Source organism: Oncorhynchus mykiss, chromosome 28, assembly GCF_057628025.1.
Source record: "Oncorhynchus mykiss isolate SJ-2025 chromosome 28, ASM5762802v1, whole genome shotgun sequence".
In the NCBI taxonomy this organism is placed as follows: Eukaryota; Metazoa; Chordata; class Actinopteri; order Salmoniformes; family Salmonidae; genus Oncorhynchus; species Oncorhynchus mykiss.
The window spans coordinates 45,316,746-45,460,924 of record NC_143049.1 but is presented as its reverse complement, the minus strand read 5'-3'; the positions used below and the strand labels follow the sequence as shown (position 1 = coordinate 45,460,924).

The 144,179-nt window shown below is 40.8% G+C and overlaps 2 protein-coding genes across 5 annotated transcripts; both read right to left on the bottom strand.

Annotated features, from left to right (window-relative positions):
* Positions 1–23,429: 23,429 nt before the first annotated feature.
* On the bottom strand, positions 23,430–57,377 carry samhd1a (SAM domain and HD domain 1a). Of its 4 annotated transcripts, none has more exons than XM_090226066.1 (23): positions 57,050–57,377; positions 56,040–56,116; positions 55,530–55,640; positions 55,348–55,437; positions 54,789–54,842; positions 54,091–54,251; positions 53,650–53,731; positions 49,133–50,996; positions 44,346–44,412; positions 44,087–44,156; positions 43,112–43,272; positions 41,740–41,855; positions 41,581–41,651; positions 41,253–41,432; positions 40,734–40,834; positions 32,013–32,121; positions 31,789–31,880; positions 25,955–26,070; positions 25,547–25,686; positions 25,343–25,438; positions 25,095–25,199; positions 24,867–25,004; positions 23,430–24,686 (listed from the first exon to the last, which is right to left on the bottom strand). In XM_090226066.1, exons 8-23 carry the CDS (start codon positions 49,428–49,430, stop codon positions 24,591–24,593), a joined length of 1,956 nt encoding a protein of 651 aa, XP_090082192.1. In that variant the 5' UTR covers positions 49,431–50,996; positions 53,650–53,731; positions 54,091–54,251; positions 54,789–54,842; positions 55,348–55,437; positions 55,530–55,640; positions 56,040–56,116; positions 57,050–57,377; the 3' UTR covers positions 23,430–24,590. The 4 variants fall into 4 exon arrangements, with proteins under 4 accessions (XP_090082192.1, XP_090082193.1, XP_090082195.1 ...); XM_090226067.1 differs by having other exon boundaries at positions 41,277–41,432; XM_090226069.1 differs by lacking the exons at positions 53,650–53,731; positions 54,091–54,251; positions 54,789–54,842; ... (2 more) ...; positions 56,040–56,116; positions 57,050–57,377 and having other exon boundaries at positions 41,277–41,432; positions 42,401–43,272; positions 49,133–49,390.
* Positions 57,378–64,931: 7,554 nt separating this feature from the next.
* Positions 64,932–133,399, bottom strand: cacnb2b (calcium voltage-gated channel auxiliary subunit beta 2b). Its single transcript, XM_090226065.1, has 15 exons — positions 133,123–133,399; positions 125,945–126,007; positions 124,592–124,714; positions 124,204–124,343; positions 119,657–119,709; positions 115,521–115,543; positions 109,155–109,235; positions 101,845–101,903; positions 101,621–101,730; positions 100,461–100,469; positions 93,756–93,907; positions 90,762–90,857; positions 84,043–84,213; positions 80,261–80,280; positions 64,932–67,083 (listed from the first exon to the last, which is right to left on the bottom strand). The coding sequence occupies exons 1-14, from the start codon at positions 133,138–133,140 to the stop codon at positions 80,275–80,277; spliced, it is 1,104 nt and encodes a 367-aa protein (XP_090082191.1). The 5' UTR covers positions 133,141–133,399; the 3' UTR covers positions 64,932–67,083; positions 80,261–80,274.
* Positions 133,400–144,179: the final 10,780 nt, after the last annotated feature.

Here is a 144,179-nt window from a genome sequence, read left to right as displayed (position 1 = left end):
AGAGACAGTAGATCTAGCTGGTCTGTCATAATATAATAAATACATGCTCTAGCTTGTCTGTTATAATATAAAAGAGACAGTAGATCTAGCTGGTCTGTCATAATATAAAAGAGACAGTAGATCTAGCTGGTCTGTCATAATATAATAAATACAGGCTCTAGCTTGTCTGTTATAATATAAAAGAGACAGTAGATCTAGCTGGTCTGTCGTAATATGATAGATACAGTAAATCTAGGTGGTATTTCATAATATAATTGAGACAGTATATCTAGCTGGTCTGTCCTATTATAATAGAGACAGTAGATCTAGTTGGTCTGTCATAACATAATAGAGACAGTAGATCTAGCTGGTCTGTCATAATATAATAAATACATGCTCTAGCTTGTCTGTTATAACATAAAAGAGACAGTAGATGTAGCTGGTCTGTCATAAAATAATAAAGACAGTAGATCTAGCTGGTCTGTCGTAATATGATAGATACAGTAAATCTAGCTGGTCTGTCATAATATAATAAATGCATGCTCTAGCTTGTCTGTTATAGTAGTATAGCAGTGTTATATAGTATAGTAAATCTAGGTGGTGTTTCATAATATAATTGAGACAGTAGATCTAGCTTGTGTGTCATAATATAATAGATACAGTAGATCTAGCTGGTGTGTCATAATATAATAGATGCAATAGATCTAGCTGGTCTGTCATAATATCATATAGACAGTAGATCTAGCTGGTCTGTCATAATATAATAGAGACAGTAGATCTAGCTGGTCTGGCATAATATAATAATGACATAGAGCCAGTAGATCTAGCTGGTATGTCATAATATAATAGAGGCAGTAGATCTAGCTGGTCTGTCATAATATAACAGAGACAGTATATCTAGCTGGTCTGGCATAATATGATAGAGACAGTAGATCTAGCTGGTCTGTCCTATTATAATAGAGACAGTAGATCTAGCTGATCTGTCATAACATAATTGAGACAGTAGATCTAGCTGGTCTGCCATAATATAATTGAGACAGGAGACCTAGCTCGTCTCTCATTATATAAAAGAGGCAGTAGATCTAGCTGGTCTGTCATAATATAATTGAGACAGTAGATCTTGCTGGTCTGCAATACTATAATTGAGACAGTAGATCTAGCTGGTCTGTCATAATTTCATAGAGACAGTAAATCTAGCTGGTCTTTCTTAGTATAATAGAAACAGTAGATCTAGCTGGTCTGTGATAATATAGTAGAGACAGTTGATCTAGCTGGTCTGTCATAATATAATAGATACAGTAGATCTAGCAGGTCTGTCATAATATAATAGAGACATAGAGACAGTAAATCTAGGTGGTATTTCATAATATAATTGAGACAGTAGATCTAGCTGGTGTGTCATAATATATAAGATACAGTAGATCTAGCAGGTCTGTCATAATATAATAGATACAGTAGATCTAGCAGGTCTGTCATAATATAATAGAGACAGAGACAGTAAATCTAGGTGGTATTTCATAATATAATTGAGACAGTAGATCTAGCTGGTGTGTCATAATATAATAGAGACAGAGACAGTAGATCTAGCTGGTCTGTCAAAATATAATTTAGACAGTAGATCTAGCTGGTCTGTCCTAATATAATAGAGACAGAGACAGTAGATCTAGCTGGTGTGTCATAATATAATAGAGGCAGTAGATCTAGCTGGTGTGTCATAAAATAATAGAGGCAGTAGATCTAGCTTGTTTGTCATAATATAATAGAGACAGTATATCTAGCTGGTGTGTCATAATATAATAGATACAGTAGATCTAGCTTGTCTTTCATAATATAATAGAGACAGTATATCTAGCTGGTGTGTCATAATATAATAGATACAGTAGATCTAGCTGGTCTGTCATAATATAATAGAGACAGTAGATCTAGCTGGTCTGTCATAATATAATAAAGACATGCTTTAGCTTGTCTGTTATAATATAAAAGAGACAGTAGATGTAGCTGGTCTGTCATAAAATAATTAAGACAGTAGATCTAGCTGGTCTGTCAAATTATAATTGAGACAGTATATCTAGCTGGTGTGTCATAATATAATAGATACAGTAGATCTAGCTTGTCTGTCATAATATCATAGAGACAGTAGATCTAGCTTGTCTGTCATGATACAGTAGAGACAGTAGATCTAGCTGGTCTTTCATAATATAATTGAGACATAAGTTCTAGCTGGTCTGTCAAAATATAATATAGACATTAGATCTAGCTGGTCTGTCATATTATAATAGAGACAGTAAATCAAGCTGGTCTGCCATACTATAATTGAAACAGCATATCTAGCTGGTCTGACATAATATAATAATGACATAGAGACAGTAGATCTAGCTGGTATGTCATAATATAATAGAGATAGTATATCTAGCTGGTCTGTCATAATATAATAAAGACAGTAAATCTAGCTGGTCATTCATAATATAATTGTGACAGTAGTTCTAGCTGGTCTAACAGAATATTATTGAGACAGTAGATCTAGCTGTTCTGTCATAACATAAAAGAGACAGCAGATCTAGCTGGTCTGTCATCATATAATAAATACATGCTCTAGCTTGTCTGTTATAATATAAAAGAGACAGTAGATGTAGCTGGTCTGTCATAAAATAATTAAGACAGTAGATCTAGCTGGTCTGTCATAATATAATAGATACAGTAGATCTAGCTGGTCTGTCATAATATAATAGAGACAGTAGATCTAGCGGTCTGTCATAATATAATAAATACATGCTCTAGCTTGTCTGTTATAATATAAAAGAGACAGTAGATGTAGCTGGTCTGTCATAAAATAATAAAGACAGTAGATCTAGCTGGTCTGTCGTAATATGATAGATACAGTAAATCTAGCTGGTCTGTCATAATATAATAAATGCATGCTCTAGCTTGTCTGTTATAGTAGTATAGCAGTGTTATATAGTATAGTAATTCTAGGTGGTGTTTCATAATATAATTGAGACAGTAGATCTAGCTTGTGTGTCATAATATAATAGATACAGTAGATCTAGCTGGTCTGTCATAATATAATAGAGACAGTATATCTAGCTGGTGTGTCATAATATAATAGATACAATAGATCTAGCTGGTCTGTCATTATATCATATAGACAGTAGATCTAGCTCGTCTGTCATGATACAATAGAGACAGTAGATCTAGCTGGTCATTCATAATATAATTGAGACAGAAGTTCTAGCTGGTCTGTCATAATTTCATAGAGACAGTAAATCTAGCTGGTCTTTCTTAGTATAATAGAAACAGTAGATCTAGCTGGTCTGTCATAATATCATTAATACATGCTCTAGCTTGTCTGTTGTAATATAAAAGAGACAGTTGATGTAGCTGGTCTGTCATCAAATAATAAAGACAGTAGATCTAGCTGGTCTGTCGTAATATGATAGATACAGTAAATCTAGCTGGTCTGTCATAATATAATAAATGCATGCTCTAGCTTGTCTGTTATAGTAGTATAGCAGTGTTATATAGTATAGTAAATCTAGGTGGTGTTTCATAATATAATTGAGACAGTAGATCTAGCTTGTGTGTCATAATATAATAGATACAGTAGATCTAGCTGGTCTGTCATAATATAATAGAGACAGTAGATCTAGCTGGTCTGTCAAATTATAATAGAGACCGTAGATCTAGCTGGTCTGTCATAATATAATAGAGACAGTAGATCTAGCTGGTCTGGCATAATATAATAATGACCTAGAGACAGTAGATCTAGCTGGTATGTCATAATATAGTAGAGGCAGTAGATCTAGCTGGTCTTTCATAATATAATAGAGACAGTATATCTAGCTGGTCTGGCATAATATGATAGAGACAGTAGATCTAGCTGGTCTGTCCTATTATAATAGAGACAGTAGATCTAGCTGGTCTGTCATAACATAATAGAGACAGTAGATCTAGCTGGTCTGCCATAATATAATTGAGACAGGAGACCTAGCTCGTCTCTCATTATATAAAAGAGGCAGTAGATCTAGCTGGTCTGTCATAATATAATTGAGACAGTAGATCTAGCTGGTCTGCAATACTATAATTGAGACAGTAGATCTAGCTGGTCTGTCATAATTTCATAGAGACAGTAAATCTAGCTGGTCTTTCTTAGTATAATAGAAACAGTAGATCTAGCTGGTCTGTGATAATATAGTAGAGACAGTAGTTCTAGCTGGTCTGCCATAATATTATTGAGACAGTAGATCTAGCTGGTGTTTCATAATATAATAGAGGCAGTAGATCTAGCTGGTCTGTCATAATATAATAGAGACAGTATATCTAGCTGGTGTGTCATAATATAATAGATACAGTAGATCTAGCTGGTCTGTCATATTATAATAGAGACAGTAAATCTAGCTGGTCTGCCATACTATAATTGAAACAGCAGATCTAGCTGGTCTGTCATAATATAATAGAGACAGTATGTCTAGATGGTGTGTCATAATATAATATATATAGTAGATCTAGCTGGTCTGTCATAATATAATAGAGACAGTAGATCTAGCTGGTCTGTCATAATATAATAGAGACAGTAGATCTAGCTGGTCTGGCATAATATAATAATGACATAGAGACAGTAGATCTAGCTGGTCTGTCCTATTATAATAGAGACAGTAGATCTAGCTGGTCTGTCATAACATAATAGAGACAGTAGATCTAGCTGGTCTGTCATAATATAATTGAGACAGGAGACTTAGCTCGTCTCTCATTATATAAAAGAGGCACTAGATCTAGCTGGTCTGTCATAATATAATTGAGACAGTAGATCTAGCTGGTCTGCAATACTATAATTGAGACAGTAGATCTAGCTGGTCTGTAATAATTTCATAGAGACAGTAAATCTAGCTGGTCTTTCTTAGTATAATAGAAACAGTAGATCTAGCTGGTCTATGATAATATAGTAGAGACAGTAGATCTAGCTGGTCTGTCATAATAGAAAAGAGACAGTAGATCTAGCTGGTGTGTCGTAATATGATAGATACAGTAAATCTAGGTGGTATTTCATAATATAATTGAGACAGTAGATCTAGCTGGTCTGTCATAATATAAAAGAGACAGTAGATCTAGCTGGTCTGTCAAATTATAATAGAGACAGTAGATCTAGCTGGTCTGTCAAATTATAATAGAGACAGTAGATCTAGCTGGTCTGTCAAATTATAATAGAGACAGTAGATCTAGCTGGTGTGTCATAATATAATAAATACAGTAGATCTAGCAGGTGTGTCAAATTATTATAGAGACAGTATATCTAGCTGGTGTGTCATAATATAATAGATACAGTAGATCTAGCTGGTCTGTCATAATATCATAGAGACAGTAGATCTAGGCCGTCTGTCATGATACAATAGAGACACTAGATCTAACTGGTTATTCATAATATAATTGAGACAGAAGTTCTAGCTGGTCTGTCAAAATATAATATAGACATTAGATCTAGCTGGTCTGTCATATTATAATAGAGACAGTATATCTAGCTGGTCTGTCATAATATAATAGAGACAGTAGATCTAGCTGGTCTGGCATAATATAATAATGACATAGAGACAATAGATCTAGCTGGTATGTCATAATATAATAGAGGCAGTAGATCTAGCTCGTCTGTCATAATATAATAGAGACAGTATATCTAGCTGGTCTGGCATAATATGATAGAGACAGTAGATCTAGCTGGTCTGTCCTATTATAATAGAGACAGTAGATCTAGCTGGTCTGTCATAACATAATAGAGACAGTAGATCTAGCTGGTCTGTCATAATATAATTGAGACAGGAGACCTAGCTCGTCTCTCATTATATAAAAGAGGCAGTAGATCTAGCTGGTCTGTCATAATATAATTGAGACAGTAGATCTAGCTGGTCTGCAATACTATAATTGAGACCTTAGATCTAGCTGGTCTGTCATAATTTCATTTAGACAGTAAATCTAGCTGGTCTTTCTTAGTATAATAGAAACAGTAGATCTAGCTGGTCTGTCATAATAGAAAAGAGGCAGTAAATATAGCTGGTCATTCATAATATAATTGTGACAGTAATTCTAGCTGGTATGCCATAATATTATTGAGACAGTAGATCTAGCTGTTCTGTCATAATATAAAAGAGACAATAGATCTAGCTGGTCTGTCATAATATAATAAATACAAGCTCCAGCTTGTCTGTTATAATATAAATGAGACAGTAGATGTAGCTGGTCTGTCATAAAATAATTAAGACAGTAGATCTAGCTGGTCTGTCGTAATATGATAGATACAGTACATCTAGGTGGTATTTCATAATATAATTGAGACAGTAGATCTAGCTGGTGTGTCATAATATAATAGATACAGTAGATCTAGCTGGTCTGTCATAATATAATAGAGACAGTATATCTAGCTGGTGTGTCATAATATAATAGATACAGTAGATCTAGCTGGTCTGTCATAATATAATAGAGAGAGTAGATCTAGCTGGTCTGTCATAATATAATAAAGACATGCTTTAGCTTGTCTGTTATAATATAAAAGAGACAGTTGATGTAGCTGGTCTGTCATCAAATAATAAAGACAGTAGATCTAGCTGGTCTGTCGTAATATGATAGATACAGTAAATCTAGCTGGTCTGTCATAATATAATAAATGCATGCTCTAGCTTGTCTGTTATAGTAGTATAGCAGTGTTATATAGTATAGTAAATCTAGGTGGTGTTTCATAATATAATTGAGACAGTAGATCTAGCTTGTGTGTCATAATATAATAGATACAGTAGATCTAGCTGGTCTGTCATAATATAATAGAGACAGTAGATCTAGCTGGTCTGTCAAATTATAATAGAGACCGTAGATCTAGCTGGTCTGTCATAATATAATAGAGACAGTAGATCTAGCTGGTCTGGCATAATATAATAATGACCTAGAGACAGTAGATCTAGCTGGTATGTCATAATATAGTAGAGGCAGTAGATCTAGCTGGTCTTTCATAATATAATAGAGACAGTATATCTAGCTGGTCTGGCATAATATGATAGAGACAGTAGATCTAGCTGGTCTGTCCTATTATAATAGAGACAGTAGATCTAGCTGGTCTGTCATAACATAATAGAGACAGTAGATCTAGCTGGTCTGCCATAATATAATTGAGACAGGAGACCTAGCTCGTCTCTCATTATATAAAAGAGGCAGTAGATCTAGCTGGTCTGTCATAATATAATTGAGACAGTAGATCTAGCTGGTCTGCAATACTATAATTGAGACAGTAGATCTAGCTGGTCTGTCATAATTTCATAGAGACAGTAAATCTAGCTGGTCTTTCTTAGTATAATAGAAACAGTAGATCTAGCTGGTCTGTGATAATATAGTAGAGACAGTAGTTCTAGCTGGTCTGCCATAATATTATTGAGACAGTAGATCTAGCTGGTGTTTCATAATATAATAGAGGCAGTAGATCTAGCTGGTCTGTCATAATATAATAGAGACAGTATATCTAGCTGGTGTGTCATAATATAATAGATACAGTAGATCTAGCTGGTCTGTCATATTATAATAGAGACAGTAAATCTAGCTGGTCTGCCATACTATAATTGAAACAGCAGATCTAGCTGGTCTGTCATAATATAATAGAGACAGTATGTCTAGATGGTGTGTCATAATATAATATATATAGTAGATCTAGCTGGTCTGTCATAATATAATAGAGACAGTAGATCTAGCTGGTCTGTCATAATATAATAGAGACAGTAGATCTAGCTGGTCTGGCATAATATAATAATGACATAGAGACAGTAGATCTAGCTGGTCTGTGCTATTATAATAGAGACAGTAGATCTAGCTGGTCTGTCATAACATAATAGAGACAGTAGATCTAGCTGGTCTGTCATAATATAATTGAGACAGGAGACCTAGCTCGTCTCTCATTATATAAAAGAGGCACTAGATCTAGCTGGTCTGTCATAATATAATTGAGACAGTAGATCTAGCTGGTCTGCAATACTATAATTGAGACAGTAGATCTAGCTGGTCTGTAATAATTTCATAGAGACAGTAAATCTAGCTGGTCTTTCTTAGTATAATAGAAACAGTAGATCTAGCTGGTCTATGATAATATAGTAGAGACAGTAGATCTAGCTGGTCTGTCATAATAGAAAAGAGACAGTAGATCTAGCTGGTGTGTCGTAATATGATAGATACAGTAAATCTAGGTGGTATTTCATAATATAATTGAGACAGTAGATCTAGCTGGTCTGTCATAATATAAAAGAGACAGTAGATCTAGCTGGTCTGTCAAATTATAATAGAGACAGTAGATCTAGCTGGTCTGTCAAATTATAATAGAGACAGTAGATCTAGCTGGTCTGTCAAATTATAATAGAGACAGTAGATCTAGCTGGTGTGTCATAATATAATAAATACAGTAGATCTAGCTGGTCTGTCATAATATAATAGAGACAGTAGATCTAGCAGGTGTGTCAAATTATTATAGAGACAGTATATCTAGCTGGTGTGTCATAATATAATAGATACAGTAGATCTAGCTGGTCTGTCATAATATCATAGAGACAGTAGATCTAGGCCGTCTGTCATGATACAATAGAGACACTAGATCTAACTGGTTATTCATAATATAATTGAGACAGAAGTTCTAGCTGGTCTGTCAAAATATAATATAGACATTAGATCTAGCTGGTCTGTCATATTATAATAGAGACAGTATATCTAGCTGGTCTGTCATAATATAATAGAGACAGTAGATCTAGCTGGTCTGGCATAATATAATAATGACATAGAGACAATAGATCTAGCTGGTATGTCATAATATAATAGAGGCAGTAGATCTAGCTCGTCTGTCATAATATAATAGAGACAGTATATCTAGCTGGTCTGGCATAATATGATAGAGACAGTAGATCTAGCTGGTCTGTCCTATTATAATAGAGACAGTAGATCTAGCTGGTCTGTCATAACATAATAGAGACAGTAGATCTAGCTGGTCTGTCATAATATAATTGAGACAGGAGACCTAGCTCGTCTCTCATTATATAAAAGAGGCAGTAGATCTAGCTGGTCTGTCATAATATAATTGAGACAGTAGATCTAGCTGGTCTGCAATACTATAATTGAGACCTTAGATCTAGCTGGTCTGTCATAATTTCATTTAGACAGTAAATCTAGCTGGTCTTTCTTAGTATAATAGAAACAGTAGATCTAGCTGGTCTGTGATAATATAGTAGAGACAGTAGATCTAGCTGGTCTGTCATAATAGAAAAGAGGCAGTAAATATAGCTGGTCATTCATAATATAATTGTGACAGTAATTCTAGCTGGTCTGCCATAATATTATTGAGACAGTAGATCTAGCTGTTCTGTCATAATATAAAAGAGACAATAGATCTAGCTGGTCTGTCATAATATAATAAATACAAGCTCCAGCTTGTCTGTTATAATATAAATGAGACAGTAGATGTAGCTGGTCTGTCATAAAATAATTAAGACAGTAGATCTAGCTGGTCTGTCGTAATATGATAGATACAGTACATCTAGGTGGTATTTCATAATATAATTGAGACAGTAGATCTAGCTGGTGTGTCATAATATAATAGATACAGTAGATCTAGCTGGTCTGTCATAATATAATAGAGACAGTATATCTAGCTGGTGTGTCATAATATAATAGATACAGTAGATCTAGCTGGTCTGTCATAATATAATAGAGAGAGTAGATCTAGCTGGTCTGTCATAATATAATAAAGACATGCTTTAGCTTGTCTGTTATAATATAAAAGAGACAGTAGATGTAGCTGGTCTGTCATAAAATAATTAAGACAGTAGATCTAGCTGGTCTGTCAAATTATAATAGCGACAGTATATCTAGCTGATGTGTCATAATATAATAGAGACAGTAGATCTAGCTGGTCTGGCATAATATAGTAATGACATAGAGACAGTAGATCTAGCTGGTCTGTCATAATATAATTGAGACAGGAGACCTAGCTCGTCTGTCATTATATAAAAGAGGCACTAGATCTAGCTGGTCTGTCATACTATAATTGAGACAGTAGATCTAGCTGGTCTGTAATAATTTCATAGAGACAGTAGATCTAGCTAGTCTTTCTTAGTATAATAGAAGCAGTAGATCTAGCTGGTCTATGATAATATAGTAGAGACAGTAGATCTAGCTGGTCTGTCATAATATAAAAGAGGCAGTAAATCTAGCTGGTCATTCATAATATAATTGTGACAGTAGTTCTAGCTGGTCTGTCATAATATTATTGAGACATTAGATCTAGCTGTTCTGTCATAATATAAAAGAGACATAGAGACAGTAGATCTAGCTGGTGTGTCGTAATATGATAGATACAGTAAATCTAGGTGGTATTTCATAATATAATTGAGACAGTAGATCTAGCTGGTGTGTCATGATATAATAAATACAGTAGATCTAGCTGGTCTGTCATAATATAATAGAGACAGTAGATCTAGCTGGTGTGTCATAATATAATAAAGACATGCTTTAGCTTGTCTGTTATAATATAAAAGAGACAGTAGATGTAGCTGGTCTGTCATAAAATAATTAAGACAGTAGATCTAGCTGGTCTGTCAAATTATAATAGCGACAGTATATCTAGCTGATGTGTCATAATATAATAGAGACAGTAGATCTAGCTGGTCTGGCATAATATAGTAATGACATAGAGACAGTAGATCTAGCTGGTCTGTCATAATATAATTGAGACAGGAGACCTAGCTCGTCTGTCATTATATAAAAGAGGCACTAGATCTAGCTGGTCTGTCATACTATAATTGAGACAGTAGATCTAGCTGGTCTGTAATAATTTCATAGAGACAGTAGATCTAGCTAGTCTTTCTTAGTATAATAGAAGCAGTAGATCTAGCTGGTCTATGATAATATAGTAGAGACAGTAGATCTAGCTGGTCTGTCATAATATAAAAGAGGCAGTAAATCTAGCTGGTCATTCATAATATAATTGTGACAGTAGTTCTAGCTGGTCTGTCATAATATTATTGAGACATTAGATCTAGCTGTTCTGTCATAATATAAAAGAGACATAGAGACAGTAGATCTAGCTGGTGTGTCGTAATATGATAGATACAGTAAATCTAGGTGGTATTTCATAATATAATTGAGACAGTAGATCTAGCTGGTGTGTCATAATATAATAAATACAGTAGATCTAGCTGGTCTGTCATAATATAATAGAGACAGTAGATCTAGCTGGTGTGTCATAATATAATAGATACAGTAGATCTAGCTGGTCTGTCATAATATAATAGAGACAGTAGATCTAGCTGGTGTGTCATAATATAATAGATACAGTAGATCTAGCTGGTCTGTCATAATATAATAGAGACAGTAGATCTAGCTGGTGTGTCATAATATAATAGATACAGTAGATCTAGCTGGTCTGTCATAATATAATAGAGACAGTAGATCTAGCTGGTGTGTCATAATATAATAGATACAGTAGATCTAGCTGGTCTGTCATAATATATTAGAGACAGTAGATCAAGCTGGTGTGTCATAATATAATAGATACAGTGGATCTAGCTTGTCTTTCATAATATAATAGAGACAGTATATCTAGCTGTTGTGTCATAATATAATAGATACAGTAGATCTAGCTGGTCTGTCATAATATAATAGAGACAGTATATCTAGCTGGTCTGTCATAATATAAAAGAGACAGTAGATGTAGCTGGTCTGTCATAAAATAATTAAGACAGTAGATGTAGCTGGTCTGTCATAAAATAATTAAGACAGTAGATCTAGCAGGTCTTTCATAATATAATTGAGACAGAAGTTCTAGCTGGTCTGTCAAAATATAATATAGACATTAGATCTAGGTGGTCTGTCATAGTATAATAGAGCAAGTAGATCTAGCTGGTCTGTCATAATATAATAGAGACTGTAGATCTAGCTGGTCCGGCATAATATAATAATGACATAGAGACAGTAGATCTAGCTGGTATGTCATAATATAATAGAGGCAGTAGATCTAGCTGGTCTGTCATAATATAATAGAGACAGTATATCTAGCTGGTCTGGCATAATATGATAGAGACAGTAGATCTAGCTGGTCTGTCCTATTATAATAGAGACAGTAGATCTAGCTGGTCTGTCATAACATAATAGAGACAGTAGATCTAGCTGGTCTGCCATTATATAATTGAGACAGGAGACCTAGCTCGTCTCTCATTATATAAAAGAGGCAGTAGATCTAGCTGGTCTGTCATACTATAATTGAGACAGTAGATCTAGCTGGTCTGTAATAATTTCATAGAGACAGTAAATCTAGCTAGTCTTTCTTAGTATAATAGAAACAGTAGATCTAGCTGGTCTATGATAATATAGTAGAGACAGTAGATCTAGCTTGTCTGTCATAATATAAAAGAGGCAGTAAATCTAGCTGGTCATTCATACTATAATTGTGACAGTAGTTCTAGCTGGTCTGTCATAATATTATTGAGACAGTAGATCTAGCTGTTCTGTCATAATATAAAAGAGACATAGAGACAGTAGATCTAGCTGGTGTGTCGTAATATGATAGATACAGTAAATCTAGGTGGTATTTCATAATACAATTGAGACAGTAGATCTAGCTGGTGTGTCATAATATAATAAATACAGTAGATCTAGCTGGTCTGTCATAATATAATAGAGACAGTAGATCTAGCTGGTGTGTCATAATATAATAGATACAGTAGATCTAGCTGGTCTGTCATAATATAATAGAGACAGTAGATCTAGCTGGTGTGTCATAATATAATAGATACAGTAGATCTAGCTGGTCTGTCATAATATAATAGAGACAGTAGATCTAGCTGGTGTGTCATAATATAATAGATACAGTAGATCTAGCTGGTCTGTCATAATATAATAGAGACAGTAGATCTAGCTGGTGTGTCATAATATAATAGATACAGTAGATCTAGCTGGTCTGTCATAATATATTAGAGACAGTAGATCAAGCTGGTGTGTCATAATATAATAGATACAGTAGATCTAGCTTGTCTTTCATAATATAATAGAGACATTATATCTAGGTGGTCTGTCATAGTATAATAGAGCAAGTAGATCTAGCTGGTCTGTCATAATATAATAGAGACTGTAGATCTAGCTGGTCCGGCATAATATAATAATGACATAGAGACAGTAGATCTAGCTGGTATGTCATAATATAATAGAGGCAGTAGATCTAGCTGGTCTGTCATAATATAATAGAGACAGTATATCTAGCTGGTCTGGCATAATATGATAGAGACAGTAGATCTAGCTGGTCTGTCCTATTATAATAGAGACAGTAGATCTAGCTGGTCTGTCATAACATAATAGAGACAGTAGATCTAGCTGGTCTGCCATTATATAATTGAGACAGGAGACCTAGCTCGTCTCTCATTATATAAAAGAGGCAGTAGATCTAGCTGGTCTGTCATACTATAATTGAGACAGTAGATCTAGCTGGTCTGTAATAATTTCATAGAGACAGTAAATCTAGCTAGTCTTTCTTAGTATAATAGAAACAGTAGATCTAGCTGGTCTATGATAATATAGTAGAGACAGTAGATCTAGCTTGTCTGTCATAATATAAAAGAGGCAGTAAATCTAGCTGGTCATTCATACTATAATTGTGACAGTAGTTCTAGCTGGTCTGTCATAATATTATTGAGACAGTAGATCTAGCTGTTCTGTCATAATATAAAAGAGACATAGAGACAGTAGATCTAGCTGGTGTGTCGTAATATGATAGATACAGTAAATCTAGGTGGTATTTCATAATACAATTGAGACAGTAGATCTAGCTGGTGTGTCATAATATAATAAATACAGTAGATCTAGCTGGTCTGTCATAATATAATAGAGACAGTAGATCTAGCTGGTGTGTCATAATATAATAGATACAGTAGATCTAGCTGGTCTGTCATAATATAATAGAGACAGTAGATCTAGCTGGTGTGTCATAATATAATAGATACAGTAGATCTAGCTGGTCTGTCATAAAATAATAGAGACAGTAGATCTAGCTGGTGTGTCATAATATAATAGATACAGTAGATCTAGCTGGTCTGTCATAATATAATAGAGACAGTAGATCTAGCTGGTGTGTCATAATATAATAGATACAGTAGATCTAGCTGGTCTGTCATAATATATTAGAGACAGTAGATCAAGCTGGTGTGTCATAATATAATAGATACAGTAGATCTAGCTTGTCTTTCATAATATAATAGAGACATTATATCTAGCTGGTGTGTCATAATATAATAGATACAGTAGATCTAGCAGGTCTTTCATAATATAATTGAGACAGAAGTTCTAGCTGGTCTGTCAAAATATAATATAGACATTAGATCTAGGTGGTCTGTCATAGTATAATAGAGACAGTAGATCTAGCTGGTCTGTCATAATATAATAGAGACAGTAGATCTAGCTGGTCCGGCATAATATAATAATGACATAGAGACAGTAGATCTAGCTGGTATGTCATAATATAATAGAGGCAGTAGATCTAGCTGGTCTGTCATAATATAATAGAGACAGTATATCTAGCTGGTCTGGCATAATATGATAGAGACAGTAGATCTAGCTGGTCTGTCCTATTATAATAGAGACAGTAGATCTAGCTGGTCTGTCATAACATAATAGAGACAGTAGATCTAGCTGGTCTGCCATTATATAATTGAGACAGGAGACCTAGCTCGTCTCTCATTATATAAAAGAGGCAGTAGATCTAGCTGGTCTGTCATAATATAATTGAGACAGTAGATCTAGCTGGTCTGCAAAACTATAATTGAGACAGTAGATCTAGCTGGTCTGTCATAATTTCATAGAGACTGTAAATCTAGCTGGTCTTTCTTATTATAATAGAAACTGTAGATCTAGCTGGTCTGTGATAATATAGTAGAGACAGTAGATCTAGCTGGTCTGTCATAATAGAAAAGAGGCAGTAAATCTAGTTGGTCATTCATAATATAATTGTGACAGTAGTTCTAGCTGGTCTGCCATAATATTATTGAGACAGTAGATCTAGCTGTTCTGTCATAATATAAAAGAGACATGGAGACAGTAGATCTCGCTGGTGTGTATGAATATGATAGATACAGTAAATCTAGGTGGTATTTCATAATATAATTGAGACAGTAGATCTAGCTGGTGTGTCATAATATAATAGATTCAGTAGATCTAGCTGGTCTGTCATAATATAATAGAGACAGTAGATCTAGCTGGACTGTCCTAATATAATAGAGACAGTAGATCTAGCAGGTCTGTCATAATATAATAGAGACATAGAGACAGTAGATCTAGCTGGTCTGTCATAATATAATAGAGACAGTATATCTAGCTGGTCTGTCATAATATAATAGATACAGTAGATCTAGCTGGTCTGTCATAATATAAAAGAGACAGTAAATCTAGGTGGTATTTCATAATATAATTGATACAGTAGATCTAGCTGGAGTGTCATAATATAATAGATACAGTAGATATAGCTGGTCTGTCATAATATAATAGAGACAGTAGATCTAGCTGGTTTGCAATACTAAAATTGAGACAGTAGATCTAGCTGGTCTGTCATAATATAATAGATACAGTAGATCTAGCTGGTCTGTCATAATATAATAAAGACATGCTTTAGCTTGTCTGTTATAATTTAAAAGAGACAGTAGATCTAGCTGGTCTGTCATAATATAATAGAGACAGTAGATCTAGCTGGTCTGTCAAATTATAATAGAGACAGTATATCTAGCTGGTGTGTCATAATATAATAGATACTGTAGATCTAGCTGGTCTGTCATAATATCATAGAGACAGTAGATCTAGCTCGTCTGTCATGATACAATAAAGACAGTAGATCTAGCTGGTCTTTCATTATATAATAGAGACAGAAGTTCTAGCTGGCCTTTCATAATATAATATAGACATTAGATCTAGCTGGTCTGTCATATTATAATAGAGACAGTAAATCTAGCTGGTCTGCCATAATATAATTGAGACAGCAGATCTAGCTGGTCTGACATAATATAATATAGATATTTAGACAGCAGATCTAGCTGTTCTGTCACAATATAATAGAGACAGTAGATCTAGCTGGTCTGGCATAATATAATAGAGACATAGAGACAGTAGATCTAGCTGGTATGTCAAAATATAATAGAGGCAGTAGATCTAGCTGGTCTGTCATAATATAATAGAGACAGTTTATCTAGCTGGTCTGGCATAATGTGATAGAGACAGTAGATCTAGCTGGTGTGTCATAATATAATAGAGGCAGTAGATCTAGCTGGTCTGTCATAATATAATAGAGACAGTATATCTAGCTGGTGTGTCATAATATAATAGATACAGTAGATCTAGCTTGTCTGTCATTATATAATAGAGACATTATATCTAGCTGGTGTGTCATTATATTATAGATAAAGTAGATCTAGCTGGTCTGTCATAATATAATAGAGAGAGTAAATCTAGCTGGTCTGCCATAATATAATTGAGACAGTAGATCTAGCTGGTCTGTCATAATATGAAAGAGGCAGTAGATCTAGCTGGCCTTTCGTAATATAATTGAGACTGTAGATCTAGCTGGACTGGCATAATATAATAGAGACAGTCGATCTAGCTGGTCTCTCATAATATAATAGAGACAGTAGATCTAGCTGGTCTATCATATAATAATAGAGACAGTACATCTAGCTGGTCTGTCTTATTATAATAGAGATTGTAGATCTAGCTGGTCCGTCATAATATAATAGAGACAGTAGATTTAGCAGGTATGTCATAATATAATATAGACAGTCGTTCTAGCTGGTCTGTCATATTATAATAGAGACAGTAGATCTAGCTGGTCTGTCATAAAATAATAGAGACAGTAGATCTAGCTGGTCTGTCATAGTATAATTGAGACAGTAGATCTAGCTGGTCTGTCATAAAATAATAGAGACAGTAGATCTAGCTGGTCTGTCATAGTATAATTGAGACAGTAGATTTATCTAGTCTGTCATAATGTAATATAGATCTAGCTGGTCTGTCATAATATAATAGAGACAGTAGATCATGCTGGTCTGTCATATTATAATAGAGACAGTAGATCGAGCTGGTCTGTCATAATATAATAGAGACAGTAGATCTAGCTGGTCTGTCATATTATAATAGAAACAGTAGATCCAGCTGGACTGCCAGAATATATAATATACAGAAGATCTTGCTGATCTGTCATAGTATAATTGAGACAGTAGATCTAGCTGGTCTGTCATAAAATAATAGAGACAGTAGATCTAGCTGGTCTGTCATAGTATAATTGAGACAGTAGATTTATCTAGTCTGTCATAATGTAATATAGATCTAGCTGGTCTGTCATAAAATAATAGAGACAGTAGATCTAGCTGGTCTGTCATAGTATAATTGAGACAGTAGATCTAGCTGGTCTGTCATAAAATAATAGAGACAGTAGATCTAGCTGGTCTGTCATAGTATAATTGAGACAGTAGATTTATCTAGTCTGTCATAATGTAATATAGATCTAGCTGGTCTGTCATAATATAATAGAGACAGTAGATCTAGCTGGTCTGTCATAATATAATTGAGACAGTAGATCTAGCTGGTCTGTCGTATTATAATAGAGACAGTAGATCTAGCTGGTCTGACATAAAATAATAGAGACAGTCGATCTAGCTGGTCTGCTATAATATAATAGAGACAGTAGATCTAGATGGTCTGTCATAATATAATAGAGACAGTAGATCTAGCTGGTCTGTCGTATTATAATAGAGACAGTAGATCTAGCTGGTCTGACATAAAATAATAGAGACAGTCGATCTAGCTGGTCTGTCATAATAGAATGGAGACAGTAGATCTAGCTGGTCTGACATAAAATAATAGAGACAGTCGATCTAGCTGGTCTGTCATAATAGAATAGAGACAGTAGATCTAGCTGGTCTGTCATATTATAATAGAGACTGTAGATCTAGCTGGTCTGTGATATTATAATAGAGTCTGTAGATCTAGCTGGTCTGTCATAATATAATAGAGAGAGTAGATCTAACTGGTCTGTCATAATATAATAGAGGCATTAGATCTAGCTGATCTGTCATAATATAATAGAGACAGTAGATCTAGCTGGTCTGGCATAAAATAGAGACAGTAGATCTAGCTGGTCTGTCATAATATAATAGAGACAGTCGATCTAGCTGGTCTGTCATAATATAATAGAGACAGTCGATCTAGCTGGTCTGTCATAATATAAGAGACAGTAGATCTAGCTGGTTTTTCATAATATAATAGAGAGAGTAGATCTAGCTGTTCTGTCATAATATAATAGAGAGAGTAGATCTAGCTGGTCTGCATTAATATAATAGAGACATTAGATCTAGCTGGTCTGTCATAATATAATAGAGACATTAGATCTAGCTGGTCTGGCATAAAATAGAGACAGTAGATCTAGCTGGTCTGTCATAATATAATAAGAGACAGTAGATCTAGCTGGTCTGTCATAATATAATAGAGACAGTCGATCTAGCTGGTCTGTCGTAATATAATAGAGACAGTAGATCTAGCTGGTCTGTCATAATATAATAGAGACAGTAGATCTAGCTGGTCTGTCATAATATAATAGAGACAGTAGATCTAGATGGTCTGTCATAATATAATAGAGACATTAGATCTAGCTGGTCTGGCATAAAATAGAGACAGTAGATCTAGCTGGTCTGTCATAATATAATAAGAGACAGTAGATCTAGCTGGTCTGTCATAATATAATAGAGACAGTCGATCTAGCTGGTCTGTCGTAATATAATAGAGACAGTAGATCTAGCTGGTCTGTCATAATATAATAGAGACAGTAGATCTAGCTGGTCTGTCATAATATAATAGAGACAGTAGATCTAGATGGTCTGTCATAATATAGAGACAGTAGATCTCTGATTTTGACGCCATTTCCTGTCACAACTTGCAAACTTGTTTACGTGCTGCTGTGCGTTTTGTTACCAACCTTACTTTGTTACCTGACAACTTCACGGTTTTTACTTTTTAATTACCGTTTATATTTTTTGTTTTTTCCCTCAACTTTTTTTTCATTAAAATTTCTCTCTCCGGGCGCTTATCTGGACATGGTTTGTCAGGACCTCCAACAGCCGAAGCCAGATAGATCTACCGTCTCTAAGTGGTAACATTAGCATGATGCCTTCTAATTGCAGTCGCTGTACTCATAATATACAGGAGAACGATTGCCTTACGGCGAGGATAGCTGTGCTACAAGCCCAGCTTCAGACACAATCGTTAGGCAAGGGTAATTTCAGTGTAGTAAAGGATGAAACAGCGTCCGTGCCACCAGTAAGTACAGATAGTAACGTTAGTATAAATCCCCTCGGGTTCCCGCAGCCTGACAACTTTCTCACGGTTTCTGGAGGGAAATGCTGTAGGAATGCTCAACCGGTGTCGCTCATTCAGCCGACAAGAATTAAACTTTCAACCGGTTTTCCCCATTAAGCAACGAGTCGGAGTCAGAGGACGAGCCTTCTCTTGTCTCTACTCCTCCCGTTACAGGGTCTGAGACGCTGAAGCTTCCCACCATTAGCTCTGACAAATTTAAATCTCTAGTCATTGGCGACTCCATTATCTGCAGTATTAGACTTAAAACGAATCATCCAGCGATCATACACTGTTTACCAGGGGGCAGGGCTTCCGACGTTAAGGCTAATCTGAAGATGTTGCTGGCTAAAGCTAAAACTGGTGACTGTAGAGAGTATAGAGATATTGTTATCCACATCGGCACCAACGATGTTAGGATGAATCAGTCAGAGATCACCAAGCGCAACATAGCTTCAGCGTGTAAATCAGCTAGAAAGATGTGTCGGCATCGAGTAATTGTCTCTGGCCCCCTCCCAGTTAGGGGAAGTGATGAGCTCTACAGCAGAGTCTCACAACTCAATCACTGGTTGAAAACTGTTTTCTGCCCCTCCCAAAAGATAGAATTTGTAGATAATTGGCCCTCTTTCTGGGACTCACCCACAAACAGTACCAAGCCTGACCTGCTGAGGAGTGACGGACTCCATCCTAGCTGGAGGGGTGCTCTCATCTTATCTACCAACATAGACAGGGCTCTAACTCCTCTAGCTCCACAATGAAATAGGGTTCAGGCCAGGCAGCAGGCTGTTAGCCAGCCTGCCAGTATAGTGGAGTCTGCCACTAGCACAGTCAGTGTAGTCAGCTCAGCTATCCCCATTGAGACTGTGTCTGTGCCTCGACCTAGGTTGGGCAAAACTTAACATGGCGGTGTTTGCCTTAGCAATCTCACTAGGATAAAGACCTCCTCCATTCCTGTCATTATTGAAAGAGATCATGATACCTCACATCTCAAAATAGGGCTACTTAATGTTAGATCCCTTACTTCAAAGGCAATTATAGTCAATGAACTAATCACTGATCATAATCTTGATGTGATTGGCCTGACTGAAACATGGCTTAAGCCTGATGAATTTACTGTGTTAAATGAGGCCTCACCTCCTGGCTACACTGGTGACCATATCCCCCGTGCATCCCGCAAAGGAGGGGGTGTTGCTAACATTTACGTCTTTTGAGCTTCTAGCCATGAAATTTATGCAGCCTACTCAATCACTTTTTATAGCCACTGTTTACAGGCCTCCTGGGCCATATACAGCGTTCCTCATTGAGTTCCTATCGGACCTTGTAGTCATAGCAGATAATATTCTAATCTTTGGTGACGTTAATATTCACATGGAAAAGTCCAAAGACCCACTCCAAAAGGCTTTCGGAGCCATCATCGACTCAGTGGGTTTTGTCCAACATGTCTCTGGACCTACTCACTGTCACAGTCATACTCTGGACCTAGTTTAGTCCCATGGAATAAATGTTGTGGATCTTAATGTTTTTCCTCATAATCCTGGACTATCGGACCACCATTTTATTACGTTTGCAATTGCAACAAAAAATCTGCTCAGACCCCAACCAAGGAACATCAAAAGTTGTGCTATAAATTCACAGACAACACAAAGATTCCTTGATGTCCTTCCAGACTCCCTCTGTCTACGCAAGGACGCCAGAAGACAAAAATCAGTTAAGGATCCGAGCAAAATACCAGTCTTGGTAAAGTTGAACATGTATCCTGAGGCCTTTGACTCTACAGCTACCGTACTCACCAGTTTCTCCCCAGAGGTCCATGGGTCATCCCTGTAGACTGCCTGAAGCTGGTGCATTACAGCTGTATACTTATCAACTTAGGATGGTGCTCTAAGCAACACACCGCTATGTAGGAACGCCCTAGACATGACATTAGACACAATGCCATGATAGAGTCATTTAGCCAAGACCGTGGACATATATAGAATACAGTCCCATTAGAGGATTAACGTGTGGTAACTATATTTTGTATATCTTTTGTTTATGATTTTTTTCATTTTTGTTTAGTTTTCTTTTGACACTTAGGCAGATGTTAACGCACACACACTCACAAAATAAGTACTTAAATGTCTTCCCCAAATGTGTGGCGTTGTGGCACTAACTGATGGTTGTATGGGGAACTTGTTTATGGCTCTATTCCTAAATTACTGTCCAGATCTACTAGTCTGGACGACGGGTACAGAAAGGCGATTCGCAACCCGGACATCCCCTGCCCATTCTTGTGGTGGCCTGCTTCTTCTGAATACCTACCAGGGTAAACCACCAGAGGGGGACCGCAATGGTGATCCACAACCAGGACATTCCGTGGTCCTTTTTATGGTGGGTTGCAACTTGCAGAATCCTTCCAAGGTTGAACCCACCAGAGGGGACTGTTATGACTCTCCTGACAGTGGATCAAAAGACCCATCAGCTAGGCAAATGTTTGAAGATAGCCAGACCTCCTCTCTCCCACAGAAGAGGGACTGTGCCGGTCTTGACACCTTAACACTAGGTCATAAATTTAGAGAGAACTTTCTCTTTCTTGCCCTGCAGTATTGGGAAAGAAATCCCTTTGTCTACAGCAGATCTTTGTTTTTGAAGTCTTATACAGGTTTCCATTGACCCAGATTTATTCTACAAAAGCTGTCGCAAAAACAATAGTTGCAACGTGTAATGGAAACAGCAGATCTAGGAGGTTTCTGAAAGATCGACAACATTTTATCCATTCGTCTGGGGTCGATTTTTCTTTTGTCGAACTTTATTGCGAAAAATGATGGAAAACATGACTGCTGAATATTGTTGAAGGTAAGATGTCACTCCACTCTACACGTTTAATTCAAAATGCCTATTACTTTCTAAATAATTTTTTTCAACTATACATTTTTTTTCCATTGCAGGACAAGGATTGTCCTCACTTTCAAAAATGCCTGAAATGCTTCAACTTGCATTTCTGATTGACTGGCAAGTTTCACCACCCAATTATGTCAGATCTACAGGAGTGTATGTTTCACCTTCGCACGAACTAGGCGCGAACCAGGCGCAAACTAGCCTAGGCTAGGCTAAGGCTAAGCCTAGGCCTAAGTTGAGTCTGTAATTCTGTAATTCCCATGCCCCCTAAAAAACGTAATGTGAAAAACATGCCTGATATTCTAAGAATTGATTAGTGTTGGGTCAGCCCAGGTTTAGCCTATGGTTTGTAGCCTATATAGATCAAGGAGTGGCCATTGCTGTGGTGAGAGAACTAGGAGATTCAGTTTCTATCATCTCCCTCACTCTCTCTGCTCTGATAGAGACGAGCAACTGTTCTCTCCAGCAGTTCGACTTTATCATTTATTTCCTTATAGAATCATAGCCCCACAGGAAGGGTGCTGGAGTTGGAGCAGCACCCGATACATTAAAATACATTTGCCAAAGTTAATTACTTCTGTCTGTTCAGAAAGAAATGAAATCATTCAGATTACTACACCAGGAGTAGGCCTATAATATAGACACAGAGGATCAATAGCTTATTTAAAAAAAAATTGCTGTGGATTGTGTGTAGCCCAATCACAAGGCATGCCTACAAGTTGGGAACATGCGGAAAATCTGTCAGTGATGCAGCTACAACAGGGCTTCGCTATATTTAAAATACAATCGCAGGTTGGAAAGCAAATGGATCCTGCTGAAAAGAGAAGACTGTTCTGTCTATAGGCTACCAAGTTATCAACTTCCAAATAGGCATATAGAGCGAGCAGCATTGTTAAGGTAAGGGTTAAGGTTAGGGGTTAAGATTAAGGTTTAGGGTAGGAATGTCCCAAGGAACCCGGATAGCACTGACCCTCTCACAACAGGTTATATAGTATACTATGCATTCCATCCTAACGTGAACGACTCAAGCCGTTTACCATAGACCCCCCCCAGAGCTGTCTTCTACACAAAGTTGTAAGGAAACAGAACAGAGATAGCCAGGCAGAGAAGAGGGTTGTAATTTCGCAGATGTGGCCAGTTACATTCTGTATTACAAAACCCTTCAAATGGTGAGACTTTCCCCCCAATTAGTCTTTCATTCAAAATTATATTCTTTATTTAAAACAAAGTGCATAACTTAAATCAACAAACATGTCTGATCAACAGCTGTGGGCTCATCTCGAGGCAGACTTTAGGGTAAACATTGTTTAAATGAAGATAACATAACGAGACTCCCAAATGATACCAAACACTAGACAGATAGCTGCTTACCTACTTGCCTCAGTAGGGTACATGGATGAAAACAAAGATAATATGATAACTTAACATTGTTTGTCATTTAAAGTGGTGGCTTTTCGGAAGATAATTAAGTTATATTGTACCCTGATCTGTGATCTGTATGTGCTTTAGTCAACTCCTACTTTTGCCTACATACTGTAGGTTTGCATGACCAGGCTAACTATGGTAGGTGGGTATGTAAAAACTAAAACAGCGTAGAAACCATGCATAAAAGAAAGACAATGCCCTGAAACACAAACAATGGCTACCTGTTTGTTTGCATGTGGATCAAATATAACACCAAGGATAAGTACACATTCAGCTTTGGGAGTATTACAAGGTAAAGCAGCATGATTGTCCAAAGAGTAACTTTCACCAGGATAGATAAATATGTAATAGTTGTTGCTTGGCTATAGGAAAGATCCATGTCTGATAGTGGCATACATCAACATGCATAGCCTGGGAGAACAGGTATGTATACTCACATACTCCCACACTTCTCTTACCATGAAATAGCATAACGTTAAGATATCCAAACCTAAAATGTATGCTTGAAATAAAACCTAAAAAGTAAATTTAAAAATAAACTACATGATCTAATCCCTGGCAAAACTGAATCAGAGTGAACAGAACCCTGATTAAAGCGACTTCTTCTGAAAGTCTGACATTTTCTTGAGGTGGTGGTCACCAACCCATGGTCATAGGGAGCAACAGGGTGTGCAGGCTTTTGTTACAACCCATCATGAACACACCTGATTCAGCTAGTCAGTTCATCTTATTAATGACATAGATTAGCTGAACCAGGTGTGTTAGTGCTGGGTTGGAACAAAACCTTGCATACCCTGTGGCCCTCAAAGACCATGATTGGTAACCACTGCCGTAAACAGAAGGATACTCTCTCGTTTCTCATCTTCCTCTTAAAAGAGTCTGGTCTTTGCCTTCTCTTGTCCACCATTGACTGCAGCCCAGCCTCTTCCTCACTGGCTATCCTCTTCATCATTATCATCACTGTCATTGTTGTGTGCCCAGCTTGCCTTAAGAGGGGTGAGCTCTGGTGCAATCACATCTCCATCCTAAATAAATGTGATCACAAACACACAGGGATACCAGTGTAAATTTTAAACATAGGGAAAATACTGTGTGTTGTGCAGGTAAGATAGTGATAGCTAGCTGGCTTAGCCTTGCACTGTCAACGTAAAAACGCTAACAACTTGAGAAAAAATGCTATATAAATGAAAGAGAGGCCTCCTGACCTGAGGTTTGGAGAAGTTCATATCCATGCACCACTGGACAAAGTTCTTCTTAGCTGCCTCCATGGCCCTCTCATCGGTCTTCTTACAGTAGACCCTGATAAGCTGCTCAGCAAACCGTTCTGGCAGCAGCTTGGACACCTACAGGAACAACAATTGCCTTATATCATGTTTCCAAGCTCCAAAAATGATTGGATAATAAAAAATAAAATACGTAATTGAAGTAGTGACCTGGTCCTTGCTGATCCGGTAAGCTTTGGTTGGGTCGTTCTTACAGTAGAAGCGCACTTTGTCGATGGGGTTCTTCTCCTTCATACCCCAGTCCATGTTGATGATCTGATAGAGAGAAAGAGAGAGGGGGAGAGATGGACTTACAAAGAGATACCTATGTTCAACAGAACAACTGGTAACAAAGGGGGGGCTATGGTAAAATGTTTTCAATCAGTTCCCTGATTGAGGTGAAAAGACTGGACACTCACATTGACAACAAAGTCCCCTGGCTGCAGAGTAACATTTTGAAGGTCATTCTGAGGCCTGGACCTCGCCACACAGCCTGCCCAGTCCAGGAGCTTTTCCTGGGGGAAGAGAAGACGAGGGTGAGAGGTACATAATATGAATCTCGTAGAAAGCTCCGCTAGTATGCCATGGAAGGATATCCTCTCTCCAAACACACGCACACACACCTGTGAAACCGCCATTCGCTTCTCAGCCTGAGTCTGTCCCACACACTTGTAGAGGCGTCTGCAGGTGATGTTTTGGAGGATCTCTCTGGCCTCAGCCAGCTCAGAGGATGACGAGTACAGAATCTGCTCAAACACATGGTCTACAGGGGAAAGGAGGAGAGAGGGAGAGGGGAGAGGGAGAGACAAGGTGATAAGGAGTGTGGGAAGATGAGAGGTAATCATGCAAACCAAACCCAGCAGTAATTATATGGACAGCAATGTGCCACACAAAAAAAACTGGTATGGAAAACCCAGCCTGTTTGGACAGCCTTGACGCCTGGCATAAAACCCAGACAACCAGAGGTTTGAGAGTAAGTAGAACAGACCAGAGCCATTCTACACTTTATATTTCTATGGGGTTGAACGGACCTGTGAGTTTAGTGTAGGCCTCCATGTTGTCTATTGCTGTGGAGATGGTGAACATCTTTCCCCCTGAACCTTGTATCTGGATGTGGGGGTCTGCCTTTAAAAAGGCCTCTGTGATCCTGAAAAAAAGACAAGACAATATAACATCTCATTTTGAACATATAAAATACAGCAGAAAAAAAATATATTTCTGAGAACCTGTATGAATGTATAAAATATAGGAAATAACACAGATATACAGTACCAGGGGAAAGTTTGGACACCTACTCATTCCAGAGTTTTTCCTTTGTATTCTACTTTGTAGAATGATAATGAAGACATCAACATTAAGACATGTTAAACAAATCAAAATATATTTTATATTTGAGATTCTTCAAACTAGCCTTGATGAGACATGAGGGGGGGCCCATAATGAGACATGAGGGAGGAGGCCATAATGAGACATGAGGGAGGAGGCCATAATGAGACATGAGGGAGGGAGGGGGCCATAATGAAACATGAGGGAGGGAGGGGGCCATAATGAGACATGAGGGAGGGAGGAGGCCATAATGAGACATGAGGGAGGGAGGAGGCCATAATGAGACATGAGGGAGGGAGGAGGCCATAATGAGACATGAGGGAGGGGGCCATAATGAGACATGAGGGAGGGGGGAGGCATAATGAGACATGAGGGAGGGGGGAGGCATAATGAGACATGAGGGAGGGGGGAGGCATAATGAGACATGAGGGAGGGGGGAGGCATAATGAGACATGAGGGAGGGGGGAGGCATAATGAGACATGAGGGAGGGAGGAGGCCATAATGAGACATGAGGGAGGGAGGAGGCCATAATGAGACATGAGGGAGGGAGGAGGCCATAATGAGACATGAGGGAGGGAGGAGGCCATAATGAGACATGAGGGAGGGAGGAGGCCATAATGAGACATGAGGGAGGGAGGAGGCCATAATGAGACATGAGGGAGGGAGGAGGCCATAATGAGACATGAGGGAGGGAGGAGGCCATAATGAGACATGAGGGAGGGAGGAGGCCATAATGAGACATGAGGGAGGGAGGAGGCCATAATGAGACATGAGGGAGGGAGGAGGCCATAATGAGACATGAGGTAGGGGGGGGGGCATAATGAGACATGATGGAGGGGGGGGGGGGCATAGTGAGACATGAGGGATGGGGCCATAATGAGACATGAAGGGAGGAGGCCATAATGAGACATGAGGGGGGGGGGGGGGCATAGTGAGACATGAGGGATGGGGCCATAATGAGACATGAGGGATGGGGCCATAATGAGACATGAGGGAGGAGGCCATAGTGAGACATGAGGGAGGGGGCCATTTGTTTTTTTTATTTTACTTTAATTTTACTAGGCAAGTCAGTTAAGAACAAATTCTTATTTTCAACAACGGCCTAGGAACAGTGGGTTAACTGCCTGTTCAGGGGCAGAACGACAGATTTGTACCTTGTCAGCTCGGGGATTTGAACTTGCAACCTTTCGGTTACTAGTCCAACACTCTAACCACTTGGCTACCCTGCCGCCATAATGAGACATGAGGGAGGAGGCCATAATGAGACATAAGGGAGAGGGGCCATAATGAAGCTTGGGAGGGGGCCATAATGAAGCTTGGGAGGGGGCCGTAATGAAGCTTGGGAGGGGGCCATAATGAAGCTTGGGAGGGGGCCGTAATGAAGCTTGGGAGGGGGCCGTAATGAAGCTTGGGAGGGGGCCATAATGAAGCTTGGGAGGGGTTGAGTTCAGGGAAACCAACTGCATGTGACAGTACTGATTAGGGGAGAACCCGTTTAAGGCTCATATCACTTAGTTCCCTGCTTAGCAAGAATGAGGCAATGTTTAGAGATAAGGAGGAGACTCCACCCAAAATGGGGTATGAATCCACCACGGGGGAAGACATGTCTGTGTCTGAATTACAGCTGTAAAGACCCTTTGGGGAGAATTAACCTTGGTTAAGCTTCTCTAGTGTCCATGAGTTACTTACTCTGAAAAATTAGAACCTAACAGTAGTCACCTGGAATGCATTTAAAATAAAAGTTGTGCCTTGTTAAAAGTTCATTTGTGGGATTTCTTTCCTCCTTAATGCGTTTGAGCCGATCAGATGTGTTGTGACAAGGTAGGGGTGGTATACAGAAGATAGCCCTTTTTGGTAAAAAACCAAGTCCATATTATTGCAAGAACAGCTCAAATAAGCAGAGAGACACGACAGTCCATCATTAGTTTAAGACATGAAGGTCAGTCAATATGGAAAATGTCAACAACTTTGACAGGTCATCTGATGCAGCACTCCAGCAGTCGCAAAAACCATCAAGTGGTTTGATGAAACTGGCTCTCATGAGGACTGCCACAGGAAAGGAAGACCCAGAGGATAAGTTCATTAGAGTTACCAGCCTCGAAAATTGCAGCCCAAATAAATGCTTCACAGAGTTCACAAGTAACAGACACATCTCAACATCAACAGTTCAGAGGAGTCTGCATGAATCAGGCCTTCATGGTATAATTGCTGCAAAGAAACCACTACTAAAGGACAGTAATAATAAGAAAAGACTTGCTTGGGCCAAGAAACCCAAGCAATGGATATTAGACCGGTGGAAATCTGTCCTTTGGTCTGATGAGTCCAAATTTGAGATTTTTGGTCTTTGTGAGACGCAGAGTAGGTGAACAGATCTCTTCATGTGTAGTTCCCACCATGAAGCATGGAGGATGTGGTGTGTTGGTGTGGCGGTGCTTCGCTGGTGACACTGTCAGTGATTTATTTAGAATTAAAGGCACACTTAATCACCATGGCTACCACAGCATTCTGAAGTGATACGCCATCCCATCTGGTTTGCGCTTAGTGGGACTGTCTTTTGTTTTTCAAGAGGACAATGACCCAACACACCTCCAGGCTGTATAAGGGCTATTTGACCAAGAAGGAGAGTGATGGAGTGCTGCATCAGATGGCCTGGCCTCCACAATCACCCGGCATCAACCCAATTGAAATTGTTTAGGATGAGTTGGACCGCAGAGTGATGGAAAAGCAGCCAACATGTGCTCAAGCATATGTGGGAACTCCTTCAAGATATTTGGAAAAGCATTCCAGGTGAAGCTGGTTGAGAGAATGCCAAGCGTGTGCAAAGCTGTCATCAAGGCAAATGGTGGCTACTTTGAAGAATCTAAAATATATTTTGATTTGTTTTACCGTTGTTTGGTTACTACATGATTCCATGTGTGTTATTTCATAGTTTTGATGTCTTCACTATTATTCTACAATGTAGAAATAGTACAAAACCCTTAAATGAGTTGGTGTGTCCAAACTTTTGACTGGTACTGTAGGGCTCCCGAGTGGCGCAGAAGTCTAAGGCACTGCATCTCAGTGCTAGAGGCGTCACTACAGACCCTGGTTCGATTCCAGGCTGAATCACAACTGGATGTGATTGGGAGTCCTATAGGGCGGCGCACAATTGGCCCAGCGTCGTCCGGGTTTGGCTGGGGTAGGCAGTCATTGTAAATAAGAATTTGTTCTTAACTTTAAAAAACGGACAAAAGTTATGGAAACTCGAGTAAATGAGGGATACAAAGTGTATTTAAAGCAGGTGCTTCCACACAGGTGTGGTTTCTGAGTTAATTAAGCAACAAACATGCTGGGCAGGCCATTATTTTGGCTACCACGACTATGTCCCCATAGGATAACAATGCCAACTCAGCTTCATCATTCATTGAATAAGATCGCTCATTTATCACAAAAGCCACTGATATTGCCAACTACTTTAATTTCTTTCTCATTGGCAAGATTAGCAAACTTAGGGATGACATACCAGCAACAAACGCTGACACTACACATCCAAGTATATCTGACAATTTATGAAAGACAAGAATTGTAATTTTGAATTCCATAAAGTCAGTGTGGAAGAGGTGAAAAAATTATTGTTGTCTATCAACAATGACAAGCCACTGAGGTTTGACAACTTGGATGGAAGATTACTGTGGATAATAGCGGATGATGTTGCCACATCTTCAATTTAAGCCTACTAGAAAGTGTGTGCCGTCAGGCCTATAGGGAAGCTAAAGTCATTCCACTACCCAAGTATAGTAAAGCTCCCTTTACTGGCTCAAATAGCCCACCAATCAGCCGGTTACCAAACCTTAGTAAACTTCTGGAAAAATTGTGTTTGACAACATACAATGCTATTTCACAGTAAACAAATTGACAACAGACTTTCGGCATGCTTAGAGAAGGACACTCAACAAGCACAGCACTTACACAAATGACTGATGATTGGCTGATAGAAATTGATGATACAATTATATAGGGTGTTCTTTAATGGAAACCTCTCAAATATAATCCAGGTAGAATCAGGAATTCCACAAGGCAGCTGTCTAGGCCCCTTACATTTTTTAATCTTTACTAACGACATGCCACTGGCTTTGAGTAAAACTAGTGTGTTTGTTACTGGTGTAGAGAGGAGTAGGCAGGAGGCAGTCACAGGTTAAGAACTACTGCATTTATTTAAGCACCATAGAACAAAGCAGGACGAAACCCAAACGCTGCTGTACTCAAAATATATCTTAGCTGTTTTTTCAATCTTTACTAATGACTCCTCTCTACACCACTAACAAACACACTGGTTTTACTCAAAGCCAGTGGCATGTCGTTAAAGGGTTAGGATTAGGCTTGGAGTAAAGCCAGTGGCATGCTGTTAATAAAGATTGAAAAAACAGCCCCCCGCACCTCACCGATTCACGGGGGGTTGAGTTAAATGTGGAAGACACATTTCAGTTGAATGCATTCAGTTGTACAACTGACTAGGTATCCCCTGGTTTTGTCGCACCTGGACTACTGTTCAGTCGTGTGATCAGGTGCCACAAAGAGGGACTTGAGAAAATTGCAGTTGGCTCAGAACAGGGCAGCACGGCTGGCCCTTAGATGTACACAGAGAGCTAAAATTAATTACATGCATGTCAATCTCTCATAGAAGAGAGATTGACTTCCTCATTACTTGTTTTTGTAAGAGGTGTTGACAAGCTGAAGGTACCAAGCTGTCTGTTTAAAATACTAGCACACAGCTCAGACACCCATGCATACCCCACAAGACATGCCACCAGAGGTCCCTTCATAGTCCCCAAGTTCAGAACAGACTATGAGAGGCACACAGTACTACATAGAGCCGTGACTACATGGAACTCTATTCCACATCAGGTGACTGATGCAAGCAGTAAAATTAGATTTAAAAAGCAGATAAAAACACACCTTATGGAACAGCGAGGACTGAAGTAACACAAACATAGGCACATACACATGCATACACAGGCATGATAATGTACACACACATACACATGGATGTTTTCGTTGTATATATATGTGGTAGTGGGGTAAAGTCCTAAGGGCACACTTTGTGTGTTGTGAATTCTGTAACGAATGTATTGTAATCTTTTTGAAATTGTATAACTGCCTTCATTTTGCCGGACCCCAGGAAGAGTAGCCGCCGCCTTGGATCCATAATAAATACAAATGCCCCCACACACAGGGCATGAGTGGTCACTGAATGGTTTGATGAGCATGAACACGATGTAAACCATATGCCATGGCAGTCTCAGTCACCAGATCTCAACCCAATTGAACACTTATGGGAGATTCTACCACAATCAACAAAACAACAAATGATAGAATTTATTGTGGAAGAATGGTGTCGCATCCCTCCAATTGACTTCCAGACACTTAGAAACTATGCCAAGGTGCATTGAAGCTGTTCTGGCTCGTAGTGGCCCAACACGCTATAAAGATACTATGTTGGTGTTTCCTCTATCTTGGCAGTTACCAGTATTAAACACCTGTTGAGGTGAGAGTACTTACATTGTCTCTATGATGTTGCCCACCTTGTGCTGGTAGGCCCTTCTATGCAGGCAGTTGCGTGTGTGGAACATGTCATACAGATTACCCACTTCCTGTATGTGGACAACACACATGGATATCATCACTAAACTAGGCTACCTAACTACTTTACCAAAAGTTGAATGAAAACATAAATGAAGGGAATGAATAGGAGGTGTAACTGAGGGCCAAGCGGAAGCATTTACCTTGTCTCGGGTGCAGATGTGCTTCTTCCCGTCCACCTCACACACACGGGCAAACTTGAGAAAGCGACGATAGTCAAAGTTATTTTGGATACCCAGGTGGAAGCAGTCCCTGTGGGGTGAGAAAGTGAGGGAGTCTCTGTTGGTTTTGTCTGGGTTTTCCTTTACCTGTCATACTGTTTTTGATGTATCCATTATGTTAAAATGTTTTTATTTTTTATTAATAAAATAAAAATAATTTTCAATGTTCCTGTTGTCATTTAAGTAAAAAAAAAAAAGGATCTCACAAAACAAAATGTTAAATGTTTATGCATTTCCTTTGCTCTACAATGAAGTGGTAGTTCCACAAAATGAGTGTCTTGTATTATTTTAAGCAGAAACTGTGCGTCAATATTGGAATTATAAAGCCTGTTATATTAAATATATATTAAATAACATGCTTAACACCCCAGCCATCCTACAATCTAAACTTGATGCCCTCAATCTCACACAAATTATCAATGAACCTACCAGGTACCGCCCCAAAGCCTTAAACACGGGCACCCTCATAGATATCATCCTAACCAACTTGCCCTCTAAATACACCTCTGCTGTCTTCAACCAAGATCTCAGCGATCACTGCCTCATTGCCTCATTGCCTGCATCCGTAATGGGTCAGCGGTCAAACGACCTCCACTCATCACTGTAAAACACTCCCTGAAACACTTCAGCGAGCAGGCCTTTCTAATCAACCTGGCCGGGGTATCCTGGAAGGATATTGATCTCATCCCGTCAGTAGAGGATGCCTGGATATTTTTTTCAAATGCCTTCCTAACCATCTTAAATAAACATGTCCCATTCAAGAAGTTTAGAACCAGGAACAGATATAGCCCCCCAGACCTTACTGCCCTTAACCAACACAAAAACATCCTATGGCGTTCTGCATTAGCATCGAACAGGCCCCGTGATATGCAGCTGTTCAGGGAAGCTAGAAACCATTATACACAGGCAGTTAGAAAAGCCAAGGCTAGCTTTATCAAGCAGAAATTTGCTTCCTGCAACACTAACTCAAAAAAGTTCTGGGACACTGTAAAGTCCATGGAGAATAAGAACACCTCCTCCCAGCTGCCCACTGCACTGAAGATAGGAAACACTGTCACCACTGATAAATCCACCATAATTGAGAATTTCAATAAGCATTTTTCTACGGCTGGCCATGCTTTCCACCTGGCTACTCCTACCCCGGTCAACAGCACTGTACCCCCCACAGCAACTCGCCCAAGCCTTCCCCATTTCTCCTTCTCCCAAATCCGTTCAGCTGATGTTCAGAAAGAGCTGCAAAATCTGGACCCCTACAAATCAGCCGGGCTAGACAATCTGGAGCCTTTCTTTCCTAAAATTATCTGCCGAAATTGTTGCCACCCCTATTACTAGCCTGTTCAACCTCTCTTTCGTGTCATCTGAGATTCCCAAAGATTGGAAAGCAGCTGTGGTCATCCCCCTCTTCAAAGGGGGGGACACTATTGACCCAAACTGCTACAGACCTATATCTATCCTACCATGCCTTTCTAAGGTCTTCGAAAGCCAAGTCAACAAACAGATTACCGACCATTTCTAATCTCACCATACCTTCTCTGCTATGCAATCTGGTTTCAGAGCTGGTCATGGGTGCACCTCAGCCACGCTCAAGGTCCTAAACAATATCTTAACCGCCATCGATAGGAAACATTACTGTGCAGCCGTATTCATTGATCTGGCCAAGGCTTTCGACTCTGTCAATCACCACATCCTCATCGGCAGACTCGACAGCCTTGGTTTCTCAAATGATTGCCTCGCCTGGTTCACCAACTACTTCTCTGATAGAGTTTAGTGTGTCAAATCGGAGGGTCTGTTGTCCGGACCTCTGGCAGTCTCTATTGGGGTGCCACAGGGTTCAATTCTTGGACCGATTCTCTTCTCTGTATACATCAATGAGGTCGCTCTTGCTGCTGGTGAGTCTCTGATCCACCTCTACGCAGACGACACCATTCTGTATACTTCTGGCCCTTCTTTGGACACTGTGTTAACAACCCTCCAGGCAAGCTTCAATGCCATACAACTCTCCTTCCGTGGCCTCCAATTGCTCTTAAATACAAGTAAAACTAAATGCATGCTCTTCAACCGATCTCTACCTGCACCTATCCGCCTGTCCAACATCACTACTCTGGACGGCTCTGACTTAGAATACGTGGGCAATTACAAATACTTAGGTGTCTGGTTAGACTGTAAACTCTCCTTCCAGACCCATATCAAACATCTCCAATCCAAAGTTAAATCTAGAATTGGCTTCCTATTTCGCAACAAAGCATCCTTCACTCATGCTGCCAAACATACCCTTGTAAAACTGACCATCCTACCAATCCTCGACTTTGGCGATGTCATTTACAAAATAGCCTCCAATACCCTACTCAACAAATTGGATGCAGTCTATCACAGTGCAATCCGTTTTGTCACCAAAGCCCCATATACTACCCACCATTGCGACCTGTACGCTCTCATTGGCTGGCCCTCGCTTCATACTCGTTGCCACTGGCTCCATGTCATCTACAAGACCCTGCTAGGTAAAGTCCCCCCTTATCTCAGCTCGCTGGTCACCATAGCATCTCCCAACTGTAGCACACGCTCCAGCAGGTTTCTCTCTCTAGTCACCCCCAAAACCAATTATTTCTTTGGCCGCCTCTCCTTCCAGTTCTCTGCTGCCAATGACTGGAACGAACTACAAAAATCTCTGAAACTGGAAACACTTATCTCCCTCACTAGCTTTAAGCACCAACTGTCAGAGCAGCTCACAGATTACTGCACCTGTACATAGCCCACCTATAATTTAGCCCAAACAACTACCTCTTTCCCTACTGTATTTTATTTATTTATTTTGCTTGTTTGCACCCCATTATTTTTATTTCTACTTTTCACATTCTTCCATTGCAAATCTACCATTCCAGTGGTTTACTTGCTATATTGTATTTACTTTGCCACCATGGCCTTTTTTTGCCTTTACCTCCCTTATCTCACCTCATTTGCTCACATCGTATATAGACTTGTTTATACTGTATTATTGACTATGTTTGTTTTACTCCATGTGTAACTCTGTGTCGTTGTATGTGTCGAACTGCTTTGCTTTATCTTGGCCAGGTCGCAATTGTAAATGAGAACTTGTTCTCAACTTGCCTACCTGGTTAAATAAAGGTGAAATAAAATAAATAAATAAAATAAATGAGTGCCCTTTAATACATATGGAGAATTCAATTAATCAGATTTTATATGAATAAAGGCTTGCTTAAGTGCTAAAATTCTGCATTTTGACACGTCCCTACACCAGTCCTGTCACTTCCAGCAAGATTTTAACACATTTAATTTTTAACCCATTGTGTGAAGCTTCCATTCAAATGCTACTCCCTGTTGCACACAACAAGCGTCCATTTCCTGTCACAAGGGGGATTTATGGCAGATTTCGATGAAATCTGACTTTTAGATATGAAATATACTTATTATTCATGTCACTGAGGGAGAGAGGGGAACGTATAAGGTTTACATTCTGTCAGGATATATTATTGTTAGCCATCAGAGATCCTATGGGAGGAGAAGAGACACAGTCTGGTACAAGTGATCATGACAGCCGTGAGTTAGAGAAGAGTGAGCAATTTGGGCAGAGGTCAGGTTAGATGAAGTGAAGAAGAACATATATGTGACTCACCACCAGGATTCGGTCTTATGTAGCAAAATGTGAAATGGTGTAGAGACTAGGGTTGCAAGGGTCGGAAACTTTCCCGGAAATTTTCCATTGGAAGTTAAGCCCGGGAATTTGGGAATTTTTTTTAATAAAAAAGTTCTTATAACAGTGAACCTTTTGTATGGGATACACATTAGGCAATTCTAGGTCTTGTGGCATATTTTTGTTAAACTATCCCCAATTCAATGGAATTGCAACCCTCTGCATGCACAGTGCATTCTTCCATCACATGTACAGCTGATTCTCAAGATCTTGCACACTAATGAGATGCTATTGAGCCCACATTACTACACTGTCTGAGCCAAGGACTACAAGCTTTCTGGTAAGTTTTGATGACAATACTGGGTGGGGTGAATATATTTTAAGACATAAATAATTTTTTGTTAACTAGTAAACAGTAACCTACAGCAAAGTGTGTTTAAATCATTTCTAACTTATTAACAATTTCTGCTAGTTAGTTTTTGCTACTATGTGGGTTTTAGCTTGCTTGAGCCTGTTAACTGAGGAGTGTTAATTCACCTGTTTTCATACAGGTTTAATTTTAAAACATTTACCTGACAGATTCGTTGTTTAATCTAACTACTTAACTATTTATCTGTATATGGAATTGTATTTGTTGTTTCCTTTACTCATTTTTTTCTAATCTTTACAGGAAAATGCCACAGGCACTATCTGATGTGTGGAGACATTTCACTGCAGGTCATGTAGAAGGACAAGCTGTGTACATTTACAAATACTGTGCCAAATAATATGTGAAGAATGCAACAAAGATGCTGAATCATCTGGCCAAGTGCATAAAGTTCCCTCAGCGCTCACAACAAGCAACCTCTGACAATTCGAGGTGAAGATGATGAATCAGACACCTTATCAATAGCAACAGCTCATGGTCCTCCTGGAATCAGAAGTTTATTTGACTCAATGGAGGGAAGTAGTCAGAGAAATGCTGATGAATGTCTTGCTCGAGCTGTGTAAGCAACTGGTTCACCTCTGATGCTCACAGGCAATGTGCATTGGCTTTTTCTTTGCAATGTGCATATGGCTTTTTCTTTGCAACTCTGCCTAGAAGGCCAGCGTCCCAGAGTCGCCTCGTCACTGTTGATGTTGAGACTGGTGTTTTGCAGGTAATATTTAATGAAGCTGCCAGTTGAGGACTTGTGAGTCATCGGTTTCTCAAACAAGAGACTAATGTACTTGTCCTCTTGCTCAGTTGTGCACCGGGGCCTCCCACTCCTCTATCTATTCTGGATAGAGCCAGTTTGCGCTGTTCTGTGAAGGGTGTAGTACACAGCTTTGTATGAGATCTTCAGTTTCTTGGCAATTTCTTGCATGGAATAGCCTTCATTTCTCAGAACAAGAATAGACTGATGAGTTTCAGAAAAAAGGTCTTTGTTTCTGGCCATTTTGAACCTGTAATTAAACCCACAAATGCTGATGCTCCAGATACTCAACTAGTCTAAAGAAGATCAGTTTTATTGCTTCTTCAAATCAGAACAACAGTTTTCAGCTGTGCTAATATAATTGCAAAAGGGTTTTCTAATGATCAATTAGCCTTTTCAAATTATAAACTTGGATTAGCTAACACAACGTGCTATTGTAACACTGGAGTGATTGTTGCTGATAATGGGCCTCTGTATGCCTATGTAGATACTCCATAAAAAATCCGCTGTTTCAAGCTACAATAGTCATTTACAACATTAACAATGTCTACACTGATCAATTTGATGTTATTTTGAAGGACAAAGAATAGGTTTTAAGTGACCCAAAACTTTTGAAGGGTAGTGTATGTGAGAATGCTATTCATTGACTACAGCTCAGCGTTCAACACCATAGTGCCCTCGAAGTTCATCACTAAGCTAAGGACCCTGAGACTAAACACCTCCCTCTGCAACTGGATCTTGGACTTCCTGACGGGTCGCCCCGTCAGTTGGTAAGGGTACGGACCAACACATCCGCCACGCTGATCCTCAACACGGGGGCCCCTCAGGGGTGCGTGCTCAGTCCCCTCCTGTACTCCCTGCTCACTCATGACTGCGTGGCCAAGCATGACTCCAACACCATCATTAAGTTTGCCGATGACACCAGTGGTAGGCCTGATCACCGACAACGATGAGACCGCCTATAGGGAGGAGGTCAGAGACCTGGCCGTGTGGTGCCAGGACAACCACCTTTTCCTCAACGTGATCAAGACAAAGGAGATGAGTGTGGACTACAGGAAAAGGAGGACCAGGTACTCCCCCATTCTCATCGACGGGGCTGTAGTGGAACAGGTTGAGAGCTTCAAGTTCCTTGGTGTCAACATCACCAACAAACTATCATGGTCTACACACACTAAGACAGTTGTGAAGCAGGCAGGAGACTGAGAAGATTTGGCATGGGTCCCCAGATTCTCAAAAGGTTCTACAGCTGCACCATCGAGAGCATCCTGACTGGTTGCATCACTGCCTGATATGGCAACTGCTCGGCCTCCGACCGCAAGGTGCTACAGAGGGTAGTGCGTACAGTTCAGTACATCACTGGGGCCAAGCTTCCTGCCATGCAGGACCTCTATATCAGGCGGTGCCAAAGGAAGGCCCTAAAAATGGTCAAAGACTCCAGCCACCCAAGTCATAGACTGTTCTCTCTGCTACTGCACGGCAAGCGGTACCGGAGCGCCAAATCTAGGTCCAAAAGGCTTCTTAACAGCTTCTACCCCCCAAGCCATTAGACTCCTGAACAGCTAATCAAGGGGCTACCCAGACCCCGCTTTTACACTGCTACTCTCCATTTATAATCTATGCATAGTCACTTTACCTCTACCTACATGTACATAATACCTCAATTACTTCGACTAACCGGTGCCCCCACACATTGATTCTGTACCGGCACCCCCTGTAAAAAGCCTTGCTTGTTATTTTACTGCTGCTGTTTATTTGTTACTTTTATTTTCTACTTATCTATTTTTTACCTAAGACTTCATGTAATTTTTTTCTTAACTTCTTAAAAGCATTGTTGGTTAAGGGCTTGTAAGTAAGCATTTCACTATAAAAAGTCTATTTGGCGCATTTGACAAAAAAACGTTTTTACCAGCAAAAATATTTTTTTCCGCTAAAATTACACCAACTAAAATTACACCAATTACACCAACAAAACAGATGAGCATGCTTTGTAATGTTTCTGAAAAAAAAGAAATGCAATACTAGAAAGAAGCAATGTGGTATATTGTTTAACCGTTTGCGTGTAGGGGGCAGTATTTTTGTTTTTGGCAAAAACGTACCCATTTGAAACGGCCTATTTCTCAGCCCCAGAAACTAGAATATGCATATAATATGCATATATATGCATATAATTATTAGGATAGAAAACACTCTAAAGTTTCCAAAACTGTCTAAATATTGTCTGTGAGTATAACAGAACTGATATTGCAGGCGAAAACCTGAGGAAAATCCAATCAGGAAGTGCCTGTTATTTTGAAACCTCTCTGTTCCTATACATGCCTATCCTCCATTTAAAGGGATATCAACCAGATTCCTTTTTCTATGGCTTCCCTAAGGTGTCCACAGTCTTTAGACATAGTTTCAGGCTTTTATTTTGAAAAATTTGCGAGAGAGATCACATTGCGTAAGTGGATAGGTGGGGGCTCTCAGAATGAGTTTTGCGTAACAGAGTAAAGAGGCCATTGTTTCTCCCGGTCCTTTTGAAAAACCTACACTCCCGGTTGATATATTATCGAATATATATTTTAAAAACAACATGAGGAATGATTATAAAAAACGTTTGACATGTTTCTGTGGACATTATGGATATTATTTGGAATTTTCGTCTGCGTTATGGATTTCTGAACATAACGCGACAAACAAACGGAGGTATATAAAAATAATCTTTATGGAACAAAAGGAACATTTGTTGTGTGACTGGGAGTCTCGTGAGTGAAAACATCCGAAGATCAAAGGTAAACGATTAATTTGATTGCTTTTCTGATTTTCGTGACCAAGTTACCTGATACTAAGTGTACTTAATGTTTTGTCATGCGATTGATAAACTTACACAAACGCTTGGATTGCTTTCGCTGTAAAGCATAATTTCAAAATCTGAGACGACAGGTGGATTAACAAAAGGCTAAGCTGTGTTTTGCAATATTGCACTTGTGATTTCAAGAATATTTTTTTGTAATATTATTCGACTGTGCTATGCTATTCAGCGTTGCTGATGACAATTATCCCGCTACCGGGATGGGGTGCGTCAACAAGTTAATTTCATTTTTTTTGTGACCTGAATCTTTTAACCAAAATATCACAGATGAGACAAAAAAATTCACCTGCCCCTTTATGGGCGGGAGGTTACCGTGGTAGCATGACTCGAGTTATGTTAGTGCCTATGAGATTGAGTCTGACTAGAAGAAGATCTGTCTTCTCTTCCCTAGCAGTTGAAAGTCAAACATAGAGAAACAACCTAGCTTGTGAACAAAACAATGTAAATAGATAAGAAACACAAGGACAAAGTCTCACTTCAGTAGACTTTAGTTTCAAGTAAATTAGACCAACTTTTATAGTTTTATGCCTGTGAGCAGCGCTTCTGAAAATATATATTTCACTCAGCTATTCAAATGCGCACATTATAGCCAGACAGTGTTGAAGCGCAAGGTGGAATAGGCTATATAGGATTCGTAGTTCGGCTTTGGCTACAAAACAGCAGCATTTATTTTGCTATAAATGTGATCATACTTTTTATTCACAAATGCAAGTGAAATGCTCTCACTGTGGAGCCCTGACCACCCACCAACGTGGCTGGTGAAATAAACATCTTACCTGCCAATGCCAAAATCTACCCGCATTTGGCTGGTGTTCATTTTAGGCCCTGAAGATTATTTAAGAAAAGTTACCCATACTATTTTCCTAATATACTCCAATGTTCCTATGTATTGTTAGATCTCTAATATAGCTTACTCCAGTAATTGATCATAGTTTCTAAAAGGGATAAACTCCAACTGGGGGACTCACCTGGCGAAGTAGTCCCACTTGTCTACATCGATGCCGTTCCTTTTGTTGGCCACAATCTCATAGAGGAAGGACTTCTCCTCTGGTCGGCCCTTATATGGCCACTGTGGAGGGAAAAAGAACAGACTCAGACTACAGACAGACATCCGAGCATGAAACTCCAAATTAGTTCAAATTAGTTTAAATTCAACCCGTAGACAATGAAATGCTAGAAAGCATAAATAAATCATATTCATGAAGTAATATTGATTGATGTTTGTTGACTGATTAATGTTGATTGATGATTGTTTACCGCCCTAGCGGTGAAGGTTTCAGTGAGGAGGCAACAAGGGTCAGAGTGGCTTTCAGGTGTTGATTTATTCAGTTTACCCCCAATTTATATTTTCTGTTTTGTTATTGTCATGTTTGGGCTTCTTCACCGAAACTTCCACCACTAGGGCGGTCTCCGTTACCATTGGTGTCAGAAGTGGGAAACGAACCCACACCTCCATGATTCTTAAATTGGTTGATTGACTGACTAACCGGCTCACTGGCTGGCTGACTTACTCCCTGGCTGAGGGGGACAGTGTTCTGTGGTCCAGCAATCTGCTCCTTGATGAAGACCAGGTCAACAGGAAGGACCAGGCCATGCTCCTTCATCGCCGGCTCCAAGGCGTTCTCACACACCAGGTGGTCAAACATGGCCAGGGACGCCTCCTCGTGCTGTAACACACACAACGTGAGCGTACACACAAATACAGGTGACCTGCACAGGTTTGAGCACACACAGGAAGATATTGACACAAACAACAGCACAGACATGTAGACAGAGCAAAAAAGGAGGAAACGAGAGAGGAAAGAAAGGTCTTACATTCCACTTAGATTCTGGACGCACTTTGGGGATGAACATCCCATCAAACATATGGGAGAAAGGACCATGACCTGGAGAGTGAGAGATATCACATTTATGAGAAAGTAAGATTGAAAAAAAAGTGTGTATATATGTGTGTGGTGTGTGTGTGAGACTCACCCAAGTCGTGACAGAGACCGGCAATCTGGACACACAATATGTCTCTACGAGAGATGAAGAGCTCTGGTTGTCTCTCATTCAACTCCTGGACCAGCAAACCTGACAGGTAGCCCACCCTGAAACACACGACCAAAACAACCATTTTACAACTCAGGAAACCTGCTAGGTAACCACTGGGAACTGGGAGCTTAAGGAAGGGGCTAGGGGCTGAAAAAGAACCAGGACAGTTTCTATTGTGCCTTTTGAAATCAAATCAAATCTTATTTGTCACATACACATGGTTAACAGATGTTAATGCGAGTGTAGCAAAATGCTTGTGCTTCTAGTTCTGACCATTCAGTAATATCTAACAAGTAATCTAACAATTTCACAACTACTCCCTTTTAAACACAAGTGTAAAGGAATTAATAAGAATATGTACATATAAATATATGGATGAGCGATGGCCGTGCGGCATAGGCAGGATGCAGTAGATGGTAGAGAGTACAGTATATACATATGAGATGAGTAATGTAGGGTATGTAAACATTATATAAAGTGGCATTGTTTAAAGTGGCAGCAGCCACTCAATGTTAGACGTGGCTGGTTAACAGTCTGATGGCCTTGAGATAGAAGCTGTTTTTCAGTCTCTCGGTCCCAGCTTTGATGCACCTGTACTGACCTCGCCTTCTGGATGATAGCGGGGTGAACAGGCAGTGGCTCGGGTGGTTGTTGTCCTTGATGATCTTTATGGCCTTCCTGTGACATCGGGTGGTGTAGGTGTCCTGGAGGGCAGGTAGTTTGCCCCCGGTGATGCGTTGTGCAGACCTCACTACCCTCTGGAGAGCCTTACGGTTGTGGGCGAAGCAGTTGCGGTGATACAGCCCGACACGATGTTCTCGATTGTGCATCTGTAAATGTTTGTGAGTGTTTTTGGAGATAAGCCAAATTTCTTCAGCCTCCTGAGGTTGAAGAGGCGCTGTTGCACCTTCTTCACCACGCTGTCTGAGTGGGTGGACCAATTCAGTTTGTCCGTGATGTGTAAGCCGAGGAACTTTAAAAAAACTTTCCACCTTCTCCACTATTGTCCCGTCGATGTGGATATGGGGTTGCTCCCTCTGCTGTTTCCTGAAGTCCACGATCATCTCCTTTGTTTTGCTGACGTTGAGTGCGAGGTTATTTTCCTGACACCACACACACTTTGAATGCAGGGTAAGGCCTCTAAAACCACATAGACTAAATACCAATTTGCGCATGTACACTCCACATCTTGGATTTAAAAAGGTGTACACACCCTATATAGGTCAAGCCCACACACTTTTAAACTATGAAGTGCTCAGGCACCCACACTTGTACTCTATGCTAGTGCATACTTACACACACTCCTACATACCCTATGGAGTGTTCGAAGCGGTTGTGGGAGGCTCCAGGGAAGACAAAGTATGTTCCTCCCAGCTGCTTAATGTGGCGGAGCCTCTGGAACTGAGGGGTGTCGATGATACGGACCAGCAGAGGATGCATCTCTACATGGCCATGGATGGGGTCATTAAACACCTACAGGAGACAATAATATATCTTATTGTAGATACTACTCTTCCTCTATTTTTCCCTCTCTGGAATAGAAAAGGGTGCAGCTCTAGTTATGTGGCCGTGGTTAGAGTAGGGTCATTACTCTTGCAATAAAATTGAAAAACATTATAAAACAGGGAATAGAGAACATGAAAAAAAAACAGCTATTACTCAGGGTGTTTTACTTCTTTCACAATAATAAATAAATACAATTTTAAAAAGGTACAATGTGGTTGAGGTGATTTTCTCTCCCATGCATTGTTCTCTATCTATACCTCTCCCTGTCCATCAGCCTCTCAATGTGAGATCAAAGTCAATGTTTCCCCTTTTGCTAAATAATTTCCAGGTCAAACGTTTTCAGTGTAAACCTAAAGGACTAAAACCAGATATAAAGTAAGTAGAAAAGACAGTGGAGCCATATTGTTTTTTAATAAGATCACATTTAAGAACGAACAATCACCAAAATAAAAACTAGACAAATCAGGGAGAATCTAAGATGTCATGGGGCCTCCATTGATTTTGTTATAATGTTTGAGTCACTCAGATAGCATAAGAACAAGGCATAATGTTAACTCAGCCCCATGGCAAAATGTGTAGAATTGCAGGATATTAACTTTGAAACTGCAACTTTTCTCTCAGCCCAATGACAAATACATAGAATAGCTGGAAACTAGCTTTAAACTTTCAAATTGTATTTCTGCCCCATAGTAAAATGTGTAGAATTTCAGAAAATTCAGTTTAAAAGAGCAACACTTGGTCTCTGCAGCCAAGAGGGCCTCTAAAACCTCTATTGCGTTACCTTGGTCTCTGCTGCAATCTGCCACAGCTTCCTCAGGCAGTGAAGAATCTGCAGCCGTGTGCCAAGAGGCCTGAGGAGAGAGAGTCCGTTCATAATCATCACACCAAAATCAGAACATCACAATTCTCAAGAAATTGACTAAGAGAAATCTGTCACAACAAATACACCAAAATTAGAAAGTGCACATTAGATTGACATACCACTGAAGATTGGTACACCGAAATGACCACACCCCATACCGAAACCACACCACACATACCCTATGCCCATATTCTCCAGATGTGTCTCTGTAAGGTATCGTAACCCCACTCCTGTTATCTGTTGCTCTGTGTGGGGAAAAACCAAACAAAAAGGACAGATCATCTTTCCTGTGTGCAAGTCTACCAACCTTCCTCTTCATTAGATAGAATCAGTTATTTGGCTGGAACAACCTTGATGCTGGGCACTAACAGATACCAGAGAGAAAGTAAGGAGAGGGTTAGTGGATAATGGATAAAAGGAGCCTAATGGTACTCCTTATGGTCGGGTGGGAAATGTACTTTTTGGTCCACCAGGGTGGAAAATTCATAAAGAAATCACAGAAAATGCATGCACATGTTTTGTAATGATAAAACACTTTTTGAAATTGATTAAAAGTGATGTCAAATGAAAGAGCACGACAGATAGTAGTGGATATTAGAGTGTGTTCCAGCGGGCAAGGTCTCCATATTTCTCTCTATTGTTTGAACCTATGCTGTACCACACCCCATTTTCACCACTGTAATGTTGAAACTCTTATCTTACAGAGCTGACAAACACATCAAAAAATATTCTCACAAATTCGCTGTGTGACCACCTGCCAATGTGGATGGAAATATTAGACATTCTACCTGTCAATGCCAAAATGTACTAACATTTAGCTGGTGGCTAGTGTTAATTTCCCACCCTGCTTATAGTCCAAGGACCTTATATGTTCTGTTTAAAAGGTTGAATTGGCTCTGGAAACCAAAACAGCCAAATACTCCATCTAAACGTAAATCGATTCTCAATTGCGATACGGTTCTAGAAACAGAAATCCTTATACTTTCATATCACATCAAAATAATATCACAACTGAAAAATACACACTTACTGTACACTGTTTTAACACAGTTGCAGCAGGCAGTATTTTTTAGTGACAACACGTTTGTGGTGTCTTCCGGTTAATTAGCACAGGTAGACTATTCTGTTGTAGTCTGATGGTTGGAGAAAATGGTGGAAGTGAATGCCGAGTTCGAATCAAGCAGCACGTTGAGTGAAGCTGATGAAGATTAATGTTCTGAATGGACAACAGTCGAAAACTGAAATAAAAAATAAATTGTCAAAAATTGTCTATGAACGGTAATGAATCGCTTCTTGTTGGGATGCGTTCGTTGAGTAAGGATGTATTTGGGAAACCCACTTGAGGTGTTGAAAATTGTGAAGTGTATGCTGGGAAAAGACAAGACTGTCAGAGTGACAAGGAGTGGTCTTATTTTGATTCATTGCAGTGGGCCTTAATAAAATAATTCGGACAAGAAGAGTTTTGTGCTTTGAACTTCGGAGTAGAGAGCCCGTCAAAGGAGTCATCTCAGGGGTGACGCCGGATGTTCAGATTTAATACCTGAAGAGAATTTCTGGTGTGGTTGGTGCCTGGAGTCTGACTGGGTGAATGGAGAACGAGGAAAGTCTAACGGTCCTACCTTCACATGTGAAGTTTGGTTATGTAAGATACGCTGTACGAGCTTTCATCCCCAAACCACTGCAGGTGTAAGAACTGTAAAGGATTGGTCCATGTTTCAAGTGTGTGCAGACGGACAGAGTGAAGAACGGTGCACGGAAGAACAACGGTAACTATTAAGTTCTGACGTCTGCATTGGCAGCAACTTCGCGGAGCTGTTGTCAAGGAAGTGGGTTTGTGTTGATACAGGATGTACTGCCCCCAACTACCATCAACCAACCATGTAAATGCGGAGCAATACAGAGCCCTCCGTGTTGTTATACAATTTGGGAACGCCATGGCAATGCGGCACGGAGCTCGATTTGGCCTCTGGAGGCGCCGAAATTGTGTCACACGACCACATTTTTGGATCAAGCATGAATTGGCTTTGTCTATTTTTTTATGTACCTTGATTTAACTAGGGAAATTCTTATTTTACAATGCCGGCCTAACCCTAAGCAAGGCAGTTATCCCACTGGGATGACGTGGATGTCGATTATGGCACTTAAATGCTGAAGACACATTTCAGTTGAATGCATTCAGTTATACAACTGACTAGGTATCAACCCTTCCCCTAACCCTCCTCTAACCCTGACAATGCTGGGCCAATTGTGCGCCACCCTATGGAACTCCCGATCTTGGCCGGTTGTGATACAACCTGGGATCGAACCAGGGTCGGTAGTGACGCCTCTAGCAATGAGATGCAATGCCTTAGACCCGTGCACCACTCGGGAGCCCAATGGATTAGTTCTATTTTGTGAAGTGCACCAGTCCCTCCTTCAGCAAAGCACCCCCACAACATGATGCTGCCACCCCCATGCTTCACGGTTGGGATGGTGTTCTTTGGCTTGGTCATTATGACCAAACAGTTCTATTTTTGTTTACCAGAACAGAGGACATTTCTCCAAAAAGTACAATCTTTGTCCCCATGTGCAGTTGCAAACTGTAGTCTGGCTTTTTTTATGGCGGTTTAGGAGCAATGGCTTCTTCCTTGCTGAGCGGCCTTTCAGGTTATGTCATTTCCTCCAGCATCTTCACAAGGTCCTTTGCTGTTGTTCTGGGATTGATTTGCACTTTTCGCACCAAAGTAGGTTCATCTCTAGGTGACAGAACGCGTCTTCTTCCTGAGCGGTATGATGGCTGCGTGGTCCCATGGTGTTTATACTTCCATACTATTGTTTGGACAGATGAACGTGGTACCTTCAGGTGTTTGGAAATTGCTCCCAAGAATGAACCAGACTTGTGGAGGTTTACAATTTCTTTCCTGAGGTCTTGGCTGATTTATTTTGATTTTCCGATGATGTCCAGCAAAGAGGCACCGAGTTTGAAGGTAGGCCTTGAAATACATCTACAGGCACACCTCCAATTGACTCAAATGATGTCAATTAGCCTATCAGAGACTTCTAAAGCCATGACATCGTTTTCTGGAATTTTCCAAGCTGTTTAAAAGGGACAGTCAACTTAGTGTAAGTAAACTTCTGACCCACTGGAATTGTGATACAGTGAATTAAGTGAAATAATCTGTCTGTAAACAATTGTTGGAAAATTACTTGTGCCATGCAGAAAACTAGATGTCTTAACCGACTTGCCAAAACTACAACCTAAGTGTATGTAAATTTCCGACTTCAACTGTAGTTAGCCTAGCTAGGGTACTGTAGTTCAAAGGACAATGTAAATTAGTCTTTAGGGTAGTGCGAACAGCCCAGTACATCACTGGGGCCAAGCTTCCTTCCATCCAGGACCTCTATACCAGGCGGTGTCAAAGGAAGGCCCTAAAAATGGTCAAAGACTCCAGCCACCCTAGTCATAGACTGTTCTCTCTGCTACCACACAGCAAGAGGTACCGGAGCACCAAGTGTAGGTCCAAGAGGCTTCTAAACAGCTTCTACACCCAAGCAATAAGACTCCTGAACATCTAGTCAAATGGCTACCCAGACCCCCCACACCACTGCCACTCTCTGTTGTCATCTATGCATAGTCACTTTAATTAACTCTACCCACATGTACATACTACCTCAACTAACCGGTGCCCCCACACATTGACTCTGTACCGGCACCCCCCTGTATTTATTGATATTTTTTTAAGGCTCCTCTTTAATTACTTGTTACTTAAAAAATATGCATAAGAATAAGAGATTTAAATGCACGGTCGGTTTCACTGTAAGATCTACTACACCTGTTGTTTTCAGCATTTCACTGTAAGGTCTACTACACCTGTTGTATTCAGCATTTCACTGTAAGGTCTACTACACCTGTTGTATTCAGCATTTCACTGTAAGGTCTACTACACCTGTTGTACTCAGCATTTCACTAAGATCTACTACACCTGTTGTATTCAGCATGTCACTGTAAGATCAACTACACCTGTTGTATTCAGAATTTCACTAAGATCTACTACACCTGTTGTATTCAGCATTTCACTGTAAGATCTACTACACCTGTTGTATTCAGCATTTCACTGTAAGGTCTACTACACCTGTTGTATTCAGCATTTCACTGTAAGGTCTACTACACCTGTTGTACTCAGCATTTCACTAAGATCTACTACACCTGTTGTATTAAGCATTTCACTGTAAGGTCTACTACACCTGTTGTATTCAGCATTTCACTGTAAGGTCTACTACACCTGTTGTATTCAGAATTTCACTGTAAGGTCTACTACACCTGTTGTATTCATCATTTCACTGTAAGGTCTACTACACCTGTTGTATTTAGCATTTCACTGTAAGGTCTACTACACCTGTTGTATTCAGCATTTCACTGTAAGGTCTACTACACCTGTTGTATTCATCATTTCACTGTAAGGTCTACTACACCTGTTGTATTCAGCATTTCACTGTAAGGTCTACTACACCTGTTGTATTCAGCATTTCACTGTGAGGTCTACTACACCTGTTGTATTCAGCATTTCACTGTGAGGTCTACTACATCTGTTGTATTCAGCATTTCACTGCAAGGTCTACTATACCTGTTGTATTCAGCATTTCACTGTAAGGTCTACTACACCTGTTGTATTCAGCATTTCACTGTGAGGTCTACTACACCTGTTGTATTCAGCATTTCACTGCAAGGTCTACTACACCTGTTGTATTCAGCATTTCACTGTAAGGTCTACTACACATGTTGTCTTCGGCGCATGTGACTAATACAATTTCATTTTAGCCAACAACATCTGATCTAGTGGGTTAGCAATTCCTCTGCTGCTGACCCAGTCACTTTCTCTGCAGTTTAGTTTACAGTTACAAGCCACATTGGCTTGGTCAGTCAAATATCATGTGTATGTAGCTAGTTAGTGAAGACATGCAAAACAGTGATCACAACAATCGAACCTCTGAATTTCTCCTCCCATATCCCGAGCCCTTCCAGACGCAGGTATCCGCAAGTGTCCTCGACACTCCACTGCCTTAAGTCCCCGTCCCGCGACAGCCCGGCATAAACTCTTTCCTCCGGGGTATTGAAATGGTTACTGTCCGCAGTTGGTAAATCTTCTCTGGAGCGCTTTCGCCTATCCATATTGACCGGTAATAGAAGAATGCCGGTAACACCATAAAACAGCGCTCTCGTAGTAAAACCACACCTTCTTCTTTGGAATTGGGTTGGCGGATCGTAGCCAACTTTAAGGCGCATGCACTGCCACCTACAGTATTGGAGTGTGGGGCCAGTCACAGCCTACCGACATGAACTTCCGCTAATACAAAATTGGGAAAAAGGAAAATGACCCTGCCAACTATTAGCCCTCACTAAACTCTCCCCATTTTACTATTTAAAATAAATATCATGCAGTAAAACCTTGTAATACAGTTAACCATGACTATGAATGCTAAGAAACCCACTTTACTGAAGCACATATTTATTCCTCTCCCACTCTATTGGTCTCTGCCTCCTTATCCTATCATGATCCCTCACCCCGTACCCATCTTCCTCTACCACTCTCTTCACTGCTTCAGCATATGACACTTTCTGTACTACTCTGACCCTGGCAACATCAACCTGCTTTTCTCTCACCGGACACCTCCGATCTCCAGCCCCATGAGCACCCCCAAAGCATATACACAAAACTTTATCCACTGATACACCACATTCCTTCGTCTCATGCCCTTGTTGAATGCATGCACTGAAACAATCAGAATTTTTTTTTAGGATAACGAAAACTAGATTTTGGTATCTTAGAAGGTAAAATTGTGTTATGCCTAATATGCCAATTCATATTATTTCTCCAAAATTATTTATTGTTACTCAATTTGAGTCATTTGTGACTCACGACCTGGATTCGGTCTTATGTAGCAAATGTTGTGTTTTTTATATTGGATAATTCTGCTTTGAAAGTTGATCAACTTGTAAACTCACGTTTGATAAAATGACCTTTGAATGTTTTGGCATCTAGTGCAGAGCACTTCTTTGTCTACATCCATTCAGCATTGTTCACAACCTCTTAAGCTTTAGCCCCACCCATTTCGTTTCGCTCTCGGCGTGCACATTTGACGCTCTGACTGATGATTTATTTACCTCTGGATAACATGAACACTGCCTAACCAGCTCTGCTGGCAACAATTTCATTACGCTTTTTTGCAGATGTTTACTGACACCGGCCATATTCAATGGGTGTTGTACACTTTAGTTTAAGACATGTAGCTAGCTAGGTAAACAATGAACCTAGCTAGGTAAACAACGTGTAACATCACACACGTCACATAACGAGCCAGCCAGCTAACGTTAGCTAGTTAAGGGAAACTGACCTGACCAAAGATCTCCACCCATCTCCCAATTTCACAGGCATCTGTCTCCTACAGATACCATTAACTTCTGATGTAAAAACCACTCTCTCTTTTACTCCGTTGTATACTACGCTTCTGAGTATAACAATGTTCAAGTTTAAACCAGAATCTAACAGGCCCCAGCCTGGAACAATAGCTTCCTAATGTTCAACTTACATAAACTTGGAAATTACTTATAAATGAACAAACAATGATAACAAGACATAAACAAAAAAAATAAAAATTATAAATTAACTAACAATGATAACAATGTTTGGTTTACAAACTCAGAAACTTATGGGATCTGTTCTATTATCACACCATACAAATTTATTTCCATCTCTCATCATACAACAAAATGCCATTCCAGCTGAATCTGCTGGCTTGCTCCATGTCAGCTGGAGAGGCTTTTAGTTTCTCCAATTTCTCCTCCTGGTTCCTAAGAGAGTAATAGCACAAGATTTGGAAAGCAACAAAAAAGACACACAAACACAACAGCATTAATACCGTGTTAAGATATGCACAATTATCTCTGGGTTCGAGCCCAGGCTCTGTCGCAGCCGGCCGCGACCGGGAGGCCCATGGGCGCCGCACATGCTGTTGTTCTGGGATTGACTTGCATTTTTAACACCAAAGTACTTTCATCTCTAGGAGACAGAACGCGTCTCCTTCCTGAGCGGTATGATGGCTGCATGGTCCCATGGTGTTTATACTTGCGTACGATTGCTTGTACAGATGAACGTGGTACCTCCAGGCGTTTGGAAATTGCTCCCAAGGATAAACCAGACTTGTAGAGGTCTTACATTTACATTTGATTTTCCCATGATGTCAAGCAGAGGCATTGAGTTTGAAGGTAGGCCTTAAAATACACCCACAGGTTACACCTCCAATTGACTCAAATTATGTCAATTAGCCTATCAGAAGCTTCTAAAGCCATTACATCATTTTCTGGAATTTTACAAGCTGTTTAAAGGCACGGTCAACTTAGTGTATGTAAACTTCTGAACCACTGGAATTGTGATTAAGTGAAATAATCTGTCTGTAAACAATTGTTGGAAAAATGAATGGGGGTCATGCACAAAGTAATGACCTAACCGACTTGCCAAAACTATAGTTTGTTAAAAACCTGTTGAATCTAGGGGTCATTTTTTTATTTTGGGAAAAATAACGTTCCCAAAGTAAACAGGCTATTTTTCAGGACCAGAAAATAGAATATGCATATAACTGACAGCTTAGGATAGAAAACACTCGTTTCCAAAACTGTAACGTTTCCAAAACTGTAACGTTTCCAAAACTGTAACACTAACGTTTCCAAAACTGTAAAGATATTGTCTGTGAGTATAACAGAACTGATATTGCAGGCAAAAGAATGAGAAAAATCCAAACAGGAACACAGCGGTTTCTAAATAAGAGTCCCTTCCTATCCTTCCCGATTGAGCAGTGAATGGGATATCAACGCGATTCCTTTTTCTATGGATTCCTTAATGTGTCTAGTATCACAATCACAGTTTCAGGCTTTTATTTTGAAAAATGAGCGTGTACAACAATATTTCGTCAGTGTCCACCTGATGGCCTTTTGTGTATTTCTCACGCAAAAGACAGAGGTAGCCATTTTCCACCCGGTCTTACTGAAAAAAGCTCTGTTCCGGTTGATATATTATTGAATAGATATTTGAAAAAACAACGTTTGCCATGTTTCTGTCGATATTATGGAGCTAATTTGGAATATTTTTCGGCGTTGTCGTGACCGCAATATCCGGGCGTTTTCTCAGCCAAAGTGAAGAACTAATGGAGCTACAAAAATAATTTTTCTGGAAAAAAGGAACATTTGCTATCTAACTGGGAGTCTTGTGAGTGAAAACATCCGAAGCTCATCAAAGGTAAACGATTTAATTTGATTGCTTTTCTGATTTTCGTGACCAGATTGCCTGCAGCAAACTAGCCATAATGCTATGCTAGGCTATTGATAAACTTACACAAATGCTTGTCTTGCTTTGGCTGTAAAGCATATTTTCAAAATCTGAGATGACAGGGTGATTAACAAAAGGCTAAGCTGTGTTTGAATATATTTCACTTGTGATTTCATGAATATGAATATTTTCTAGTAAGATTTTTTGTCCGTTGCGTTATGCTACTTAGTGTCAGTTGATGACAATTCTCCCAGATTTGTGGAGTGGTTGAAAAATGAGTTTTAATGACTCCAACCTAAGTGTATGTAAACTTCCGACTTCAACTGTATATATTCAACTAGTCTAAAGGCCAGTTGTATTGCTTCTTTAATCAGAACATCAGTTTTCAGCTGTGCTAACATAATTGCAACAGGATTTTCTAATGATCAATTAGCCTTTTAAAATGATAAACCTGGATTAGCTAACACAACATGCCATTGGAACACAGTAGTGATGGTTCCATTAAAATGCAGCTGTTTCCAGCTACAATAGTCATTTACAACATTAACAATGTCTACGCTGTATTTCTGATCAATTTTGTTATTTTAATGGACATAAAATGTGCTTTTCTTTCAAAAACTGACATTTCTAAGTGACCCTAAACTTTTGAACGGTAGTGTACATTCATTGTGTAGAACAAACATCTGTTTGGCCTGAGTGATGTGGATGGGTAGCCAGGGAATGGCCTTGGCACATAAATACTTTTGCAAGACAATAAACATTTTCCTGCAACTCCTGGGAACCCTGTACCTATTTAATCAGAGAAATATCCAATAAACCAAACTGTTGCTTTAACCGTGAAGGTACTTTAATGCGCACAATCCTCAAATAAAATGGACATACATAAAATAAACAATGTATTTACATTGTGTCCAATGTGTGTGTGTGAGGGAGGCATGTTTTTCAACTCAGAAAAAAGCACACAGAATTTCCTCACTGTACACATTAAGCCATAGTATTTTACAATATTATCAATCACACTTTTATTTGATAGATAGAGTAATTATGTAGATATTGAGAATGGATATGAAGGAGTAGATATCTACAATCCTAAAATAAAACGGAGTAAACATAAAAAAAAAACAAGTAACACCAAATTATTTACATTGTGTAGAATGTGTGTGTGTGTGCATATTGTTTTACCTTGTCAGCCACCCATCTCTGCTTTGTCAGTCCAGTGTCTTCTGGGTGAGGCTGTCAGGCAGTGGTGGAGTGCATGGCAGATCTGAAGGAGTGACAGTAAATATACAGCTCAACAACATGTCTGTGTGTACATCTGTTGGTGTGAGTGAGCATACAGTGGTTGCTCCACTAAAAGTTTTGATTATGCTGTGCTACTTAGAGGTAATGTGTGGTTTAGTACGATACCCTGCATCACCACTTCATTGCTCCAGACCACCACAAGGGGGAGTTAGAGCACTGATTATGCTTTTGGGTCCTACTGTGTCTCTAACTGACAATGAATGGGCGACATAAACCTAAATAGAAACTGATAATTGTGCACGACTTCAGTATTACTTACTAAAACTGTTGTTACACTAAGGTTTTTATTATTTTATTTTGTTAGGATAATTTTGCTCTTACTGTATTACTGTAGCCCACTCCCGATCGGTCACGTTGTTCAGCGCCTGGGTGGCGCAAACAGTCTAAGACAAGCTGTGTTGCTACAGATGCTGGTTCAATACCCGTGCGGGCCTCGACTGGGAGACCCATGAGATGACTGTAGGTGTTTGGTTTCTCTCCCTCTAAAAACAGAAATAAATCATTCAAAATAACAAACTGGCTTTATTTACAAATTAGTAACAATGTTTCACCCCATGTTCAAGAATGGCCTTTTTCCTCACTCATTTTACATTATTTGAAAAACAAAATAATCTCCAAAGTATTGTAATTATTCAAACAAAGCGATTATAAAAATAAAAAAAACATACAATGGGATTGATTGCCTTGCAGTTCTCCAGCTGTATCCACTGAAAGAGCACAAGGTTCAAGGCACGAGAGCAGGGGGCACGGGATGGGCCACAGAGCAGCGCACAGAAGATAGACCTAGCCCATGGGGAAGGGAGGAGTGGACCCCCACCCCGCCACACTGGGTAGCACAGAGCAACACTAAGGGGCATTGCACTAATAATGGCTATGACTAGGGAAACGTTCCCGCTGTTCTAGCAGGTAGCTGGACAATAGACTTCCCTAGATGGAGGGTAGGGGGAGAATTCTATTCGTCAAATGTATTTCTAAGTTAGGTTTTAAGTTAAGTATAATTATAATGCACCATATCTGACCGTGATTAGTAGTCCCATAGGGCGGCGCACAATTGGCCCAGCGTTTCTCTCCCTCTAAAAACAGAAATAAATGTTTTGGCCTTTACAAATATTATTTTGGCCTTTATTCAGATTACAATTGCTCACTTTTGTTGTTGTTTTTTTAACTAAATAACCTCCAAAATACCGTTATATATTATCAAGTTGATGGTACAGCCATTTAGCCGGCACCTATATAAAGCTGAGTGACTCACTCATTCATGGCTTTGGATCAAAATAAATAAGTACCAGTCAAAAGTTTGGACACACCTACTCATTCAAGGGTTTTCTTTATTTTTACTATTTTCTACATTGTAGAATAATAGTGAAGACATCAAAACTGTGAAATAACACATATGGAACCAGTTAAGAACAAATTGTTATTTACAAGGACAGCATACTCTAACATGCTCTAACACAGTTTCACCTCAGATACCGCCAAAACAACTGCTATGTGGAGGTCAACTAAAGCAGACGTGATTGAATAGAGCCCCAAGTGAGGGAGAGCGTGCATGTGTGTATACATGCATGTGATAATTACCTGTATCACCTGTCGTGGTCGGTGTAGCAGGTACAGGGTGCAGACGACTGCAGCTGTGAGGACTGTGGTTGAGCTAATAGGGTGTAAGATCTAAAAGAGAGGAACAATTTTCTTAAGTTAAAATAATTATACAACAAAACAGAGTGAGTGATTGAGTGTGTATACGTGTGTGTGATAATTACCTGGACCACATCACACTGCTTCAGGTCTACAAGCCTCTGGAAGTTCCAGCGTGCCACTCCAGTCCTGGAACAGCCGTGCCTACAATGGAACTATTGCACCCTCTATAACCACTGTAATTATTATTATTTGACACTGCTGGTCATCTATGAACATTTAAACATCTTGAAGAACAATCTGGCCTAAAGGGCTGTACTCTTTTATAATCTCCATAAGCACAGCCAGAAGAGGACTGGCCACCCTCAGAGCCTGGCTCCTCTCTAAGTTTCTTCCTAGAGGCAGGAGCCTTTCTATGGGGTTTTTCCTAGCCCCCGTGCTTCTACATCTGCATTGCTTGCTCTTTGGGGTTTTAGGCTGGCTATCTGTATAAGCACTTTGTGACAGCTACTGATGTAAAGGGGGCTTTATAAAATACATTTGATAGATTGCTTGTATATGCTTCTATTCATGTCAGTAACTCTAAATCTAAATATGACATTGAGTTGTCTTACATTTCCTCAATAGGAAGTTACCTGAAGCCAACACTTTTTCCTGGTCTTTCCTGCTGGGGACAGGGGGCTTCAGGGTTGGGAATGGAGGGCCTAGAAAACTGGAATATTAACAATAGTTAGTGTCCACATTTATGAATGAAATTCAATAAATAATAATAATATAATTCAATATTCAATATGGGTTCGCTGTGTATCTCATCTGATTGAGAATTGATTATGTCTATTTTCTTTTGAAAATCTGCTACCAATCCACACAATTCTATCTAGTGAGAGTGCACACAATCATTTGCTTATTTTACCAAGTCAAAAATAACATACTTTTGTCAAGGGACCCAACGAATAAGAAAACAGTTGGAAGGCTATTGTTGCTGTATACAGTAGCCTACCCCATCAACATACTACTGGCTGGTTTCAAGGCTACGTTGTTATCATTTAGTAATGTTGTACTGTAGCCTACTGCACCCCATGTCAACCAACTTGTCTACTAGCAGTGACAAGGCTTATTGTAGACATTCAGTAATACTGTAAGGGTGGGTATAATTTGTGGAACGTTCCAACAGGGATATGTTCCAAAAACGTCGTTGCCAACAAATAATGCATACAATGTAGCACGATCAATTAACCTTGCGAACGAATAGGCATCAACTCACCACGTAGTTTATTCTTAATGTTTGTCCATAGGCTACCAGAGTGAGGACAGACAACGTGGTGAGTTAAACACTTAATGAAATAGCCCACTCCCTACCCGGTATCTTATTCGGCCGCAATACAACTTTGTATGCGTTGTTTGTTGGAAACCTTGTTATTTACGAAGTTTTTGGAACAGATTCCTGTTGGAAAGTTCCACAAATTATACCCACCCATACTGTAACGGTACATCACCTTATTATCCACCTAGTTAGCTTAGTTAGCTAGCTCCAAAGAAACAACCAATGAATGTGACAACAGGCTTTTTAACACTAGCTAGTATGATTGCATGTAAAAAAAAACTTTACAGATTATTGCAAACTTTGAAAGCAAAGTTGACTTACCAATACGCTGCTCTCTCTCGGCAACTAGAGTGAGGTTAGCGTCGTTAGCATTACCTAACTAGCAGTGCCAGCATTTTAGCTATCAAAGTATCTATCCAGCAACAATGTCAAGATCAAAAACCGAAAGAAACTATGTTAATGCCATGCTGACTTCGTAAAATAAGTCAAATCGGACTGAAATTATTAACAGGCTGAACGAACATTCCTGTTGCTAACTTTAGCTTGTTAGCTCAGTGACAGGTGATGCACCTAGTCCTGTTTTTGATTGTGGGGAGCTACTGATGAGAGATCGAGCATCCCTCCACGTCCTGCGTGGAGAGGCGACACTGAGTCAACATGTGGCCAGAATTATATTTACATCCGGGTTGGTTTACAAACCACATTGACATACATGGAAAACTGTTCATATGGAACCCAAACCGGCTGCGTTCGTGCATACATTTATTTTGTCCCCCCACACCAAACACAATCACAACACGCAGGTTAAAATATCAAAACAAACTCTGAACCAATTACATTAACTTGGGGACTGGTCGAAAAACATTAAACACTTATGGCAATTTAGCTAGATAGCTTGCACATGCTAGCTAATTTGTCCTGGGATATAAAACATTGAGTTGTTATTTTACCTGAAATGCACAAGGTCCTACACTCAGACAATTAATCCACACATAAAACAGTCAAACGAATCGTTTCCAGTCATCTCTCCTCCTTCCAGGCCTTTTCTTCTTTGAACTTACATTTTTTTTTTTATTAACAACAAATCAACACAGAAAGTACATGAGGGAACACAAGTACATATTTTATTTTTTTTATTTTTATTTTACCTTTATTTAACCAGGCAAGTCAGTTAAGAGCAAATTCTTATTTTCAATGACGGCCTGGGAACAGTGGGTTAACTGCCTGTTCAGGGGCAGAACGACAGATTTGTACCTTGTCAGCTCGGGGGTTTGAACTCGCAACCTTCCGGTTACTAGTCCAACGCTCTAACCACTAGGCTACCCTGCCGCCCCATATAGACTACATACAATGGACAATCGAGCTAAGGGGTACAATATCACATTACAATTACACAAGGACCATAAGGGACATACATACACTTACAGTTCTAACAGCTTTTTTGTTAGTAGAGTATTTAACTGTCTTAAAATACAGTTCAATTTATTTTTGTAGGGTAAGAAAATGTGTTTTTTTGTTAGTAGATTTACATTTGTGTATATGAAATTTGGTCAAAAGAATAATGAAATTAATTACATAAAAATGTTTCAGCTTATTTCTATTGTATGTAAAGAATCCAAGCAGTAAATCTCTCCACAATAGTGTAAAATCTTCATAAATGGGTTCAATTATAAATCTACTGATGTCTTGCCACAGTTTTCTTACATGAATACAATGCCAAAAAAGATGCAACACTGTTTCTGGGTGGTCATTACAAAATGAGCAATTTGAGTTGATGTTTTCCTTAAACTTCTAATAATATTTCTGAATAATTTTAAAGGAAACGTCCTTAATTTTGTTAACAAGTAGGTATGTGTGTGGCAACATTCAATTTTTTTTCCAACAGATATTATAAATAAATCCATTCCAATAAGGCATGACATAAGGTAATACAACATCCTGCTGAAACAATGTTTGTATCGCTCTGTTGTTGAATGGACCAAAAGAGAAACACATCTTTCCTACAGATGAGTCAATGGGGTACTTTCTTCTTTGAACTTATATGGTGATTGGCATCTAAACGTTCATGGTATTACCACGACGACCGACAACACAGTTCATCTTTCAATCACCCACGTAGGTATAACCAATAAGATGCCACGTGGGTACCTGCTTCTCTAAACCAATGAGGAGATGGGAGAGGCAGGACTTGCAGCGCGATCTGCGTCACAAATATAAGCGACCTCTATTTTATGCCACGCTTCGAACACACCGTGTTATTTGCGTTTTGGTACACCAGAAGTACATTAATTTCCAATGCAACGCTGGGGTTTCAGGGTTGAGTTACAGTGCATTCTATGTGGTGCATACGTTTGATAAATCAAATGTATGTGTAACAGGTTCTGTACCGGTACCTTTCTGCATTGTGTTCTGGAAAGGTGTAGGTGGAAGAAAGGTTCTGGACACAATTCTGCCGGTTGTCTCTCTTTTAATGACTGCATGGAATGGATACAAATACAAGGCAAAAGTCAATGCTGCCGTCTGGACTCCATACAAGTATATTTGCCAGACAAAGGACAGTGCAGAAAACCTGTGAGAAAATATTTTTTTTTTTAAACTCACGATGTCTGCACCTGAAAGACACTCTCCCGCAACAAAACTAACGGTAGTTGGGCTAGTTGTTGCACTCGAACATTATCCCCATTCACATTAATATATATTCCTAGAAACTGTAATGCAACACTAAATCAGTGACGATATAACTTTTGCTTGTCCTTTCTTGTGAACATGTGCATACATAACCCCTCCTCATCACGCTTTGAGCAAACTGAGGAGTAAAAGCATGGCTCCCGTTGATGACATCACAGCATTAACACAATTTAGAAAATAAATACAATCAAATATTTCACTCTTGGAAGTAATCTAATACGTCTTAAAATACAATTAAAATAAATGAGGGATTTTCGGTGAAATACATAAAGTAGATTTTACACCTGTTACATATGCATCAAATTGTACACGTACACTTGACAGAAAGCAGCAAATTGTACACGTACACTTGACAGAAAGCAGCAAATTGTACACGTACACTTGACAGAAAGCAGCAAATTGTGAATGTTTAATTTTTGTTGCACACATATCCAGTAAACAAACTGGAATTACATAATAAAAATAGTTTGATTGCATAAGTTCTTTACATATTTTATTCATTTATTAGTGTTATATAAATAATCTAATATAAAGCGTTACTAGCAGACCAAAGCTCTGGTTAAACCGGATGCCCTCAGATAACTCTGGGCCCAGTGTCCTCAGTCAAGTCTAGAGCCTGTGTGCAATAACATGATTATCCGAAGGACACACAGCTGCCATCACGCAAATATACTCCCCTGTAACTACAAAGAGCAGCCTGCAACACTAACGAGCTTAGAAGTGCCAAGCTATCTCACTGACATTGACCCTTGCATGCACTCCTGCAAAGACAGGAAACACCTGAGTCTAAAGCAGACATTACCAATATCCACGCTTCCTTGACACACATACATCTCATGAAGCACTGTACACTCACACTCTACCCCCCCCCCCCCCCCCCCTACTGGTCGGGTGCCAAGAGCAAAGGACTTTGCTGTGCACCAATGGGGCCCGCTCTGGCTAGAGCAGGGCCCGCCTCCAACTCTTCAGGACCAGTCAGAAGACCAACACGACGAGACTCCACCTACATTATTCTGTGTATACATTCTGCTGTAAACTCTGGCTGAGGAGCCTAATTATTCTGACTCCTCACAGAGTCACATTCCTTAGGTCTGTGCACGATAAATGGCAGGACAAGATAACTTTGACCAATAAACTGCCTTTTTGATACACCTGATTCCACTCTGTCCAGCGTCGTTGTTTTGCATTCCCTCTCCAGTATGAAACACCAACATTAGCCAAGTTGAATACTATTTAGTCGATGACATCTAAAAATGTATTATGAGAGCCTATAATATAAGTTCCCTCCAAATTGCATAGTTTTGGAGTGAAATGCAATAACAAATAGTCAAGATAGCAGAGTAGGCTCTTTCAACAATGAGACCAACGTTCAGGAATGTGGTTTTGATCGCGCTGTTGGGTCGGGACCAGCACCGCCGAAAGCGCAGGTCTGTGTGGGTCCAGAGATGGTTGAAGTCCAGAAAGCATGCAGTGGAGTTAGCCCTGTATAACGCCTGGCGATTTGTCTCCGGTAAGCTAAATTCTAGTGAATTTGTAAAGCCTTTGATACCGTAATTGATTGATATTAGATACAGTATATTTTATGTGCAACCTAGCTAGCTAAAGGGTTCTCTAGTTAATAGACCCAATGTGACATGAGATGTACTTTTACAGAATGTTCATTTGGACTATAACTTTTCCCAAAGTTGGTTTTAAATCCTTATTCAGGGCAGGGTTAGTTTTTGAATGTGCCTTTGGGATTCACTCGCTCTGAGACCTTGAAGTAGTTTTTTCCCTTGCTCTGCAAGGGCCGTGGGATTTGTGAAGAGATGGGTAAGGATGCTTCGAGGGTGGCTGTTGTCAATGTGTGCAGAGGGTCCCTGGTTCGAGCCCAGGTAGGGGCGAGGAGAGGGAAGGAAGAAAAACTGTTACACCTGCGTGACACGTGTTCTCCACAACTACTGTAGAGGCAATTCCAGGAGCTGCTCAGGATGGAGACTGGCACGCCAAATGGTCACCTACCTGATGTCACCAGGGCAGGTGCCAACCAGTCCCCCAGACACGCACTCCAGGTGAGGGAGAAGCTGAGCACCTACTTCTCATCCCATGGCAGTATGCTGTGGAGTGAAAGAGCATTTTTCTCCTTGTCTGTCTTCATTTGGAAGTTATATTTAAGTTAAATTTGGGAGTAAAGACCACACCTTACCTCTCCCATTAACTTCAGTATTATACACACCTGGCATGGTACATCAGATGAGCAGGACCTCTAATTAAGGTTATACGACATACATAACATGGGAAAAGGAAACCTAGGGTCCATACAAACAGAGCAGTTTACCACCATCTTCACTGGTCTGACAAAATGCAGGTGGGAAAAAAAACTATTAGGAAGAGAATGTGTTTTTACTTTGATCTTGTCTTAGATCTGCAAAGGTGTAGGGAATAAATAAGCAGATTAATTTCTAAATGAGATATTAATAAACAACTGACTATGAAAACATAATTTAATAGGTATTCAAGTACAGGAAAGAACATGGCAGCTATGTGTGTTGTAACATTTTTACAAAAAATAAAAACAATTGAAAGACGTGTGTGTGTGTGTGTGTGTGTGTGTGTGTGTGTGCATGTATGTGCGTGTGGAAATACAAACATTTATGTGTAACCTGTAATCTGTAGGAGAACAACAAGAACATGTATTTTTGTCACAACTGCAGACAGATACAGGGACTACTCATAAAGCCTAGACTTAGTAGGGGAACTTCAGACATGGCCATAAAGAGAGAGACGGCAGGGCACTGGAGATCTGAGGTACAGAGAGGAGTGGAAGAGAGGTGTGTGTGTCTGAAAAAAACTAAAAAGAAATGTGTAGCCACAATACAGGTAAACACACATTTCACCTTTTGTCTTGTAAAAGAACAACAAGCGCATCAGAATTTTCCAGTGTGTCAGTTTTAATTCAGTCAATTTTCATGCAATCTATGTACAGCTAATAAGGAATGCTATCCTAAGTATTGAGAATCCGCTAACAAGGACGCTGAATAAGGACAGTTGTAAAATCTCAGTTGCATTTCTCGTGTCCTCTCTCCTCACCTCCCGCTCAAAACCCATTGGAGAAGGTCAAAATAACAACCAGACAACTCTCCTCTTCCTGTCCTTCCTGTGAGCTGGTCGGTCAACTCTCCTCTTCCTGTCCTTCCTGTGAGCTGGTCGGTCAACTCTCCTCTTCCTGTCCTTCCTGTGAGCTGGTCGGTCAACTCTCCTCTTCCTGTCCTTCCTGTGAGCTGGTCGGTCAACTCTCCTCTTCCTGTCCTTCCTGTGAGCTGGTCGGCTAAATTCACTCCATCTCTGGAAGGGAAGAGAAAAATAACACATACAAGCATTACATAATATAACACCATAGAAGGTGAGATTTATGTTAGCTAAATACTGATTGTATAGTGTAGTTAGTGGTGTAAATATTGGAACACTGTGTAAAGTTGGTAATTCTTCCTGTTTACTCATGGAATTTGTATTTCAGATCAAAAGATGAATATGACTCTATGAATATAGGCAAATATTTAGACAAGCAAACTGTTTATTTTCTAACCCAGAAACAACAGCTATACATTTGCCTCATATTAATCCTTTGATCTGAAATATCAATTAGCCTACATGAGTATACTGTAAAAATGACCTACTTCACTGTCGCAATACTTATGACACTACCTGTGTTGTGGAGAAAAAAAACATACCATTGAACTCGGCATTGAAAAGCATCTGATGAATTTTAACCTTGACTGCTTCTTTGCTGAGGAAACTTCTTCAGGCTCTTGGCAAAGAGGGTCTCTTCATCCTCCTTCCTGTGAGCATCAGGATTGGCTGCATCCCTCTCGACGGCTTGGAGGAGCCTCTGCTGAAATTAGTTGAGTGAATCTGGGGGCTGGTACCACCGATGGCGCCTGGTGTGGCATTGTTCCTCTTCATTTCTCTCCATTCCCCAACACAGGGGAATCCGTAACACTGAAATGTTAACATATATATTTTTTTACATATTTTTACTCACTCAGGATGTAAAACTGTACTCAGTTCAAATCAACTCAAATCAAATTTTATTTGTCACATACACATGGTTAGCAGATGCGAGTGTAGCAAAATGCTTGTGCTTCTAGTTCCGACAATGCAATAATAACCAACAAGTAATCTAGCTAACAATTCTAAAACTACTACCTTACCTGAGTATGTAAACAAAGTGGCATAGTTAAAGTGGCTAGTGATACATGTATTACATAAAGATGCAGTAGATGATATAGAGTACAGTATATACGTATACATATGATATGAATAATGTAGGGTATGTAAACATTATATTAGGTAGCATTGTTTAAAGTGGCTAGTGATATATTTTACATCATTTCCCATCAATTCCCATTAGTAAAGTGGCTGGAGTTGAGTCAGTGTGTTGGCAGCAGCCACTCAATGTTAGTGGTGGCTGTTTAACAATCTGATGGCCTTGAGATAGAAGCTGTTTTTCAGTCTCTCGGTCCCAGCTTTGATGCACCTGTACTGACCTCGCCTTCTGGATGATAGCGGGGTGAACAGGCAGTGGCTTGGGTGGTTGTTGTCCTTGATGATCTTTATGGCCTTCCTGTGACATTGGGTGGTGTAGGTGTCCTGGAGGGCAGGTAGTTTGCCCCCGGTGATGCGTTGTGCCGACCTCACTACCCTCTGGAGAGCCTTACGGTTGTGGGCGGAGCAGTTGCCGTACCAGGCGGTGATACAGCCCGACAGGATGCTCTCGCTTGTGCATCTGTAGAAGTTTGTGAGTGCTTTTGGTGACCAGCCAAATTTTTTGTAGGAGTACCGCTGAGATCCACCGGAGAGCAGACATACCCTTCCACAGCAAAGAGACACATTTAATACTCCTCTACTCATGACCTGAGGCAAAAATGCAGTATCAGAAAGTAATACTAAGGTCTTGTGGTCATACTTCATCTAGGAACAGCACACATTTCAAAATGTGATATCTCTTCTTTTTTTATATATATATATTCACAGTGCAGACATCATGGTAGGTAGTCGATCTGAGCAACAATGTATTTTAATTGATTGCATTACACTAGGCAAGAAGATATAGAAATGATTTGAGTTCATCAGGGTCAGAGTCAGGGTCAGAGTTAGGGTCAGAGTTAGGGTCAGAGTCAGGGTCAGAGTCAGGGTCAGAGTCAGGGTCAGAGTTAGGGTCAGAGTCAGGGTCAGAGTCAGGGTCAGAGTTAGGGTCAGAGTCAGGGTCAGAGTCAGGGTCAGAGTCAGGGTCAGAGTCAGGGTCAGAGTCAGGGTCAGAGTTAGGGTCAGAGTCAGGGTCAGAGTTAGGGTCAGGGTCAGAGTCAGGGTCAGAGTCAGGGTCAGAGTCAGGGTCAGAGTCAGGGTCAGAGTCAGGGTCAGAGTCAGGGTCAGAGTCAGGGTCAGAGTTAGGGTTAGACTTCGGGCTAGATCTGTAGCGCTGATGATCCATGCTGTAGTGCGATTTCAATTTTAAAGCAATAACCACACATTCAGGTTGGTAAATAAGCATTTTATTTTTATTAGGTAAGTTGACTAAGAACACATTATCATTTACAGCACCAACCTGGGGAATAGTTACAGGGGAGAGAGAGGGACAAATGAGCCAATTGTAAGCTGGAGATGATTAGGTGGCCATGATGGTATGAGAGCAGACACCAGGGTTAACACCCCTACTCTTACTATAAGTGCTATGGGATCTTTGGGGACCACAGAGAGTAAGGAAACATGTTTAACATCCCATCTGAAAAACAGCACCCTACACAGGACAACATCACTGCCCTGGGGAATTGGGATTTTTTATTATTTTTTAAACAGAGGAAAGAGTACCTCCTACTGGCTCTCCAACACCACTTCAGGCAACATCTGGTCTTCCCTCCAGGGACTGACCAGGATCAACTCTGCTTAGACTCAGAGGCTCACCAGCAGTGAGATGCAGGGTGGTATGCTGCTGGCTAGGAAATTGATAATAAAATAAACACATATTTAATGTTGGAACAGGCCTACTCTCTCCTCATCACATCTGCAAGGGCATTAATTAAATGTTTGCAAATGCATAGAAAGTGTATTCAAACTATATTGTATGACAAAGCTCTAGAATTGATCCAGTAGTCAAAGCTCTAGAACTGATCCAGTAGTCAAAGCTCTAGAAATGATCCAGTAGTCAAAGCTCTAGAAATGATCCAGTAGTCAAAGCTCTGGAACTGATTCAGTTGTCAAAGCTCTAGAACTGATCCAGTAGTCAAAGCTCTAGAAATGATCCAGTAGTCAAAGCTCTAGAACTGATCCAGTAGTCAAAGCTCTAGAACTGATCCAGTAGTCAAAGCTAATTACCAAGTCAGAATGCTACAACTGTTCATTATAAAAGTATGAAGTTGAAGAAGACTATTTTTTAAATATTTTAATGGAAAAGTTATGTTCAGTGCCTTTTCAGAATGGAGGGGGTATGAAATAGCATTGTCCCTTTATAATTAAAGAGATAATCATATCAATTAAATCGTGAACAAGATAAGTTCTATATGAGCAGTTTCAGTAGGGTTAAGGTTAGGGTTAAGGTTTAGTGCTGGGGCGGGCAAACTATGGCCCTCGCTCCACGTCTGGCCTGCTGGCAGATTAAATGCAGCCAGCGAGGGTTAGGGTCAAATTATTATTTTGGATTAGAAAACCACTCCAGGACCTCCCGAGTGGTGCAGAGATCTAAGGCACTGCATCACAGTGTTGCTGTGTCACTTCAGCCTGGGGCTCATTGCGCTCAAGCGACTCTCTGTGGTGGGCCGGTCACCTGCAGGCTGACTTCTGTCATCAGTTGAACAGTGTTTCCTCCGACACATTGGTGCAGCTGGCTTCCGGGTTAAGCAAGTGGGTGTTAAGAAACGTGTTTTGGAGGACGCATGACTCGACCTTCGCCTCTCCTGAGCACATTGGGGGGTTGCAGCGATGAGACAAGATCGTAATCACGAAAAAGGGAGCTAAAAATAAACATTTATAAAAACAATCCAGACTACACTTGAATGTCAAAAACTAGATTGAAACTATGTAGAAATTATAATGGACCTATTTATTTTCAAATAACTGCATTTTTTCTGGCCCACAAATTGATTTTGATGAACGAATCGGTAAAAAAAAAATCTGTGCTGCCCTCCATTGAATTTCTAAATTGTGATGTGGCCCTCGAGCCAAAATGTTTGCCCACCCCTGGTGTAGCGTCAGGCAGATGATTAGGTTTTTGGTAATACCAGGGTGATATTGTGTACTGAGAGATTTCGGTCTTGCTGTTAGTGCATAGCAACAGGAGCAGCATAGTCATAAGCCTGGGGGGGGGGTATGGTGATGGTGATGGTGATGGTGGTTATGGTCTCTGTGAGACTGTCTTGGGGCTGTAGTGCTCCTCTTCCCGCTCCTCTTCAACTGGCAGTGATCTTTGTCCAGGCTGGAGATATTCTCTTTCTACTGAGGCTGGGTGTGGTGCTCTGTCCTGCAGTTGTGGTGGTTAGGGTGGTTAGGAGGGTGGTTTGTAGGGTGGTCGTGGGTGTGTGATGGTCTGAGAGGTGTTTCTTTCTCCTCTCTGCGGGCTGGGTGTGCTCGTCAGCCTGGTGGTCATGGGCACCCTTCCTCTTCATCGCAGATGGCTTATTAATTCCCTCTCCAACCTGGAATAAAAAAACATAATAATAATAACAATCATAATCGTCATCATCATACACGGTCAAAAGAAAATCATGTTAAAATGGGCAGTAATTTTTGATATGTGTATATTATAAATGCATCACATGCAACTTGTAAGAAGACTAAACACTTAGCCTATTAAAATGTTTACCTAACTCCATTAAGATAATTAGCCATATGCATGGTTGAGTTACAGTAATAGAACACTATAGATAAAGTAATAGAACACTATAGTTACAGTAATAGAACACAATAGTTACAGTAATAGAACACTATAGATGAGTTACAGTAATAGAACACTATAGTTACAGTAATAGAACACTATAGTTACAGTAATAGAACACAATAGTTACAGTAATAGAACACAATAGTTACAATAATAGAACACTATAGTTACAGTAATAGGACTCTATAGATGAGTTACAGTAATAGAACATTATAGTTAAAATAATAGGACACTATAGTTACAGTAATAGAACACTATAGTTACAGTAATACAACACTATAGTTACAGTAATAGGACACTATAGTTAAAGTAATAGGACACTATAGTTACAGTTATAGGACACTATAGTTACAGTAATGGAACACTATAGTTACAGTAATAGAACACTATAGTTACAGTAATAGAACACTATAGTTACAGTAATAGAACACTGTAGTTGAGTTACAGTAATAGAACACTATAGTTACAGTAATATAACACTATGGTTGAGTTACAGTAATAGAACACTATAGTTAAGTTACAGTAATAGAACACTATTGATACAGTAATAGAACACTATAGTTACAGTAATAGAACACTATAGTTACAGTAATAGAACACTATAGTTAAGTTACAGTAATAGAACACTATTGATACAGTAATAGAACATTATAGTTACAGTAATAGAACACTATAGTTACAGTAATAGAACACTATAGATGAGTTACAGTAATAGAACATTATAGTTAAATTAATAGGACACTATAGTTACAGTAATAGAACACTATAGTTACAGTAATAGAACACTACAGTTACAGTAATAGAACACTATAGTTACAGTAATAGGACACTATAGATGAGTTACAGTAATAGAACATTATAGTTACAGTAATAGGACACTATAGTTACTTACAGTAATAGAACACTATAGTTACAGTAATAGGACACTATAGTTACAGTAATAGAACACTATAGTTACAGTAAAATAACACTATAGTTACAGTAATAGAACACTATAGTAACAGTAATATAACAATGTAGGTAAAGTAATAGAACACCATATGTAAAGTAATAGAACACTATAGTTACAGTAATAGGACACTATAGTTACAGTAATAGAACACTATAGTTACAGTAATACAACACTATGGTTGAGTTACAGTAATAGAACACTATGGTTGAGTTACAGTAATAGAACACTATAGTTACAGTAATAGAACACTATAGTTACAGTAATATAACACTATAGTTACAGTAATATAACACTATAGTTACAGTAATATAACACTATGGTTGAGTTACAGTAATATAACACTATGGTTGAGTTACAGTAATAGAACACTATAGTTACAGTAATAGAACACTATAGTTACAGTAATATAACACTATAGTTACAGTAATAGAACACTATAGTTACAGTAATAGAACACTATAGTTACAGTAATATAACACTATAGTTACAGTAATGGAACACTATAGTTACAGTAATAGAACACTACAGTTACAGTAATATAACACTATAGTTACTGTAATAGAACACTATAGTTACAGTAATAGGACACTATAGTTACAGTTATAGAACACTATAGTTACAGTAATAGAACACTATAGTTACGGTAATAGAACACTATGGTTGAGTTACAGTAATATAACACTATATTTACAGTAATATAACACTATAGTTACAGTAATAGAACACTATAGTTACAGTAATGGAACACTATAGTTACAGTAATAGAACCCTGTAGTTACAGTAATAGAACACTATAGTTACAGTAATAGAACCCTGTAGTTACAGTAATAGAACACTATAGTTACAGTAATAGAACACTGTAGTTACAGTAATAGAACACTATAGTTGAGTTACAGTAATAGAACACTACAGTTACAGTAATAGAACACTATAGTTACAATAATAGAACATTATAGTTACATTAATAGAACACTATAGATACAGTAATATAACACTATAGTTACAGTAATAGAACACTATAGTTACAGTAATAGAACACTATAGTTACAGTAATAGAACACTATAGTTACAGTAATAGAACACTATAGTTGAGTTACAGTAATAGCACACTATAGTTACAGTAATACAACACTATAGTTACAGTAATAGGACACTATAGTTACAGTAATACAACACTATAGTTGCAGTAATAAAACACTATAGTTACAGTAATAGGACACTATTGTTACAGTAATACAACACTATAGTTAAAGTAATATACCACTATAGTTACAGTAATAGAACACTATAGTTGAGTTACAGTAATCTAACACTATAGTTGAGTTACAGTAATAGAACACTATAGTTACAGTAATAGAACACTATAGTTACAGTAATAGAACACTATAGTTACAGTAATAGAACACTATAGTTGAGTTACAGTAATCTAACACTATAGTTGAGTTACAGTAATACAACACTATAGTTACAGTAATACAACACTATAGTTACAGTAATAGAACACTATAGTTACAGTAATAGAACACTATAGTTACAGTAATACAACACTATAGTTACAGTAATACAACACTATAGTTACAGTAATAGAACACTATAGTTGAGTTACAGTAATCTAACACTATAGTTGAGTTACAGTAATACAACACTATAGTTACAGTAATACAACACTATAGTTACAGTAATAGAACACTATAGTTACAGTAATAGAACACTATAGTTACAGTAATAGAACACTATAGTTAAGTTACAGTAATAGAACACTATAGTTACAGTAATAGAACACTATAGTTACAGTAATAGAACACTATAGTTGAGTTACGGAAATAGAACACTAAGGTTGGAGACATTAAAACTTGTTTTTCAACCACTCCACAAATTCATTGTGAACAAACTATAATTTTGGGAAGTCGGCTTGGACATCTACTTTGTGCATAGCACAAGTAATTTTTCCAACAATTGTTTACAGACAGATTATTTCACTCATAATTCACTGTATCACAATTCCAGTGGGTAAGAAATGTACATACACTAAGTTGACGGTGCCTTTAAACAGCTTGGACATTTCCAGAAAATTATGTCATGACTTTAGAAGCTTCTGATAGGCTAATTGACATAATTTGATTCAATTGGAGGTGTACCTGTGGATGTATTTCAAGGCCTACCTTCAAACTCAGTGCCTCTTTGCTTGACATCATGGGTAAATGAAAATAAATCATCCAAGATCTCAGAAAAAAAATTGCAGACCTCCGCAAGTCTGGTTCATCCTTGGGAGCAATTTCCAAACACCTGACGGTACCACATTGATCTGTACAAACAATAGTATGCGAGTATGAACACCATGGGACCACGCAGCCGTCATACTGCTCAGGAAGGAGACACCTTCTGTCTCCTAGAGATTAACTTCTTGGATATAGGGGGCGCTATTTTAATTTTTGATGAAAAACATTCCCGTTTTAAACAAGATACTTTGTCACGAAAAGATGCTCGACTATGCATATAATTGACAGCTTTGGAAAGAAAACACTCTGACGTTTCCAAAACTGCAAAGATATTGTCTGTGAGTGCCACAGAACTGATGTTACAGGCGAAACCCAGATAAAAATCCAATCTGGAAGTGCCACATTTTTTTAAACAGCCTCATGCCAATGACTCCTTATATGGCTGTGAGGGAGCTAGGAGTCAGCTTATGTTTTCCACGTTTTCCCCAAGGTGTCTGCAGCATTGTGATGTCTTTTTAGGCATTTCCATTGGAGAATGGCTGTAAGAGACCATATAGGGCGAGTGGACGCATGGTGTCTCCCGGTGAAAACGTTGCGTAAAATACTGAGGTAGCCATTTTTCCAATAGTTTCTTATGAGAAACCAATTGCCTCCACGGATATATTATTGAATACATATGTTAAAAACACTTTGAGGATGGATCGTAAACAACTTTTGCCGTGTTTCTGTCGATATTATGGAGCACATTTTTTTTAAAGTTTGGCTTTATAGTTGAAGTATTTTCGGTCGATTTCTCAGCCAAGATTTCTCGCCTACAAAAATATTATTTTTTGGAAAAAAGGAACATTTGCTATCTAACTGGGAGTCTCCTGAGTGAAAGCATCTGAAGTTCTTCAAAGGTAAATGATTTAATTTGGTTTCTTTTCTTATTTTTGTAAAAATGTTGCCTGCTGCCAGCACAGCCTAGCATAGCATTATGACATGCTAAACTTACACAAATGCTTGTCTAGCGTTGGCTGTAACGCATATTTAGAAAATCTGAGATGACAGTTTTGTTAACAAAAGGCTAAGCTTGTGTTTCAATATATTTATTTCATTTAATTTGCAATTTTCATGAATAGGAAACGTTGCGTTATGGTAATGCGCTTGAGCCTATGATTACGCTCCCGGATACGGGATTGCTCGTCGCTAGAGGTTAACGTACTTTGGTGCGAAAAGTGAAAAATCAGTCCCAGAACAACAACAAGGGACCTTGTGAAGATATTGGAGGAAACATGTACAAAAGTATTTATATCCACAGTAAAACAAGTCCTATATCAACATAACCTGAATGGCCGCTCAGCGAGGAAGAAGCCACTGCTGAAAAACCACCATAAAAAAGCCAGACTACAGTTTGAAACTGCACATGGGGAAAAAGATCGTACTTTTTGGAGAAATATCCTCTGGTCTGATGAAACAAAAATAGAACTGCTTGGCCATAATGATCATCGTTATGTTTGGAGGAAACGGGGGGAGGCTTGCAAGCCAAAGAACACCATCCCAACCGCTTGGTCGCAAATGGGTCTTCCAAATGGACAATGACCCCAGGCATACTTCCAAAGTTACCATTAAGCACAGGAGTGGCAGCATCATGTTGTGCGGTTGTTTTGCTGCAGGTGGGACTGATGCACTTCACAAAATAGATGGCATCATGAGAACGGAAAATTACGTGGATACATTGAAGCAACATCTCAGACATCAGTCAGGAAGTTAAAGATTGGTCGCAAATGGGTCTTCCAAATGGACAATGACCCCAAGCAAAGTTGTGTCAAAATGGCTTAAGGACAACAACGTCAAGGAATTGGAGTGGCCATCACATATCCCTGACCTCAATCCCATAGAACATTTGTGGGCAGAACTGAAAAAGCGTCTGCAAGCAAGGAGGCCTACAAACCTGACTCAGTTACACCAGCTCTGTCAGGAGGAATGGGCCAAAATTCACCCAACTTATTGTGGTAAGCTTGTGGAAGGCTAACCCAGGTTAAACAATTTAAAGGCAATGCTACCAAATACTAACTGACTGTATGTAAACTTCTGACCCACTGGGAATGTGAGGAAAGAAATAAAAGCTGCAGTAAATCATTCTCTCTGCTATCTCAGGGTCAGGGCAAGCAGGGGTCAATAATCTAATGCGGTGGGGCATGGTATAGAATGGCAGTTAGGCTCAGGGTGAAGGCAGGCAGAACGGTCAAAACCGAGAAGTACTAGAAAACAGGTGCAAAAACAGAGAGGGGCAGGGTAACAAACGCTGGTAGGTTTCACGAAACAAAATGAACTGGCAACAGACAAACGGAGAACACGGGTATAATATACAGGGGATAATGGGTAAGATGGACGACACATGGAGGGAGGTGGAGACAAGCACAAAGACAGGTGAAACAGATCAGGGTGCGACAATAGCGGGATTTCATGCTTAGAGTCCTGCTCCTTGAAAGTGGAAGCTGTACCCTTTTAGCTCAGTGAGGATGTTGCTTGTTATCCATTGCTTCTGGTTGGGGTATGTACATACTGTCACTGTTGGGACAACGTTGTTGATGGACTTATTGATGAAGGCGGTGATGAATCCCGGAACATATTCCAGTCTATGCTAGCAAAACAGTCTTGTAGTTTAGCATCTGCGTCATCTGACCGCTTCCGTATTGAGCGAGTGACTGGTACTTCCTGCTTTAGTATTTGCTTGTAAATTGGAATCAGGAGGATAGAATTATGGTCAGATTTGCCAAATGGAGGGTGAGGGTAAGTTATGTATAAGTCTCTGAGTGCGGAGTATAGGTGGTCTAGATTTCTTTCCCTCTGGTTGCACATGTGACATGAAATTAGGTAAATCAGATTTAAGTTTCCCTGCATTAAAGTCCCCGGCCACTAGGAGCACCACCTCTGAATTAGCATTTTCTTGTTTGCTTATGGCCTTATATAGCATTGGTTTGTGGTGGTAAATAGACAGCTGTGAAAAATGTAGATGAAAACTCTCTTGGTAAATATTGTGGTCTACAGCTTATCATGAGATACTCTACCCTTAATATTAGATTTTGCGCACCAGCTGTTTTTGACAAATAGACAAAGACCACCACCACTTGTCTTACCGGGGCAGCTGTTCTGTCTTGCTGGAGCACTAAAAAATATTATTAATGTTGTCATTCAGCCACAACTTTGTGTAACATAAGATATTACAGTTGTAAGGGACCGTACATTTGCAATATGGACTTTCTCACTAACCATACACAAAATGCCAAAATGTTCCCTTAAGGTATGTTAAATCTTAGAACTAGCCCTCCCGAATCCGGGAGAATTGTCATCAACTACACTAATTAGCATAACGCAACGGACAAACAATCTTACTAGAAAATATTCATATTCATGAAATCACAAGTGAAATATAGTGAAACACAGCTTAGCCTTTTGTTAATCACCCTGTCATCTCAGAATTTGAAATGGTGCTTTACAGCCAAAGCAAGACAAGCATTTGTGTAGCCTAGCATAGCATTATGTCCAGCTAGCAGCAGGTAACTTGGATCACGAAAATCAGAAAAGCAATCAAATTAAATCATTTACCTTTGATGAGCTTTGGATGTTTTCACTCACGAGACTCCCAGTTAGACAGCAAATGTTCCTTTTGTTCCATAAATGTTATTTTTTATAGCCGAAATACCTCCGTTTGTTCTTCACGTTTTGAAATCCTTCGGAAATTGCGGTCACGACAACGCCGAAAAATATTCCAAATGAGATCCATAATATCGACAGAAACATGGCAAACATTTTTTATAATCAATCCTCAAGGTGTTTTTCAAATATCTATTCGATAATATATCAACCGGGACAATTGGCTTCTTAGTAGGAGCGAGAGAAACAATGGCCGCCTTTGTCTATTACGCACAAATCACTCTGAGAGCCACCATCTGACCACTGACGCAATGTTGTCGTTCACGCTCATTTTTCAAAATAAAAGCCTGAAACTGTGACTGTAGACACATTAGGGAAGCCATAGAAAAAGGAATCTGGTTGATATCCCTTTCAATGCTCAATAGGGAGGCATAGGAACGCAGAGGTTTCAAAATAAGACTCACTTCCTGATTGGATTTTTCTCAGGCTTTCGCCTGCAATATCAGTTCTGTTATACTCACAGACAATATTTTTACAGTTTTGGACACGTTAGAGTGTTTTCTATCCTAAGCTGTCATTATATGCATGTTCCATTATCTTGTCCTGAGAAATAGCCCGTTTACTTTGGGAACGTTATTTTTCCAAAAATGAAAATACTGCCCCCCAGTCTCAAGAGGTTTTGTCCCGTTGGTAGGATAGTCTTGGACGGAGCTCATCCAGTTTATTCTCCAATGATTGCACATTGGCCAACAGGATGGATGGTAAAAGCGGGTTACCCACTCACTAACGAATTCTCACAAGGCACCCAAACCTTCGTTCCTTGTATCAGCATCTCTTCTTCATGCAAATGACGGGGATTTGGGCCTGGTCTGGTATGGTAAATCCTTCATGTCCAACTCGTAAAAAAATAAAACATCTATATCCAGTTCAAGGTGAGTCATCGCTGTTCTGATATCCAGAAACTATTTTTGGTCATAAGACAGTGGCAAAAATATTATGTTCAAAATAAGTTACAAACAACTTGAAAAAAAGCACAATAGAGCACAATTGGTTAGGAGCCCGTAAAACGGCAGCCATCTCCTCCGACATCATTAAGAAACCGGTCTCTCTCTAGTCAGCAGGAAGCAGATTGTGCAGTCAACCGTTCTACATGTGTCACGGTTTTCTGTATGGGAAAGAGAGTCGGACCAAAATGCGGCGTGTAGATTGCGATCCATGTTTAATAAACAAACGTAGAACACGAATCGATACAAACACTACAAAACAAAGAACGTAATGAACGTAACCGAAACAGCCCTATCTGGTGAAAACACAGAGACAGGAACAATCACCCACAAACACACAGTGAAACCCAGGCTACCTAAATATGGTTCCCAATCAGAGACAATAACTAACACCTGCCTCTGATTGAGAACCATATCAGGCCAGACATAGAAATAGACAAACGAGACAATCAACATAGAATGCCCACCCAGCTCACGTCCTGACCAACACTAAAACAAGGAAAACACACACGAACGATGGTCAGAACGTGACAGTACCCCCCCCCCCCCCCCCTCCAAGGTGCGGACTCCGGACGCACAACCTAAACCTATAGGTGAGGGTGTGGGTGGGCATCTCTCCGCGGTGGCGGCTCTGGCGCTGGACGTGGACCCCACTCCATAATAGTCTTAGTCCACCTCCTTAGCGTCCCTAGATAGGTTACCCTCCTTAATGACAGCTCGGGACAGAGGGGCAGCTCGGGACAGAGGGGCAGCTCGGGACAGAGGTAGCTCGGGACTGAGGGGTAGTTCAGCACTGAGAGGGAGCTCAGCACTGAGAGGAAGCTCAGCACTGAGAGGAAGCTCAGCACTGAGAGGAAGCCCAGGCAGGTAGTTGGATCCAGCAGATCCTGGCTGGCTGGCGGTTCTGGCAGATCCTGTCTGACTAGCGGATCTGGAAGAGTCTGGTTGACTGGCAGATCTGGAAGAGTTTGGTTGACTGGCAGATCTGGAAGAGTCTGGTTGACTGGCAGATCTGGAAGAGTCTGGTTGACTGGCAGATCTGGAAGAGTCTGGCTGACTGGCAGATGTGGAAGAGTCTGGCTGACTGGCAGATGTGGAAGAGTCTGGCTGACTGGCAGATGTGGAAGAGTCTGGCTGACTGGCAGATGTGGAAGAGTCTGGCTGACTGGCAGATGTGGAAGAGTCTGGCTGACTGGCAGATGTGGAAGAGTCTGGCTGACTGGCAGTTCTGGCTGCTCTATGCTGACTGGCTGCTCTGGCTGCTCCATGCTGACTGGCTGCTCCATGCTGACTGGCAGCTCTGGCTGCTCCATGCTGACTGGCTGCTCTGGCTGCTCCATGCTGACTGGCTGCTCTGGCTGCTCCATGCTGACTGGCTGCTCTGGCTGCTCCATGCTGACTGGCTGCTCTGGCTGCTCCATGCTGACTGGCGGCCCTGGCTGCTCCATGCTGACTGGCGGCCCTGGCTGCTCCATGCTGACTGGCGGCCCTGGCTGCTCCATGCTGACTGGCGGCCCTGGCGGCTCCATGCAGACTGGCAGCACTGGCGGCTCCTTGCAGACTGGCAGCTCTGTGCAGACTGGCAGCTCCTTGCAAACTGGCAGCTCCTTGCAAACTGGCAGCTCTATGCAGACTGGCAGCTCTATGCAGACTGGCAGCTCCTTGCAGACTGGCAGTTCTGAACAGGCGGGAGACTCCGGCAGCGCTGTAGAGGCGGAAGGCTCTGGCAGCGCTAAACAGGCGGGAGACTCCGGCAGCGCTGAAGAGGAGGAAGGCTCTGGCAGCGCTGGACAGGCGAGGCGCACTGTAGGCCTGATGCGTGGTGCTGGCACTGGTGGTACTGGGCCAAGGACACGCACAGGAATCCTGGTGCGGGGAGCTGCTACCGGAGAGCTGGGGTGTGGAGGTGGTACTGGGTAGACCGGACCGTGTAGGCGCACTGGAGCTCTTGAGCACCGAGCCTGCCCAACCTTACCCGATTGAATGGTCCCGGTCGCCCTGCCAGTGCGGCGAGGTGGAATAGCCCGCACTGGGCTATGCAGGCGAACTGGAGACACGCTCACTCTAGCCCGGCCGATACGCAGAGCTGGAATGTACCGCACCGGGCTATATACCCGCACTGGAGACACCGTGCGCACCACAGCATAACATGGTGCCTGCCCGGTCTCTCTAGCCCCCCGTTAAGCACAGGGAGTTTGCCCAGGTCTCCTACCTGGCGTAGCCATACTCCCTGTTAGCCCCCCCCCCCCCCCCAAGAAATTTTTGGGGCTGACTCTCGGGCTTCCATCCGCGTCGCCGTGCTGCCTCCTCATACCAGCGCCTCTCAGCTCTCGCCGCCTCCAGTTCTTCTATGGGGCAGCGATATTCTCCAGGCTGATCCCAGGGTCCTTGTCTGAACAATTCATCCTCCCATGTCCATTCCTCTCTTTGTTGCTCCTTGGGGCGGCTACACTCCCCTGGTTTAGCCCAGGGTCCTCTCCCGTTGAGAATTTCCTCCCAAGTCCAGAAATTCTTGTCACGCTGCTCCTGCTGCTGTTGTTGCCTGTTACCACGCCGCTTGGTCCTGTTGTGGTGAGTGATTCTGTCACGGTTTTCTGTATGGGAAAGAGAGTCGGACCAAAATGCGGCGTGTAGATTGCGATCCATGTTTAATAAACAAACGTAAAACACGAATCGATACAAACACTACAAAACAAAGAACGTAATGAACGTAACGAAAACCGAAACAGCCCTATCTGGTGAAAACACAGAGACAGGAACAATCACCCACAAACACACAGTGAAATCCAGGCTACCTAAATATGGTTCCCAATCAGAGACAATGACTAACACCTGCCTCTGATTGAGAACCATATCAGGCCAGACATAGAAATAGACAAACTAGACAATCAACATAGAATGCCCACCCAGCTCACGTCCTGACCAACACTAAAACAAGGAAAACACACACGAACGACGGTCAGAACGTGACAACCTGTTGTTGATTATGGTGATACTATTTATCAGTGCAGCTGCTTCTACTGTAAAACTCTTGGATGCTGTTTCATAGCTCCCTTCGTTTTATCACAGCAGACAGTTGTATTACTCATCACTCTATTCTTTACCAAAAGGCTGACTGGACCTCTTTGAAGTAGATCACATCATCACGCTCTTTATGTCTACAAAATCCTGCTCCACAAACTTCCGCCTTACCTAACATCACTCGTAAGATTTAAACTGACAAGTTATCAAACCCATTCACAGGGTTGGTTAACTCTGTAAACTCCTTTGATGTGTAGATTTAGGTAGATCAGCGTTTGGTTTCCTTGCACCCTTAAGTGTGGAATCATTTACAATTAACTTTAAAATTAGAGGTATTGGTGTCTCTAGGGCATTTCATATGGTTGCTATGGGACTTTATTATTGAATGTATTTTTATGATTGCTTTTTGCTTTTTGTGTATTTTATTGTGTATATCAATGTGTTTGTGTTGTGGTGCTACACAGGGCTCATCTGGAAAAGATACTTTGGTCTCAACATTGACTACCTGTAAAAAAAAAAGTGTATAGATGGTGTGTGTATTCAGACCCCTTCCCTTTTTCCACATTGTGTTACCTTACAGCCTTATTCTAAAATTAATTACACCCCCCCCCCCCTCTCAATCTCCACACAATACCCCATCATGACAAAGTGAAAATAGGTTTTTAAACATTTGAACAAAATTATCACCAATAAAAAACATACCTTATTTACATAAGTATTCAGACCCTTTGCTATGAGACTCAAAATTGAGCTCGGGTGCATCCTGTTTCCTTTGATCATACTTGATGTTTCTACAACTTGATTGGAGTCCATCTGTGATACATTCAATTGATTGGATAATTATTTGGGAAGACACACCTGTCTATATAAGGTCCCACAGTTGACAGTGCATGTCAGAGCAAAAACCAAGCCATGAGCTCATCTATAGAGCTCTGAGGCAGGATTGTGTCAAGGTACAGACCCGGGGAAGGGTACCAAAAAATGTTCTGCAGCATTGAAGATCCCCAAGAACTCAGTTGCATCCATTCCCTAAATGGAAGAAGTTTGGAACCACCAAGACTCTTCCAAGACCTGACTGCCCGGCCAAACTGAGCAATCTGGGGAGAAGGGACTTGGTCAGGGAGGTGACCAAGAACCCGGTGGTTACTTTGACAGAGCTCCAGAGTTCCTTTGTGGAGATGGGAGAACCTTCCAGAAGGACAACCATCTCTGCAGCACTCCACCAATCAGGCCTTTATGGTAGAGTGGCCAGATGGAAGCACCTCCTCAGTAAAAGGCACATGACCACCCACTTGGAGTTTGCCAAAAGGCACCTAAAGGACTCTCGGACCCTAAGAAACAAGATTCTCTGGCCTATTGAAACCAAGCACCACCCCTATGGTCTAGCAGGGTAGTGCCAGCATCACGCTGTGTGGATGTTTTTCAGCAGCATCGACTGGGAGACTAGTCAGGATGGAAGGAAAGATGAAGGGAGCAAAGTACAGATGTACAGATGTGATGAAAGCCTGCTCCAAAGTGCTCAGGACCTCAGACTAGGGTGAAGGTTCACCTTCCAACAGGAAAACAACCCTAAGCACACAGCCAAGACAACGCAGGAGCTCTGGCCCAGCCAGAGACCGGACTCGAACCTGATCTAAAATCTCTGGAGACACCAAAAAAAAGCTGTGCCGCAATGCTCCTCATCCAACCTGACAGAGCTTGAGAAGATCCGCAGAGAAGAATGGGAGAAACTCCCCAAATACAGGTGTGCCAAGCTTGCAGCATCATACCCAAGAAGACTCAAGGCTGTAATCGCTGCCAAAGGTGCTGAGTAAAGGGTCTGAAAACTTATGTAAATGTAACTTTATTTTGAATACATTTGTTTTTGCTTTGTCATTATGGGGTATTGTGTGTAGATTGATGAGGGAAAAAAATGATTTAATACATTTCAGAATAGGGCTGTAACGTAAAAAATTTGGAAAAAGTTAAGGGGTCTGAATACATTCTAAATGCACTGTATATATGGTGTATATACAGTGTATGATGTGTAAATGGTGTGGGGTGGGGTGTTTATATGTGTCTATGGTGTAGATGGTAGATGGTGTCTACGTGGTGACTCACCAGAAAAAGATATCTCACTTCTGGTATTTCCCACAGGATATTAGTAAAGAGGGAGAAGAAATGACAAATGACACATGATGAAAGTGAAAACAGGAGTTTTAGTACAGCTAAGGTGATATTCTAACTACTATAACATTCTAACTATGGTGATATAACTATGGTAACGTTCTTATTATGATCCAACAATGTGACGTTCTAACTATGGTGACATTCCTATTCTGTTCCAACACTGTTGACATTCTAACTACAGTGAGGTTCTAACTACAGTGAGGTTCTAACTACAGTGAGGTTCTAACTACAGTGAGGATCTAACTGCAGTGAGGATCTAACTACAGTGAGGTTCTAACTACAGTGACGTACTAACTAGAGTGACATTATAACTATGTTGACATTATAACTATGGTGACATTATTATTATGGTGACATTATTACTATGGTGACATAATAACTATGGTGACAATATACCTATGGTGACATTATGACTATGTTCTTCTTACTATGGTGACGTTATAACTATGGGGACATAATAAATATGGTGACATTATAACTATGTTCTTCTTACTATGGTGACATTATAACTATGATGACATTATAACTATGGGGACATTATAACTACGGTGACATTATAACTATGGGGACATAATAAATATGGTGACATTATAACTATGTTCTTCTTACTATGGTGACATTATAACTATGATGACATTATAACTATGGTGACATAATAACTATGTTCTTCTTACTATGGTAACATTATAACTATGGTGACATTATAACTATGGTGACATAATAACTATGTTCTTATTACTATAGTGACATTATAACTATGGTGACATTATAACGATGGTAACATTATAACTATGGTAACATTATAACTATGTGGATATTATAACTATGTTGACATTATAACTACGGTAACATTATAACTATGGTGACATTATAACTATGGTGACATTATAACTATGGGGACATTATAACTATGGGGACATAATAAATATGGTGACATTATAACTATGTTCCTCTTACTATGGTGATGTTATAACTATGGTGACATTATAACTATGGTAACATTATAACTATAGTGACATAAAACTATGTTCTTCTTACAATGGTGACATCATACTTATGGTAACATTATAACTATGGTGACATTATAACTATAGTGACATTATAACTATGTTCGTCTTACTATGGTGACATAATAACTATGGTGACATAATAACTAAGTTGACATTATAACTATGATGACATTATAACTATGTTCTTCTTACTATGGTGACATAATAACTATAGTGACATTATAACTATGATGACATAATAAATCTGGTGACATTATAACTATGGTGATATTATAAGTATGTTGACATTATAACTATGATGACATAACTATGTTTACATTTTTACTATGGTGACATTATAACTATGTTGACATTATAACTATGGTGACATCATAACTATGGTGACATCATAACTATGGTGACATTGTAACTATGGTGACATAATAACTATGTTGACATTATAACTATGGTGAAATCATAATTATGGTGACATTATAACTATGATGACATTGTAACTGTGGTGACATAATAACTTTGGTCACATTATAACTATGGTAAAATTAGAACTATGTTGACATTATAACTATGGTGACATAACTATGTTGACATAGCTATGATGACAGTATAACTATGTAGACATTTTTACTATGGTGACATTATAACTATTTTGATATTACAACTATGGTGACATTGTAACTATGGTGACATAACTATTGTGACATTATAACTACGGTGACATTATAACTATGGTGACATTATAACTATGGTGACATTATAACTATGATGACATTACAACTATGGTGACATAACTATGGTGACATTATAACTATGGTGACATCATAACTATGGTGACATAACTATGTTGACATTAGAACTATGATGACATTATAACTGTGTTGACATTTTTTACTATGGTGACATTATAACTATGTGGACATAAAACTATGTTCTTCTTACTATGGTAACATTATAACTATAGTGACATTTTAACTATGGTGACATTATAACTATAGTGACATTATAACTATGGTGACATAATAACTATGGTGACATTATAACTATAGTGACATTATAACTATAGTGAGATTATAACTATGGCAACGTTATAAATATGTTGACATTATAACTATGGTGACATTATAACTATGTTGAAATTATAACTATGGTGACATTATAACTATGTTGACATTTTTACTATGGTGACATTATAACGATGGTGACATTATGACGATGGTAACATTATAACTATAGTGACATTATAACTATGTTCCTCTTACTATGGTGACATAATAACTATGGTGACATAATAACTATGGTGACATTATAACTATAGTGAGATTATAACTATGGTGACATAATAACTATGTTGACATTATAACTATGGTGACATCATAACTTTGGTCACATTATAACTATGGTAACAGTATAACTACGTAGACATTTTTACTATGGTGACATCATAACTATTTTGACGTTATAACTATGGTGACATTGTAACAATGGTGACATAACTATTGTGACATTATAACTACGGTGCCATTATAACTATGATGAAATTATAACTATGGTGACATAACTATGGTGACATTATAACTATGGTGACATTATAACTATGATGACATTATAACTACGGTGACATTATAACTATGGTGACATACAGTAATAACTATGATGACATAATAAATATGGTGACATTATAACTGCGTTGGCATGATAACTATAGTGACATAACTATGTTGACATTAGAACTAAGATGACATTATAACTATGTTGACATTTTTACTATGGTGACACTATAACTATGGTGACATTACAACGATGGTGACATTATAACTATGGTGACATTATAACTATGTTGACATAAAACTATGTTCTTCTTACTATGGTAACATTATAACTATAGTGACATTATAACTATAGTGAGATTATAACTATGGTGACATAATAACTATGGTGACATTATAACTATGTTCTTCTTACTATTGTGACGTTATAACTATGTTGACATTATAACTATGGTGACATAACTATGTTGAAATTATAACTATGATGACATTATAACTATGTTATTCTTACTATGGTGACATTATAACTATGGTGACATTATAACTATGGTGACATTATGACTATGGTGACATTATCACTATGTTCTTCTTACTATGGTGACATTATAACTATGTTGACATTATAACTATGGTGACATTATAACTATGTTCTTCTTACTATGTTGACATTATAACTATGGTGACATAACTATGCTCTTCTTACTATGGTGACATTATAACTATGGTGACATTATAAATATGGTGACATTATAACTATGTTCTTCTTACTATGGTGAAATTATATCTATGTTCTTCTTACTATGGTGACATTATAACTATGGTGACATTATAACCATGGTGAAATTATATCTATGTTCTTCTTACTATGGTGACATTATAACTATTGTGACATTATAAATATGGAGACATTATAACTATGGTGACATTGTAACTGTGGTGACATTATAACTATGTTCTTCTTACTATGGTGACATTATAACTATGTTGACATTATAACTACGGTGACATTATAACTATGGTAACATAATAACTATGATGACATAAAACTATGTTCTTCTTACTATGGTGACATTATAACTATGGTGATGTTCTAACTGTGAAGTTGGGTTGTGGTTAGATTTTGGGTTGAGGTTGTAGTTATGGTTAGATTTCTTGTTACCTTTGGAGCAGGACTGATAGCCAGAGTGTTCTCTGCCAGCTTCTCCACTAAGGGGTTAACAGGTTCTGTTTCTGGGGGGTGGGTGGCCCTCCAGTAGGCCTCTAGGTAGTCTGCTATGTGCTCACAGGCATCACTCAGCTGGTTCTCATCCAAGATTACGTCATACATCTCCTGCAGGGCAGACAGGTTGTTAGTGTCATTCAGACTGAATCCATGTCACTGCTGCTTTACCAGTCCCCTTGGATACCAGTTACTTCAAATAACACTATCTGATAATCAAATCAAGCACATCTCTGTTTAGGAGCATGATTTAGACAGGATGGAAAGAAAGAACGTAATCTCAGATAACAAGGTCAGATTCAGCATGGAGAGGCATCGACCAGGGTTATACAGACCGATACAGGGGGATACAGACAGATCGGGGGAGAAGGGTGGTACAGACTGATACAGGGTGATTGAGAATTATACAGGGTGATACAGACTGATACTGACTGCTAGTATGATACAGACGATACAGACTGATACAGACTGCTATTATGATACAGGGTGATACAGACGGGTACAGGGTGATACAGACTGATACAGACTGATACAGACTGCTAGTATGATACAGGGTGATACAGACTGGTACAGGGTGATACAGACTGATACTGATACAGATGGATACAGACTGGTACAAGGTGATACAGACTGATACTAACTGCTAGTATGATACATGGTGATACAGACTGATACTGACTGCTAGTATTATACAGGGTGATACAGACTGATACAGACGGATACAGGTGGATACAGGGTGATAAAGACTGATACAGATGGATACAGGGTGATACAAACTGATACAGGGTGATGCAGACTAATACATACTTATACAGACTGATAGAGACTGATCGACTGACATAGACTTATGCAGACTGATACATGGTGATAGAGACTGATACAGGGGGATAAAGGGTGATGCAGACTGATACAAACTTATACAGACTGATAGACCGATACAGGGTGATACAGACTGATAGAGGGTGATACAGACTTATACAGGATGATACACACTGATACAGATTGATACAGGCTGATATGAACTGGTACAGATTGATGTAGGGGGATACAGACTGATACATGGTGATACAGACTGATACAGTATAACTGATTCTAGAACTGAAAGATTCCAAAAAGCAGCCAACTCTTTCAGGTTACCGTTGTTGGGCGGCAGGTTTCAAAGGCTACTGGCATTACACACCTGTAACTGTAACTCTGTTGCAATCACTTTTATAGATAACTTTGACACCTTCTGGAAACAGAAGATGCTTGACAGGAATGATGGAGTCCATCCAAATCATCTTGGCTCCTGGACTCAGTTAATCCCTACAATTGTGTCGCCGAGTTGTCATAATGCTGCAGATAATGTACATTATCACAGGGGTGTTGGCAGACACAATGTAAGTAACTTAATGTATGTCCCTCTAACTGCCCTGAATGCCTCTGTTTATCCTGCAGCTACTGTATGCAGTAATCATGGGCCTGTGAACCAGTTATACTCATAACACTGAGGCGGTGTGCCCTGGTAGGATGTCAGCTCGAACACAATAAACATGAGCATGTCTTCTTCTGCTAAGAAATTAAATACAAGCAAGCATCCTAGAAAAGTGCTAACAATAGCCCACATGAACTTATGTAGCCTAAGAAACAAGGTTAATCAAATCAATAACATGCTAGTAACAGATGACATTCATATTCTGACGACCTCAGAAACTCACCTAGATAATACCTCTCCGTGGCCGACATGAGCAAGACTTTCAAGTGTGTTAACCCTTGCAAAGATGCCGGCCCAGACAACATCCCTAGCCGCATCCTCAGAGCATGTGCCAAGGGTGCGTGCTCAACCCCTTCCAGCACTCCCTATTCACCCATGACTGCATGGCCAAGCACCCATCCAACTCAATCATCAAGTTCGCAGATGACACAACAGTATTAAGCTTGAATACCAACAACGATGAGATAGCCTAGAGGTGAGGGCTCTGGGAGTGTGGTATCAGGAAAATAACAGTGGGGAGAACAAGTATTTGATACACTGCCGATTTTGCCGATTTTCCTACTTACAAAGCATGTAGAGGTCTGCAATTTTTATCATAGGTACACTTCAACTATGAGAGATGGAATCTAAAACAAAAATCCAGAAAATCACATTGTATGATTTTTAAGTAATTAATTAGCATTTTATTGCATGACATAAGTATTTGATACCTCAGAAAAGCAGAACTTAATATTTGGTACAGAAACCTTTGTTTTGCAATTACAGAGATCATACATTTCCTGTAGTTCTTGACCAGGTTTTTACACACTGCAGCAGGGATTTTGGCCCACTCCTCCATACAGACCTTCTCCAGGTCCTTCAGGTTTCGGGGCTGTCGCTGGGCAATACGGACTTTCAGCTCCCTCCAAAGATTTTCTATTGGGTTCAGGTCTGGAGACCTGCTAGGCCACTCCAGGACCTTGAGATGCTTCTTACGGAGTCACTCCTTAGTTGCCCTGGCTGTGTGTTACAGGTCGTTGTCATGCTGGAAGACCCAGCCACGACCCATCTTCAATGCTCTTACTGAGGGAAGGAGGTTGCTGGCCAAGATCTCACGATACATGGCCCCATCCAGCCTCCCCGAATACGGTGCAGTCGTCTTGTCCCCTTTGCAGAAAAGCATCCCCAAAGAATGATGTTTCCACCTCCATGCTTCACGGTTGGGATGGTGTTCTTGGGGTTGCCCTCATCCTTCTTCTTCCTCCAAACACGGCGAGTGGAGTTTAGACCAAAAAGCTCTATTTTTGTCTCATCAGACCACATGACTTTCTCCCATTCCCCCTCTGGATCATCCAGATGGTCATTGGCAAACTTCAGATGGGCCTGGACATGCGCTGGCTTGAGCAGTGGCACCTTGTGTGCGCTGCAGGATTTTAATCCATGACGGCGTAGTGTGTTACTCATGGTTTTCTTTGAGACTGTGGTCCCAGCTCTCTTCAAGTCATTGACCAGGTCCCGCCGTGTAGTTCTGGGCTGATCCCTCACCTTCCTCATGATCATTGATGCCCCACGAGGTGAGATCTTGCATGGAGTCCCAGACCGAGGATGATTGACCGTCATCTTGAACTTCTTCCATTTTCTAATAATTGCGCCAACAGTTGTTGCCTTCTCACCAAGCTGCTTGCCTATTGTCCTGTAGCCCATCCCAGCCTTGTGCAGGTCTACAATTCTATCCCTGATGGTCTTACACAACCCTCTTGTCTTGGCCATTGTGGAGAGGTTGGAGTCTGTTTGATTGAGTGTGTGGACAGGTGTATTTTACACAGGTAACGAGTTCAAACAGGTGCAGTTAATACAGGTAATGAGTGGAGAACAGGAGGGATTCTTAAAGAAAAACTAACAGGTCTGTGAGGGCCGGAGTTCTTACTGGTTGGTAGGTGATCAAATACTTATGTCATGCAATAAAATGCAAATTAATTACTTAAACATCATACAATGTGATTTTCTGGATTTTTGTTTTAGATTCCGTCTCTCACAGTTGAAGTGTACCTATGATAAAATTACAGACCTCTACATGCTTTGTAAGTAGGAAAACCTGCAAAATCAGCAGTCTCTGTTTCCAGTCTCTGTCCAGTCCAGGCTTAACATCGCCATGGAGGCCCCTTTTGCCAGAGGACACTGTTTTTGATTTCCATGGCAAGTGACATAGCTCCATGGCTGGTTTATAGGATCAAGAACAGGAACTTCCACCAAGTCATCCAGGAGCATTTACATTTTATTTGTATTTGTTTTACTTAGCAGACACTCTTATCCAGAGAAACTTACAATAGCAAGTGAATACATTTTCATACTTTTTTTTATCATACTGGTCCCCTGTGGGAATCAAACCCACAACTCTGATATTGCAAGCTCCATGCTCTACCAACTGAGCCACACAGGACCAGGATTGCACCAGCATCCCACCAACTCCCTTCTCCAGGGAAGGGGGAGACCCCTTCTGGCAAGGATCCCTGCAGAGTACCGGCCAGTCGGCTGTGGAAAGCCGACATGGCGGTGACACTTCTACCAGGCCAGAGAGGTGCACGGCTATTGGTTTGGAAGAGAAAGAAAAAGTAGGTGGGCATGGATTCCCCAGTAGCTTGTGTAGGATTCCCCAGTAGCTTGTGTAGGATTCCCCAGTAGCTTGTGTAGGATTCCACAGTAGCTTGTGTAGGATTCCACAGTAGCTTGTGTAGGATTCCAAAGTAGGTTGTGTAGGATTCCCCAGTAGCTTGTGTAGGATTCCCCAGTAGATTGTGTATGATTCCAAAGTAGGTTGTGTAAGATTCCCCAGTAGCTTGTGTAGGATTCCACAGTAGCTTGTGTAGGATTCCACAGTAGCTTGTGTAGGATTCCAAAGTAGGTTGTGTAGGATTCCCCAGTAGCTTGTGTAGGATTCCCCAGTAGATTGTGTAGGATTCCCCAGTAGCTTGTGTAGGATTATCCAGTAGCTTGAGTAGGATTCCCCAGTAGCTTGTGTAGGATTCCCCAATCGCTTGTGTAGGATTCCCCAGTTGCTTGTGTAGGATTCCCCAGTAGATTGTGTAGGATTCCACAGTAGATTGTGTAGGATTCCCCAGTAGCTTGTATAGGATTCCACAGTAGGTTGTGTAGGATTCCTCAGTAGCTTGTGTAGGATTCCCCAGTAGCTTGTGTAGGATTCCACAGTAGGTTGTGTAGGATTCCCCAGTAGCTTGTGTAGGATTCCCCAGTAGGTTGTGTAGGATTCCCCAGTAGGTTGTCTAGGATTCCCCAGTAGCTTGTGTAGGATTCCCCAGTAGCTTGTGTAGGATTCCCCAGTAGGTTGTCTAGGATTCCCCAGTAGGTTGTGTAGGTTTCCCAGTAGCTTGTGTAGGATTCCCCAGTAGGTTGTGTAGGATTCCCCAGTAGCTTGTGTAGGATTCCCCAGTAGGTTGCATAGGTTTGCTACCTTTTTGCTAAGAGTAGCCACTTTGCCCCTGTCTGGGTGGTCCACATTGTCCTGGAATAAAGCAACGCTGTGTATGGCATTGTGTGGGCGAGCGGTTTGCTGATGTCAACGTTGTGAACAGAGTGTCCCATGGTGGCGGTGGGTTATGGTATAGGCAGGTATAAGCTATGGACAATGAACACAATTGCATTTTTATCGATGCCAATTTGAACGTACAAAGATGCCGTGATGAGATCCTGAGGCCCATTGTTATGCCATTCATCATCAGCCGCCATCACCTCTTCAGCATGATAATGCACAGCGCCATGTCGCAAGGATCTGGACACAATTCCTAGAAGCTGAAAATGTCCCAGTTCTTCCATGGCCTGCATACAGCCTGATAAACTCTATGAAAACAAGATGTGTTGTGCTGCATGAGGCAAATAGTGGTCACACCAGAAACGGACTGGTTTTCTGATCCACGAACCTACCTTTTTTTTGAGGTACAGTATCTGTGACCAACAAATGCCTATTTGCATTCCCAGTCATGTGAAATCCATAGATTAGGGCCTAATGAATGTATTGCAATTTACAGATTTCCTTATATGAACTGTAACTCAGTAAAATCTTAGAAATGGTTGCATGTTGCATTTATATTTTTGTTCAGTATACATAAAGAGTAAAAAGGAATTGGTCCCAATACTGACCCTTTTGGTACACATTGTGTAATATCCAGGACATTACACTTGACACCTTTCGAAATCACACAATGTATCCTATCTGACAGATCATTCTCAAACCACTTGCAAGAAGCCTGTACCAGGTCTATTTCAATCAACCTTTGAAAAAGTGTGTTAAAAACCAGACTGCATTGCTTGCTGTTTGGGGTTTTAGGCTGGGTTTCTGTATAAGCACTTTGTAACATCTGCTGATGTAAAAAGGGATTTATAATATTATACATTTGATTTGATTACATTTTGACGACTGGTGCACATAAAAAAATGGAATGAGAAGTTAAAAAAGTTCTTAGCTGAGAGTTGGCCAGAGTTCTTAGCTGAGGGTTGGCCAGAGTTCTTAGCTAAGTTTGCCATGATACATACAGGATCAAAAAGCAAAATAGCAGATATCATCTGTTATCCAGGTAAAATCAACATACACTCAGGGTGGTTATCAGACTGTCATGGTCATATAGAAAATTCACAAAAAGGACACTGGGCTGGTTAGGGTTAAGGTGACTCTCACTGTGGGGCATTGGGCCAGTCGGGTTGGGTTAGGTATGGGATAGGGTTATTGTTATTACGGTTAGGTTAGGGTTATGGTTATTATGGTTAGGGTTAAGGTTAAGGTTACTCTCAACATGGGACACTGGGACAGTTAGGGGAGGGTAAGCTTTGGGTTATGGTTGTTATGATTAGGTTACTCTCACCATTGGGCACTGGGCCAGTTAGGGTTATTATGGTAGAGTTATGGTTGTTGTGATTAGGTTACTCTCACCATTGGGCACTGGGCCAGTTAGGGTTAGGGTTAGGGTTAGGGTTAGGGTTAGGGTTAGGGTTATTATGGTACGGTTATGGTTGTTATGATTAGGTTACTCTCACCGTTGGGCACTGGGCTAGGGTTAGGGTTATTATGGTAGGGTTATGGTTGTTAGGATTAGGTTACTCTTACAGTTGGGCACTGGACCAGTTAGGGGAGGGTAAGGTTTGGGTTAGGGTTATTATGGTAGGGTTATGGTTGTTATGATTAGGTTACTCTCACCGTTGGGCACTGGGCCAGCTTGTCTGCAGCCACCATCTGGACGTTGAGATGCTTGGTCTGAGACTTACCCCTGGTCTTGATCAGCCTTGATAACACCTGGACGACAGAAGACAAGAGGTACAGAGGAAGAGCAGATGAGACGTGAAAAGAACATATACAACCTAACTTTAATGTTTATAAACTCAATTAACCCAGCGGTATAGAACTTTTACTAACCCAGCCGTACAGAACCTTTACTAACCCAGCCGTACAGAACCTTTACTAACCCAGTCGTATAGAACCTTTACTAACCCAGCCGTACAGAACCTTTACTAACCCAGTCGTATAGAACCTTTACTAACCCAGCCGTACAGAACCTTTACTAACCCAGTCGTATAGAACCTTTACTAACCCAGCCGTACAGAACCTTTACTAACCCAGCCGTACAGAACCTTTACTAATCCAGCTGTATAGAACCTTTACTAACCCAGCTGTATAGAACCTTTACTAACCCAGCTGAATAGAACCTTTACTAACCCAGCCGAATAGAACCTTTACTAACCCAGCTGAATATAACCTTTACTAACCCAGCTGAATAGAACCTTTACTAACCCAGCTGTCAGGAACCTTTACTAACCCAGCTGTCAGGAACCTTTACTAACCCAGGTGTCAGGCACCTTTACTAACCCAGCTGTCAGGAAACTTTACTAACCCAGCTGTCAGGAACCTTTACAAACCCAGCTGTCAGGAACCTTTACTAACCCAGCTGAATAGAACCTTTACTAACCCAGCTGTCAAGAAACTTTACTTACCCAGCTGAATAGAACCTTTACTAACCCAGCTGTCAGGAACCTTTACAAAACCAGCTGAATAGAATCTTTACTAACCCAGCTGTCAAGAACCTTTACTAACTCAGCTGAATAGAACCTTTACTAACCCAACTGTCAGGAACCTTTACTAAACGATATCATAACAGCCATCGATAAAAGACAGTACTGTGCAGCCGTCTTCATCGACCTGGCCAAGGCTTTCGACTCTGTCAATCAACATATTCTTATCGGCAGACTCAGTAGCCTCGGTTTTTCTGATGACTGCCTTGCCTGGTTCACCAACTACTTTGCAGACAGAGTTCAGTGTGACAAATCGGATGGCATGTTGTCCGGTCCTCTGGCGGTCTCTATGGGGGTGCCACAGTGTTCTATTCTCGGGCTGACTCTTTTCTCTGTATATATCAATGATGTTGCTCTTGCTTCGGGCGATTCCCTGATCCACCTCTACGCAGACGACACCATTCTGTATACTTCTGGCCCTTCCTTGGACACTGTGCTATCTAACCTCCAAACGAGCTTCAATGCCATACAACACTCCTTCCGTGGCCTCCAACTGCTCTTAAACGCTAGTAAAACCAAATGCATGCTTTTCAACCATTCGCTGCCTGCACCCGCACGCCCGACTAGCATCACCACCGTGGATGGTTCCGACCTAGAATATGTGGACATCTATAAGTACCTAGGTGTCTGGCTAGACAGTAAACTCTCCTTCTAGACTCATATCAAACATCTCCAATCTAAAATCAAATCTAGAGTCTGTTTTCTATTCCGCAACAAAGCCTTCTTCACTAACGCTGCCAAACTTACCCTAGTAAAACTGACTATCCTACCGATCCTCGACTTCGGGCGATGTCATCTACAAAATAGCTTCCAATACTCTACTCAGCAAACTGGATGCATTTTATCACAGTGCCATCCGTTTTGTTACTAAAGCACCTTAAACCACCCACCACTGCGACCTGTATGCTCTAGTCGGCTGGCCCTCGCTACATATTCGCCGCCAGACCCACTGGCTCCAGGTCATCTACAAGTCCATGCTAGGTAAAGTTCCGCCTTATCTCAGTTCACTGGTCACGATGGCAACACCCACCCATAGATCGCGCTCCAGCAAGTGTATCTCACTGATCATCCCTAAAGCCAACACCTCTTTGGCCACCTTTCCTTCCAGTTCTCTGCTGCCTGTGACTGAAACGAATTGCAAAAATTGCTGAAGTTGGAGACTTTTACCTCCCTCACCAACTTCAAACATCTGCTATCTGAGCAGCTAACCGATCGCTGCAGCTGTTCATAGTCCATCGGTAAATAGCCCACCCAATTTACCTACCTCATCCCCATACTGTTTTTATTTATTTACTTTTCTGCTCTTTTGCACACCAGTATCTCTACCTGCATATGATCATCTGATCATCTATCACTCCAGTGTTAATATGCAAAATTGTAATTATTCGCCTACCTCCTCATGCTTTTTGCACACAATGTATATAGACTCCTTTTTTCTTTTTTATACTGTGTTATCGACTTGTTTATTGTTTACTCCATGTGTAACTCTGTGTTGTTGTCTGTTCACACTGCTATGCTTTATCTTGGCCAGGTCGCAGTTGTAAATGAGAACTTGTTCTCAACTAGCCTACCTGGTTAAATAAAGGTGAAATAATTTTTTTAAATTAAAACTAACCCAGCTCAATAGAACCTTTACTAACCCAGCTGTATAGTACATTTACTAACCCAGCTGTATAGTACAGTTACTAACCCAGCTGTATAATGCATTTACTAACCCAGCTGTATAGTACATTTACTAACCCAGCTGTATAGTACATTTACTAACCCAGCTGTATAGTAATTTTACTAACCCAGCTGTATAGTACTTTTACTAACCCAGCTGTATAGTACATTTACTAACCCAGCTGTATAGTACATTTACTAACCCAGCTGTATAGTACCTTTACTAACCCAGCTGTATAGTACATTTACTAACCCAGCTGTACAAAACCTTCACTAACCCAACTTTGAGGAACCGTACCTTGGTGTAGGAGACCTTAATGTAGACCAGGATGGAAGCCATATATGTTTTAGACAGCTGGATGGGGTGCTTCACTGTGTCTGCATTCAGCTAACCCAGCTGTATAGAACCTTTACTAACCCAGATGTGTGGAACCTTTACTAACCCAGCTTTGAGGAACCTTACCTTGGGGGAGGAGACCTTGATGTAGACCAGGATAGGGGCCAGAGATGTTTTAGACAGCTGGATGGGGTGGTTCACTGTGTCTGCATCCAGAACCACCAGTTGTAGGCTCCGGGCTAGCTCAAAGATCCGCTCCACCTCCCCCTGGATTTGGGCTGCAGAGACATGGAACATGGTGGTCACTAAAACCTCCATCAATTAACCCTCCAATCAAACCCTGACCTTTCTAAACAAGCCCTGGCGTATCTTTACCTTCTTTAAAGGGCACTGGCTTCTTAAAGGGCACTGGCTTCTTTAAAGGGCACTGGCTTCTTAAAGTGACACTGGCTTCTTAAAAGGGCACTGGCTTCTTTAAAGGGCACTGGCTTCTTAAAAGGGCACTGGCTTCTTTAAAGGGCACTGGCTTCTTAAAAGGGCACTGGCTTCTTAAAAGGGCACTGGCTTCTTAAAAGGGCACTGGCTTCTTTAAAGGGCACTGGTTCTTAAAGTGGCACTGGCTTCTTAAAGTGGCACTGGCTTCTTAAAAGGGCACTGGCTTCTTAAAGTGGCACTGGCTTCTTAAAGTGGCACTGGCTTCTTAAAGTGTCACTGGCTTCTTAAAGTGGCACTGGCTTCTTAAAGTGGCACTGGCTTCTTAAAGTGGCACTGGCTTCTTTAAAGGGCACCGGCTTCTTAAAAGGGCACTGGCTTCTTTAAAGGGCACTGGCTTCTTAAAGTGGCACTGGCTTCTTAAAGTGGCACTGGCTTCTTAAAGTGGCACTGGCTTCTTAAAAGGGCACTGGCTCCTTTAAAGGGCACTGGCTTCTTAAAGTGGCACTGGCTTCTTAAAGTGGCACTGGCTTCTTAAAGTGGCACTGGCTTCTTAAAGTGGCACTGGCTTCTTAAAAGGGCACTGGCTTCTTTAAAGGGCACTGGCTTCTTAAAGTGGCACTGGCTTCTTAAAGTGGCACTGGCTTCTTAAAGGTGCACTGGCTTCTTAAAGTGGCACTGGCTTCTTTAAATGGCACTGGCTTCTTAAATGGGCACTGGCTTCTTAAAAGGGCACTGGCTTCTTTAAAGGGCACTGGCTTCTTAAAAGGGCACTGGCTTCTTTAAAGGGCACTGGCTTCTTAAAAGGGCACTGGCTTCTTTAAAGGGCACTGGCTTCTTAAAAGGGCACTGGCTTCTTTAAATGGCACTGGCTTCTTTAAAGGGCACTGGCTTCTTAAAAGGGCACTGGCTTCTTAAAAGGGCACTGGCTTCTTAAAAGGGCACTGGCTTCTTTAAAGGGCACTGGCTTCTTAAAGTGGCACTGGCTTCTTAAAGTGGCACTGGCTTCTTTAAAGGGCACTGGCTTCTTAAAAGGGCACTGGCTTCTTAAAAGGGCACTGGCTTCTTAAAAGGGCACTGGCTTCTTTAAAGGGCACTGGCTTCTTTAAAGGGCACTGGTTCTTAAAGTGGCACTGGCTTCTTAAAGTGGCACTGGCGTCTTAAAAGGGCACTGGCTTCTTAAAGTGGCACTGGCTTCTTAAAGTGGCACTGGCTTCTTAAAGTGGCACTGGCTTCTTAAAGTGGCACTGGCTTCTTAAAGTGGCACTGGCTTCTTAAAGTGGCACTGGCTTCTTTAAAGGGCACCGGCTTCTTAAAAGGGCACCGGCTTCTTAAAAGGGCACCGGCTTCTTAAAGTGGCACTGGCTACTTAAAGTGGCACTGGCTTCTTAAAGTGGCACTGGCTTCTTAAAAGGGCACTGGCTTCTTTAAAGGGCACTGGCTTCTTAAAGTGGCACTGGCTTCTTAAAGTGGCACTGGCTTCTTAAAGTGGCACTGGCTTCTTAAAAGGGCACTGGCTTCTTTAAAGGGCACTGGCTTCTTAAAGTGGCACTGGCTTCTTAAAGTGGCACTGGCTTCTTAAAGTGGCACTGGCTTCTTAAAGTGGCACTGGCTTCTTTAAATGGCACTGGCTTCTTTAAATGGGCACTGGCTTCTTAAAAGGGCACTGGCTTCTTTAAAGGGCACTGGCTTCTTTAAAGGGCACTGGCTTCTTAAAAGGGCACTGGCTTCTTTAAAGGGCACTGGCTTCTTAAAAGGGCACTGGCTTCTTTAAAGGGCACTGGCTTATTAAAAGGGCACTGGCTTCTTTAAAGGGCACTGGCTTCTTAAAAGGGCACTGGCTTCTTAAAAGGGCACTGGCTTCTTAAAAGGGCACTGGCTTCTTTAAAGGGCACTGGCTTCTTAAAGTGGCACTGGCTTCTTAAAGGGCACTGGCTTCTTTAAAGGGCACTGGCTTCTTAAAAGGGCACTGGCTTCTTAAAAGGGCACTGGCTTCTTAAAAGGGCACTGGCTTCTTAAAAGGGCACTGGCTTCTTTAAAGGGCACTGGCTTCTTTAAATGGCACTGGCTTCTTTAAAGGGCACTGGCTTCTTAAAAGGGCACTGGCTTCTTAAAAGGGCACTGGCTTCTTAAAGTGGCACTGGCTTCTTAAAGGGCACTGGCTTCTTTAAAGGGCACTGGCTTCTTTAAAGGGCACTGGCTTCTTAAAGTGGCAATGGCTTCTTAAAAGGGAAATGGCTTCTTGAAAGGGATGGCAGGAGGCCTAGTGTTTAGAGTGTTGGACTTGTAACTGAAAGGTTGCAAGATCAAATCCCTGAGCTGACAATGTAAAAATCTGCTGTTCTGCCATTGAACTGTTCATAGGCCATCATTGAAAATAAGAATTTGTTCCTAACTGACTTGCCTAGTTAAATGTTTAAAAATGGATTCTTAAAAGTGCAAGGAGATAAAACAAGAATGGAACTATTTTTGAATAATAATTATCTGGATATTCTGAAAGCACTTTAATTGATAAAATATTTTTGTTAATTCAGTTGCATGTTAATTAAGGTGTGCAGAGCATGATTTTAGCCCAAATGTGGGAGCAGGAGATTAATACTGCCTACAGTCAAAACTGACCATCCAAAAATAAAAAGTTGTTCTGTAACATTTTCAGTGCAACTATTTATTTGACATGAGAATGGAATATATTTATCTTAAAAATATGACATGCTCATTACATCCTGTGCAGGGAGGCCCACTGTCTCAGACTTTGAAAACACGTGGTACAGAGGTAAAATAGTTGTAAGGTATCTATACAGCACAGTCTATAGGTAGACTAGTGTTAGTTTATAGACATCACAGTCTATATGTAGACTAGTGGTGGGGTTTATAGACAGAACAGTCTATAGGTAGACTAGTTTTAGAGTTTATAGACATCACAGTCTATATGTAGACTAGTGGTAGGGTTTATAGACAGAACAGTCTATAGGTAGACTAGTGCTAGGGTTTATAGACAGCACAGTCTATAGGTAGACTAGTGGTAGGGTTTATAGACAGCACAGTCTATAGGTAGACTAGTGTTAGAGTTTATAGACAGCACAGTCTATAGGTATACTAGTGGTAAGGTTTATAGACAGCACAGTCTATAGGTAGACTAGTGTTAGAGTTTATAGACATCACAGTCTATATGTAGACTAGTGGTAGGGTTTATAGACAGAACAGTCTATAGGTAGACTAGTGCTAGGGTTTATAGACAGCACAGTCTATAGGTAGACTAGTGTTAGAGTTTATAGACATCACAGTCTATATGCATACTAGTGGTAGGGTTTATAGACAGAACAGTCTATAGGTAGACTAGTTTTAGAGTTTATAGACAGCACAGTCTATATATAGACTAGTGGTAGGGTTTATAGACAGAACAGTCTATAGGTAGACTAGTGTTAGAGTTTATAGACATCACAGTCTATATGTAGACTAGTGGTAGGGTTTATAGACAGAACAGTCTATAGGTAGACTAGTGCAAGGGTTTATAGACAGCACAGTCTATAGGTAGACTAGTGGTAGGGTTTATAGACAGCACAGTCTATATGTAGACTAGTGTTAGAGTTTATAGACAGCACAGTCTATAGGTATACTAGTGGTAAGGTTTATAGACAGCACAGTCTATAGGTAGACTAGTGTTAGAGTTTATAGACATCACAGTCTATATGTAGACTAGTGGTAGTGTTTATAGACAGAACAGTCTATAGGTAGACTAGTGCTAGGGTTTATAGACAGCACAGTCTATAGGTAGACTAGTGTTAGAGTTTATAGACATCACAGTCTATATGTAGACTAGTGGTAGGGTTTATAGACAGAACAGTCTATAAGTAGACTGGTGCTAGGGTTTATAGACAGCACAGTCTATAGGTAGACTAGTGGTAGGGTTTATAGACAGCACAGTCTATAGGTAGACTAGTGTTAGAGTTTATAGACAGCACAGTATATAGGTAGACTAGTGTTAGAGTTTATAGACAGCACAGTCTATAGGTAGACTAGTGGTAGGGTTTATAGACAGCACAGTCTATAGGTAGACTAGTGTTAGAGTTTATAGACAGAACAGTCTATAGGTAGACTAGTGCTAGGGTTTATAGACATCACAGTCTATATGTAGACTAGTGGTAGGGTTTATAGACAGAACAGTCTATAGGTAGACTAGTGCTAGGGTTTATAGACAGCACAGTCTATAGGTAGACTAGTGGTAGGGTTTATAGACAGCACAGTCTATAGGTAGACTAGTGTTAGAGTTTATAGACAGCACAGTCTATATGTAGACTAGTGGTAGGGTTTATAGACAGAACAGTCTATAGGTAGACTAGTGCTAGGGTTTATAGACAGCACAGTCTATAGGTAGACTAGTGGTAGGGTTTATAGACAGCACAGTCTATAGGTAGACTAATGTTAGAGTTTATAGACAGCACAGTCTATAGGTATACTAGTGGTAAGGTTTATAGACAGCACAGTATATAGGTAGACTAGTGTTAGAGTTTATAGACATCACAGTCTATATGTAGACTAGTGGTAGGGTTTATAGACAGAACAGTCTATAGGTAGACTAGTGCTAGGGTTTATAGACAGCACAGTCTATAGGTAGACTAGTGTTAGAGTTTATAGACATCACAGTCTATATGTAGACTAGTGGTAGGGTTTATAGACAGAACAGTCTGTAGGTAGACTAGTGCTAGGGTTTATAGACAGCACAGTCTATAGGTAGACTAGTGTTAGAGTTTATAGACATCACAGTCTATATGTAGACTAGTGGTAGGGTTTATAGACAGAACAGTCTATAGGTAGACTAGTGCTAGGGTTTATAGACAGAACAGTCTATAGGTAGACTAGTGCTAGGGTTTATAGACAGCACAGTCTATAGGTAGACTAGTGTTAGAGTTTATAGACAGCACAGTATATAGGTAGACTAGTGTTAGAGTTTATAGACAGCACAGTCTATAGGTAGACTAGTGGTAGAGTTTATAGACAGCACAGTCTATAGGTAGACTAGTGTTAGAGTTTATAGACAGCACAGTCTATAGGTAGACTAGTGTTAGAGTTTATAGACAGCACAGTATATAGGTAGACTAGTGTTAGAGTTTATAGACATCACAGTCTATAGGTAGACTAGTGGTAGGGTTTATAGACAGAAGAGTCTATAGGTAGACTAGTGTTAGAGTTTATAGACATCACAGTCTATATGTAGACTAGTGGTAGGGTTTATAGACAGAACAGTCTATAGGTAGACTAGTGCTAGGGTTTATAGACAGCACAGTCTATAGGTAGACTAGTGGTAGGGTTTATAGACAGCACAGTCTATAGGTAGACTAGTGTTAGAGTTTATAGACAGCACAGTATATAGGTAGACTAGTGTTAGAGTTTATAGACAGCACAGTCTATAGGTAGACTAGTGGTAGGGTTTATAGACAGCACAGTCTATAGGTAGACTAGTGGTAGGGTTTATAGACAGCACAGTCTATAGGTAGACTAGTGTTAGAGTTTATAGACAGCACAGTCTATAGGTATACTAGTGGTAAGGTTTATAGACAGCACAGTCTATAGGTAGACTAGTGTTAGAGTTTATAGACAGCACAGTCTATAGGTAGACTAGTGTTAGAGTTTATAGACAGCACAGTATATAGGTAGACTAGTTTTAGAGTTTATAGACAGCACAGTCTATAGGTAGACTAGTGGTAGGGTTTATAGACAGCACAGTCTATAGGTAGACTAGTGTTAGAGTTTATATACAGCACAGTCTATAGGTAGACTAGTGTTAGAGTTTATAGACAGCACAGTATATAGGTAGACTAGTGTTAGAGTTTATAGACAGCACAGTCTATAGGTAGACTAGTGGTAGGGTTTATAGACAGCACAGTCTATAGGTAGACTAGTGGTAGGGTTTATAGACAGCACAGTCTATAGGTAGACTAGTGGTAGGGTTTATAGACAGCACAGTCTACACTTAGACTAGTGGTAGGGTTTATAGACAGCACAGTCTATAGGTAGACTAGTGGTAGGGTTTATAGACAGCACAGTCTATAGGTAGACCAGTGGGAGGGTTTCTATACAGCACAGTCTACACTTAGACTAGTGGTAGGGTTTATAGACAGCACAGTCTATAGGTAGACTAGTGGTAGGGTTTATAGACAGCACAGTCTATAGGTAGACCAGTGGGAGGGTTTCTAAACAGCACAGTCTACACGCAGACCAGTGGGAGGGTTTCTAAACAGCACAGTCTACACGTAGACCAGTGGGAGGGTTTCTATACAGTTGCTCTTTGAACAGCAGTGAGGAAGAGGGTCAGACTCAAATGAGCTAACACTGTTTTAGTCATACACCTGCTTACACTATGGTTAATGTATTATATTATATTAGTAGTATTGTACATACCAGCAGTATCTGGAACCAGACAGCAAAGAGAGGGACAGGGTGTAAAGAACCAAGTTAATTACTTTCCCACTACCATACAGTTAGGTTAGTCAATACACTGTAGACCCTGTCCTGATTGGGTGTGTGACATAACATAATACTTTACTGAGAAAAGGAAACCGCAAGATCACAGTTCCCTTCAAAAACCAACAAACACTAAGTTTCAAAAACTCACTAAGGAAACGAACGAACATAGTAAATAATTCAAGTTTCTGCAAAGGACAACAGAAAACGCGTCTTTTAATTAACAGGGAAATCATAATGAGTAAATTGGACACACTGAGTGTCATTAATGTCTCTAGGACGGTCTCTAGGTGGAACCGGGTATGATACATTACCTCATTATCAACCCTGTTCTGACATGGTATTATACATTACCTCATTATCAACACTGTTCTGACGTGGTATGATACATTACCCCGACATAAACCTGCTGTGATTGGGTATGGACATTACCCCGATATAAACCTGTTCTGATTGGGTATGGACATTACCCTGATATAAACCTGGTTTGATTGGGTATGGACATTACCCCGATATAAACCTGTTCTGATTGGGTATGGGCATTACCCCGATATAAACCTGGTCTGTTAGGGTATGGACATTACCCCGATATAAACCTGGTTTGATTGGGTATGGACATTACCCCGATATAAACCTGGTTTGATTGGGTATTGGCATTACCCCGATATAAACCTGTTCTGATTGGGTATTGGCATTACCCTGATATAAACCTGGTTTGATTGGGTATGGGCATTACCCCGACATAAACCTGTTCTGATTGGGTATTGGCATTACCCCGATATAAACCTGTTCTGATTGGGTATGGGCATTACCCCGATATAAACCTGTTCTGATTGGGTATGGGCATTACCCCAACATAAACCTGTTCTGATTGGATGTAATATTTATTTTAGAAACCTGGCCGATCACTGTATGGTTTCTATAATATTGTATTTTAAAATATGGTTGCTATAATATTGTATTGTAAAGTATGGTAGCTGTGGTAAGGTGTGTTAGCCCATACTTTAATCTAGATTAGTTACCATGACACCGTTAGAATTACGGGGGCTGGGGTTAGAGGATTAGGGCTGGGGTTAGGTAGTTAACCGATACCTTACCTAGGTTAGAGCGTGTGTTTGATCGGTCCATCAGGGCTTTCTTGTTGGGGTTGTTGAGTATGGACCGCTTCGCTAGAGCGATGTCTGCAGTCACACGAGTTATAGTAATTCTGAGAAATACAGAGCAAACGTGATATTTTATTTGAAGTTAAAACGTTTGGATAAACAATATGTATATTGTATTTATTGTCAAATCCACAGTTGATACAACCTGTATAACTCACCTCCCTTCAAATCTGTGTTTTAAAAAGTCGAAGAGTGCTTTCTGCATCATGTCTGTTACCTAGGATCACACAGAAACACCCTCCATCACATGTACAGTATGTAACATCAGATGGCTCCTCCATCACATGTACAGTATGTTACATTAGATGGCTCCTCCAGCACATGTACAGTCCTTTCGGAAAGTATTAAAACCCATTGACTTTCCACATTTTGTTACATTACAGCCTTATTCTAAAATATATACAGTTGAAGTCGGAAGTTTTACATACACCTTAGCCACATACATTTAAACTCAGTTTTTCACTATTGCTGACATTTAATCCTAGTAAAAATTCCCTGTTTTAAGTCAGTTAGGATCACCACTTTATTTTAAGAATGTGAAATGTCAGAATAATAGTAGAGAGAATGATTTATTTCAGCTTTTATTTCTTTCATCACATTCCCAATGGGTCAGAAGTTTACATACACTCAATTAGTATTTGGTAGCATTGCCTTTAAATTGTTTAACTTGGGGCAAACGTTTTGGGTAGCCTTCCACAAGCTTCCCACAATAAATTGGATGCATTTTGACCCATTCCTCCTGACAGAGCTGGTGTAACGGAGTCAGGTTTTTAGGCCTCCTTGCTCGCACACGTTTATTTCAGTTCTGCCCACAATGTCCTATACCTTGACTTTGTTGTCCTTAAGCCATTTTTCCACAACTTTGGAAGTACAGTGGGGAGAACAAGTATTTGATACATTTTGCAGGTTTTCCTACTTACAAAGCATGTAGAGGTCTGTAATGTTTATCATAGGTACACTTCAACTGTGAGAGACGGAATCTAAAACAAAAATCCAGAAAAAAACATTGTATGATTTTTGAATTTTATTTTGAATTTTATTGCATGACATAAGTCACCTACCAACCAGTAAGAATTCCGGCTCTCACAGACCTGTTAGTTTTTCTTTCAAATCAAATCAAATCAAATCAAATGTATTTATATAGCCCTTCGTACATCAGCTGATATCTCAAAGTGCTGTACAGAAACCCAGCCTAAAACCCCAAACAGCAAGCAATGCAGGTGTAGAAGCACGGTGGCTAGGAAAAACTCCCTAGAAAGGCCAAAACCTAGGAAGAAACCTAGAGAGGAACCAGGCTATGTGGGGTGGCCAGTCCTCTTCTGGCTGTGCCGGGTGGAGATTATAACAAAACATGGTCAAGATGTTCAAATGTTCATAAATGACCAGCATGGTCGAATAATAATAAGGCAGAATAGTTGAAACTGGAGCAGCAGCACAGTCAGGTGGAATGGGGACAGCATTTCAGAAGCCCTCCTGTTCTCCACACATTACCTGTATTAACTGCACCTGTTTGAACTCGTTACCTGTATAAAAGACACCTTTCCACACACTCAATCAAACAGACTCTAACCTCTCCACAATGGCCAAGACCAGAGAGGGTGTAAGGACGTCAGGGATAAAATTGTAGACCTGCACAAGGTTGGGATGGGCTACAGGACAATAGGCAATAAGCAGCTTTGCAGTGTATCAAATACTTGTTCTCCCCACTGTATGCTTGGGGTCATTGTCCATTTGGAAGACCCATTTGCGACCAAGCTTTAACTTCCTGACTGATGTCTTGAGATGTCTTGATGTCTGATGTTGCTTCAAAATATCCACATAATTTTCCGATGCCAACTATTTTGTGAAGTGCACTGCAGTGCAGTATGGTATGTAACTGTTATGAAAGTTGTATTGTCAATTTTGTTTTGTATTTAAACGCCACTTTAAACGTGTATATGACACTGCAACAACATTTCCCCATGGGGATAATAAAGTCAGGAAGTAAGTAGGTTGATTAATAACCTGAACCAGATTACAGGCACTGGTTACATTGAGAAATTTCCTCTTGAGTTGAGAGTTTGATGAAAAGATAAATTATCATACTGTATATATTTTCAAAGAAGCGTGGTCATCATTATTTGGACAGTATATATTAATGAGCCAAATCTGTTTATAGTCCAATAACATTTAATATCTAGATTGCGGATCTGCTTGGAAAATTTGCACATTCAGATAAAAATTATTGTTAATTAATATAATCAGCCTGTCACGCCCTGACCTAAGATTCTCTGTTTTCTTTATATTTTGGTTAGGTCAGGGTGGCTATGCTAGTTTTTGTATTGTCTATGGTTTTTTGTATGTCTAAAGGTTTTGTAGGTCTAGGTATATGTATGCCTATGGTGGCCTGATATGGTTCCCAATCAGAGGCAGCTGTTTATCATTGTCTCTGATTGGGGATCATATTTAGGTAGCCATTTTCCCTTTTGTGTTCGTGGGTTCTTGTTTTATGTTGAGGTGCCTGTCTGCACTACTCATATTAGCGTCACGGTTCGTTTTGTTATTTTGTTCGTTTGTTCAGTGTTCAGTCATGAAATAAAGTAGAATGTACATATACCACGCTGCTCCTTGGTCATTATGACGAACGTGACACAGCCCTTTTAAGTTTCTTCACCCCTAGTCTTTTTTCCACACAACTTCATCTAAAATAGTTGAATGAGATTCCGGTAAACAATATATATTATATTCCTTCTCTTTTAGCCAGGTAAATGCTTATCTTTTCTTATTATCTGCTAAGCCATTACAATTATAACTGGCTATACTTCTTTCACCACTTACCATAATGAGATAGAAGTTTTAATTCAATTTATCACAACAGACTGAATGTTTGTAAACTTGTCATTAAAATGTATACCCTCTCAGAGAGAGAGAGACACAGCTGCATGTGAGCTCTCACATTTATCAACATGTTTTTTACGAAAGGATAGATTTGGAGTTATACGAACTTGGATTTTTTTTGGCAGGGACATATACAGGATGCTACCCTCCACAGCATGGCCTTTGCTGTTGTGTCATCTGCAAACTTGACGATGGAGTTGGAGGCGTGCTTGGCCATAGAGTCACGGGTGAACAGGGAGTAAAGGATGGGGCTGAGCACCCACCCTTGTGGGGCCCCAGTGTTGAGGATCAGTGGAGTGGAGGTGATGTTTCCTACCTTCACCACCTGGGGGCGGCCCGTCAGGAAGTCCAGAACCCAGTTGCACAGGGCAGGGTTCAGACCAGTAACTATTACAGAGAAAACATGCCATGCGATTGTTTGAGAATGGCGCCCCATATCCAAATATTTTTCCACTGGCACAGGTTTCATAAATTCACAAATAGCGATTAAATATTCACTTACTTTTTAAAATATCCCTCTGATTTGTCATCCAAATGCTCCCAGATAGATAAAATCCTTCTTCATATCCCAAAAAGTCTGTTTAGTTGGCACTATCGATTTGAGTAATCCACCCGTTCAACATAGAGAGAAAGGATTCCGAAAATCTACCCCTAAACTTTGTTTCAGCAAGTCAAAATACGTTTCTATTTACTCTTCAGATACCCTAAAATGCAATAATATTTCTTCCAGAAAGAAGTATGTTCAATAGGAAACTGATTTTAGCAGGTGCGTCCTGTCTTCATGGCGACCGCAATCACGAATTTCCAAGACAGTGTCCCTGTACTAAAACTGATATTTCTTATTTGTTTTTGAAGTTACAAGCCTGAAACCTAGACTGCTGACTAGGCTTCCACACCCTGTGGAAGCCATAGGAAGCTATCCAGGGAGCTAATTTTGAAAATGACTTGCCTTTCTAAGAGGATGGTCTCTCAAAAAAAACACTTTCCGGTAGGTTTTTGTCCTACCATATCTATTGTGTTGTATTCTCCTACATTATTTTAACATTTCTACAAACTGTTCTTTCTAATAGTACCATTTACTAATAGCATATTTATTTTTTTAACCTTTACTTTACTAGGCAAGTCAGTTAAGAACAAATTCTTATTTTCAATGACAGCCTAGGAACAGTGGGTTAACTGCCTGTTCAGGGCCAGAATGTCAGATTTGTACCTTGTCAGCTCTGTGATTTGAACTTGCAACCTTCTGGATGCTAACCACTAGGCTATCCTGCCGCCCCAGCAAATATCCTGGCTTCAGGGCCTGAGCAACATGCAGTTTACTTTGGGCACGTCAGTCAGGCAGAAATTGAGAAAAAAAGGGCCTAGACCTAAGAAGTTTTAAATATGCGGTGGTTCGCTCTTTCAGTTTCACGCGAATGCTACCATCTAGCCATGGTTTCTGGCTAGGGTAGGTTTTAATAGTCACAGTGGGTACTACATCTCCTATACACATCCTTATGAACTCAGTCACCATATCCGTGTATGTTTCTCTAGATTATTTTCGCAAACTACCCGGAACACATCCCAGTCTACGTGATCAAAACAATCCTGAAGCTTGGATTCTGATTGGTCAGACCAGCGTTGAATAGTACGAAGCACGGAAACTTCCTGTTTGAGTTCCTGCCTATAGGACGGGAGGAGCAAGATGGAGTCATTGTCAGATTTGCCGAACGGAGGGCCTTATAAGCATTCTGGAATTTTGAATGGTCGAGAGTCTTAGTAGAGCGAGTAGGACAGCCGATATGTTAATAGAATTTCGGCAGCCTAGTCTTACAGACTTGCTTTGTTAAAATCCCCAGCTACAATAAATGCAGCCTCAGGATATGTTGTTTCTAGTTTGCATAAAGTCCAGTGAAGTTCTTTGAGGGCCATTGAGGTTTCGGCTTGAGGTAAGATGTAAACGACCATGGCGATGACGGAGGATAATTTTCTTGGGAGATAATATGGGTGATATGTACAGTGGGGATAACAAGTATTTGATACACTGTCAATTTTGCAGGTTTTCCTACTTACAAAGCATGTAGAGGTCTGTAATTTTTATCATATGTACACTTGCGATGGAATCTAAAACAAAAATCCAGAAAATTACTTTGTATGATTTTTAAGTAATTAATTAGCATTTTATTGCATGACATATGTATTTGATCACCTACCAACCAGTAAGAATTCTGGCTCTCACAGACCTTTTTCTTTAAGAAGCCCTCCTGTTCTCCACTCATTACCTGTATTAACTGCAGCTGTTTGAAATTGTTACCTGTATAAAAGACACCTGTCCACAGAAACTCCAGGGAAGTCATATTCCTGGTCGTAATACTGGTAGTTCTGGTGAGTTATCGTTACTCTAATATCCAGTAGTTCTTCCCGGCAGTATGTATTAACACAAAACATTTCCTGAACTGATAATATAAAAAATAAAAATACTGCAAAGTTTCCTTAGAGCAAGTCGCGATGCTGCTATCTCCGTCGGCACCATCTTCTACATAATATACATATACACAATATATTCTACATACAGTGCCTTGCGAAAGTATTCGGCCCCCTTGACCTTTCCGACCTTTTGCCACATTTCAGGCTTCAAACATAAAGATATAAAACTGTATTTTTTTGTGAAGAATCAACAAGTGGGACAAAATCATGAAGTGGAACGACATTTATTGGATATTACAAACTTTTTTAACAAATCAAAAACTGAAAAATTGGCCGTGCAAAATGATTCAGCCCCTTTACTTTCAGTGCAGCAAAATCTCTCCAGAAGTTCAGTGAGGATCTCTGAATGATCCAATGTTGACCTAAATGACTAATTATGATAAATACAATCCACCTGTGTGTAATCAAGTCTCCGTATAAATGCACCTGCACTGTGATAGTCTCAGAGGTCCGTTAAAAGCGCAGAGAGCATCATGAAGAACAAGGAACACACCAGGCAGGTCCGAGATACTGTTGTGAAGAAGTTTAAAACCAGATTTTGATACAAAAAGATTTCCCAAGCTTTAAACATCCCAAGGAGCACTGTGCAAGCGATAATATTGAAATGGAAGGAGTATCAGACCACTGCAAATCTACCAAGACCTGGCCGTCCCTCTAAACTTTCAGCTCATACAAGGAGAAGACTGATCAGAGATGCAGCCAAGAGGCCCATGATCACTCTGGATGAACTGCAGAAATCTACAGCTGAGGTGGGAGACTCTGTCCATAGGACAACAATCAGTCGTATATTGCACAAATCTGGCCTTTATGGAAGAGTGGCAAGAAGAAAGCCATTTCTTAAAGATATCCATAAAAAGTGTTGTTTAAAGTTTGCTACAAGCCACCTGGGAGACACACCAAACATGTGGAAGAAGGTGCTCTGGTCAGATGAAACCAAAATTGAACTTTTTGGCAACAATGCAAAACGTTATGTTTGGCGTAAAAGCAACACAGCTGAACACACCATCCCCACTGTCAAACATGGTGGTGGCAGCATCATGGTTTGGGCCTGCTTTTCTTCAGCAGGGACAGGGAAGATGGTTAAAATTGATGGGAAGATGGATGGAGCCAAATACAGGACCATTCTGGAAGAAAACCTGATGGAGTCTGCAAAAGACCTGAGACTGGGACGGAGATTTGTCTTCCAACAAGACAATGATCCAAAACATAAAGCAAAATCTACAATGGAATGGTTCAAAAATAAACATATCCAGGTGTTAGAATGGCCAAGTCAAAGTCCAGACCTGAATCCAATCGAGAATCTGTGGAAAGAACTGAAAACTGCTGTTCACAAATGCTCTCCATCCAACCTCACTGAGCTCGAGCTGTTTTGCAAGGAGGAATGGGAAAAAATGTCAGTCTCTCGATGTGCAAAACTGATAGAGACATACCCCAAGCGACTTACAGCTGTAATCGCAGCAAAAGGTGGCGCTACAAAGTATTAACTTAAGGGGGCTGAATAATTTTGCACGCCCAATTTTTCCGTTTTTGATTTGTTAAAAAAGTTTGAAATATCCAATAAATGTCGTTCCACTTCATGATTGTGTCCCACTTGTTGTTGATTCTTCACAAAAAAATACAGTTTTATATCTTTATGTTTGAAGCCTGAAATGTGGCAAAAGGTCGCAAAGTTCAAGGGGGCCGAATACTTTCGCAAGGCACTGTATATCTATCCTGATGCCTAGTCACTTTACCCTGCCTTCATGTACATATCTACCTAAAATACCATATTATTATTATCTATCCTGATGCCTAGTCACTTGACTCTGTCTTCATGTACATAGCTACCTCAAATACCTTATAAATATCTATCCGGATGCCTAGATTCTTTACCCTGCCTTCATGTACATATCAACCTCAAGTACCTCTTACCTCTGCACATTGATCCCTGTATATAGCTCCATTCTTGTGTATTTTACTGCTTGTGTTATTTTCTATTTTATTTATTATTATTTGTTTTTAACTCTGCATTGTAGGGATTCAGAAGCAGTTCAATGTAAAGTCTACACCAGTTGAAACAAAAGTTTCGATCCTGCAAGGATCTTTGTCAGATTATTTCCCGGTAGTGTGTGTAGGGGCCACTTACCTCTAAGCCCTTCAGTGAGGGCCCCATCAGCACCACAGGCCGCATGGTAGGAACCACGTCATAGGCTGCCACCTGCTCCCCCTACAGTAATCACAACACATTAAACAGTAAGTAACCAATCGGATACAGGAAGAGGAAACCAATGCAGCTGAAGAATTGGCCCAGGATTCGGTGCATCACAGAGATGAAAACTTGTGAGTTTAAAATATAGTAATTTAATGAAATACACCATTTGTTTTGCACAATGTTATATGCTGGCAATGTTTGTAAGTGAGAATGTTGTCAAGCACAGTATATATTTAAAAAATTAACTAGGTTTTATGTAGACATTGTTCTGAAGCCAAAATATAAAGGAAATTCAGGAGCACCACAATGCCTACTTCACCCAATGCTCTACCAAGGGTTTCCAGCACACATCTTTTACCTACTACAGTAGCTACTGTAAGCCAATATATTGGGCTTCAAACAATGTGTAATACGGTTACTTAGGTTATCAAACCTTCTCAAACAGCCTAATTCATGCTCTTAGAGGTGTTCCCACAATAATGGATTTGTAAAAAGACGTGAAGAGGGCACGACAATGCCTATTCCCCCTCAGAAGACTGAAAAGATTGGGCACGGGTCCTCAGATCCTCAAAAAGTTCTACAGCTGCACCATCGAGAGCATCCAGACTGGTTGCATCACTGCCTGGTATGGCAACTGCTTGGCCTCCAACCGCAAGGTGCTAGAGAAGGTAGTGCATATGGCCCAGTACATCACTGAGGCCAAGCTTACGGACTATTCAGAACCTCTATACCAGGCAGTGTCAGAGGAAGACCCTAAAAATTGTCAAAGACTCCAGCCACCCAAGTCATAGACTGTTCTCTCTGCTACCGCACAGCAAACTGTACTGGAGCACCAAGTCTAGGTCTAAAAGTCTTCTTAACAACTTGTACCCCTGTCATGACTTCTCCCAGTTGGGTTTATGACCCCCCCATAAATACCTTTGCCCCTTTTCTCTCCACTCTACAGAATGGACTCTTGGAAAGCCCTTGGTTAACATAGAGAGACTATGGGAACATCAAAAGGTTGGGAATGGAACAATGTTTCCCTTTCTCAACCAGTTGAAAGTGTCCGTTGGTACTTAAAGAATATGATGTCAGATCAGTTGTCTGGGACATTACATCTGATGATAGGATGACATAAATTGTATCTTGGAAAGTCTACACATTCTAGTTATCAGATTCACATGGAATTGTTGTGCAATTTAAATGTTTAAATACAAAACTATTTGTAAAAAGATTCAATGTAATTTTAGCTTCTAAATGAGAGAATTGTTTTCATAAGTAAACTATGCTCACTCAGTGGCCACGCCCAAGTGAACAGACATTGGTTGAGAACAATGAAACACTCCCTTCCCTCCCACAGTAAAAAAAAAACATTGACAAAAGTCAACTTTAGTTCCCGACGACGTGAGGACTAGCGTCCATACGTTTTAAAGGGCTAATTTCAACTGCAACCTAATGAAATTCACATTTAGTTCCCGATGACGTGGGGACTGGTTTCCATATGTTTAAAGGGGTGAATTTCAATGTGGAGGTGACAATCACCATGCTGGCATGGTGAATTTCGACTAGACCACCCAGAATACAGCACGAGCTGATTATGGCAATGTGGTATGAACTTTGAATGATTATTCACTGAAGAAGAGATACATCCTAGATGCAGCTGTAAATGTACGTAGCCTAGGAAAGGACAGACAATCTCAGAAGAACGACAGGGTACTGTAACGTATCTGCTCTACAACACCAGAAATATACCAGAAATATTCTTCAAAGGACAATGACTATCTCTACTGGGTTAACCAGTTTTCCATCTTCGACCCATCTATCGAAGGGTTGCTAAGAGTAATTATACATATCCTGCATTTTCCTTTTCCGAATCGGCAGTTATTAGAATGCATAAGAATCTGTATTTATGGTAGCATAGCTTCTCAAGGTCCGAAAGACCGAATCGCTTTGTCCCTCACTCTTCACTTTCTTTCATTCAAACCCAACCCCTTTCCTTTGTGTAACCAGCCGTCATCTAGGGTTAGCCCACTAGGGGATATTCATGACGTGATTAGTAGTCCATGTGTGATCTATAATGTAATTCTTTGTGTATTGCTGATTCAACTTATTAGATAGGGTTCGTGCAGATAACCAAGTACTTACGACAATCGAAATGAGACCGATTGAGGTGACAATTAATAATTGACTGCTAATGATATTACAGATCTTTAAGTGAGTGGAGTCGGGAGATAACAGCTCTATGTAAATGAATGCTTCTGTGGTGCCCCAGGGTATTAATGGATTAATTGTTGCATGGTTTAATTCAATCACATAATGAATGTTTTATTTATTTTTATTTCACCTTTATTTAACCAGATAGGCCAGATCGAGAACAAGTTTTCATTTACAACTGCGACCTGGCCAAGATAAAGCAAAGCAGTGCGACAAAAAGAAAAACACAGAGTTACACATGGAATAAACAAACATACAGTCAATAACACAATAGAAAAATCTATATACAGTGTGTGTAAATGTAGTAAGATTAGGGAGGTAAGGAAATAAATAGGCCATAGTGGCGAAATAATAACAAATGAGCATTAACACTGTTGTGATAGATGTGCAGATGATGATGTTCAAGTAGAGATACTGGGGTGCAAAAGAGCTAAATAAATAACGATATGGTGATGAGGTAGCTGGGTGGGCTATTTACAGATGGGCTATGTACAGGTGCAATGATCAGTAAGCTGCTCTGACAGCTGATGCTTAAAGTTAGTGAGGGAGATATAAGTCTCCAGCTTCAGCAATTTTTGCAATTCGTCCCAGTCATTGGCAGCAGAGAACTGGAAGGAAAGGCGGCCAAAGAAGGTGTTGGCTTTGGGGATGACCAGTGAGATATACCTGCTGGAGCGTGTGCTACGGGTGGGTGCAGCTATCGTGACCAGTGAGCTGAGATAAGGCGGGGCTTTACATAGCAAAAACTTCTAGATGACCTGGAGACAGTGGGTTTGGCGACAAATATGAAGCGAGGGCCAGCCAACAAGAGCATACAGGTCGCAGTGGTGGGTAGTATATGGGGCTTTGGTGAGAAAACAAATGCCACTGTGATAGACTACATCCAATTTGCTGAGTAGAGTTTTGAAGGCTATTTTGTAAATGACATTGCCAAAGCCAAGGATCAGTAAGATAATCAGTTTTACGAGGGTATGTTTAGCAGCATGAGTGGAGGAGGCTTTATTACGAAAAAGGAAGCCGATTCTAGATTTCATTTCGGGTTGGAGATGCTTAATGTGAGTTAAGTTTACAGTCTAACCAGACAACTAGGTATTTGTAGTTGTCCACATATTCTAGGTCAGTACCGTCCAGAGTAGTGATGCTAGTCAGGTGGGCGGGTGCGGGCAGCGATCGGTTGAAGAGCATGCATTAAGTTTTACTGGCATTTAAGAGCAGTTGGAGGCCACGGAAGTAATGCTGTATGGCATTGAAGTTCGTTTAGAGGTTTGTTAACACAGTGTCCAGAAGTATACAGACTGGTGTCGTCTGCGTAGAGGTGGATCAGAAAATCACCTGCAGCAAGAGCGACATCATTGATATATACAGAGAAAATAGTCGGCCCGAGAATTGAACCCTGTGGCAGGCTGGCTTCCTCCACCTTTTGGTTGCTGGTCTGTTTCCACCAGACAACACTGTCTCCCTCATCTACACACTGCTGATCATATTACGTCCACAGCATTGTTGTATTTATTATTATTTAGTTTAATACATGTATTCCTTATTACATTTACAGACGATGAGGAAATCCATGATTTAGGTCAACATTTTCATTGAACCAGAAATTGTAGAGTCTTCTGATAACTATGACAGGGAAGAAACAGCAATCAACCGTGTTGTTGTCATGGAAGAAGTTGACAGTTTTAAAATCCATGGAACTCCTAGTGAAAGCAGAGTATGATAAGGATATTAATACAATTCTGAAGTTTGAAAGTTACAATTGCAGCGGGAGTTGAAATGAGAACACAGTAGGTTGTTGTCAGCTGCAGACAGGTGTTTTATACATCTTCAAACTAAGGGCAACCATGGCAACTGTGACAGAGAGAGAGAGAGAGAGAGAGAGAGAGAGATCTGATGATTGCACATGGTCAGTGTGAACCAGAGGGGCTTGACACAACGGCCCAAGCAAGCTGTACAAACAAAACAGGACATCTTATTTAATGAAAGGGGTTCCAGTCTGCCGTGAAGCATTCATCCATCTATACAAGTAAGAGTCTAGCTACAGTTTCAGATATTATATGTTTCTAATTTTGTCAAAGTTGTTTTTATTTCAAGTTAAAGCATACTGTTCGATAGCTAACGTTAGTTGGATGGCATGCTAGCTAACATTACATGTATGATCTGTGTAGTAATATTATCACAGAAAGCCATTGCATTGCTAGTTATAGCCTAATGTTAGCTAGCTAACTAACATTGAACCTAGTTGGTTAGCTTTAGCTAGCTATGACAATCAGTTTGTATTACTAGTATTCTATGGCTTGGAATTATGGTTCATTGTTTAGCTAGCTACATATCTAAACAAAAGACTCTACTTCGCAGGATGATTACATGACCCATCAAGTTAGCCAGGTGTGTCTGGGGGTGAATACGTCTATCTATTGTATAATAATGACAAAATATTTGTATCTGGAACATGTCTTCAGCATCAGTAGAACACGCCTGACTCTCCTCCACCAGTCATACAAGGAGAATGGTCTAATGCCTCCCATCAAAGAGACCTGTAGAACACGCCTGACTCTCCTGCACCAGTCACACAAGGAGAATGGTCTAATGTCTCCCATCAGAAAGACCTGTAGAACACGCCTGACTCTCCTGCACCAGTCATACAAGGAGAATGGTCTAATGCCTCCCATCAGAAAGACCTGTAGAACACGCCTGACTCTCCTGCACCAGTCATACAAGGAGAATGGTCTAATGCCTCCCATCAGAAAGACCTGTAGAACACACCTGACTCTCCTCACCAGTCATACAAGGAGAAGGGTCTAATGCCTCCCATCAGAAAGACCTGTAGAACACACCTGACTCTCCTCACCAGTCATACAAGGAGAATGGTCTAATGCCTCCCATCAGAAACAGAGCTGGCCCAAGCACCGGTTACACCTGAAGCATGAGGACTTGCAGCAAGTGGTGAACTTCTTCAACAACTACACAGAGGATAATGCAAACACTTTGGTGGAAAGCTGCTGCCATGTAATGTGAAAAAAGCAGCGGTCGGGCGTCTCCACATGCAATCGATGACAACACTTAGTATGTAAAGCATAAACAACACATATGTTTATTATTTAATTGACCTCCAACATGATTGGCACTACTTTTGTTAATCTCACATTATTTCTGTATTATTCTGTATTTTACAGAGGTACGTGTAGTTGGGCTGTCTTCCTTCAGGAATCTGTGGAAAAAAATGCTGCCCCACATCTCAAGCACTAAGCCCAGGACAGACCTGTGCTGGCAGTGCCAGAGGAACAACTATCAGGTCTTCAGATCTGTCAGGAGCTGTGTTCAATTGTGTAGTTAGGTGACCAATTATTGTCCATTTGTCATTTATTCAGTGGGGAGAAGCATTAGCGCCTTGCTTGGTACCAACGTCCTACAGCACATTGTCTATAACGATTAAGTTAGGAATAGGTGTGAAAATATTTTTTTTTACTTTTCTGTTTGTGATTTAAAAATGATGACTAATGAGCAGTGTAAAATAGAGACATTTAGGAAGGGTCAAGAGCAGGACAGTTTTTTTTGTTGCATTTTTTTATTTACAAAATCAAACGTCAGTGGCCATTGGCCTACGGCAGTTCTAGCTTTTGCTCATTTGCGTAGTTAATTATTTAATTCCAGCATTCATTTCAGAATTGTAAAAATGTCTTTGTTTACTGCACTGTTTTATAATTTACATACTGTCACGTTTCTTTTGTCTTAGTATGGCTGTGATTAAAAAAATTATTTAATGTAACAAATCAAACATTAAACCTTGTAAACAATTTATTTAGACCTTGCGTTTATTTGAAACAGGCATTTATTTGCTGAAATGTGTGCCGTTATTGAAAGGGACGGGGCTATTCAAGACTCGTCATTTGATATAAGTTATATTATATGTGTAGAATTTATCATGGATAGTCAAAAGGAAATGTCTGCAGTTTTCAGAAGGTGAATAGCTCAATTTAAGCAGGGAGTGTGTTATGTACTTCCAATCAAGGTGATTTGCAAATTTCACATTGAGCTTTTACCAAAGCCTACCATTATAACGCTGACCGGCATGAAAATAACAAACTAACATACAAACACACTTACCGACTTCTTTTGAGCTTGAGCAACTGTGGGGAGATAGAAGACAGAAGTGAAAAGATGCATTCCATCAGCTCATACAATACTACACCTAACCCCTCATATATACAATACTACACCTAACCTCTCACATATACAATACTACACCTAACCTCTCACATATACAATACTACACCTAACATCTCACATATACAATACTACACCTAACATCTCACATATACAATACTACACCTAACCCCTCATATATACAATACTACACCTAACCTCTCACATATACAATACTACACCTACCCCTCATATATACAATACTACACCTAACCTCTCATATATACAATACTACACCTACCCCTCATATATACAATACTACACCTAACCTCTCACATATACAATATTACACCTAACCCCTCATATATACAATACTACACCTAACCTCTCACATATACAATACTACACCTACCCCTCATATATACAATACTACACCTAACCTCTCATATATACAATACTACACCTACCCCTCATATATACAATACTACACCTAACCTCTCACATATACAATATTACACCTAACCCCTCATATATACAATACTACACCTAACCCCTCACATATACAGTACTACATCTACCCAAAACAGATACAATGCTACACCTACCCCTAACAGACACAATACTACACCTAACCCCTCACATACACAATACTACACCTATCCCTAACAGCCACAATACTACACCTACCCCTCACATATATAATACTACACCTACCCTTAACAGCCACAATACTACACCTAACCCCTAACAGCCACAATACTACACCTACCCCTCACCTATACAAGACTACACCTACCACTAACAGACACAATATTACACCTAACCCCTAACAGCCACAATACTACGCCTAACCCTAACAGCCACAATACTACACCTACCCCTCACATATACAAGACTACACCTACCATTAACAGACACAATACTAAACCTAACCCCTAACAACCACAATACTACACCTAACCCCTCGCATATACAATACTACACCTACCCCTCAGATATACAAGACTACACCTACCCGTAACAGACACAATACTACACCTATCCCCTAACAGACACAATACTACACCTAACCCCTAACAACCACAATACCACACCTAACCCCTAACAGCCACAATACTACACCTAACCCCTAACAGACACAATACTACACCTACCCCTCACATATACAATACTACACCTACCCCTCACATATACAATGCTACACCTACCCCCTCACATATACAATACTACACCTAACCCCTCCCATATACAATACTACACCTAACCCCTAACAGACTTAATACTACACCTAACCCCTCACATATACAATACTACACCTACCCCTCACATATACAATACTACACCTCACATATACAATACTACACCTAACCCCTCACATATACAATACTACACCTACCCCTCACATATACAATACTACACTTAACCCCTAACAGACTTAATACTACACCTAACCCCTCACATATACAATACTACACCTACCCCTCACATATACAATACTACACTTAACCCCTAACAGACACAATACTACACCTACCCCTCACATATACAATACTACACCTAACCCTTCACATATACAATACTACACCTAACCCCTCACATATACAATACTACACCTGACCCCTCATATACACAATACTACACCTCACATATACAATACTACACCTACCCCTCACATATACAATACTACACCTAACCCCTCACATATACAATACTACACCTACCCCTCACATATACAATACTACACCTACCCCCTCACATATACAATACTACACCTAAACCCTCACATATACAAGACTACACCTAACCCCTCATATATACAATATTACAAGTAACCCCTCACATATACACGACTACACCTACCCCTAACATACACAATACTACACCTACCTTTAACAGCCACAATACTACACCTATCCCTAACAGCCACAATACTACACCTAACCTTTCACATATATAATACTACACCTACCCCTAACAGCCACAATACTACACCTAACCCCTCACATAAATACAACTACACCTACCCCTAACAGCCACAATACTACACCTAACCCTAACAGCCACAATACTACACCTACCCCTCACATATACAAGACTACACCTACCACTAACAGACACAATACTACACCTAACCCCTAACAACCACAATACTACACCTAACCCCTCACATATACAATACTACACCTACCCCTCAGAAATACAAGACTACACCTACCCCTCAGATATACAAGACTACACCTATCCCTTCACATATACAATACTACACCTAACCCCTCACATATACAATACTACACCTAACCCCTCACATATACAATACTACACCTCACATATACAATACTACACCTAACCTCTCACATATGCAAGACTACACCTAACCCCTCATATATACAACATTACACCTAACCCTTCACATATACACGACTACACCTACCCCTAACAGACACAATACTACACCTAACCCCTCACATATATACAACTACACCTACCCCTATCAGCCACAATACTACACCTAACCCTAACAGCCACAACACTACACCTACCCCTCACATATACAAGACTACACTTACCACTAACATACACAATAATACACCTAACCCCTAACAACCACAACACTACACCTAACCCCTCAAATATAAAATACTACACCTACCCCTCAGATATACAAGACTACACCTACCCCTAACAGACACAATACTACACCTATCCCCTAACAGACACAATACCACACCTAACCCCTAACAGCCACAATACTACACCTAACCCCTAACAGACACAATACTACACCTACCCCTCACATATACAATACTACAACTACCCCTCACATATACAATACTACACCTAACCCCTAACAGACACAATACTACACCTAACCCCTAACAACCACAATACCACACATAACCCCTAACACCCACAATACTACACCTAACCCCTAACAGACACAATACTACACCTACCCCTCACATATACAATACTACACCTACCCCTCACATAAACAATACTACACCTTCCACCTTAACAGACACAATACTACACCTAACCCCTAACAACCACAATACCACACCTAACCCATAACAGCCACAATACCACACCTAACCCCTAACAGACACAATACTACACCTACCCCTAACAGACCCAATACCACACCTACCCCTAACAGACACAATACCACACCTAACCCCTAACAGCCACAATACCACACCTAACCCCTAACAGCCACAATACCACACCTAACCCCTGACAGCCACAATACCACACCTAACCCCTAACAGACACAATACCACACCTAACCCCTAACATACACAATACCACACCTAACCCCTAACAGCCACAATACCACACCTAACCCCTGACAGCCACAATACCACACCTAACCCCTAACAGACACAATACCACACCTAACCCCTAACAGACACAATAATACACCTAACCCCTAACAGCCACAATACCACACCTAACCCCTGACAGCCACAATACCACACCTAACCCCTAACTGCCACAATACTACACCTAACCCCTAACAGACACAATACCACACCTAACCCCTAACAGCCACAATACCACACCTAACCCCTAACTGCCACAATACTACACCTAACCCCTAACAGACACAATACCACACCTACTCCTAACAGACACAATAATACACCTAACCCCTAACAGACACAATACTACACCTAACCCCTAACAGCCACAATTCCACACCTAACCCCTAACAGCCACAATACCACACCTAACCCCTAACAGCCACAATACCACACCTAACCCCTAACTGCCACAATACTACACCTAACCCCTAACAGACACAATAATACACCTAACCCCTAACAGACACAATAATACACCTAACCCCTAACTGCCACAATACCACACCTAACCCCTAACTGCCACAATACTACACCTAACCCCTAACAGACACAATACCACACCTACTCCTAACAGACACAATAATACACCTAACCTAACCATTAGAAACAACAATACACATTTCAATTAAATATACTGCCAGAAATAATTCACGTTTTAATTAAGAAAATCAGAAGAAATACAATAATACACCCATCAATGAATTAAAACACTAAAACAAAATAAAACCTCACCAGTTGAAGGCGGGGTGTATTTTTTATTTGTGTCTTGAGAAACTGCTGCTTTACTGAAAGAAGAAAAGTGAGGAACTCATCTTAGTCATCGTAGTCCATTTTATTAAAGCAGCAGCAGCAGTAATTTGAGTAATACTAGTAGAAGTAATATTAGTAGTAATGGTAGTAGTGACAGTAGAAATAGTAGTAAAAATGTCAGTAGTAATATTAGTAATAATGGTAGTAGTAACAGTAGTAGTAGTATGAGTAATAGTAGTAATAATAGTAGTAATACTAGTAGTAGTGATAGTAGTAAAATTAGTACAAATTGAAGCGGTAATTTTAGTAGTAATGGTAGTAGTAACAATGGTAATAATAATAATGGTAGTAGCAATAGTAATAATGGTAGTAGTAACAGTAGTATTAGTATGAGTAATAGTAGTAATAATAGTAGTAGTGATAGTAGTAATAGTAGTGAAAATGCCAGCGGTAAGGTTAGTAATAATGGTAGTAGTGACAGTAGAAATAGTAGTAAAAATGTCAGTAGTAATATTAGTAATAATGGTAGTAGTAACAGTAGTAGTAGTATGAGTAATAGTAGTAATAATAGTAGTAATACTAGTAGTAGTGATAGTAGTAAAAGTAGTAAAAATTGAAGCGGTAATTTTAGTAGTAATGGTAGTAGTAACAATGGTAATAGTAATAATGGTAGTAGCAATAGTAATAATGGTAGTAGTAACAGTAGTATTAGTATGAGTAATAGTAGTAATAATAGTAGTAGTGATAGTAGTAATAGTAGTGAAAATGCCAGCGGTAAGGTTAGTAATAATGGTAGTAGTAACAGTAGTAGTATGAGTAATAGTGGTAATAATGGTAGTAGTGACAGTAGTAATAGTAGTAAAAATGGTAGTAGTAATATTAGTAATAATGGTAGTAGAAGTATGAGTAATAGTAGTAATAATAGTAGTAGTGATAGTAGTTGTGATAGTAGTAGTGATAGTAGTTGTGATAGTAGTAGTAGTAGTAATAATAGTAACAGTAGTAGCAGCAGCAGCAGTAGAGGAGATATGTGTCCATCATCTCGCAACAGACATCATCAAACTGTGAAACAGAATAGTGTACCATATACACTCGGTTTGTTGTTTTTATTAAATAGTTTTCATGAAATAGTTTTTAATCATAGCTAAAGTATTGCTACAGTTTCCTCGAGGCAGTCAGCCTTCATGGCTGGGACCACAAGTTTGTGTCCCGGATTCATGTTAAGTAGCAGTTAGCTGCTAGCCATAATGAAAACGGAACAGGCTAATGCTAGCAGTGCTAGCCGACCTGTGTTTTTATCCACAGGTGGGCATAAATGCTTATGGTGTGAGATGATTTCTACACAGTCACAAGTTGAAGATAAGGTCTGCCCTATATGCACCACCATCAAGCAGATAGGGGAAAATATCCTCCAGCTGTTGGCTCGGCTGTGACAAAAGCATAACCTGCTTTCTAAGTACATCAATCTTACTGTAACCCAGGCAAACTGAATCTCAGTTTTAAATGCCTCCTATAGCTAAACTGTCTGAGTAGGGCAGTGTTGATCTGTCCCAATCCAACGGACAGATGTTCAGCTCAACTCCGCGGTCCATGGGAGACTGGACACTTGCAAGGCGTAGTAGATCGGGTAGTCAGTCTGGCCACCTTTCATCTTTTTTAAATAACAAAATGAGGGGGTGGGGGGACATCCTCGTTAGCAGGCCACAAAGGTGGCACTGTATTATCCTCAAATCGGGCAAAGAAGGTGTTTAGTTTGTCTGGAAGTGTTACGTGGCTGGTTTTCTTTTTGTAGTCTGTGATTTCCTGTAGACCCTGTGTCTGAGGCATTGAATTGCGACTCCACTTTGTCCCTGTACTGGCATTTCGCTTGTTTGAATGCCTTGTGGAGGTAATAAGTACACTGTTTATATTCATCCATATTCCCAGACCTCGTTCCATGGTTAAATGCGGCATTCACGCTTTCAGTTTTGCGCGAATGCCACCATCCATCCACGGTTTCTGGTTAGGGTAGGTTTTAATAGTCATAGTGGGTACAACATCTCCAATGCACCTCTTTATAAACTCACTCACAGTCAACGTATAGATCAGTGTTGTTCTTCGAGGCTGACTGGAACATATCACAGTCCACGTGATCAAAACAATCTTGAAGCATGGATTCTGATTGGTCAGACCTGTGTTGAATGGTTCTAGTCACTGGTACATCCTGTTTGAGTTTCTGCCTATAAGACGGTACGAGCAAGATGGCATCATGGTCAGATTTGCCGAAGGGAGGGCAGGGGAGGCCTTTGTATGCATTGCAGAAGTTAGAGTAGCAGTGATCGAGTGTATTACCCCCGTGTGTACTGCAATCAATATGCTGATTGAATTTAGGCAGCCTTGTTCTCAAATTTGCTTTGTTAAAATCACCAGCTACAATAAATGCAGCCTCAGGATATATATGGTTTCCAGTTTACATAGAGTCCAGTGAAGTTCCTTGAGGGCCATCTTGGTGTCTCTTTGAGGGGGAATGTACACAGCTGTGACGATAACTGACGAGAATTCTCTTGGGAGGTAATATGGCCGGCATTTGATAGTAAGGAATTCTAGGTCGGGTGAGCAGAAGGACTTGAGTTTCTGTATGTTGTTATGATTACACCATGAGTCATTATTCATGAAGCATACACCCCTGCCCTTCCACTTCCCAGAGAGGTGTTTATCTCTGTCGGCGCGATGCATGGAGAAGCTTGGAGGCTGAACCAATTCCGACAACATATCCCGAGAGAGCCATGTTTCCATGAAACAGAGAATGTTACAATCTCTGAAGTCTCTCTGAAAGGCAACCCTTGCTCGAATAGTAGTAGTAATAGTAGTTATAGTAGTAATAGTAGAAGTAGTAGTGACGGTAGTAGTAGTAGTAGTTGTGGCAGCCACAGCAGTAGTAGTAGTGACAGTAGTAGTAGCAGTAGTAGTAGTAGTAGTAGCAGTAGTAGTGACAGTAGTAGTAGTAGTAGTAGTAGTGGCAGCAGCAGCAGTATTAGTAGTAGCAGAAACATGTAGAAGTTGTAGCAGTGGTAGCAGTAATAGCAGGAGTAGTGGTAATGATGTAGTAGTAGTAGCAGCCACAATATAATTAGTAGCCGTAGTAATAGTAGTAGTAGTAGCAGCAACATATTTAGATGTGGAAGTAGTAGCAGCAGTATCAATAGTAGCAGCAGTAGTGGTAAGGGTGTAGTAGTACCTGTAGCAACAGCAGTAGTAGCAGTAGTGATAGTAGTAGTAGTAGATGCAGCAGTAATAGTAGTAGATGTCGTAGTAGATGTATTAGCAGTAATAGTAGGAGATGCAGTAGTAGCAGTACTACTAGTAGTAGTACATGTAGCAGAAGTAGTAGTACTTTGTCTCTATGTTATATTGGCATCGAACATGTCACCCTCCCTAGGAGAGGGGGTGACCTCGATAATTTATTGTTAAAACGAGAGGCTGCCTGGATCTTTAATTTAAAGACCCTTGCTCCCTTCGGTCTCAACGTAGACTTTGATCTGAAGCCATTCTTGTGATTTTGCTACTCTAAATGTTTGTAGGCTTATGTAGCCAAATTGTATCTATGATCGTACGCTATCCATTCATGTTTTTTGTATGCTATTTTAATACATGAGAATTAACCAATGATATCAGGCCACACCCGGCCATGATTACAGACTGTGTGTATCTTTTAACACTATATAAATGAGTCACCCCGCAGTGTTTGTCATTATACCGTGATTTTTAAAAAATTTGACCTTTATTTAACTAGGCAGTTAAAGAACAAGTTAGTTAAGAACAAATGATGGCCTAAGAACAGTGGGTTAACTGCCTGTTCAAGGGCAGAAGGACAGATTTGTACCTTGTCAGCTCAGGGATTTGAACTTGCAACCTTTCAGTTACTAGTCTAATGCCCTAACCACTAGGCTACCTGCCACCCCAGAAACACATATGTAGCAGTAGTAGTAGATGTAGTAGTAGTAGAGAAGATGTAGCAGCAGAAATAGTAATAGTAGTACTTGTAATAGTAGTAGTGGCAGTAGTAGTATATGTAGCAGCAGTATTGCTAGTCTTAATAGCATTAGTAGTTGTAGTAGTTGTAGCAGTAGCATTAGTAGTACTAGTATTAATAGCAGCAGTAGTAGTAGTAGTAGTAGTAGTAGTAGTAATAGCAGCAGCAGTAGTAGTAGTAGTAGTAGTAGTAGTATTAGCAGCAGCAGTAGTAGTACTACTACTAGTAATAGCAGCAGTAGTAGTAGTAGTACTAGTAGTAATAGCAGCAGTAGCAGTCATAGCAGCAGTAGTAGAAGCATCAGTAGTAGTAATTGTATCAGCAGTAGTAGTAGCAGTAACAATCAATCACATTTATTTATAAAGCCCTTTTTTTATCAGCCGATGTCACAAAGTGCTATACAGTAACCCAGCTTAAAACCCTAAACAGCAAGCAATGCAGATGTAGAAGCACAGTACCAGTAGCTACCAGCAGGGTTAGCATGTCAAGGGTCAGGATCAGGCTTATGGCTGTGTACCTGGCCAGAGCTTTGGCAGCTTTCCTGGCCTGGACATCTCTCCTGATCAGGATGGTCTCCAGGTTGGTTGGACTGGGTATGAACCCCACCACTCCATCCTCTTTCACTGGACGCCCAAGCCACCAGTCACTATTAAACTTCTGTTCAGACAAGGCAGGCAGGGAAATGGATTTATTATGAATAATAATAATAATAATACATCATTTAGCACTTATTTAACAAAACATCAGACTAAACAAGACATGAAAAAAGAGAGGGGTAGACTCAGAGTAGGGAAGGAGTGTGATGCATTCCCATAACCATCATCATCACCACTACATTATTACCATCATCATCACTATCATAGAGCTAGTGGTTAAAGGATAGAGGTTAAGGGTTACACTCTAACCTCTTTGACGTGTAGAAAGTCTCTGGCCTCGAAGGTGACAGCCTGGCCTGGTACTGGGATGTTGTCGTCGTCTGCTGGTATGTAATAGAAGTTACACCGCACAGCAAATGCCACAGGCTTGTACTGGTTAAACAGAGAAGACAACAGGCTTGAACTGGTTAAACAGAGACAACAACAGACGTACGTACTGGTAACAGGGAAGACAATAGGCGTACTGTTTAAACAGGGAAGACAACAGAAGTGCACCGGGAACACAGAGAAGACAACAGACTCGTCCTGGTAACAGAGAAGACAACAGACCTGTACTGGTAAGAGGGAAGACAACAGACTTGTACTGGTAAGAGGGAAGACAACAGACTTGTACTGGTAAGAGGGAAGACAACAGACCTGTACTGGTAAGAGGGAAGACAACAGACCTGTACTGGTAACAAAGACAACAGACTTGTACTGGTAACAGAGAAGACAACAGACTCGTCCTGGTAACAGAGAAGACAACAGACCTGTACTGGTAAGAGGGAAGACAACAGACTTGTACTGGTGAGAGGGAAGACAACAGACCTGTACTGGTAAGAGGGAAGACAACAGACCTGTACTGGTAACAAAGACAACAGACTTGTACTGGTAACAGTGAAGACAACAGACTTGCACTGGTAACATAGAGAAGAGATGGGGAGGCAGCCTGGTCTCTGAGTAGACGTAAGATAATCAAATGTAAATCAGGTATATTCAAATAAGTATGATATGTTATGTTTGATATGGTTACATAAGATGTAACTTTATTAATAAAAAAGGGAAAGAATGGTGGTTGGTCAGGGTGGATGGGTGGGCGAATAAGGTGAACATCTAGCAACCCATAGATTGTGTATTTGAATTTCATAATGGAAAACTTGAGCATTTTAGCTCATTTAGCTAATAACTGTTCAACTAGTTACACATTTTTAGCTACTTTCCAAGTACTTAGCATGTTAGCTAACCCTTCCCCTAACACAGACCTTAAACCTTTTAGCTAACCCTTCCCCTAACCTTAACCCTTTAACCTAACTCCTAAACTTAAACTTACCTCCTAGCCAAGCTAACGTTAGCCATCTAGCTAACATTAGCCATCTAGCTAACGTTAGACTAAACAAATTGTAATTCAAAACATAGCATACATTTTGCAAATACGTAACATACTGTAGGTTTTGCAATTCTCAACATATCATACGAAATGGATAATGGACATCCACAAATTAATACATAGAATACCAGATTTAGTGTCTCAGATTTACGTACATAATAACATGAAATGCTCTGAAACCAAGTAAGGAAGGAGATAGGAAACAGGAGATCGAGGTAGTTAGATTGGGGGCGTACCTTGGCCTTCTCCAACTGGACCTGGGCATTCCGCTCCTCATGACCATCTACGTCCCTCAGGGTCTGGAGAGAGAAAGGGAGTCAGAATTAGACTTGGGATGCTTTAGTTTGTAATGATGAGTTGATGTAGAATTAGACTTGGGCCCCTTTAGTCTGGAGAGAGGTCTGGAGAGAGAAAGGGAGTCAGAATTAGACTTGGGATGCTTTAGTTTGTAATGATGAGTTGATGTAGAATTAGACTTGATCTGCTTCTGTTTGTAATAATGATGTAATGTAGAATTAGACTTGGGCCTCTTTAATGTGTAATGGTGATGTAGATATAGACTTGGATCGAGTTAGTTTGTAATGGTGATTTAGAATTAGACTTGGGCCGCCTTAGTTTGTATTGATGATGTGATGTAGAATTAGAATGGTCCTTTTTTAGTTTGTAATGATGATGTCATTTTGACTTGGGCTGCTTTAGTTTGTAATGGTGATGTGATTTATATTGTGGATAAAGAGTTTCCTGCCTAACAGAACTCAGAGGGTGTTCTTTAATGGAAGCCTTTCCAACATAATCCAGGAAGAATCAGGAATTCCCCAGGGAAGCTGTCTAGGCCCATTACTTTTTTTAAACTAATAATGACATGCCTCTGGCTTTGAGTAAGGTTTCTATGTATGCGGATGAATCAACTCTATACATGTCAGCTACTACAGCGACTGAAATGACTGCAACATTTATCAAAGAGCTGCAGTTAGTTTCAGAGTGGATGGCAAGGAATAAGTTAGTCCTAAATATTTATAAAACTAAAAGCATCGTATTTGGGACAAATCATTCACTAAACCCTAAACCTCAACTAAATATTGTAATAAATTATGTGGAAATTGAGCAAGTTGAAATGACTAAACTGCTTGGAGTAACCCTGGACTGTAAACTGTCATGGTCAAAACATATTGATACAACAGTAGCTAAGATGGGGAGAAGTAAATCAACAATAAAGCGCTGCTCTACCTTCTTAACAACACTATAAACAAGGCAGATCCTACAGGTTCTAGTTTCTACCTTCTTTAACAACACTATCAACAAGGCAGATCCTACAGGTTCTAGTTTCTACCTTCTTAACAACACCATCAACAAGGCAGATCCCACAGGTTCTAGTTTCTACCTTTTTAACAACACCATCAACAAGGCAGATCCTACAGGCTCTAGTTTCTACCTTCTTTAACAACACTATCAACAAGGCAAGTCCTACAGGCTCTAGTTTCTACCTTCTTAACAGCACTATCAACAAGGCAGGTCCTACAGGCTCTAGTTTCTACCTTCTTAACAACACTATCAACAAGGCAGATCCCACAGGTCCTAGTTTTGTAGCACCTGGACTACTGTTCAGTCGTGTGGTCAGGTGCCACAAAAAAAGGACTTAGGAAAGTTGCAATTGGCTCAGAACAGGGCAGCACAGCTGGCCCTTGGATGTACAGAGAGCTAATATTAATAATATGCATGTCAATCTCTCTTGGCTCAAAGTGGAGGAGAGATTGACTTCATCACTACTTGTTTTTATGAGAGGTATTGACATGTTGAATGCACCGAGTTGTCTGTTTGAACTGCTGGCACACAGCTCGGACACCCATACATACCCCACAAGACATGTCACCAGAGGTCTCTTCACAGTCCCTAAGTCCAGAACAGACTATGGGAGGCGCACAGTACTACATAGATCCATTACTACATGGGACTCAATTCCACATCAAGTAACTGATGCAAGCAGTAAAATTAGATTTAAAACACAGATAAAAATACATCTTATGGAACAGCAGGGACTGTGAAGTAACACAATCATAGGCACAGACACATGCATGCCCACATGATAACATGCGCACTATACACACATGTACACATGGAATTTGCACTGTAGATGTGGTAGTGGTAGAGTATTTGCCTAAGGACACAATGTGTCATGAAATTTGTGAATGTATTGTCATGTTTTTAGAATTGTATAAACTGCCTTAATTTTGCTGGACCACAGTAAAAGTAATGGGGATCCAAAACAAATACAAATACAAATGTAGAATTAGACTTGGGACGCTTTAGTGTGTAATGATTATGTGATGTAGAATTAGACTTGGGCCTCTTTAGTTTGGAATGATAATGTAATGTTGAATAGACTTGGGCCTCTTTAGTTTGGAATGATGATGTAGAATTAGACTTGGGCCTCTTTAGTTTGGAATGATAATGTAATGTAGAATAGACTTGGGCCGCTTTAGTTTGGAATGATGATGTAGAATTAGACTTGGGCCACTTTAGTTTGGAATGATGATGTGATGTAGAATTAGACTTGGGCCATTTTAGTTTGGAATGATGACGTAATGTAGAATTAGACTTGGGCCATTTTAGTTTGGAATGATGACGTAATGTAGAATTAGACTTGGGCCACTTTAGTTTGGAATGATGATGTGATGTAGAATTAGACTTGGGCCGCATTAGTTTGGAATGATGACGTAATGTAGAATAGACTTGGGCCGCATTAGTTTGTAATGATGACGTAATGTAGAATTAGACTTGGGCCGCTTTAGTTTTGAATGATGAGAATTATGTAGAATTAGACAGTGCTACCTCTTGTAGATAATGTAGGTTTTAAATGCAATGTTACCTCTTGTAGAAACTGCAGGTTTTAAAGGCAATGCTACCTATTGTAGACACTGCAAGCTTTAACGTCTAGTGACACCCCATCCCGTGAACGGGACCGTTGTCATCATCTGACACTAATTTGCATAACGCAACGGACATAAATATTACTAGAAAATATTCCTATTCATGAAAATCACAAGTGAAATATATTAAGACACAGCTTAGCCTTTTGTTAATCACCCTGTCATCTCAGATTTTCAATTCTAATAACCTAACAATACATTCACAAATTTCACGACACATTGTGTCCTTAGGCAAATACTCTACCACTACCACATCTACAGTGCAAATTCCATGTGTACATGTGTGACAAGCATTTGTGTAAGTTTATCGATAGCCTAGCATAGCATTTTGTCCAGCTAGCAGCAGGCAATGCTACCTATTGTAGACAAAGCAAGTTTTAAAAAACTACAAGCCTCAGATTTCCCACTTCCTGTTAGGATATTTTCTCAGGTTTTTGCCTGCCATATGAGTTCTGTTATACTCACAGACATCATTCAGTGTTTTCTATCCAACTATACTAATAATATGCATACATTAACAACTGGGACTGAGGAGCAGGCAGTTTACTCTGGGCAACTCAGAGCACCTTATTCATCCAAGCTACTCAATACTGCCCCCGGCCATAAGAAGTTAAAGGCAATGCTACTTCTTGTCGACACTGCAGGATTTAAAGGCAATGTTATCACTTGTTGACACTGCAGGGTTAAAGGCAATGCTACCACTTGTAGACAATGCAAGTTTAATGGCAATGCTACCACTTGTAGACAATGCAGGTTTAAAGGAAGTGCTACCTCTTGTAGATAATTCAGGTTTTAAAGGCAAGGTTAGCTCGTTCGCATCTTGTAGACAATGCAGGTTTTAAAGAAAATGCTACCTCTTGTTGTCAGCGCAGTTTTTAAAGGCAAGGTTAACACCTTCGCATCTTGTAGACAATGCAGGTTTAAAGGAAATGCTACCTCTTGTTGTCAGCGCAGTTTTTAAAGGCAAGGTTAGCACGTTCGCATCTTGTAGACAATGTAGGTTTAAAGGAAATGCTACTTCTTGTTGTCAGCGCAGTTTTTAAAGGCAAGGTTAGCTCATTCGCATTCAAGGTAAACTCAGCAGGTTATGAATTAATTGGGAATTAATTTTAATTGTCAAACGCTCTATAACGCAATCTAATGCAGTCCTGATTGAATCCCAGCCTATGTGTTGAGGCAGTGGGCAGGTTTGCTATCTTCCATTTAGAATACATAGTTGTCAATCTGTTCAAATTCACTTTTTCATCATAGCTCAATGTTAATCCGACCGTTACAATTGTTGTCATTATTGTTGCTTCTCTCGCACTACTGTTATAACTGTTCTTCACTTCCCTGTCTTTCCTTTCTTCTGCTAGAATGTTCTAGATACCTTGCTCCATTTCTGCTAGAAAAGAGGAGTCATCTCTGTCTAAAGCCCAGTCAACCCTAACCGCTAAGAGGATTGCCCTATTCAGGTTAATAGAATCAGCCTGTAGCCTGCTATAGAACACAGTAGTCTGTATACAACACAATAGACCGGCCTGTAGACCGCACTACACACATTAGACTGGCCAGTAGACTGCAATACACACATTAGACTGGCCGGTAGACTGCAATATACACATTAGACTGGCCGGTAGACTGCAATACACACATTAGACTGTCCGGTAGACTGCAATACAACAAAGTAGACTGTAGACTGCAATAAAACACAGTAAACGGTAGACTGTAATACAACACTGTAGACTGGCCTGTAGACTGTAATACAACACAGTAGACTGGCCTGTAGACTGTAATAGAACACAGTTTCCCAGCCTGTAGATTGCAATGTAACACAGTAGACTGTAGACTGCAATACAACACTGGAACAGCCCTGTAGAATGTACAGTAATTGGCAGAGCTGGCATTTGTCACATAAAAAATGTGAGATGCAGTTTGATAAAGCCAACAAATCTGCAATTGTCTCCATTTCTCTACTAACATCAGAAACTCTTTCATCCCTCTGGTCGAAACTTGTTGGTTTCTACTCAGTCCTCCTCCTAGTAACCCTAACCCTGTGTTTCAGATAGACCAGTCTTCCTCCTAGTAACCCTAACCCTGTGTTTCAGACAGACCAGTCCTCCTCCTAGTAACCCTAACCCTGTGTTTCAGATAGACCAGTCCTCCTCCTAGTAACCCTAACCCTGTGTTTCAGATAGACCAGTCCTCCTCCTAGTAACCATAACCCTGTGTTTCAGATAGACCAGTCCTCCTCCTAGTAACCCTAACCCTGTGTTTCAGATAGACCAGTCCTCCTCCTAGTAACCCTAACCCTGTGTTTCAGATAGACCAGTCCTCCTCCTAGTAACCCTAACCCTGTGTTTCAGATAGACCAGTCCTCCTCCTAGTAACCCTAACCCTTTGTTTCAGATAGACCAGTCCTCCTCCTAGTAACCCTAACCCTGTGTTTCAGATAGACCAGTCCTCCTCCCAGTAACCCTAACCCCTAACCCTGTGTTTCAGATAGACCAGTCCTCCTCCCAGTAACCCTAACCCTGTGTTTCAGATAGACAAGTCCAAATTCACAGTAACCCTAACCATGTGTTTCAGATCGACCCAGTCCTCCTCCCAGTAACCCTAACCCTGTGTTTCAGATAGACCCAGTCCTCCTCCCAGTAACCCTAACCCTGTGTTTCAGATAGACCAGTCCTCCTCCTAGTAACCCTAACCCTGTGTTTCAGATAGACCAGTCCTCCTCCTAGTAACCCTAACCCTGTGTTTCAGATAGACCAGTCCTCCTCCTAGTAACCCTAACCCTGTGTTTCAGATAGACCAGTCCTCCTCCTAGTAACCCTAACCCTGTGTTTCAGATAGACCAGTCCTCCTCCTAGTAACCCTAACCCTGTGTTTCAGATAGACCAGTCCTCCTCCTAGTAACCCTAACCCTGTGTTTCAGGTAGACCAGTCCTCCTCCTAGTAACCCTAACCCTGTGTTTCAGATAGACCAGTCCTCCTCCTAGTAACCCTAACCCTGTGTTTCAGATAGACCAGTCCTCCTCCTAGTAACCCTAACCCTGTGTTTCAGATAGACCAGTCCTCCTCCTAGTAACCCTAACCCTGTGTTTCAGATAGACCAGTCCTCCTCCCAGTAACCCTAACCCTGTGTTCCAGATAGACCAGTCCTCCTCCTAGTAACCCTAACCCTGTGTTTCAGATATACCAGTCCTCCTCCCAGTAACCCTAACCCCTAACCCTGTGTTTCAGATATACCAGTCCTCCTCCCAGTAACCCTAACCCCTAACCCTGTGTTTCAGATAGATCAGTCCTCCTCCCAGTAACCCTAACCCTGTGTTTCAGATAGACCAGTCCTCCTCCCAGTAACCCTAACCCTGTGTTTCAGATAGACCCAGTCCTCCTCCCAGTAACCCTAACCCTGTGTTTCAGAGAGACCCAGTCCTCCTCCCAGTAACCCTAACCATGTGTTTCAGATAGATCAGTCCTCCTCCCAGTAACCCTAAACATGTGTTTCAGATAGACCAGTCCTCCTCCCAGTAACCCTAACCCTGTGTTTCAGATAGACCCAGTCCTCCCCCCAGTAACCCTAACCATGTGTTTCAGATAGACCCAGTCCTCCTCCCAGTAACCCAAACCCTGTGTTTCAGATAGACCCAGTCCTCCTCCCAGTAACCCTAACCCTGTGTTTCAGATAGACCAGTCCTCCTCCCAGTAACCCTAACCCTGTGTTTCAGATAGACCAGTCCTCCTCCTAGTAACCCAAACCATGTGTTTAAGATAGACCCAGTCCTCCTCCCAGTAACCCTAACCCTGTGTTTCAGATAGACCCAGTCCTCCTCCCAGTAACCCTAACCCTGTGTTTCAGATAGACCCAGTCCTCCTCCCAGTAACCCTAACCCTGTGTTTCAGATAGACCCAGTCCTCCTCCCAGTAACCCTAACCCTGTGTTTCAGATAGACCCAGTCCTCCTCCCAGTAACCCTAACCATGTGTTTCAGATAGACCAGTCCTCCTCCCAGTAACCCTAACCCTGTGTTTCAGATAGACCCAGTCCTCCTCCCAGTAACCCTAACCCTGTGTTTCAGATAGACCCAGTCCTCCTCCCAGTAACCCTAACCCTGTGTTTCAGATAGACCAGTCCTCCTCCCAGTAACCCTAACCCTGTGTTTCAGATAGACCAGTCCTCCTCCCAGTAACCCTAACCCCTAACTCTGTGTTTCAGATAGACCCAGTCCTCCTCCCAGTAACCCTAGCCCTGTGTTTCAGATAGACCCAGTCCTCCCAGTAACCCTAACCCTGTGTTTCAGATAGACCCAGTCCTCCCAGTAACCCTAACCCTGTGTTTCAGATAGACCCAGTCCCCCTGTTTGTTTCAGAGAAGCCATGCAGAAATGACTCACACAGAGATGAAGGGATTAACAGTCAACACAACAGATGGTACATTATCCTATTCTTCCCTGTGCACACACACACACACACACACACACACACACACACAAACACTAAACACTTTACCTTTTTCTTTGGAGGCATGTTAGTCTGTTGTGGGTGAGATATCCGTTGGTTTCCCTGATCACTTTTAGTCCAAACAAGGACCCATATATCACAAAACAAACTCCTTCTTTACAAACTACTGTTGTGCAATGTATCCAAAGAGACTGTTGTTTGATAGAAGTATAACATTCATAACAGATTCCTGAGAGAAGAGCCCTTTGTATGAGCAAGGGCAGAATCCAAACCCCTGGTCAAGTGCAGCATGGCTGAGGATTCAGAGCTGAGTGGTGTGAATGGCTTCAATAAGCCTCTTTATCAGCTAGCATGTATTAACAGACAGTGTAGTCACCCCTCCAGAGCCTTGGTGGAATTAAAGGCTCAGAGAGACATCTGTTGCTTCCTCTGCACAGCATACTGTTCTATGGAGCTGGGGTATAGGACTGGGGTATAGGACTGGAGCTGGGGAATAGGACTGCACCTGGGGTATAGGGCTGGGGCTGGGGTATTGGGCTGGGGTATGGGGCTGGGGCTGGGGTATGGGGCAGGGGTATGGGGCTGGGGTCTGGGGCTGGGGTCTGGGGCTGGGGTCTGGGGCTGGGGTCTGGGGCTGGGGTATGGGGCTGGGGTATAGGACTGGGGTATAGGACTGGAGCTGGGGAATAGGACTGCAGCTGGGGTATAGGGATGGGGCTGGGGTATTGGGCTGGGGCTGGGGTATGGATATAGGACTGGGGTATAGGACTGGAGCTGGGGTATAGGACTGGGGTATAGGACTGGAGCTGGGGTATAGAACTGGAGCTGGGGTATAGGACTGGAGCTGGGGTATAGGACTGGGGTATAGGACTGGAGCTGGGGTATAGGACTTGAGCTGGGGTATAGGGCTAGGATATAGGACCGGAGCTGGGGTATAGAACTTGAGCTGGGGTATAGGGTTAGGATATAGGACTGGGGCCTGGGTATAGGACTGGAGCTGGGGTATAGGGTTAGGATATAGGACTGGAGCTGGGGTATAGGACTTGAGCTGGGTTATAGGGTTAGGATATAGGACTGGGGCTGGGGTATAGGACTGGAGCTGGGGTATAGGACTGGAGCTTCTATATAAGACTGGGGCTGGGGTATAGGGTTGGGGTATAGGACTGGAGCTGGAATATAGGTTTGGGGTATAGGACTGGAGCTGGGGTATAGGGTTAGGGTATAGGATTGGAGCTGGGGTATAGGGTTGGGGTATAGGACTGGAGCTGGGGTATTTGACTGGAGCTGGGGTATAGGGTTGGGGTATAGGACTGGAGCTGGGGTATAGGGTTGGGGTATGGGACTGGAGCTGGGGTATAAGACTGGAGCTGGGGTATAGGGTTGGGGTATAGGACTGGAGCTGGGGTATAGGGTTGGGGTATAGGACTGGAGCTGGGGTACAGGACTGGATCTGGGGTATAGGGTTGAGGTATAGGACTGGGGTATAGGACTTGAGCTGGGGTATAGGTTTGAGGTATAGGACTGAGGTATAGGACTGGAGTTGGGTATAGGACTGGAGCTGGGGTATAGGGTTGGGGTGTAGCATTGGGGTATAGGACTTGAGCTTGGGTATAGGGTTGGGGTATAGGACTGAGGTATAGGACTGGAGCTGGGGTATAGGGTTGGGGTATAGGACTGGAGCTGTGGTATAGGGTTGGGGTATAGGACTGGAGCTGGGTTATAGGACTGGACCTGGGGTATAGGGTTGGGATATAGGACTGGGGTATAGGACTTGAGCTGGGGTATAGGGTTGGGGTATAGGACTGGAGCTGGGATATAGGGTTGGGGTATAGGACTGGAGCTGGGGTATAGGACTGGAGCTGGGGAATAGGGTTGGGGTATAGGACTGGAGCTGGGATATGGGACTGGAGCTGGGGTATATGGTTGGGGTATAGGACTGGAGCTGGGGTATAGGCTTGTGGTATAGGACTGGAGCTGGGGTATTTGACTGGAGCTGGGGTATAGGGTTGGGGTATAGGACTGGAGCTGGGGTATAGGGTTGGGGTATAGGACTGGAGCTGGGGTATAGGGTTGGGGTATAGGACTGGGGCATAGGACTTGAGCTGGGGTATAGGGTTGGGGTATAGGACTGAGGTATAGGACTGGAGCTGGGGTATAGGGTTGGGGTATAGGACTGGAGCTGTGGTATAAGTTTGGGGTATAGGACTGGAGCTGAGGTATAGGACTGGAGCTGGGGTATAGGACTGGAGCTGGGGTATAGGGTTGGGATATAGGACTGGGGTATAGGACTTTAGCTGGGGTATAGGGTTGGGGTATAGGACTGAGGTATAGGACTGGAGCTGGTTATAGGACTGGAGCTAGGGTATAGGGTTGGGGTATAGGACTGGGGTATAGGACTTGAGCTGGGGTAAAGGCATGGTTGTGAGAAGGAGAGATTTCGTGTGGGGAAACTGCTTTTTCCCTCGAGCTGTCCAACTTATCACCTTATTGCCTCTAAAATGTAAATTAAAACCCTATAAAGAGTTTATATAATGTGTCATTAAGTACCTATTTGAAGGTTTGTGTCGAATTTGAATCGGGTTTTTTGGGCGGTACTAAAGTGATCTTCCGAAGTAAACAGCGGCTTTTGAGAGTCATGATAGCTTGCAGTGATGATGCAAATAATGACTAGGTATTCCCCTTACCCTGTCCCTGTCCCATTCTTGTTTTTAAACGGTGAGAGAAGTGCTACACCTGGAGGAGAGAGGCTGTAAGACAGAATTAGTTGCTTTATGTGTGCTGTACGTTACGCCATGACACTTCACGATGTAACGTACAGCGTCGGAGGGTCCGTTTTTTCAACTTTTCTCCAATACTATAGAGCCATTACCATGACAATCAACGCTTGAATAGAAATGCAGTTCACACCCCATATTTTGATGTCAACACAGTCGCTACAGTACCATTAGTTTTCTTTGCAGCCTCATTTGAATGTCGCGGTTGTGCACATTTTGTATGGAATGGGGTTAGCATTCGTTATAGGACTACGGTATGGGACTGGAGCTGTGGTATACGGCTGGTGTGTGGGCTGGGGTATTGGGCTGGGGTAAAGGACTGGAGTTGTGGTATAGGGCTGGGGTATAGGGCTGGACCTGGGTTAGAACTGGAGCTGGGTATAGGACTGGATCTGGGTTATAGGGTTGTAGCTGGATAATAGGACTGGATCTGGGTTATAGGGCTCGAGCTGGATAATAGGACTGGATCTGGGTTATAGGGCTAGAGCTGGATAATAGGACTGGATCTGGGTTATAGGGCTGTAGCTGGATAATAGGACTGGATCTGGGTTATAGGGCTAGAGCTGGATAATAGGACTGGATCTGGGTTATAGGGCTAGAGCTGGATAATAGGACTGGATTTGGGTTATAGGGCTAGAGCTGGATAATAGGACTGGATCTGGGTTATAGGGCTAGAGCTGGATAATAGGACTGGATCTGGGTTATAGGGCTTGAGCTGGATAATAGGACTGGATCTGGGTTATAGGGCTAGAGCTGGATAATAGGACTGGATCTGGGTTATAGGGTTGTAGCTGGATAATAGGACTGGATCTGGGTTATAGGGCTGTAGCTGGATAATAGGACTGGATCTGGGTTATAGGGCTAGAGCTGGATAATATGACTGGATCTGGGTTATAGGGCTGTAGCTGGATAATAGGACTGGATCTGGGTTATAGGGCTCGAGATGGATAATAGGACTGGATCTGGGTTATAGGGCTAGAGCTGGATAATAGGACTGGATCCGGGATATAGAGCTCGAGCTGGATAATAGGACTGGATCTGGGTTATAGGGCTGGAGCTGGAGTATAGGACTGTGGCTGGTACAGTGCCTTGCGAAAGTATTCGGCCCCCTTGAACTTTGCGACCTTTTGCCACATTTCAGGCTTCAAACATAAAGATATAAAACTGTATTTTTTGTGAAGAATCAACAACAAGTGGGTCACAATCATGAAGTGGAACGACATTTATTGGATATTTCAAACTTTTTTAACAAATCAAAAACTGAAAAATTGGGCGTGCAAAATTATTCAGCCCCTTTACTTTCAGTGCAGCAAACTCTCTCCAGAAGTTCAGTGAGGATCTCTGAATGATCCAATGTTGACCTAAATGACTAATGATGATAAATACAATCCACCTGTGTGTAATCAAGTCTCCGTATAAATGCACCTGCACTGTGATAGTCTCAGAGGTCCGTTAAAAGTGCAGAGAGCATCATGAAGAACAAGGAACACACCAGGCAGGTCCGAGATACTGTTGTGAAGAAGTTTAAAGCCGGATTTGGATACAAAAAGATTTCCCAAGCTTTAAACATCCCAAGGAGCACTGTGCAAGCGATAATATTGAAATGGAAGGAGTATCAGACCACTGCAAATCTACCAAGACCTGGCCGTCCCTCTAAACTTTCAGCTCATACAAGGAGAAGACTGATCAGAGATGCAGCCAAGAGGCCCATGATCACTCTGGATGAACTGCAGAGATCTACAGCTGAGGTGGGAGACTCTGTCCATAGGACAACAATCAGTCGTATATTGCACAAATCTGGCCTTTATGTAAGAGTGGCAAGAAGAAAGCCATTTCTTAAAGATATCCCTAAAAAGTGTCGTTTAAAGTTTGCCACAAGCCACCTGGGAGACACACCAAACATGTGGAAGAAGGTGCTCTGGTCAGATGAAACCAAAATTGAACTTTTTGGCAACAATGCAAAACGTTATGTTTGGCGTAAAAGCAACACAGCTGAACACACCATCCCCACTGTCAAACATGATGGTGGCAGCATCATGGTTTGGGCCTGCTTTTCTTCAGCAGGGACAGGGAAGATGGTTAAAATTGATGGGAAGATGGATGGAGCCAAATACATTCTGGAAGAAAACCTGATGGAGTCTGCAAAAGACCTGAGACTGGGACGGAGATTTGTCTTCCAACAAGACAATGATCCAAAACATAAAGCAAAATCTACAATGGAATGGTTCAAAAATAAACATATCCAGGTGTTAGAATGGCCAAGTCAAAGTCCAGACCTGAATCCAATCGAGAATCTGTGGAAAGAACTGAAAACTGCTGTTCACAAATGCTCTCCATCCAACCTCACTGAGCTCGAGCTGTTTTGCAAGGAGGAATGGGAAAAAATTTCAGTCTCTCGATGTGCAAAACTGATAGAGACATACCCCAAGCGACTTACAGCTGTAATCGCAGCAAAAGGTGGCGCTACAAAGTATTAACTTAAGGGCTGAATAATTTTGCACGCCCAATTGTTCAGTTTTTGAATTGTTAAAAAAGTTTGAAATATCCAATAAATGTCGTTCCACTTCATGATTGTGTCCCACTTGTTGTTGATTCTTCACAAAAAAATACAGTTTTATATCTTTATGTTTGAAGCCTGAAATGTGGCAAAAGGTCGCAAAGTTCAAGGGGGCCGAATACTTTCGCAAGGCACTGTATATTGGACTGGAGCTGGATATTGGGATTGGGATAAAGTATAGGACTTGAGCTGGGATGTAGGACTGGAGCTAGGGTATAGAACTAGTGCCGTGGGAATAGGAATTATTTGGAGTATGGGAATGGTTTTTGGGTATAGGACTGGGGTATAGGACTGAAGCTGGGTTACAGGGATTTGTTGTAGGACATGGGCTGGAGTGTAGGACTGGAGCTACGTATAGGCCTGGAGCTGGGATATAGAGCTACGGCTGGTGTATAGGACTGGAGCTGGGTAGAGAACTGGAGCTGGGGTATTGGGCTAAGGTATAGGACTGGAGCTGGGGTGTAAGGCTGGAGCTGATGCTTAAGGCTGGAGCTGGGGTATAGGACTGGAGTTGGGGTATTTGGCTAAGGTATAGGACTGGAGCTGGGGTGTAAGCCTGGACCTGGGGTAAAGGACTGAAGCTGGGATACAGGACTGAAGATGGCGTGTAGGAAGGTATAGGACTGGAGCTGGGGTATGGGGTTAAGGTATAGGACTGGAGCTGGGGTGTAAGGCTGGAGCTGGTGCTTGAGGCTGGAGCTGGGGTATAGGACTGGAGTTGGGATACAGGACTGAAGATAGCGTGTTGGGCTGAAGCTGGGTATAGAACTGGGGCTGGGGTATAGAACTGGAGCTGGTGCATTGGGCTGGGGTATGGGGCTAAGGTATAGGACTGGGGCTGGGGTATAGGACTGGGAAATAGGACTGGGGCTGAGCTATAAGGTTGGGGCATATGGCTGGAGTTGGGGTATAGGACTGGAGCTGGTGTATGGGGCTGGGGTATGGGGCTGGGGTATTGGACTGAAGCTGGGCTATATGGCTGGAGCTGGGATATAGGCCTAAGTAGTTTATGTGTGGGGGGGGGGGGGCTAGGGTCAGTTTGTTATATCTGGAGTTCTTCTCCTGTCTTATCCGGTGTCCTGTGTGAATTTAAGTATGTTCTCTCTAATTCTCTCTCTCTTTCTCTCTTTCTTTCTCTCTCTCGGAGGACCTGAGCCCTAGGACCACCACCTAGTCTATGTTCTTTTTTCTATGTTGTTATATTTCTATGTGTTTTGCCTGGTATGGTTCTCCATCAGAGGCAGGTGTCGTTCGTTGTCTCTGATTGAGAATCATACTTAGGTAGCCTGTTTTCCCCTTTTTGGTTGTGGGTGTTTAATTTCTGTTTAGTGTCTATTCACCTGGCAGAACTGTTTCTTTTTCTCTTCGTTGTTATTTTGTGTAGTGTTCAGTTTTTTCAGTTAAAATATGACGAACACTTACCACGCTGCATTTTGGTCCTCCTCTCCTTCCACCAATGAGAAGCGTTACACTCCCACATCACTAGTCGGCTGCTACAGACCGCCCTCAGCTTCGGGAGACACAAAGGCTAGCTTTTTCAAACAGGCTAGGCTAGCTTTTTCAAGCAGACTAGGCTAGCTTTTTCGAAAATAAATTTGCATCCTGTAGCACAAACTCCAAAAAGTTCTGGGACACTGTAAAGTCCATGGAGAATAAAAACACCTCCTCCCAGCTGCCCACTGCACTGAGGCTAGGAAATACTGTCACCACCGATAAATCCACGATATTTGAGAATTTCAATAAGCATTTTTCTACGGCTGCCCATGCTTCCCACCTGGCCACCCCTACCTCGGTCAACAGCTCTACACCCCCCATAGCAACTTGCCCAAGCCTCCCCATTTCTCCTTCACCCAAATCCAGATAGCTGATGTTCTGAAGGAGCTGCAAAATCTGGACCCCTACAAATCAGCTGGGCTAGACAAATAAATGTTGCAAAATAAATGTAGAAATCTATGTTATTCAATTATTGCACCCACACTACTCGCGCGCGCCAACGAGCGTTTGTGTTGCCAAGGGCTAAAATAGAAGTCAGTTCTATTTCTGATGCAGATCGCGCTGCAAATCCTGCCTCTCCCATCTCCTCATTTGTTTATAGAAGCAGGTACCCACGTGCCATCTCTTCATTGGTTATACCCACATGGGTGACTGAAAGACGAACAAGGTCAGTGGCGGTAATGCACATAATTTATGAAAGTTGCCAATCGCAATATAAAGTCAAGAGAAGCAAAAGCCTGGAAGGAGGAGAGATGACTAGAAACGATTCAGTTGACCGTTTTATGTGTGGATTAATTGGCGGAGTAGAGGACCTTGTGCATTTCAGGTAAAATAACAACTCAATGTTTATATCCCAGGACAAATTAGCTAGCAACAGCAAGCTAGTTAAAAAGGACAAATTAGCTAGAAAGTGCAAGCTAACTAGCTAAATTCCCATAAATGTTTAATGCTTTAAGACCTGTCCCCAAAATAATATAATTGGTTCGGAGATTATTTTGATATTTTAACCTGCGTGTAGTGATCGCAAGTGACACTAAAAAGTCTGCAGGTCCAGACAACCTGGACCAGATAGCAGTTGGTATTATTACTGAACCTGTGGCTCACATATTAAAATTGAGTCTCTTGACCAATTCCATACCCAGCAATTGGAAATCAGCGTATGTCCTCCCACTGCTAAAGGGTGGAGATCCCTCAGAAGCTAATAACTATCGTCCTCTCTCTAAACTCCCTATCCTGGCCAAAGTCTATGAATCCCTAGTGAACTCACAGTTAAAAACTTCTTCATTGAAATGAACATGCAGGGTTCAGTCTGGCTTTAGATTGGGACACAGCACCACAATTGCAGCTATGGCAGTGGCAAATGACATCATTAATGCACTTGATAAAAAGCAACACTGTGCTGCTCTGTTTGTGTATTTATCAAAAGGCCTTTGACTCAGTTGACCATGAATTGTTGCTAGCTAGACTCAGAAACATTGGTCTCAGTGAAGGGGCAGTAAATTGGTTTAGGAACTATCTTTCTGACAGAACACAATGTGTATATACTGACAATCACAAGTCTAGCTGTCTAGAGATTAATAGAGGTGTGCCCCAGAGTTCTATTTTAGCTCCTGTGTTGTTCTCAATTTGTATTAATGATTTGGGAAATGGAATGCAACCAGCAAATGATACAGTCATATATTCATGTGCTCCTTCTCTGGTTCAGGCTGTTGAAGAGCTCCAGAGTCCTTTTCAGTCACTGCAGGCCTCCCTTTATGGTCTCAAACTGGTCTTGAATGTACAAAAAACTAAATACATGACCTTTACCAGAGGTAGAAATCTGTCAGAGAACGTTAGCATTGTCACATCAGGTGGCTTATCCATTGAAAAAGTGTCATCCTACAAATACCTAGATATTCGATTGGATGACAAGTTGTTCTTTAAAGTTCATGTCGATAATCTTGTGACAAAGCTTCAATTGAAATTGGGTTTTTATTTTCGTAATAAGGCTTGCTTCCCACTTATGGCTAGAAAGAAGCTTGTTTAGGCCATTTTCTTTCTGTAATTGATTATATTATTGCTGTATATGTATATATTATTGCTGCATATGCATGCAACCTCCTCCATCTTACATAGACTGGACTCTGTTCATCATGCATCCTTGCGCTTTATTACAAATGCCAAGTCACTCACCCACCATTGCACATTGTACCAAATGGAAGGTTGGACCTCACTTTATGTGTGCAGAAAGATACATTTGTATGTGTTCATCTACAAAGCCCTTTTGGGTAAACTCCCTCTTTACCTCTGTAGTCTGGCCTCCTTCACCACCAGCAGTTACCAGACCCGTTCTGCTAGGTGGTTGCTACTTAAAGTCCCCAGGACATTCACAGTATTAGGCATGACTGCCTTCTCTTCTTGTGCACCAGACTCATGGAATAGTCTGCAATCCATGCTTCATCTAGATATTTTATTGCCACTGAACGAATTTAAAATATTGATGGGAGACTCTGTTACAGAGGAGTGTAAATGCTTTTTAGGCTGGATCATTTTGTTGTATTGTATTGTTGTATTTAATTTAATTGTTTTAATTAAGTAACGTATTTATTGTTGCTGCCTTCTTGGCCAGGTCTCCCTTGAAAAAGAGACTCTGGGTCTCAATGGGCTTTGGGCCTGGTGGGCCTGGTTAAATAAAGGTTAAAAAAAAAATATAGGACTGGAGCTGGGGTATAGCTGGGGTATAGGTTTGGGGCAGGAGTAACGGACTGGGCTTCGACCTGCTATGCCCTCAGACAAACCATCAAACAGGCTAAACGTAAATACAGGACTAAGATTGAATCGTACTACACTGGCTCCATCACGTGTCAGATGTGGAAAGGCTTTCAAACTATTACGGACAACAAAGGGAAGACCAGCCTTCAGCTGCCCAGTGACACAAACCTACCAGACGAGCTAAATTACTTCTATGCGTGCTTCGAGGCAAGCAACACCAATGCATGAGAACACCAGCAGTTTCCGGTCGACATGATCGCCGTAGTTGATGTGAGTAAGACCTTTAAAAAGGTCAACATTCACTCCGAGCATGCACTGACAAACTGGCAATGTCACAGGCCTTTTGAGGTCACAGGCCTTTTCAATGCAATGCTATGGGATATACAAAAAATAGCTCCCAGATTGCAGTCCCTATGGCTTCCAATAGATGTCAACAGTCTTTAGACAGGGTATCAGGCTTGTTTCTTGAAAAACGAACAAGTAGTTGTAGTTTATCCAAGGTGTTCTTAAGAGGCAGGACAGGTAGACTTTTGGCATGCTTGAACGAGGGCGCCCTCCTTGTTATTTTTCTTTTCTATTGAACACCATTCTTTCCGTCTGAAATATGATTGTTTATTTACATATTAGGGGATTGATTAGAAACATTGTTTGACTTGTTTGAACGAAGTTTGTATGCATGTAGAAGGAGTGGATTACTGAAATCAATGGCATTCATTCATTCATTCATCGAACATTCATTGTGTAGCTGGGACCCTTGGGATTGCAAACAGAGGAAAATCTTCAAAGGTAAGTGATTTATTTTATCGCTATTTGTGATTTTTGTGAAGCCGGTGCTGGTTGAAAAAGTATTTTGATATCGGGCACTGTCCTCAGATAATCGCATGGTATTATTTCGCCGTAAAGACTTTTTGAAATCTGACAACACAGTTGGATTAACGAGAAGTTACGCTTTTAAAAGATATAAGACACTTGTATGTTCATGAATGTTTAATATTACAATTTTGTTATTTGAATTTGGTGCGATCCAGCTTCACCGGATGTTGTCGATTTATATCCCGCTAGCGGGATCTGAGCCCTAGGAGGATTTTAAGAAGTTAAGTTTGCTAGTCACCTTTTAGTTAGCTGATCAACTCTATGCTGGTACACTGTTAGCTATTTACCTTTTAGTTAGCTGATCACTAATTAGCTGTTCACCTTTTAGTCAGATGGTCACCTTTTAGCTGGTCACCTTTTAGTTAGCTGGTCACCTGTTAGTTGGTCACCTTTTAGGTAGCGGGTCACCTGTTAGCTGGTCACCTTTTAGGTAGCGGGTCACCTGTTAGCTGGTCACCTATTAGCGCTTCAACTTTTATTTAGCTGGTCATCTTTTAGTTAGCTGGTCACCTGCTAGCGGTTCACCTTTTAGTTAGCTGGTCACCTGCTAGCTGTTCACCTTTTAGTTAGCTGGTCATCTGCTAGCTGTTCACCTTTTAGTTAGCTGGTCACCTGCTAGCTGTTCACCTTTTAGTTAGCTTGTCATATTTTAGTTA

Bases quoted from the DNA above. Each gene is read 5' to 3' on its own strand.
- samhd1a (XM_090226066.1), bottom strand. From the start codon at position 49,430: ATGCGCCTTAAAGTTGGCTACGATCCGCCAACCCAATTCCAAAGAAGA. The intron at 43,273-44,086 runs GTAACGCAATAG...TGTCTCCTGTAG, and splicing joins AGATTGCAGCAGAGACCAAG to GTGTTTAATGACCCCATCCA. The intron at 25,005-25,094 runs GTCACTACTTCA...TTGTTCCTGTAG, and splicing joins ACCGGATCAGCAAGGACCAG to GTGTCCAAGCTGCTGCCAGA.
- cacnb2b (XM_090226065.1), bottom strand. The intron at 109,236-115,520 runs GTAAGTGTGTTT...TGATTACTGTAG, and splicing joins CTCAAGCTCAAAAGAAGTCG to GGGGAGCAGGTGGCAGCCTA. The intron at 101,731-101,844 runs GTGAGTTATACA...TGTATTTCTCAG, and splicing joins AAACACAGATTTGAAGGGAG to AATTACTATAACTCGTGTGA.